The sequence below is a fragment of the Garra rufa genome, chromosome 8 (genome assembly GCF_049309525.1).
Source record: "Garra rufa chromosome 8, GarRuf1.0, whole genome shotgun sequence".
NCBI classification, from domain to species: domain Eukaryota; kingdom Metazoa; phylum Chordata; class Actinopteri; order Cypriniformes; family Cyprinidae; genus Garra; species Garra rufa.
The window spans coordinates 1,729,940-1,854,240 of NC_133368.1; the positions used below are offsets into that span (position 1 = coordinate 1,729,940).

The window sequence follows — 124,301 nt, forward strand, 5'->3', positions numbered from 1 at the left end:
CTGAAGACGCATCATAGCGCTGAATACACACAGTTTAGTCAAGCTAAACAAGCAAATCAGCAGCCAACATTGACACAGGCTTTACAGAAGCGCGAGAAGATGTCAGGAGATAATCCACGGGCACTAAAAATAACAGAGGGAATTGCATACTTTATTGCACTTGATGACCAGCCATTGTCGGCTGTTGAAAATATAGGATTTCGACATCTTCTTGGCATACTGGAGCCGCGATACGAAATTCCGAGTCGCCATCACATTACAACCGCTATGCTACCGAAAGTGTTTCATGACGTGAAAAACCAAGTCAGTGGACTGTTGCGTGACGTTTCGGCCGTCAGTTTTACAACAGATATTTGGTCAAGCAGCTTCTGCCCAATGTCTCTGCTCAGTTTAACTGTACAGTGGATTGATGACAACTTTTCTCTTCACCATGCCACCTTGCAAGCAAAGCCGTTTCGGGGTTCGCACACCAGCAAAGCCATAGCAGACGCGTTTGATGGGATGCTTCAGACCTGGTGCATTCCGAAAACCTCTGTCCACGTCGTGCTACGAGACAATGCTAGAAATATGATTAAGGGCATGAATGATGCTGGACTCCCCAGCTTACCTTGTGCCGCTCACACTCTCCAGCTGGTGGTCCACGAAGGACTTTTGTCTCAGAGAAGTGTTGCTGATGCATTGGCTATTGGACGCAAAATCGTTGGCCATTTCAAACATTCTCCTCTAGCCTACTCCTGCCTCGAAGACATTCAGTTAGAGATCGGTCAGCCTGCAAAACGTCTACAGCAGGACGTACAGACCCGCTGGAACAGTACATTTTACATGATCCAGTCTCTGATTGAGCAGAAACGGGCTCTAGAAGTTTTTGTGTCCGAACATGAACTTCCTGATAATCTTACGGCTCACCAGTGGGCACTGCTGGAGAAGGTTGTAACTGTTCTGGGTCCGTTTGAGGAGTTAACACGAAAAGTTAGCTCTTCTGAAGCTATGGCAGCAGATGTGATTCCTGCTGTCACTGTACTGCAGCGATTTCTGTCTAGAGAGACCGACGATGACCATGGCATCAAAACTATGAAAGGGACTTTAGCTGCAGCTGTCAGGAGGCGATTTTCTGATGTGGAAGAACAACCCCTCTACAGCATCGCTACTCTACTCGACCCCAGGTAGGTGTGTGTGCGTCTGTGTGTGTGTGTGTGTGTGTGTGTGTGTGTGTGTGTGTGTGTGTGTGTGTGTGTGTGTGTGTCTGTCTGTGTGCGTGTTTGTATCGTGTGTGTGTGTGTGTGTGTGTGTGTGTGTGTGTGTGTGTGTGTGTCTGTCTGTCTGTGTGCGTGTGTGTGTGTGTTTGTATCTGTGTGTGTGTGTGTGTGTGTGTGTGTGTGTGTGTGTGTGTGTGTGTGTGTGTGTGTGTGTGTGTGTGTGTCTGTCTGTGTGTGTCTGTCTGTGTGTCTGTCTGTGTGTGTGTGTGTGTGTGTGTATATCTGTGTCTGTGTGCGTGTGTGTGTTTATGTGCGTGTATGTGTGCTAGATAGTGAGTTCAAAGTTGCCTATGTATTGCTGAAAAGTACATTTTAGTATTTAATTTTCATTTAATAAATTATTTGATTAGGCTATGTTATTTTAATAAATATGTATTGTCAGATGCCTAATTTTCTCCCTCTGTTATAGGTATAAAAATCTTTTTTTCTCTAACACCAACACTGCTGCAAATGCCAAGGAGATGCTGCGTGAGCTGTTGAGGTCGTCTGGAGAAGAGGAGAATCATGACCTGCACGAACCTCCTGCCAGAAAACCACGCAGGGACCAGGCAAGCAGCAACCTGGACAGTATATTTGATGAAATAGCAGATGAGCAAGCACCAGTCTCTCTAAACAGAGCTCAAGTAGGTTCTACTGCACAATTAGAGACATACCTAGGGGAGACCACAATTTCTCGAGAAGACAAACCACTACAATACTGGGCAGTTAACAAAGTGCGGTTCCCTACTCTGGCCAAAATGGCATCCAGATACCTCTCAGCACCATGCAGTAGTGTTGACAGTGAAAGGCTGTTCAGCTCAGTGTCACATATTGTGAATGAAGACAGAAACAGAATCACAGCTGATCATGCAGAGATGATTTTGTTCATCAAAAAGAACCTGCCTCTCATTCTCCCAAAAAGTACCTAAGCTAGTTCAGATCACATTGCTTACTGAAATGTTTGTTTAATTGAAACAAGGGTACTGTCACTGTGCCACATAGTTTAATTGTTGTTTCATTTAAATATGCAGTAGTTTAATTGAGACTTGCAATAGTTACATTGATGTTTTGTTTAATTGAAATATGTAAATGTTTAATTGAGACTACACAACAGTTACATTGAAATTTAGTTAAATTGAAAGCTGGAGACGCTGTCAAATATTTCATTGATATATTGTTGAGTTGACAGTTTTGACTGTACAATATGTTTTATTTATATTTTGTCAGTTGTGAAGACAGTGCCAGCATTGAGGCTTTTTGTTTACACAGAAATATATATAATTTATTTTTGATTTGAAATTGCCTACATTTATTTTTTTAATCATTATTTATTTTAGACTTGTTAAAAAAAATAAAAACAGTCTTCTTACCTGTGTTCTAAAATAATCTTCTGTCTTCTTTTCTGGGAGCCTGTAGTTACTTTTGCGGTAGAAATATCGGTATCGGTACTCGGTATCGGCAAGTACTGTTGGAAGTTGCCGGTATTGTAAAAATACCTACTTCCCCCCAGTCCGTTTATCCGCCCTTTAAGTAAAACAGTTCGAGTCCGTGTTAAAGTTTAAAGCCAATTTAATAGTAAAGTCAAAGAGTGCTGAGCTCAGGATTCCAGAACAGCCAATATCAAATCTGACATTCTGGGCAGTCCAGGAATGTCTCACAAAACTAAAATATGCATTTATATTCTTGATTCTGCAGGCCTCTCCTGATATCGTTCAACCATTCTCCTCCAATCAGGGCCTGTTATCGCCAACCGTTCCTGCACAGAAAAGAAAAACAGCCCCATCCCATTCTTCTTCTTAGAGTGACCAAAAGTCTAGTCTAAAGTGACCTTCAAATTGCTACTACTTTTGCAGGGCTTCTTTTCTCCTACGTGCCTGTAAACAAAGGTTTTTTTAGAAATGACATAAATGTAGAGAGTTCGCAACTACACACACACATTTTACTAAACAGATTCTGTTACATAGTGTACACTTTGTCTTTTTCATTAAGCACAGAACATTCTGTCTTCTCATAAGCACAGAACAACCAAAACACAAAATTAAAAGTATAAAAGAAAAAGTGTAAGCATTTAGAAAAAGTATTTTCTACAGTACACAAATTCAAATACTCGTACTCGTATCGGTTTGGAAAAAAATGGTATCGGGCCATCCCTTCTAACCAGCATTTTTTTTTTTCAGCAGGGAACCTAGACATTACATGAGTGACCTAAGATGTTTTTTTTAGGTCACTGAAATGACTGGATCCTTCTTATTATGAGTGTACACTGTTTTACAAATATTTGTAAAAAGCACTAGTTTTATTATTAGTATAATATGTACTATTCTCTAAAAATCAGTTTTACTGTATAAAGGGAATAAAGGTTAATTTTATGTCCATTGCAGTCTTTTATAGTCAAATCGGTGTTGACATGTTGCTAAATGGAAAATCTTTTCATGTGGTCTATTTTTCCTCCATTTGTATAAAGATCATTAGGACATTAGGTCAAATGAGTCTAGACTTATTGTAAATTTTAAAAATTTAAAACTACTGCTACATTTTTGTAAGCTGCAAGTTTTTCTGTGAATCATTATGATTGAGGTGCATGTTTCATCTTGAGTTTTAGTTTTAGACAAACTTTTTAGTTTGTCTTTTAGTTTTAGAAACTAAATGTTTATGAGAATGAAGCTACAAAACTAACTGAATATGTGACGATTTGAAGAACAAAAGCGTCATTATGAGAAACTCCACAACATCATCCATGATAAAAGAGGTCAAAGGTCACATCAAAGCTCACAGATTTTATAATAAATAAATTTTCTTAAATAAGTGTTAGTCTGCACATGAGAAAATCATGAATGAGAAATATAGGGTACTATAAAATCAGACTGAGTCATGTCTATTAGAAATGAGATAAATAAACTCTTGGAGTTAAAGCAGTAAATATCTCAGAATGCTTAATTTTATGTCTGAGGTTTAATTGAAATGCATGTAGTAAGTGTGTAGTTTGCATATATCAGAAGTCACAGAGGGGGTCATGACCAGCGCAGACAGCGAGCGCAGTAGCAGTAGCGTCCTGACCCTCAGCAAAGAGCTCTGGGAAGCGAAAGAGTTGTTCGTCTGCAGAGTAACACACGATGGAGCTCCTCAAGAGTTCCCCTTCACCAAGAGTCACTGTTAGTCGCTCGGAGCGCTGAAGATGAGCCGTATCTGAGTGTCCTGTGTCAGGCAGGATTCACATGAGTCTAGTGCTGCAGCTGTAGTCATTTACAACTCAATACTGAAAGACAGCTCTAGTGTCAAAGCACTGGCTGATCTTTCAATCTGCTGTTTTTGCTGCAACTTTCAATAAAGCTTCTTAACAAACTCCATTTGTGCATTCAACTAACAGATGAAGATGCATGTAGTGTTTGTTCAGGTGTTTCCAGAAGCTTGATCAGTAGCAGTAAATCGAGTCAAATAAAGCTCTTGGGGTTTGAACACGGTCTCTGGAGACAGAGCTGCTCTATTCTGAGAAGATCTGAATCACTCCACCCTGACAATGTAAATGGGATTTTCAGAAACAGATTCACTTCTGCTGTAATAAAGCAGCACACAAACTACTCAGTACATGTTTAGGATACGCAGGGTTAAAACAACCCAATTTTTGTTATTTTGGTAACCCAACTCTGGGACAAATATGGACAAACCCATCGCAAATAGTGCAGATTCTCATGCCGGTGTGTCGCTGAAATCTAAGCCGGCGATTGGCTGCTGTTCCCTGGGGAAACTGCAAACTTCAGACCGCTGCCTCGCCTTTCACTCGTACCTAAAAGGCACCGTGACTTCATAACCTGTCAATAAAAAACAGTACAGAGTTTTGAAAAACATATTTTAACATCCGAATTAATTAGAAACAGTATTATAGTGAATAAAATCAGTTTAAGTTATGCAAGGCAAGGTGTTTACATAATGTGAAATGACCGTTGCTGTCGCATTTAGCTGACTGACATCTTGTCTGTGTGTTGCGTTGCGTAAAATAAAATCATTTACAGCACAATAAAAGACTTTATAGATTGAATAAAATGTATAAAAACACTCATTTCACTGAAGAAGTCCACTAAATCAGTGGCACTGAGGACTAGCTCTCTTCCTGAGGAGAAAAGCCAGCGCTCCGAACGTTAAAGTGCCCGTGCTGGGTTATTTGTCAGAGGGAGTTGGAGGGGTGTATAGTTTCAGTGGTCAGTGAGATTGACCCAGCCACTAACCCAACCCACAAAAAACTACCCAACACTGGAAAAATAACCCAACGTAATGACCCAACAGGCATAACCCAGCATTTTTTAGAGTGTATGATGAAATTGAGTGAGTGTCATAAAAATGATAAACACGCTTGTAATTAACCATTCTGACAGTAACTGTGTAAGAATGTAAATCTTTCTGTGGGTCTGAATGCAGAATGGAGTTCCAGTATGATGGGGTTTAATGTAATACACTAAAAGTTTAGGAGTTTCTCCAGGTTTCGGTAGGTACCAGGATAAACAATTCTTACACCAACCGTCTGAAGGGTCTCCAATGGCGCTGCTGGTTTTACAGGTCAGAGTTACTGTTTGTCCGATCTGAACAGGTTTCTCTGTTGGAGTCTGAATTACAGTCACCTGTCCTGTAGAATCTAAAAAAGAACACAAAACTGAAAAACTTTTAAAATTATATATATATTTTTTTATTTCATGAGCTAATTGATAATTAATTGTTAATTAATTCAAAAGTCTCACCTTGAAAATACACCCCTAAGATCAAAATCAAGATGATAAATGCCATTTTAGTAGTTGTTTGTTATGATAAACAGTGTCAGTCATGAAGTGTTAAACTCACAGCACTATAAACACTCTCAGAGCACTGGAGCATGTGCTGACAATGCAAACAAGTGGACAGGATTTACAATATTAAATCTGCCTTCCAAACCTTGGTGCGAACCAAACAAACAGACAGCGATAAACCTCTTTTCAGGACATGATGTGATCTTAAAAAGGACAAAATGCTTAAGCATACCTGGTTCTTGTCATCAAAGGGATGAACTTATGTTTCCCAGTACAGTTGAGTACAGGCACCAGAACCAGTTTCTCCTTGCAGCAGATCTGTGTGTGCAACAGTGTTTTGACTCCTTTACCTGTTTTGTAAGCGCTTCATGAGTTATAAGCTCCTGAAATACCATCATTTAGCCCAGCAAACAGCATTGTGTTTGCAGCATTTAGTAAGTTTGCAAAATATATATGACCCTGGACCTCAAAGCTAGTCTTTAGGGTACATTCTGTAGGATCTCGGTCGAACAAGGCACCAAACAAAAGTGGCCACATTCCAAAGAAACAAAAGGACCCTCTCTCCAGCCATAAAATCTATCCGTGACCATCACATGACGATCACCAGACGCCAGCTAGTCTACTAGTCTCCCTAGTTTTGACCCGGCCTGCCGGTTAACATTAATCCACGTCAGAAGTACAGGAAGACGGTAATTCACAGGACACTAAAACAGTGATAACACGACCAAGGAGCACAAACCGCTCTTTGTCTGGGAGTACCCAAAAAACAGATGTCCAGTTTTCTCCTGACATAAATTTCAATCATATAAACAGAAAATGCAGATTTACACGAGCCTGTAGGTCACAGGATCTGTCCAGCGTGACTCTCGTGACCTTTTTGGACATCTCGCCGCCCTCCTCTGACATTCCTACATGCACCCCGTCTCTCAATTGAAGAGCACACTGCAGAGACAATCTTTAAGAAACAATCAGCAAATTCGTATTGCTATTAGAAGCAACAGTATCATGTTTTCATGTTTTCTTTTATATGCGTGATGTGTTTTATGTGATCACTGGAAGTTTGATCTATGCATTATATGCCTTTAGGAAAGGAAGTTGTCAAATGTATTAGCATGCAAGCAATATACCACTGTTTGATAGGGAATGAATTATCTTGACGATTGCAGTTTGTCTGAATGAACGAGAAAATGATATTGTGTATACTTTATGCATTGCATTAGTTTATTGAAGTTAATAACAAAAATAGCAGAGAAATCCATATCCTAATAAGTCACGTACCAGAAGGAATTACAGGACGGAAAGGGGGTGGCGTGACCCACCCCTTTAGCAATGCCATTGGATCCCAGCATCGTGGGACGTGCCCTAGCGGCCCGTTTAAAACTTCATGTTCCTAACAGAACTCAGAAAACTCAGAGCTCTCAGCTCTCGCCTCACGCCTTTCGCCTCTTGTGGTTTGAGTGCTTTTCCATCTGCGCTCGACCACTCGACCAAGCACGCGACTGTGCCATCAAAACTCTACAGAACTGAAGCTTCGTGACTGCTGAACTTTCCCATGTCTCGCAAAGCCGACTCAAAAGAACTTCCAGCGCATCAACCTGCGCAACCCGGCAACCGAAGCTCCTCCCGGCAAACAGCCCACTCCTCACGAATGTGTTTCCCAGAGGACGTCATCAAGAAGCAACCTATCAGCGAAGCCGGGGTTCCCTTCTGCTAAAGACAAGCCCGTGGAACTCTGCTTGAACCGAACGCAAGTAACAAGATCTCTCTTTACTTAGCTGAAACTGGTGCAAAATATTCCTTAAGTAGTTAAAAGCTAAGTCTCTGCTTTTGTGATTTTCTAAGGTTGCGATCTAAGAACTAGTAGTAAGAAATACTAGAACTCTGGGATGCTATTCAAAACTCTGTAACTTTTACTCCCTGAATTGTGCGTGTGAATGTGTGTGTGTGTTTGTGTTTTAGTAGATTAGTTTTGTGTTTTAGTGTAGTTCAATAAATAATTGTTTCATTAAAAGAAGTGTCTTGACTTTATGTTCACAAAAGTTCTATCTGTGTTTAGATCAAGCTACCTCAGCCTTAAAATTTCCTAACGTAATATTTTGGTTTATTTGTGATCTTGGCCAGGAGCATAATATAAACCTTTTTGAGTTGATACAGTATACTGAATTGACTACTTCGCCGGACGAATGGTCAAGAAGTGTAATCTATTAATTCTGAATCAATTTAATCAAGTTCCGAATCTTTCGACTCGATTCATTATTTGAATCATTATAAATTTGAGCTAATTAATATTACAATTCTTTCCAAATTAAGTTACTAGCAATGCATATTACTAATAAAAAATTAAGTTTTGATATATTTACAGTAGGCAATTCACAAAACAAAGGTCATGGACCATGATCTTTACTTCTGCGGCGGGTCCAAAAATTGTTTCGAAATGTTGATACTTCATTTACATGACCTTCCTCATATAGTATCAGCCCAAATATGGTCTCATTTGAAAGCTTAGAGTCTCCTCTTTACGATGAATACCATAACTTTTAGTTTTATGATACATAAAGTAGTAAAATTATGCTTAGAATTTATGATGTTCCATACACAAATTTCCGCCTAACGATTGTAAAGAATTATTACAAGAATGTGTTTTTCTTATATTTTTCACAAAACAGACAAGTCATATATCACAAGAAAGCTCTCATTCTCAAGAATCTGAATATAAATCATTTTATTGTGTGACAAACACAGATCAAATAATCTTCAATTGAATCGCGATGTCACAATATACTTGAAGAGTATGATAACATATTCTATTACATTCCTCCACATACTACTGCTTCAGTTAGCCGCAAACGGCCACAAACTCCATTTTATCTTTTAGATTAGGATCTCTTCTTTCAAACAAGACCATTTTAACGGTTCTCCGTGCTTTTATTGCTGAGAAATCCATTGTTTTGCCAGATGCGCTCGTACAGTTCACTTGAAGGAGTGAATGAAAACGAGTGAGTGAATTCGGACACTAAGTGCTCCGGAAGGACTGCCGCTTTTGCATAGTATTGCTTACTGTTTAACAATCATTTAAACAGACAGTTCGAGTAGTAAGATTAAAGGATTTATCTTGAACTATGTCAAGGAGTTTACGTATAAACCCTGGTTAAACAATTTAATAATCAATTTCCAACGAATTTGTACCTGTGTTGTACGCTGTATTACGCAGTGGACGAGCGCATTGTAAAACGAACGGATGGATGATTCAGCTGCGGGCGCCATCGTCTGTCGAGACGCGGGAATTCAGTCGGCGCGCGACTCTCACAGTGCATTATGGGTTATCTCTAGCTGTTGAGCGTACATCGGTTGTACACTCGTTTTTGCGGTGCATTGTGGGATTGAATGAGTGCACTCGGGAACGTCCACTATGGTTTCGAACACCACTTAAAATGGCTGTCCCCTCAAATAGTGCCCTATTTGCGTCTGTGCCCTATTTGAGGGTATAGGGGGCGATTTCGGATACAGCCCGGGTCACAAAAGATGCTTCGACGGTGCAGGGGGTTGTGGGATATGTAGTTTTTGGATTCTTAAACTGTAGATATGTGTCTCAGAGGAATATAGCGGTCGCCATTATCCAAAACAGACGCTAAATGAATAAATAACGGGCCGTTTCCATGGAGAGCAGAGGATACGCGGCTCATAAGCGCGTCTATAAGTATTACAGTTCTTCTATTCAGGTTTGTTTTATTCTTATAATTACTTTGAAACGTAAAGGACACCAAAACAATCTGCTAAGCTATGTATTGAGTGTATATTGAATATTGACAGTAAAGTACAGTAGGTGTTTCAGTAAATACAAAGGCAAACATAAAAATGAAACATAATTCAGTCAATAATCATGAAAAGTGCTATGGTACATAGTAAAATAGTATTCTAAGGGGTACTGTGCTTTATAAAACCTGTTTTTGCAAAGAAACAGAAGGACACTTTTAGGGGGAAAAAAGGGGGGGGAAGGGGGAAAAGGGGCAATGTGACTCCCTTCGGTTATAATTCAATAACTTTCAATTAGAAACTGTTATATGAAAAAATCTTTTTTTCTGGTATATCCTGAGACCTAGTGGAATCAAACAAAACAATTTGCAAAGAACTGAGACACCTAAATCCTGAGTAACAGACTTTCAAAAAAAAAAACTTTTGAAAAAAAAAATCAAAAAGCGCCTATGTTTTTTTAGTTTTTATTGTAATATTTGAAACCTATATAATGTTATTTATAAAGAATTACACTGATATTATGTAGTTTAAATGGTTTTCTATACAATGAAACCATTTTTTTTTTATTTCCTCCATTGTATGTGTATAGGGGAACCATTTGAATTTAGGTAGGCCAAATGCAGGCGGAAATCCCCCAAATAGCTGCAGAGCTTAAGGGGTTAATATTCTAATGATTTTTAGCATAAAAGAAAAATCTCTCATTTTGACCCATACAATGTATTTTTGGCTATTGCTACAAATATACCCGTGCTACTTACGACTTTTTGTGGTTCAGGGTCACATTTGTTGTCTAAGTTGTATCCTAATGCCTTTTGTTTTGTAACTTTAGGTTCAGTGTTCTGTGAAACAGTAGCCTATAGTTCAAAGTTTTAATGTCACTATTGATGAGGATTGTATGATCTTTGAATAATATTGGTCTTTAAATGCAAGATATTTAAAGTGTACTTGCAAAAGTTCGTCTTAATCTCAATCAAATATACTTCACTATAACTTTAGTTGGACTAAAGACACAAACTCTGCTGAATTGGAACAACTAATTTTGTACATAATGCACTTTAATTGTGCAGAAGTAAAGTATAACAGTTTAGTATACTAAAAGTACAGTTGAAATTCAATTAGGGTAAATTCATTATAATATCCCTAAATACATGTATTTCAAATACATTTATTTTTCACTAGGGACATTTTCAACATGAAAATCTAGTAACTGATATGTTGTTATATCACATTTTCCTACATCATAAAAATAAATTCTGAAACGTTTGATGTAGTGTGTGACTGTGTTGTTTGTGATCCTCCCATCAGCAGCTGCAGTATCTCTCAGCTGTATGAGTGCAGTCACTGTGACTCTGACTGATGGAGGTTTTTGTACGACTCTTTATCACTGTGTGAACACATATTGACTGTTTGGATAGTGTAAACTCTGACAGTAATAATCTCCTGCATCTTCAGTCTGGACTCCACTGATGGTCAGAGTGAAATCACTACCAGATCCACTGCCACTGAATTTAGATTGAGTTCCTGACTGGAGGCTGCTTATGTGATAAATGAGGAGTTTAGGAGTTTCTCCAGGTTTCTGCTGATACCAGGCTAAGTAGCTGCCGTATATTCCTACATCTATATGACACTCTATTGTAGCTGTTTGACCCTGTTGGACAGTTTTAACTTCAGGCTGAGTCAAAATGATGCCTCTGGATTCTGAATAAAATAAAATAAAAACAATTAGTGTTTAAAACTACATCATATACTTTTACAAGAACACCAACATCAGAGTCAAACTGTTTGTATCTTACCTTGAACAAAAGCTGCAATGGTCCAGATGAGGAAAATGATGATGTTGTTCATTGTAGTTGTTTTGTCTTGTGTGATGATGAAGATTGTGTTGTGTTCTGCTGTCAGTCATGAAGTGTTAAACTCACAGCACTATAAACACTCTCAGAGCACTGGAGCATGTGCTGACAATGCAAACAAGTGGGCAGGATTTACAACAGCATAGCCTGCTAACAAACCCCGGCCATAAGCTTTCTATAATTGACAACATTTACTCACAACTTTCACCTAAATATTAAAATCACAAATAAAAAACAAACAAACCAAACAAAATCATGGCTGAGCAGACGAGGAGGGTTGTAATTCAAATGTACAATACTGTTTATGCTTTGCCATTGTGATGTCGCCATCTGTCCTGTGGGTGGCACTGTTGGGATGTTTTAAGTAATCGAAGGGGGGTGAAGGAGAACAGTTTGAGTAAAGGAAGAGTTCGGAAGTTACATTGTGTCTTGCGTGTGTTTTACTAATTTCTACGACATAACATATTGGCGACGAGGATGCCGTGGAATTTAAGTCAAGCTACACCGTTTCTACAAAATGTGGGAGAGCCGCCGATGCCATTCAAGGCATGGATTCGTGTTTTTGACAACTATGTTTTGGCCATGGACGAGGAGCTCTCGGATGCCCGAAAACGCGCTCTGTTAATCCATTGCCTGGGGACAGAAGGCCAGAGACTATTTTACACGCTTACTGTTGCAGATGATAAATACGACACGGCATTACAAGCTATCCGCACATTTTTCGAGCCGAAAGTGAATGTGGTAGCCGAGCGGTACAGATTTCGCCAGCGAGGACAACGTCATGGTGAAACTACGGATCAATATGTTGCGACGCTTAAGGAGTTAGCGGCTACATGTGAATTCGGGTCCATGGAGGAAGAAATGATCCGGGATCAACTTGTTGAAAAAACGAATTCAACCCGTATACGGGAAGGTTTACTATTAGAAGTGGATCTTACTTTAAAAAAGGCTGTCACCATCGCCGGTCAAATAGAAACGGCAGTGGCCGAGGCAAAAGTGATGAGCAAACAAGCAGACGGCACAGTACAAGTTATTCAGCAATCACGATATCAGCACAGCAAACTCAGTCGCGACACAGGGAAGAATGCGCAGACTTTACGAGGAGCAGCAGTGCCGCCGCGCACACCCCCGTCCCAAGGGAAAATATGCTACAGGTGTGGTTCAAAACAGCATACTGCTAACTTCCAAAAATGCCCTGCTAAAGAAGCTATCTGCAATGCATGTAAGAAGAGAGGGCATTTCGCTAAAGTGTGCCGGGGACACAGACATGTAAGTGAGATTTCAATCCCTGATGTGACTGTGCTTACTGTAGAAAGCCCTCCTCGTGACACGAGCAAGATAATGTGTATTGTTCAAATCAGCGCCTGTGGAACCACACAGAATGTAAATTTAATGCTGGATACGGGCTCAGCGGTATCAATTCTTCCAATGTCATTGTGCACTCAGTATTTTCCTACTACTACTATGGAAGCAAAGCTGAATTTAGTAAGTTATGGTGGACATAGCATTCCAGTGATGGGTTGCTTGGAAGCTGAGGTCATGTATGATGATCGGCGTGCTACAGCAGAACTGTTCGTTGTAAACACTGGCACTGCGGTGTTAGGTCGAGATTTGTTTGCAGCCTTAGAACTGCAGCTGTTAGATGGCCGTATTGTTACATCGCCATGCTGCCCAATAAATTCAGCTGACACTACTATGAAACCTGAGAAACTGGGTTGTGCACAAGGATTCACACACCTAGTCAAGGTCCGTGCTGATGTGAAACCAGTACAGCAAAAATTGCGCCGGCTACCATTTGCAATCCGCGAGGCTGTTTCACAGGAATTGAAGCAGCTCATTCAGCAGGATGTGATTGAACCCATTGAATCGTCGGAATGGGTCTCGCCAATCGTGGTAACAAAAAAAAAAAAAAAGGGAAAATACGACTTTGTGTGGACTTGCGAGAACCAAATAGAGCCATAGTGGTGGACAGTTTTCCACTTCCTCACATGGAGGAAATGTTTGTGGAACTGAGGGGATCAACTGTCTTTTCAACCTTGGATCTGCAGAGTGCCTATTACGAAGTCCTACTCCATGAGGACAGCCGTAGCCTCACTTCATTCATTACTCACGACGGCTTATTTCGCTACAAGAGAGTACCGTATGGTCTGGCTTCCGGGCCGAGCTGTTTTCAAAGACTGATGTCGACTGTACTAAAGGGACTTGCAGGTGTTCAGTGCTATTTGGACGACATTATTGTGTCAGGTAAGACACCTGAGGAACATGACAGGAACTTGGACGCAACACTTCGGCGTCTGGAAGCAACTGGACTTAAGTTGAACTTGGACAAATGCCACATCAGACAGACAGAGCTTTCATTCTTAGGACACACTATATCAGCTAAGGGACTCCAGCCAGATGTATCTCATGTCCAAGCAGTTTCGCATGCACCACCACCAAAGGATATCACTAGCTTGCGTTCTTTCCTTGGGCTCACAGTGTGGTATTCAAAGTTTATACCTGATTATTCTGTGGTGGTTGAGCCTCTCAGAGAGCTGTGTTGAGGATCAGCTTCATTCACCTGGACACCTGAGGCGCAGATAAGTTTTGAGCGGGTGAAAGATCTCATAATTAATAGCCCTGCACTGGCACTCTTTGACCCTGAGCTACACACTATCGTCACAACGGATGCTTCTAATCATGGCCTGGGTGCTGTTCTAACCCAAATGCACACGGATGGGTCTGAAAACACTGTTGCTTTTGCGTCACATACATTGACACAAGCAGAATTCAAGTATTCCACAAAAGAGAAGGAAGCATTAGGATGTGTGTGGGCAACGGAAAAATGGAGAACTTACCTGTGGGGGCGACGTTTTACATTGCGCACAGACCACAGCCCCCTTACAACACTGCTCACCTCAAAGGGACATGGTCGGGCAGGACTTCGGATTGCTCGGTGGTCAGCTAGATTGATGATGTTTGACTATGACATCCAGTACAAACCGGGACGTGAGAATGTTGCAGCTGATTGCTTGTCTCGCTTACCATTACAGAACAGTGATCCTGTTCTAGAGGATGATGTGGAGGTGGTGGCACTTACTTCAACCCTTACGGCCATATCAGCTGATGAATTCAGAGCGGCTGGTGCTGCCTGTCCAATATATCGTGAATTACGTGATCTACTGATGACCAAATGGCCGAAATCTCCTAAAGACCTAGGCCCTGAACTTTTGTCATATTACAGAATCCAACATGAACTTTCTCTCCAAGATAAGTGTGTAGTAAGAGGCACACACAGACTTGTAATACCAGAGACCTTGTGTGTGCAGCTCATTGCCTTGGCTCACGATACTCACCAAGGCATAGTTCGGACCAAGCAAAGACTCAGAGAACTGTACTGGTGGCCAAGTATGGATGCCCAAGTTGAGACAGCCATCAAATCGTGCATTACATGTCAATCTCATGACAAAACAGCAGTTGTCCGCACACCGCCACTTCAGCCTGTACCCCTTCCCAATGGTGCATGGGAGAAACTGGCTATCGACATTGTAGGGCCTTTTGATACGGCTCCAGCAGACTGTCGTTTTGCTGTGACTTTGGTGGACTACTTTAGTAAGTGGCCAGAGATCGCTTTCATGCCTCAGGTAACTTCTTTAGCGGTCATTCAGTTTCTGTCGACAGTTTTCAGCCGAGAAGGTGACCCACAAGAACTTATCTCGGACCACGGCTCTCAATTCATGTCACGTGAGTTTGAGATGTTTCTGCGAAACCGAGGCATTGTGCATCGAACCTCTTCTGTGTACTATCCTCGTGCTAATGGAGAGGTTAACGTACTCTGAAGCACACCTTACTTACACCTTGCTTCCCTGGAGGGCAAGGGATGGAAGGAATTCACAAGGGAATTCTTACAAGTCTACCGCTCTACACCTCATTCGACTACTCAACGTGCACCTGCTGAACTGCTACATGCAAGACAGATGCGTACTAAACTTCACATCTCAGGATTGCAAATACCGCAACATCTTTATCCAACAAAAATGCAAAACATTGTGGATCGAGTGAAACATGTGCAGCAAAGATCCAAAACATACACTGATTGCAAACGTGGAGCAAAGGACGTGTCATTCCAACAAGGATCTTTTGTCCGAGTGAAGCGGCCAGGTATTCTTCCTAAGTTGAAATCTGCATTTTCCAAACCATTGAAAGTTCTGTGAAAAATTGGGCCTTACACTTACAGACTGTCTGATGGACGTACTTGGAATGCTTCACATCTCACGCCTGTCTTTTCTGGACAGGAGGAGAGTGGGATACAGGAGATGGCTAACTTTGATTATGACTGTACGATGCAACCCGTGTCAGTGGCTCAGCCTGAAAGACAGGTTAGGGTGAGACGAGCACCAGTGTGGACTCGGGACTATGTTATGAGCTAACATTGTTCATTGTTTTTCATGTAAATTGTATATTACGTGGAAAGGTGATGTTTTATCAGGCATATAGAGTAAAGTGATGTTCTATAGGAAATGTTATGCATTTGTTGAATCATACGAGATGTTAAAAGTCATGTTTGACATGTTGGTACTATTCAGTTGAAACATTGGTACTATTATGCAATGTGTTGTATAATTGTTAAAAGAGAGCGAGATGTGGTGTCGCCATCTGTCCTGTGGGTGGCACTGTTGGGATGTTTTAAGTAATCGAAGGGGGGTGAAGGAGAACAGTTTGAGTAAAGGAAGAGTTCGGAAGTTACATTGTGTCTTGCGTGGGTTTTACTAATTTCTACGACATAACAGCCATACAGATCACATGACTCTCAGGGTGTGTTCACACTTGGCAGTTCACACCTGAAAAATAAGACTCATTACCCCTAATCTGAACTAATCTGAGACCAGCTAGCAAACAGCCACGGGGTAATGAGTCTTATTTTTCAGGTTCAAATTAGACTATGTTTTCTAACCAACTAGTTATGACCAGTCTATGGATGTTTACAGCCCTGTATGTTGTTTATTTTGCTTAAAAACAGGGACTTAATCTGCTATAATGTTGCATTTTCTCCTTGGTCCAGTTTGCTTTCACAAGGCAAAGTATACCAAACATTGTTTAAGCAAGTCACATGTAAATCTGTCCTCTTATTGGTCAGTTTTTTTTTTTTTTTTTTTTTGTCAAAATGGATTGACATATTCGTTCTATGAGCAGATCTGTAGCTGTTGTGACACTCGCAAACCTTTATACAAATGTAGTCATCATTCCCACTTTAGCTGATAAATGACATACAATTATTTAAAATATAACATATGTATGGTCTAAATGTTTAACCATCTAGCTTTGACAGTAAAACCTTACAACCTAAATGTGTTATGCATTCAGACAAGGTTTGCAAAAATTTGCAATAGATTTCACCATATATTTATATTGTGTTATTTACGTTTGTGCTGATCCAAGTTTTATTTTTCTGTTCTTTCTTTCTTTTAATTGGCTAAGAAATCAAATACACCGCGGCACAATAACCAGCTTTCAACTTATCTTGCTCTCTGTCAGTGTTAAACTAAATGTGGTCAATGTTTGACATTTAGATTCTAATTTAGATTCCCCAATTTTAAACATTTCTATAATTTCAGCAGTTTTAAGATTATGCTTCACTGTATCTATGTATATGTATTGCACTAAATCATAAGCTATTTGCTAAATGCTCATGCCTGCTGGGGTTCAGAAAAGCATTCATTCACATGATAGTGATGCCCCCTTCTGTGTGTAAAGGGAATAAACCACTTAACATTGTTCTACAAATACTTTATGAATTTACACCTTTGTTAAATTCAGACTAAATGTATTGTTGCTGTTTTGTTGTTGTTGTTGTTTTATTTAATTGGGGGTTTATTTTTGTGAAATACTATGAATGTATCCATTTATTTTTGTTAATTTCTGTCAGAGAAAGACACATGTAGACTATGCCCAAATTACTTTCAATAAACTTAAAAAAACAACAACTGTGGGAAGTCCAGGGGGTTCTCTTTAACTGAGTTTCATCATCTGACATCTAATAATCACATTTTCTTCCTGTGCATAAAAATCAGATCAGTTTACTGTATAACTGATTAATATTTAGAGAAACTATGTAAAAAAAAAAAATAAAAAAAAAATGGGTGAAATTTTATCAAAATTCTGTTAACAAATAATAAATAAAATAATATTGTGTCTTTATATTTTCATTCATTGTCAAGTCAGGGCTCAAGCTCATTTTTATAATCAAATGTCATTCAGTGAACCATGAAAACACCTGCAGATGAAGGAAATTATAAAACCTTTGTCAAGTCAAATTATGAACCTCAAACATTTAAACATATTCCTTATAATTACTACTTAATGAAACTAATTAAAAAGTAAACTTTTTTTCTTTTTTTTCTGGTTCTTTTGTGTGTTTGCAGTTTTGCTGTAACAAAGTTCCTGTGATGATGCTGAACATCTGCTGATGCAGCTGCTCAATTCTGAGAGGAACAGAATCACTCAAATATGAGTTTCATTATTTGACACTTTATTCTCTGAAATGAGTCAGATGAGTTGGGCTAATGGAGAGAATGGTGGATTTTCTTTACATCTTGCTTCTGTATAATTCATATTAAAAGTAGTGTTCATAAGTGCATAAACTTTATAGCTGAGATTGGAATGCACCTTTAGTTTAGGTTTAAAATTTGACAAGGCAGGTTATTAGAGCACAGAAAAAAAAGAACAGTTACGTTTTTATTTAGCAGCACAAAAATGTTTTAACATATTCAAACACCACAAACAGGTCATTTATAAAACAATTAAAAAGCATGGGGAATAAAAGAAAGTTCATGTCTTTTTGTTTTGTTCTTACAACATGTTCCCTACTTCAACAAAGTTAATAAGTAGATGCTGGAGCTATGGAGTGCAAAGACCACATCTACTGTAAAATTTCACTTAACCTTCTTAAGTTAAGTTTTGATTATCTGAAATAAACCAACAGCCGGACACTGCAAGGTCAGGATTATGGAATAATCAGTGGTAACACTTTGAAAGCTATACTTTTTTTCTCAATTTCTTTTCTTTTTTTTAATAGGAAAAAGGCTGAAAAGCAACACCCTGGTGAGTCAATGCTACGGTAAGAACTTTTAATGAACATACATGCAATTGAGATTATAAATCTGTGAAGTGATATTTAACCCTAGAGTTAATACATCACATCATGCAATTTGTGTAAACGGTAATAATTATATTGACAATAAATATCCAGTAAGTAGCAGTAATAAGGTTAAGCCCATATTTGCAGTATAGTCATTTATTAGCTTTATTTCTCAACCAGTTTGTACTAAAAGATGGAGGAAGTTCAGTTTCAGCACAACATTAGGCATATTTCATGCTTGCCACTTTTATATCGCCAACTGCCTTTTTATGTGCCTCAAAATACTCACACTTAATGTTAAAATAATTTATATATTGTTAAGGAACGTTTGATGAAACAAGGATGTGGCAATAACTACTTCACTGCTTTTTTGTTGACCTATGGACTCCTGGTGTCACAATCAGGTGGGTTGAGGAGTGTAGATGGAGCAGGAGAACCGGAGTAAATGAAAAATAATGAAGTTTATTAAATAAAACACTGAATATGATACAAACAAACAAAAACCAGGAGCATAAACCGAGGACATGTTACATCATCGACGGACAGCAGGAAGTGATTAGACACAGACTTAAATACACTACAAACAAGGCGTGGTTACAAACGAGGGGGAAATACAAATATGGGCATGACTAAACCAAAAGAACATGAACCAAAAGGGGGAGACAAGGACTAAACCATATGAACTAGAAACAGAAGGGGAAAAACACTGGGAAAACATAACAGAACAGGACAAAACACTGACACCTGGAAGGGGTGAGGCCATATACAGTTAAATGCTAGGCTGGTTCTGGTCAACCCAATCAATGCTGCACAATTGGAAAATATTTCAAGATGAAAAAAAAAGTGGAAAAGTAGTTGGAACAAAAAAAAAAGTTCTTTCTTCATATGCACCTATAAAGTGTAAAGGCATGTGGACTGGTGTGATATGCTCTGATTTTCTGGTTCTAGTCAGAATCCTGGCAGCAGTGTTCTGTATGAGATAAAAGTGTATAAAGTGTTAATAAGTTTGAAATCCATTCAGCCGTTCTCCCCTGCTATATTTGTCTCATAGGATTCAATGATCTATGCTAAGTGATATCGCCGAACAGGAGAACGACTTTTGTAAACACTTTACAAGGCATAAATAGTCCTCACTTTAGATGAGCTCACAAAAACCGTTAACTGACAGCTAGTAAATGTTTTATAACTGCCTGAATTAATTATGAGTTACAGTAGGAATATGTGTTATTAAAGCATTTATTAACACACTGACTAACTGTTGCTATACGTCTGAATAATAAGATGTATAAATGTGCATTCAAATAGTTTATTAATCATTTACTAACACTTTCTAAATGATCTCCTGAACCATTTACAACTACTAACTAACCGGTTTGTATATAATGTAATGCATAATTTAGAAATGATTAACTGGTCCTTAATAAAGTATGAAAATACAATTATTAAGCGTATTATACAGATGCTTATTACACGGCTCTTTGGAATGCTTGATTCTGATTGGTCAGTTGAGACATTTGCAGGTTCGTTCTTTTCAAATAATCACTGCTCCAAAGTAATAACGCATAGCCGGTACTACTTCTATGTTTAAAATCCCTCCGTGCCAACAAAGATTACCGTTTGGCGCCATCTTGTGACAAACACTGGACAACCACAATTAACAATGGAAAATTTCTACATTAATCTATTTAAATTGTCTTACTAACGTAGGCCTACATAGTTTGAATGTTAGTCACGTGGTACTATATCGTTTCGCGGAAGGATAAAAATGTTAATTTAAAACAAATATTCCAATAAAAGGTTTCAAATTCATATTCATGTCCAATTTTTTTTCCTTATGTGGCAAGTAGCCGTGTAATAAGCGGGATAATGTACAGGCAGCCGGTAGTTATCGCAGAAATAAGCCCCTTCAGTGTGATACAAGTCACACTGTTGGGGCTTATTTCTGCGATAACTACCGGCTGCCTGTACATTATCCCTTACTTATAAAACAAGAATAAAGCATTGTTACCTTCTTCAAAGGTAACATACGGCACAGTTCCACAATAAGTCTCGATATTTAGGGCGGCTCTACCTATGTGCAACGTGCAGTTCTGTCTTTAACCACGTAGTTTAACTGGCCGGGGAGCTGACTTGCCCCTCCCTGTAGACAATCACGGAGACTTCTTTCTTTTTGGTCCATCTCTCCGGCCGATACTACGAACCATTCCACTTCCTCTAACTCGTCACTCACACGGCGCCATTCCCCATTCACCTTAATTAGGCTGCGTCCATCTTTCATCCACACTGAACACCTTTCCTTGTCCAATCCGTTCTCCACCTCTGCACACCCAACCCCGCCCCCAAATTTCCAGAGCCAATGAATTGTTCAATCCTATTCCCCTTTTTCCCCATCTTCTAATTCTTATAAAATAAGTCATGCCACGAAACAAACACTTCCTGCCCATCCATGCAGCCTAGCATGGAAAAGAGCAGGGAAATAACAGAACCAACATTACTGATTAATGTAACAAATATCATTAATGTTTTAAGTGATTATTTTATATAACAAAATTCAGTGGGCTGACTGAACAAGAAATATCCAGGCCAAGTCCTTACTAGACAAGAGGAGGAGCTGGGGATGGAGGTGGGTGATTAGCTATTGAGCAAAGCGATAGCTGCTGAATAATGATTAAAAAGACCTATAAAGGGAATTATGATTGGCGTCGTATTCCTATAGGTAGACGTGCATCAGCTGATGCAAGCTTGACTAATGTGACCTGCCAGAACTAACGCTGCGCTCCATTTCTTGCCTATAAAAGGAAGATTTGATATTGGTCTATAGTTGCTCAATATGGGCATCAAGATTATGCCTTTTCAGAAGGGGGTTAACAATTGCAGTTTTCAGGGAGTTTGAAAAAGTCCCAGAAAGAAGTACGCTGTCCACCACTTCTAAGAGATCTACTACTAAACAGTTAAGCACTTTTTTGAAAAAAGACGTGGGAAATGTGTCAAGATAAGAAGTGTGCCATACTATGTTTTCCAAAATTTTGGAAAAATTACAATTATTTAATTGTTTAATTTTAAATTATATGAAATTGCTTCAAAAACAGACATAGTAACATATTTAAAAAAAAATGGATAATTTGTTGTTAGTCTGTCAATGGTAGAAAAAAAGAGTGTGAGTGTTGTTTAAGTTACTGTTTATAACAGAGCATTACTTTTTCATTTCACATCTAAACAAAAGTATTCAAGTAAGAAAACAAATAATCAAATATAAAGATCATATAAAACATAAAAATAGTGTTCATTACAAATAAATTGATTATTAACCTACTTAAATATTGTAACTCTGTGTATACTGTATGTGTATGTATAAGGATTGCAATAAAGGTAAAGCACCTTTATTTTGCCAGCATGGGTCACATCTGCTTTAATCACGGTCAGGAGGACCTAATATCAATCACAGATCCCCCCAACAAAAAGAAAACAACAGCTTAGAACGTTTATGTTCCCTAAAACATACTTAACCTTTGTGCGATCTTCGGTCACTCCTAACTGGAGAATTTTACTTTTATATATATATTTTTTTTAAACCACAGCTTGATCAGAATGATATGAAATTTTGTGACTTTTATGTCACTTGGAATGTGTACGCAGAAAAAGAAATTGAGGACATGATTCGAAAAGGCTGAGTGGGCGTAAAAAAAATAGTAACACTCTTGGTCTTTGGTGAGAAATGACCAACCATAGGAAATGAATGTGAAAAAGACAAAAACACATAAATTTAAAAGAATATTTGTGTGCACCATCGACAAATCGGCTCGTTTCTCACAATTTGCATTCACAGAGACACACGCCTTTGTGTCATATTGTCCGAAAAAATGTGATCCTCATGAGCACCGTGCACAAAACAGCAACAATCAGCGAACGAGAAGACAGGAAGCCTAACATGATCCTTGATTACAACACCAAAAGTGGAGTGGACACTCTTGACAAGATATTCTTCTTATTATTCTTCTTCATTATTGATACGTTTATTGAAGTAAATTGAACTGTCACTGCATGACAGCAGATGTACTGAATTTGTGTGTGTGTGTGTGTGTGTGTGTGTGTGTGTGTGTGTGTGTAATATTCTAGATTGTTGCAACATATACGTGTGGGAGGAGGACAACTCGTTGGCTGATGTATCTGCCTATAATGCGTTCGTGCTGTGGAGGGAAATTAATCCCACATGGAAACAGGGGTGCTACTTCAAGAGGAGAATTTTTCTGGAGGAACTAGGGAGAGCACTAGTGTCCCCCTTTATAAAATCCAGACAGGGCATTCCACGCACACCTGCCTCTCTGCGTTTTATGAGAAAACTGCAGGAAACAGATGATGGAGAAGCTGATCCCTCCATGACTGACCCCTCCACTGCCAGTCTCTCCGGAGCTGTTCCATCCATGGCTGGCCCCTCCACTGCCGGTCCTTCCGGAACTGTTCCATCCATGGCTGGCCCATCCAGAGCTGGCCCCTCCACTGCCAGTCCCTCCAGAGCTGTTCCATCCACGGTTGGCCCATCCAGAGCTGGCCCCTCCACTGCCAGTCCCTCCAGAGCTTTCCATCCACGGCTGGGCCATCCAGAGCTGGCCCCTCCACTGCCAGTCCCTCCAGAGCTGTTCCATCCACGGTTGGCCCATCCAGAGCTGGCCCCTCCACTGCCAGTCCCTCCAGAGCTTTCCATCCACGGCTGGGCCATCCAGAGCTGGCCCCTCCACTGCCAGTCCCTCCAGAGCTTTCCATCCACGGCTGGCCCATCCAGAGCTGGCCCCTCCACTGCCAGTCCCTCCAGGCTGGGCCATCCAGAGCTGGGCCCTCCACTGCCAGTCCCTCCAGAGCTTTCCATCCACGGCTGGGCCATCCAGAGCTGGCCCCTCCACTGCCAGTCCCTCCAGAGCTTTCCATCCACGGCTGGCCCATCCAGAGCTGGCCCCTCCACTGCCAGTCCCTCCAGGCTGGGCCATCCAGAGCTGGGCCCTCCACTGCCGGTCCCTCCGGAGCTGTTCCATCCATGGCTGGCCCCTCCACTGCCAGTCCCTCCGGAGCTGTTCCATCCATGGCTGGCCCCTCCACTGCCGGTCCCTCCGGAGCTGTTCTATCCATGGCTGGCCCCTCCACTGCTGGTCCCTCCGGAGCTGATCCCTCCATGACTGACCCCTCCACTGCCAGTCTCTCCGGAGCTGTTCCATCCATGGCTGGCCCCTCCACTGCCGGTCCCTCCGGAGCTGTTCCATCCACGGCTGGGCCATCCAGAGCTGGCCGTTCCCTCCGGAGCTGTTCCATCCACGGCTGGCCCATCCAGAGCTGGCCCCTCCACTGCCAGTCCCTCCGGAGTGGTTCCATCCATGGCTGGCCCCTCCATTGCCGGTCCCTCCGGAGCTGTTCCATCCATGGCTGGCCCATCCAGAGCTGGCCCCTCCACTGCCAGTCCCTCCAGAGCTTTCAATCCACGGCTGGGCCATCCAGAGCTGGCCCCTCCACTGCTGGTCCCTCCGGAGCTGATCCCTCCATGACTGATCCCTCCACTGCCAGTCTTTCCGGAGCTGTTCCATCCATGGCTGGCCCCTCCACTGCCGGTCCCTCCGGAGCTGTTCCATCCATGGCTGGCCCATCCAGAGCTGGCCCCTCCACTGCCAGTCCCTCCAGAGCTTTCCATCCACGGCTGGGCCATCCAGAGCTGGCCGTTCCCTCCGGAGCTGTTCCATCCACGGCTGGCCCATCCAGAGCTGGCCCCTCCACTGCCAGTCCCTCCAGAGCTTTCAATCCACGGCTGGGCCATCCAGAGCTGGCTCCTCCACTGTCGGTCCCTCCGGAGCTGTTCCATCCATGGCTGGCCAATCCAGAGCTAGCCCCTCCACTGCCGATCCCTCCGGAGCCATAAGAAAAAGATGCCCAAGATGCTTTCCACGGGATGTTAAAACCACATTCTTTTGCAAGAAATGCAAAAATCCAGTTGTGCAAGAGACATTATGTGAATTAGAATAGTATTTATAACTCTTATTTTATTTTATTATTTCTCTTTCTTTATTAATTTAATGTTTGATCATTATTGTATGTTTCCTGTTATGTTAGCATGTTGTTCATTATTGTGGTTTCTTTTTTATAACTGTTCACTGACATTTTACAAAAATAGACATGTTCACTGACAAATGTTTACACAAACCATTATGTCAGAATGAATAGCATTTTTTATTAAATTCTAAATAAAAAAAATGGGTAACAAATCGCTTCCTTGGGTTCTATTTATAACATTCTGTTTAGGATTGACTATAATCATAATGCAAAAACTAACATTTGAAATCATTATTTCTACGAAGAAAATATCTAAAACTTCACAAAAAGAATATTTGAGAATGTCTTAATATATATTCAAGTCCTATACTCTGTGACCAAACACCAAATCTTTAGGGCTGAAACCCACACTCTCCTGAACAACTTTGCGCGCTGCTAACATTAACCATCGGAGTCCCTCTTCCCAATCCTTATTTAGTTTATTGCAGTATGCTCTCAACAACTGCTTTAACGTTGAATGAAAATTTTCGAGAGATCCTTAGCTCTCCGGAAATCCTCTACTTTTATGATGTTTCACACGTAGTTCTTGTAATACCTGAGCAAACTTGTGGGATGTGCAATTAGTTCCTCTGTCAGTTTGGATAATCTTTGGAATAAAAAACACTGAAATGAATCGAGACAGAGCCCTTGCACAACTGCCATAGTGGTTATTTTTCGTAAGGGATAAGCAGCGGGATAGCGAGTTGTCGACACATAACTGTTAAAATGTGAGTAGAACCGGCTTTGGACAGACTTAGCAGGCCCACACAATCAAGAGTTAAATATTTAAAAGGATTGCTCACAACAGGGATGGGGTACAATGGCACGGGGCTAGTACCTCATTAGGTTTGCCTACTATTTGGCATGTGTGGCATGTCTTAGGGGTTAAGAAAACCTACAACAGCGTAATGCGCCACTTTTTCTGGCCTCGACTGAAAAGAGATGTGGCAAGTTTTATTAAGTGTCCAGCTACACTCTTTTATGAAATAACCAGAAGCCACACTTTCAATGTCATCACTGGATTGAACAGCCGAAAATAAAGTTGTTAACTCAGCATCTTTTCCCTGGGCCACAATTAGCTCATCACGAAAGATCAACAAAGAAAGTAAAGACATATTGGCTAACAGGTCAAAGGAAAATTCTCCTTTATTCTGGGTCGTTTTTTTTACGTCATTCATTGCTCGCCACACACGATTTTAAATAATTTCCCAAAATCAAATATACGCCTTCCACGGGTAACAAAGGTCATAGCGCAATCTCAGCTTCTCCATTTACCAGTTCAGAGTCCAAGTGAATTCTGTGTAAAGGAGCAGAGAATATTTCTAACCCAATTCTTTGGATCAGATTGATATTCCTTGTACTAGATTCAGAAGAGAAATTAAATTTTGAGTCCAAAAGAAATGATTTTGAAGACCCTGTGTCACGCAAGATCTTGACAGATACTTTTACAGGAAACAAATCCTTTTGTAATAAAAGGACCATAATCTGTCTGATTGCCCAAGTGCTCATCTGCGTTTTGATTTCCGTCAGGTATTTCCTACAAGAATAAACTGACGCAAGTCCAACCGCTTTGGTAGTGGACTTAAACTTTCAACACTGGATATTCTTTTTTCCAGTGGCCCTTTTCCAGGCAGTACCTACAAGAGGAATGTGGATCGATTTTCCTAGGCCTATACACAACATTTGACATCACTTGGTCTAGATTTTCATAATTGCACTCTTTTTGATACCCACTGGAATTTTTATGAATCAACACTAATTTACTGAACTTGTAGTCAAACCCCCAAAATGTTACAACCACCTGACACTGGGTGAAATAACATTACAACAAAGGGAAGGCCACACACAAACTAAATTCAAAAAATAAACATTTAATCAAGAATAAATCAAATTAATACAAGAATTTAGTATAAGTAGAAAAAAGAAAATAACTAAAGGAAACAATCCAGGACTGGAGAGGGAAGATGAATGGCACCAAAGTCCAGAACCACTTCTGCTGTCTGAATCTCCATCTTTTAAGCCCAAACCACAATCATACGTAACACTCCACACCTGTACCTGACTCTCGCTCTGGAAAAGACAGAACCATGGAACACCACCCCCTAATGGACAAATTCAAAAAAGACTCTCCATCCATAACAATATACATATATTGACATTCAGTAATGTCATCTTCCAGCTAAGTTCCGTTTAAATAGTATACGATACTGCTGGAAAATAAGTGTCCCCAACTAAGCAAGCCAGTGGCAACAGTGGCAAGGAACCAAAACTCCATCTGTGACAGAAATGGAGAAAACAACCTTGGGAGAACCCATGCTCAGACGGGGGGCCAGTTCTCCTTTGGTCAGATAAAACCAGCAGTCTGTTCCATGTTGCAGCAAGTCAGAGTGCAGAGGACTCATCAGGTGCCAGAGTTTAGGCGCTAAAGAAGAAAATTATCTGCCGTCCACAGTTGATTTTGATATTCTAGGTATTATCAAATTGCCAGAGATTTGAGAATGCAGCGGATGTGAGGGACTATAGAACCCTGAACAGAAACAGGATTTTTTTAGTCACATGGTCTCACATGTATCTAAATGTAAAAATACAATACATGTAAAACATTTTTTTTTCTGAGGAGCAACGTGCTTCCAGTTAAAATTGATATTATGTTATTTTACATGCAAGTATAGCCAAAATCACAGCACAGCTATTGTCTTTATCTTATGTGTATTTGATTTCATCAGACGACGGCTCGATTATCAGGATTTGTGTGCAGATTGATTATTTTCTTTGTTCTTTTTTTTCTGTGTATAATTGACATGAACAGGTTCTTTGACACCTTTATTAAATATGTTACATGGGTTATTTTGAGAGGTTAATTGTTTTTGTGGTGTTCAGAGAAAGCACCTCTGCAGCGCGTTCTTAAAATAAGAGAAAGATGTCATTTCTGCTTGCTACAATAAATTGCATTCTATGTATTTTTCGAATTTTCTGTCCTAGCGCGACATCTGACGGGTTTTTCTAGATCACATTACATAGGTATATGCGAGTATGTATAGGTGTGTCTGCACACAGTATGTTAATATGTATGTGTGTATGTTGTTGTAGGTGTATATGCATGGATTGAGTTTATATGTATAAGTGAGTGTCTATTAGGGATGTAACGGTATCAAAACTTCACGGTACGGTAATACCTCGGTATGAATGTCACGGTACGGTATTTATTGAATCATTTACAGGAAAAACAAAACTAATGAAGAGACTCGAAAAAAGTGCCAGAAGTGTTTATTAAACAGTTTACATGAACACTGAACATATCAATGGCATACAAATTAGCCATCTATCTGTAAACTTTGAAACAGAAACTTAAATATTTCAATTTTAGTAACAAAAAAATATTAAAGCATGTAAAAAACAGTCAAATCAGTTTAGCTGAATGAGTTGTCTGCTTGAAATAAGACTTTTTTTCTTACCCCATTGGCAGATTATTTAGCTTGTTTTAAACAAAAACTCACTTAATTTTGACTTGTTTTTACTAAAAACAAGAAAATAATTTTTACTTGTCTAGAAAATCCTTCTTGATTTAAGAATTTTTAGATATTTTGGCTGGAAACAAGACAAAATTCTAAGTAAGAAAAGCATTTTTTTTTTTTTTTTGCAGTGCAGTAGGCTCTCATGCCTTTCTTTCGCATTAAATCTTTATTAAAAACAATCCTTTAAAGAACTTTTCTACAGTGCATCTATTATGTTGCCTAGTTTAGCCTCTTTAAAACGGCACCTTTCCTTATTTTAAACCTAGCCAAAAAGCCACGTGTTGACTGTGAAATTTATATGCATTTATGGTACATTCCGTGTCAATCCATGTTAATTTTTACAGTGAACAACGTACTGTAACATTAATTCAGCGCAGCAAAAAATAGACTCGGTGGCGAAACGATCGCTGCACTGCTGCAAAGGCACCGCTTCTAGGACGTACTGCCGGACAGCAACCGCGTGCAGTGTGAACGCTCTAATCCGTTAACATGGGTGCGGAAAAGAATACGTGACGCATACGCACTTCAGACGGAGCAGGTTCGACCATTTCTATCTCTTTTCCTTGCTGCTACAGTCTGTAGCGACAACAGACCGCAAAGGATGATGGCCACGCCTGGGCTGATGGGAAATGTAGTTCCCGCGACCTCCCGTTCGCTCCATTCGCCTGAGCAAACTTTTCTCAGAAGACCTAACGTTTTATCGAGTCATGCGACCACGGTAGTATCGAAAAAATTTGGTATTGCGGTATGACGGTATTTACAATACCGTTACATCCCTAGTGTCTATAGGTGTATGCATGCATCAAGAAAAACAACCACATGTAAACAGTATCTGTACATTTCTGCATTTATCTTTCCCTCAATCCTGACTAGTCTCCCAGTTTCTGCCGCTAAAAACATCCCCACAGCATGATGCTGCCATGTTTCACTGTAGGGATGGTATTGGCCAGGTGATGAGTGGTACCTGGTTTCCTCCAGACATAACACTTGGCATTTAAGACAAAGAGTTCAATCTTTGTTTCTCATGGTCTGAAAGTCCTTCAGGCGCCTTTATGCAAACTCCAGATGGGCTGTCATGTGCCTTTTCCTGAGTAGCTTCCGTCTGGCCACTCATATGGCCATACAGGCCAGATAAGTGGAGTGCTGCAGAGATGGTTGTTCTTCTGGAAGATTCTCCTCTCTCCACAGAGACACGCTGGAGCTCTTTCAGAGTGACCAATGAGCTCTTGGTCCACCTCCCTCCCTTTTGTTTTTGTAACAACACAATCTAAAAAGATGTGAATAATTATTGAGAATGTTTTACCTAGATCTGTCATGAAAAAGTGGAACACATGGTTGCCACTGAGCAACTTTCTGACAGGTTAAGTGATAGGAGGGAGACCATGGAAGCTGTCAAACAGAACATCTCAAAGAGTCAGGACAAAGTGCAGAAGACGAAAATGGAAAGTGGGCAGGAGGACAACTTTGTGGTTGGAGACAAGGTATTGGTGAGGAATGTGTGACAGAAAAACAGAAAGGGTGGAAAAATAGACCCAGGCATGCTTGGTCCATTTACTGTTGTAAAAACTGAAGAAAAAAATTGCTGATGTAGTTTCAAAAAAAGGAAAAAAAAAAAGAAATTAAATACAGATCACTTGATAAAGTATGTTGAGCCAGAGCTCCACATTCTAAAAAAAAAAAGGATTCCATCAAACTCTCCCAGCCATCTCATAACCATATACTCCAGTTATAGGTGATCAAATGCAAATTATCTTTTGCCTAAAATGCTATAAACTGCAGCTATGCTAACCCTTCTTCGCTGCTTTTCTGTTTCCACCTTGGAAGGGGAATTCTGAGGTAAAGGCAAATAGAGAAGGTCTAAGAACTAAATTGCACTCGTTCCAGTTTTAATCCAGCTGAAGATTTCAGATGACCCCAGCACCTGTGAAGAGATGACAACCCCTGGACTTTAAATGACACCAACTTTGAATCAACATACAAAACTGCAAAAGTATCCTATTTATTGTAGTAATTATGATCACAGTAAATTATTGCCTTATGCTCGTTGTTTCTGCTTAATTGAATACACCATGCTGCAGACTTTCATTATATTAGTGTTCATTTGTCATAGACATTACATTTCAGATTTCTCTTAATGGTAACATACACAAATGCATATAATTTAATGCTGCTTTGAATCTATATATATTGTGAAAAGTGTTTTTTTTTTCAACACTAGTTAAAATGTATGTTTGTTGAACATGTCATTCAATAAATATTATTCACTGTATTCTACCTCAAACATTCTGAAATTACACGGATATGCTAATTTATAACTCTTGACCACTCTTGTAGGAGCATTGTTTTCCTAAATTCCTTTAACTACAGCAGAATTGATGCTCAAATAAAGCATTATTTTAAAAACAACTGCATATACACACACCTTACAAAGAAATAAAATCAACTAATTGTAGCAAAAATAAATGTAGCAAAATAATCTGGACATGGTCTATGTAAAGAGACATGAAAATTCCTTTTAACTTTCCTTAAATGGCGATCTGATACATTTGGAGCGGCGACAGAGGAAACAACGGAGTCCAATAACGAGACAAACATTTACAAATGTGTTAAACACATTGTGTTAATATTATTGGGTCTTTCTTCTTTACATTAAGCCAGCATTTTAAAATGTCACAAAACTGTTTATAAGCTCCCAGGGATTTGATTTGATGTCATTTGTTGAAATAAATATAAAACATGCAGTGTGCTCATGTCTGAGTGACAGAGAGAATGCTAAATTAAATGTAAACACAGGTTTTGAGTCTTAATCAGCTTTTCTGCATACACATACTAGCCCTGATAATCATAACTTCTACTTACCGTTTGCTCCATTTCTGCAAATCAGTTTTTGTGAATGAACGACTTGCTCTACCTGTTGCTTTGGTCTTCATTGAGACCCGCTTGCACCACCTGCTGGTGAGCGACTAACAGCAGATGGGAATTATGCATCCCCAGGCAAAAAAAAAGGGCACTTCATAATGTACTTCAAGTGCTCTATTTTCACACAGTCATTTTGCACTTAATATACTAAAATTATTCTTTAGTACTTCCTCAGACCATCTTAAGAACATCTAAGTGTAATCATCTGTGCTATTTTGGGGAAACCATGTATTTAGTGGGTTAAAGTGTACTACAAGTGGTAACTAGAGTATGAAAGATTGTGCATGGTTTTTCCTGGCTCAAAATAAGACAGAGGTGGTACCATCCTGATCACATGCACACATTCCCACCCTTTAACTGACGGAAAAGAACACCATTTACATGCTTTTACATGCATATTTTAGGTGTTCTATTAATTATATGATTGAAAAGGAAATGATAATTATTATTACAAAAAAAACCTGTTGACCATTAAATTACATAGAATTTATGCAATACAATTCACATTATTGGTTTCACAATACAATTTTAACAAAAAAAGAGAGATTCAAGACCAACTATAAATGAAAATGTGTCCTTTTATTATTGCTTGGACAATATGCTTCACATTTCTTTGAGAAACTGAAATATGTTAAATAGCAAAACTAAATTTTAATTTTATAACATAAAAAAAGATTTATATAAACAAACCAAGGCTTTGACTGTGCTCTTTCCATTTAAAATTTGAGGCAACCACTGCATTTTAATTATGATACAAGCATGTAGCATGAGCAGTTTTTAATCTAAATTGCATTGTTTAATTTCGAAATTTGAAGCAAAAACAGAATGGTCTGACTTTAGTTTTGTGAAACTATACTACATAAAAGAGGGACTGAATGAGACACAAATTCACTCTCTGACAGCGGGTGGCGCTTATGGATCAAAATCCTTTTCTTATAAATTAAAGGTTTTTCAAAGACAAATTAGATGACAAGACATTTGTTTTCTTTACTTGCAACATAAACTAATGACAGAAATCCTGTCTGGTACCCCAGAAAGAAAAACTAAAACTAAACCTTAACAAAGAGTGTACGAAACGTTACATGGCACCCCAGATGGAACCAAAAAATTATTCTAACTTATGAATATGAAATCACACTCAAATAAACCTCACTTCATTATTTAAAATCACTGGAACACAGCCAAAAATCCTTCAGGTAAAATGCTCTGCTCCTCCTGTAACATTCAATGAAGAACCAGACCCCTTGCATGTGGCATGCCAAAACACCTGGCTTGATGAATTAGGAAAAAGAAGGGTTTTTTTAGACAACTTCAGCAGAATTCAGATGTCTGCACAGACATCCTTGGAAAAACAAGTGTTTTGACCCACCAAATTTGTGTTACTCAAGACGTACCCATAAAACAAAAGCCATACCATGTCTGTCCCACCAAACAGAAGGTTATCAAGCACCTCATTGATGAGATGATAGATGCTGATGTAATTGAGTCTTCCTCTTTGGCATGGGCCTCTCCTGTGGTCCAGATTCCAAAGAAAACTGGTGTTTATCATTTCTGTGTGGATTACCGAAAGCTAAATTCAGTATCTCAATCAGATGCTTATCCACTACCTACTATCCAATTAATTCTAGAATCTTTAAGTGGTGATGTTGTGTTTTTCACCCTGGACCTTAACAGTGGATACTGGTAGGTTCAGATGGAGAAGGACAGTCATAATAAAGCTGCCTTCATTTGCAGTCAGGGGCCATTTCATTTTCATTTGGCCTTAAAAATGCACCAGCAACCTTTCAGGGGTTGATGGAGAGAGTCCTGGGAGAGTTGCAAAGAAAAAAACTGCCTTTGTTTACCTGGACGCTATAATAATTTATTCTCCATTTCTAGAACAGCTCTACACTTGTACATCCAGGCTGTTTTGGATTGAAAGAGGACCATCTGAGTATGAACACGAAGAAAGCACCCTTCTCAGACATCTCTGAAGTTCCTTGGCCACATTGTGTCTGCTGAAGGGATCCAGGCAGATCCTGAGAAAACTAGAGCTGTACAAGAATTACCCGTGCTTAAGAACATCAAAGAAAACCAGCGATTTTTAGGCATGGCCAGATGTCATCACCATTTTGTACCTTGTTTTTCTCAAGTGGCTGAACCTCTAAATGTCTTAAAAAGGAAAGGTGTAAAATTCTTATGGACTGCACAGTGTCAAGCTGCTTTTAACACTCAAACAGCTCCTGGTGTCTCCACCTGTGCTTGGAAACCCTAATCTGAATTTGCCTTTTGTGGTCTAGACCGACGCAAGCGAGATCAGCTTGGGAGCAGTCCTAGTGTAGCAAACTGGACTGGGCACAGAGGAAGTACTTGCATATGCCAGTCGAACCTTTAATCAGGCAGAAAGAAATTATACCACCACTGAGCAGGAGTGTTTGGCCCTTGTATGGGCTCTTGAAAGTTGGAGGTATTACTTGGAAGGAAAGTTCTTCACTTTCGTTACTGACCATTCTTCCTTGATGTGGATCTTCAAAACTCAAAAGCCTAACACTCGGCTAATTCGGTGGGCACTTCGCCTCCAGGAATTAAATTTCACAGTGGAGTACCGGAAGGGGAAGTACAATACAGTCCCTGATGCTTTGTCTAGAGCTCCTTTGGACATCCAGGAATTAGGCATTCTGACTTTATCTTTGATGTCCAAATCTGAGAAAACCGAACCCCTGCCAATCACAGATTATGACATCTGGAAAGCACAACACACCGTCTCAATGTTCAAAATCTGTATGAACAAATAGTGGAGTCAGGAAAAATCACTGTTAATGGCACTGCAAAATTTACTATACTAGAAGACAAAGTATATAGAGTTGTCCAGTTTCTACAGAGAATAGTATACCAAGTTTACATGCCAAAAGCTCTCCGATCTCGATTACTTAAGACTCTTCACAAAGATCCTCTTGCTGGTCATCTCGGCCAGTTTAAAACCTGCAAGAGACTACAAGCGTTGGTGTACAGGCCAAACCTGAATCAAACTGTTAAAGAGTTTGTGCAAAATTGTCATAGTTGCCAGCTCTACAAGCCAGAATGCCATAAACTGGCTGGTTCCTTGCAACAAACCATTGTACGATGACCATGGAAGATGCTTGGAATGGACTTAATTGGTCAGTTTCCTAGAAGCTTGTCAGGGAATGTTTTTATGGTAGTTTTTGTGGACTATTATTCTAATTGGGTGGAACTTTTCAGCTTATGTAAAGCCACAGCTAAGACTGTCTCGCAGATTCTTGGAACATCGGACACAAAATGACAACGTCATAACATCCCCAGACAAATCTCACTGAGAGAATGATTCGCACACTTAACACTATGGTGGCCTTGTATGTCAATGATAATCACAAACATTGGGACAAGCTCCTAACAGAGTTTAGGTTTGCTCTTAATTCTGCTGTCCATGAATCCACATGAATAACTCCAGCTGAGTTAAATCTCAATCGATTTCTCAGAGTGCCTATTGATGTACTGCTGCAACCACAAGATGTTTGTCCTGATGATTCCTTTTATGACATTATGACATATGATAGAATTGCATCAAATGAAGGAGTATGTTGAGAAGAGATTACATACAGCTCGTCAATGTCAAAAACGGAATTATGACAAGAATCGGAGGGAAGTCGAATTTAAGGAAAAAGAGGTGGATGCGTGCTCACCCTTATTCAAGGGAAGAGAAGTTATTTTCTGCGAAACTTGCTCCGAAATGGCAGGGACCTTATAGGATAGTCTGGAAGTTGGGACCTCTGAACTATGAAATTTTTCCTGGAGGACACCGTAGAAGAATTAAAAGTTGTCCATGTTTCCATGTCAAAATAATACTAAAGTTATCATTCATTATCATTCAAACGCAAACTAATGACAGAAATCCTGTCTGGCACCCCAGAAAGAAAAAATATAACTAAACCTAAACAAAGAGTGTTGGAAATGTTACAACATGACATTCTTCTAAATTATGTGTTTCTATGGCAACACTATCAACACCCTCACATGCTTTTGACCTGGTAATTACAACTTGTAAACTCAGAATGTTCTGAGAGTTACAACTTCGACCACTGAGAGCAGTGGCAATACTTAGGTACGACCTCGGAGTATGACAACATGAAAAGCTATGAGTAAAATGTCACATGTTGTCTTCGTAATTATGACATGACGTGAAGGCAGCATCAGATGAAAAGAAAATACCATCTAAACTTTTCTAAAGACAGTCAGTTTCTAAACTCCCACCAGCAACTGCATCACAATTCATTTAACATCTCAACTGATTTAAATAGTCACATATTTGTTCGGTTATGGCAAGTTAATATGAACTCGCAACATGAGTGACAGATAAGCAGCGAATGAGCTTCCTCTGTGTCAGAACAGCGATCATGGAAGATAAAACATACTGGGACAGCGCTAGAAGCTACTTAATGCTCATTCGATGGCCTACTTCAGTGGAAATCAATGGACAAAAATGATGAAATCACAATTTTGTCTAAAGCAGGGGTTGTAGAGGTGTCCTGTGTCCTCAAGTGTCCTGCAGAGTTTAGCTCCAACTTGTCTACAGGGATGTTTCTAATATGCCTAAGAGCTTGATAAGCTGGTTCAGGTGTGTCTAATTGGGGTTGAAGCTAAATTCTGCAGGACACTGGCCCTCCAGGACCAAGTTTGGGCACCCCTGGTCTGAAGAAATATAAAGTGAATATGTGTGAAGATACCAATATTTCTCCAAATATGCACACTTTTGTGTTGACCTTCCTAGATTTTACTTAGGGAATTCGAGCATTAAGCTCTTCATATCTTTTAAAAAGTATTGTATCCTAATTAAGAGTTCTGATCCTGTTTAGTTCACATTTCTCATGTGTCTCTGAAAATTTGGTGGCTGTATTCTTGTGCTGTAAATCTAAAAGAAGGGACATTTATTTTTGCAGGGAACACACTCTTGCTTAAATTATGAAAAAAATCTGCCATTAGCAGTGGGGGAGCTCTACTTCTTTCTGTCATAACTCCAGCTCATCAGGTGGGGTCGCCGTTTTACTTAAAATCAGATTTCAATGAAGCACCAGATTTTGTTGCCAATAGATTTCCACCTAGAAACATATCTAATAGCGTTAACCCCCTTATAAGATACCTCTATACAATCTGAACCTGATTGACATAGATATTTAAACAGGCATTTTTTTATTTAAAAAAAAAAAAAAAAAATCACATATAGACCTGTGGTTGTTATCAGAGTTTTTCCATTTCATTCTTGGTATCAGCTGAAATTTCACACTTACCTCTAACAGATTATGCAGTAATTGAGATAACTTTGTCTGATTCCAAGTCCAAGTGGAGAAGAAAAGTAAACCCTGGTTATTGGAAGTTAAATTCTTCTTATCTATTATCAAAATCATATTGTCAAATGTGCAGCAGTGGCCCATCAACTGTCTTTAATGTATTTTAGGGTAATAAATAAAATAAAATAAAATAATAAAATAAAATAAAACAAAAACACACACCAAAAGTCAAGCAACACAATGCATCTGTTATTTGCTGTTGAAGATTGTAGGCTAAGGTGAGCTGGAAACGAAACAGGACAGAGATATGTTGGTAGAGCTGAGTAAGTAGTTTGTTGATCGGGTGTGGCAGACAGAATGCAGGTGGAGTGAACTCTAAAGCACAGGAGAAACAGAACTAGAACTCCAACAAAACACATGAAACATAAACCAAAATCTAAATATACTGGAATCCCTTAGCACATTACCACACAGGCAGACTAAATGATCTGGCAAAGAACAACTAAAGACCAAGGGTTTAAATATTGAAGGCAGATGAGTTGACTGGCAGCAGGTGATCCACATTCAGCAATCAGTCACAGGAAGGAGTGCATTCCCTGCTGAAAAACAGCATATGCTGGTTAGGTATGTTTTGGTGCTGGGATACTGGTTTTAGCTGGTTTATGCTGGTCCTTTGCTGGTTTATGCCAGCCCTTTGCTGGTTTATGCTGGTCCTTTGCTGGTTTATGCTGGTCCTTTGCTGGTTTTAGCTGTTTTATGCTGACCCTTTGCTGGTTAATGCTGGTCCTTTGCTGGTTTATGCTGGTCCTTTGGTGGTTTATGTTGGCCCTTTGCTGGTTTATGCTGGCCCTTTGCTGGTTTATGCTGGTCCTTTGCTGGTTTAATCTGGTTTATGCTGGTCCTTTGCTGGTTTATGTTGGCCCTTTGCTGGTTTATGCTGGTCCTTTGCTGGTTTATGCTGGTCCTTTGCTGGTTTATGCTGGTCCTTTGCTGGTTTACGCTGGTCTTTTGCTGGTTGATGCTGGCCCTTTGCAGGTTTATGATTGTCCTTTGCTGGTTTATGCTGGTCCTTTGCTGGTTTATGCTGTTCCTTTGCTGGTTTATGTTGGCCCTTTGCTGGTTTATGCTGGTCCTTTGCTGGTTTACGCTGGTCTTTTGCTGGTTGATGCTGGCCCTTTGCTGGTTTATGATGGTCCTTTGCTGGTTTATGTTGGTCATTTGCTGGTTTATGCTGGTCCTTTGCTGGTTTATGTTGGCACTTTGCTGGTTTATGCTGGTCATTTGCTGGTTTATGCTGGTCCTTTGCTGGTTTATGCTGGTCCTTTGCTGGTTTATGCTGGTCCTTTGCTGGTTTATGCTGATCCTTTGCTGGTTCATTCTGGTCCTTGGCTGGTTTATGTTGGGCCTTTGCTGGTTTATGCTGTTCCTTTGCTGGTTTATGTTGGCCCTTTGCTGGTTTATGCTGGTCCTTTGCTGGTTTATGTTGGCCCTTTGCTGGTTTATGCTGGTCCTTTGCTGGTTTATGCTGGTTCTTGACCAGCATAAACCAGCAAAGGACCAGCATAAACCAGCTCAGCAGGGTAACCATGCCCCGGGATACAGCAACTCACAAACACACACGCAGAAACACAAAAAATGAAAAACTGGCCAAAAATTCTAATCCCTGACACCATGTTTTCCTTTGTTGTAAATTTTTTTTACAACTTACAGAAACTATCTTCAATTTTTTTCACAATCTTTTTTGTGAAAGTTTCATTCTAAGGATGTTAATTTTGATTTGTACTGTATTAATATGCTTTCTCCTGGATAATTTCATCTTCACAAAGCTAGAGCCAGTGTAATCCCTGCTGAAAAAAACAGGTTAAAACCAGCCTAGACTGGTTGGCTGGTTTTACCTGGTCATAGCTGGTCAGCAGGCTGGTTTTAGAGGGGTTTTGGCCACTTACCCAGCCTGGCCAGGCATGGTTAGGCTGGTTTTAGCTGGTCAGGCTGGGAGACCAGCTTGAACCAGCTAAGACCAGCCAACCAGCCTAGGCTGGTATTAGCTTATATTGGTATATAATTATTAGTTTATTTTTCAACAGGGATCCCAATTTTAGAATGTTAAACTTTGATATAAAGTCCCCTTTTACTTTCCTTTAAGAACCTGTCAAAACCTTTGAATTCAAAGTCTTCGAGAACATATAACATTCTTGAATCAGTACACAGCAAAAAGTCCAGTGTTGAAATAACTGTAACAGAGTTGATTTCAACAGTTTTTCAGAGTTTATTTCCATCAACTTGTTTATTTTCAATTCTCCCTTGTGGTGATATTTCAAGTTGAATTAAAACATTACAAAAGAAGGTATTACATAGAAGCTTTCATCCGCAACACTGTATGAACTTTGAATATCAAATGGTTTATAAAATTGGATCCCTGACATTTTTATGATACACCTTTCCTCACTTCACAGTACTCTGAATGCATGAAGGTGCTCATCAAACTTCTCTGTAAATAGCTTGTTTGCCAACAGATAAATGTGATTGTCAACCAAAAGTACATCACTTATTTGACAAAAGACTGGCATGTCATTTTCCATTGCATTGCAAATAAGTCCACCTCTATATTCTGCACCATCAACTTTAACCCAACTGGTTGAGAAAACATCTTTTGACAACCTTATTTGAAGTATTTCATTGTTGACCACAGCTTCATCTGTAAGCGAAAATTATTTAAATGATTTCCCAGTGATATGCAATGGAAATCTGATGCCAAGGGGGTTGGCAGTTTCAAAGTCGTCATAGTATGTCTGTTTTTGCAATGTATACTTTTTTGTTGCAAACAAAGGGTGAGTTTTAAAATAAGCTCCATTGCTAAAATCTGTAAGATGAACTTTAATGTTTCTAAAATTGGCATGTATATAAATGTATCCTTCACTAGTACTTGGTCATAAGTACCAGACTGCTGATTTAGTCTGCTGCCATATCGAACACCAAGGGTTATCTCAACTGGCTCCACAACACCCCATTTTTCTTTAAAGTATTTATTTAGTTTACATTCAGTATTCAGATTTGTGAATGGATTTTCCAATTTTTCAAAAGACTCATTTATCACAGATTTGGTCACTTTTAGGTAAAGATGAAAGCACGTTATGCTTTGCTTGTGAGTGAAGCTCATCTGTTAGTTCCTCTAAATGATCTCCCACAATTGAGGTCACTATCCTGTTTGGAATCCCACTTGCTTGTAATTTGGCTACAATGTTTCCACACAATTCTTTAGTTGAATCTTTAGTAAGCTCTGAATCACTGTTCTGAGAGGAATCACTGGAACAAGTAGATTGGATTTGGTCATCCAAAGAATCTACTTGAGATGAACATGCCACTGGCTCACTTGGGGAACATGCAACAGTTGAAGTTTGAACAATTTGCTGAACATTGCTATGAACATTTATTAAGATGCTTACGAAAACCTGCATATGTTTGGAACTGATGCCTACAACCTTGTTGAGAACAAATCAGTTTAAACTTAGATCCTGGAAAGTAACTTGTTAATCTCTATGTGAAATCAGCTTTTGACTGCTTGAGTGCTGTTTTTCTGACAAATAAAACAGGTCAGCATTCTCTCATTATCCTAATACTCTGAAATTAAGATAAGGTTACTGTCTGGTTAAGTAATCTGGCTCTCAAGTCCCTGACTCTAGGTAACTCTTTCATTTTCCCAACATCAATGTTGTATAGGGTTGTCTGCAGGAATGTATAAAAGCTCACAAGTTCACTGTAATAAGACAAGTTAAACACAAAATGTGCCTTGAAAAGTTTGTCAAAAGCCCCAAGGGAGCGGTTTGTCTGGCATGGGATAAGATGCTTATCCAAGGTTATGTAGAAGGTGTCAATCATGCTTTTCTGACGACCAACAGCAAGGAGGTAGGGATGCTGACGCTGGTTGTTGTTGAGATGCTCCTACAAACTGCAGCATGACTTTGGTTGAGATGAACACTGAATATTAGACACTAACATAATGTGTAGTCACAGAAAACTACATCATAAAAGTGATTGCTCAAACATTGACTCATTGGTTAGTAAAATATGGGAATGCCTATGAAGAATTGATTAGAGCAACCCACAACACATTATTATAATGCCAGTACCTTATGAAAGACAAGGGAATGACTGTTCCTGATCGTTGAGACCTGGTCATAAAGACAAAGAATTACATGAATGCATTAACTGAAAAAACCTATTGTAATTAGCAACTAAATAAGTTTAAGGACTTGTGTTCATGTTTAGCCTAAAATTTGTTTTCCGGATTGAACAGATTAATCCAGGAAGCGGTGGGAAAAAAGATATTAAAACAAGTATTTTCACCAGCTAAAAATGATTTTAAGTCAGTTAATTCTATATTTCACTGTAGTGTGTCAGTAGGAAATATCAGTTTACATTTCCAAACATTCAATTTGCCATTATTGTAATAATTCAGTGAGATTTTTGTCTGACTACAGCCAATCCTTTAATGTTGTGTAGATGTCATTCTGTGTTCCTGCCTGTTCCAGTCTGATTCCTCTGAAGATTTATACTAAAGTAATTGTTTGTTGTGTATCTCGTTCCCTGTCTCGTTTGTCCAGCACCATACCGTAACAGTGGCAATGTCTCCAAGATGTTTCAAGAAACCTACCTGCAAAGCTACAGTGCTTGTAAAAGTTTTACACACTTGTGTAAAAATGCTGTAAAATTATGATAATGTCATAAATAGATTTTTTTTAATCAAATATCTTCTATTAACTGAATTATATCAACATTTGCTGTGTGCATCCGTTGCATTTAAAGCAGCTTTTAACCTCTGTGCACTTTTTTTCAGGTAGCTTTGCAGGTGGGTTTACTTGAATTAAATGTAACTGCAAATATAGCAAATGCTTGAAAAAACAAGTAAATCAAACACAACTTACGTCTCGTCAAGATCACTTCCTTGTGGTCTTTCTGCTGACAGCAACAACAGGCTCCACTCTGCTGTTGAAGTATGGCACTTGGCCTTTTTTATGACATTTGGCCTGAAGAATGTGTCCCACTTTTGAAGTAGCTGGAAAGATGTCTCTTTATCAAACAGGGGAGTAAAATCTTGCTCCAGCTTTAAGAAAGAAGATGTTAAACTCTAAACAACACTTACAATTTCTACGCCATTGAAAACATGTTACTCCAAACCCACCAGTCCTTTTGTATCCAGGAATCTCGGAAAGGTGGAGAGGATATGAACACTAGAGCCTGGATCTTTAACAAGCTTCTGTCGATGCTGAAAGGTCTCTCTCATCTTCTGGAAAATTACAGACTTGTCTGTGGTATCGTTGAGCAAAGACATGGCTTCTTTGCAAGCATCCCCATCAAGTTGCCCTTCAAAATTAGTAGGCCTTTGGCATTTTGGACCTCCTGGTAAACCATCAAGAGGGCTGTCTGATGGCACAGATTCTCGACAAATCTTCCTGTGGACTGTTTTCAAACGCCATGTAAAGTATCCAGTGTTGCTTGCAGCATGGTAGAAGTGCTCCTAAAACAGACTTTTTTTAGCCCTTGTCATGTTCAGGCCAAAGTACCAAAGAATCTAATTTCAATGTCATAGAAATTCCATGTGTCTTAGCATTGCAAGTATGATATTAACGTGTCATGCAAAAAATAACACAGACTATTACATAGCCTTTCTTGGAATATGGATCTCTGAGGGAAGGGAACAGCTTCATTATGCCAAAAGCATACTGTTCTCTGATTACTGTTGTAGGGAGTTGCCTAAGAAAAGATATCAAATTAGTAATCTTAATTTACACAATTAATTTTTTTATTACGAAAAAAAACAATTACCCACGTTTTTCAATCATATGAGCCACCAGTATGAATCATTTGTCGTCTTGTGGCATCGGTCAGGGTTTCTGTTGCTTGATACTCCTGTAGCACTGTTTCACCACCAGACTTGATCTTCAACCAACTAATAAAAAATAAACATGAAAATGGTGATTAACAAATTTCTAGAGACTTGGGGGCATAATTTGTCACAATGGTGGTGATCCAAACCTGATAGACTTTTGTTCTTATTCAGAACACAAATTAATAATGTAATGAAATCTGAGCTTTCTGAACCTCATCAATGATTAGGGGAAAGTTGCCAGTTGTGCCAGTTTTTACTCAAAGTGACTTTATAGTGAAGCCATGACAGTAATTACTCCAATTTAAGCATGTACATATATTTCAGGATGTGGTGCATCCCCGGGAACAATAACTTTGGATCTGAAATAAACTGATTCAGAATTATAGCTTTCAGAAAAAAGTGGTCTCATGGCACAACTTGCCCATGGTGTGGGGTAAGTTGTGCATTTGGGAAGAATACATTGGGTAAATTGTGCCAGTGATTATTTAAGTTAAAAAGAACATTTTAATGTCATGAACTGTAATGCTATATAAAATCAAGACAAATTCAATACAAAATTACTCATTTAAGGTTTATTTAGATATCGTTACCCTATTAAACTATTGGCATGTCATAATTTCTACTTTTTCGGAAAACACAAAATAACTCAATACGCAATATATGATATTTGTGAATAATTATAATGCTGTCTGTCAACAAAACGCTGTCTGTCAATTATGTAACATAATAGGAAAGAAGTTACTTTCTTATGAACATTTCTGAACATCCCATTGTGACTTAGGCCACTTAAAAAACTGACAAAGGGCAGGTAGATCAAACACTGATGAGGCACACTCATCTCCTCCCACAGATTATCCCCTGTGGGTATGTAGGTCTAGATCAGGGGTGCCCAACCCTGTTCCTGGAGATCTACCATCCTACAAAGTTCAGCTCCAACCCAAATCAAACACCCCTGAACCAGTTACTTAATCTCTTAGGTAACATGTGATAATTACAGACAGCTGTGTTGAAGCAGGACTGGAACTAAAGTCTGCAGGTACTGTAGGTAGATCTCCAGGAACAGGGTTGGTCAGCCCTGGTCTAGATGGTCTAGATCTGGACTATTACTTAACATCCCACTGGCACAACTTACCCCTGCCCCTTTGGCACAAATTACCCCAGACTGACAATTTTGAAAGACTAGCATGATCCCGCAGTTTAGAGCTAACATTATGCTAACTGTATAGACTCACTGTGTAGCCTACTAAAGCACTAAAACATGTGTGAAATATTTTCAAACGTGTCTATAATTGTTCAGACGCAATAATCAAAAAACCTTGATCATATAAATTTGACTTTGAAAGCCAAAAAACTTTTTAGCTAAAATGTGCTTAGCCCTCATGCCATGTGTCTCTCTTTTTTGGAGGATAGGTAAATTGGATGGCTATACTAAAGTATGTGGTCACATGACCAATTTCTTCAATGGTTTTCTAGAAACAAGGGGTGGAACTACTTCCCCCCTGGCACAAATCACCCCACTTTCCCAAGAGGACCTGGCTGCAGACATACGACGAGTGGAGCTCCACCAGAAACACGTCACCTCCACTAAAATGCAAATGGCGTCACGCACTTTATTTTATTTTTTATTGTAGGTTATTAATTTAGCATCGCTACAATAGCGAGTTACAACGAGGTTATCATATCATAACAAAACTACTTGTGAAATTTCAACGGATGGAAAACATTGTGGAAAACATTATTTTACTGTGATATGTACATGTTGTTATTTTGTTTAAAACACAAATTGTGATTAAGATGTTTAATAAAACCCTTCCCCTTCAATATGTGTAATATATTGTTGTTCTGTGAAGCTCTCATAACTGTATGTGATGCTGTCCTTTGTTTGTTACGCCACAATGGTTATAGACACTCCAAAATTTATTATTAATGATATAAATAAATATGTATAATTTTATTTGGAAAAATAAACATCACTATTTGAATAAAAAAAATACTTTGTAATCCACTTAATCAAGGTGGGCGAAATGTACTTGATTTTGAAATATCTAACACTATTTCTAAAATTAAATGGATACAAAATTATGTTCGTTCAAAAGATAAATTATGGTATTATATCCCTAATAATATGAATTTCTCCTTAATTGTGACTTTAATATTAGCAAGCTTCCCATAAAACCTTCCAGTTTTCACAGACAGGCATTGTTTTCATGGATGATGATATACGAACACAATTTTTCCCCTCACAAGTGCTTAATTTGGAAAAATAAATACATACCAAAATAAATCTTTTTTTTTTTTTAGTTAATTGGTTTAGAAAAAATGTTTGGTTGGTTTCACAACTGTTGAATTATAATGGTCACGTGCTTACCTATGCAGAGTTTCATATACCTGTAAAGGAGTATGTAATGGTAATTAATGCCATTCCCTTAGAACTTAATTATTATTATTATTATTATTATTATTATTATTATTACTTAAAAATTATTAGTAAATGATATAGATAAAAATCCAAATGTTTATATCTGTCTTAAATTGAAAGGTATAAATATAAAAGAAAAAAAATGTAATAATAATTATCTTAGAAAGATTTGCCAAATTTCTAGTGTTCCAACATTCCTTATAAAAGTAACAACTCGCAAACAGCACCAGAAAAAAAAAATATTTCCAGTTGCTGGAATTCGTTGGTTGAGATGACTGCAGAGATTCTACATGTGTGGGATGGACACACACTGTCCTTATATTCAGTTCATCAGAGAAAATGACAATAAGTCAGGTCAAGTGCGACACCGAACTTTCAATGTGGAGAAATAGGCCTGCGCCCCAATGTGCGCACTTTCCATCCTAAATTCTATGTGAAAGTAATAATTTTTAATACTATTTAGGACAGATGGGGTGGATAGTATGCACATTGGGACAGATGCCACTACCACTAACCGAGAGAGCTAAAGGTGGGAAGCAGGGACGTGCACAGACATTTTGAGGGGCAGGGGCTCAAGTGAAATAAAGGGCACTTCTCATAATTACGTTTTTTTTTTTTTTTTTTTTTACAAAAAAGTATATATGTGACCCTGGACCACAAAACCAGTCATAAGGTTAAATTTGACAAAACTGAGATGTATACATCATGTGAAAGCTCAATAAATAAGCTTTTTATTGATGTATGGTTTGTTAGGATAGGACAATATTTGGCCGAGATACATCTATTTGAAAATCTGGAATCTGAGGTTGCAAATAAATCAAAATACTGAGAAAATAACCTTTAAAGTTGTGCAAAATAAGTACTTAACAATGCATATTACTAATCAAAAATTACATTTTGATATGTTTACAGTAGGAATTTAAAAAAAAATCTTCATGGAACATGATCTTTACTTTATTTCCTAATGATTTTTGGCATAAAATAAAAATCAATCATTTTGACCCATACTATGTATTTTTGGCTATTGCTACAAATATACCCCAGCGACTTAAGACTGGTTTTGTGCTCCAGGGTCACATATATTAACGCAACACTGACATCCTTTAAAAAAATAATTAAAAAAGTTTATTTTATCTTCCTCAAACTCATGCGATGGTTTAATTTTCAAAAGATGTCTACAAAATAATCAGTTCACACAGAATCCATGGTCTCCATTCACTAGGTTCATAGAGCAGCAAAGGAAACCATTCCACAATGTGCATGTTTTGAAAACATTTTCTATGCTACTAGTTTAACTTTATTAACTTAATAAAATCTCTGAAAATCTTACTTGATTGTTTGAATTAAACTTACCAAAATTCAATAAAAGCCAATGTCATGCATGTATTTGTGGTTGTATGGAATACTATTTTATAAAGGTTTAGAGGAAATTTAAAAAAAAGTTAAATTACTCATAAATAAAAAGTTAATTTATAAATATTGTTATTTTTAACGTTTAATGTTAACTTATTTCTACTCAGTTTTATTGATTAATGTACCAGATGCAGTTACTCAGATTTACATTTTTAGAGTGTATCTATCCTCCATCTGTTTGCATCTGTAGATTTCTTCTAAATTCACCAATTTATGCTATGATGTATGCTTATTACTAACTTATTTTATTACATGATGGCTTGGTTGAATTCCAATGTAGAATGCGGTCTGTTATTTCTTGATAAAAGTCCGCTGTGCGGAGCAGTGGCTGTTCTAGGCGGGGGCCATTGCCCCTGCGTCAGCACACTTGGCCACTCCACTGGCCCCCCTAAATCTGGAATCGTTTCTGGAATTATTTTTACCACAACCGAGCATTGGGTGCAATACACAGTTTGTCCTTAATTATGCTTGTGTGCCAAAAGGAAAAGATTACGCAAAGATTACCACAACAATGTCGAGTCTGTGTGCCCTCAACGAGATTACGTCTAACCTTACATCATATAGGTAATGAAAATATTTTGTAAAATATAATGAAAATGCATATCATTACACATTATATTAAAATACTGATCTATATTTTCCGGTGCGTTGCGCATGTTAAATCTGCATATAAGTTAAAGCAGTCGTGACTCATGGGTATACAACGAATCAGCGGCTGCAAGAGAACATGTGACATGAATTTCTTAAATTAAAGACATTTATTTTGTTAATGAAATGAGATAAAATGTAATTTAAATTTAAAAAGAAATTTTTAAGGGGTGGGGGAATGGGCGCTTCAGAACTCCTGACCTGATGTTTAGATTTACTATTCTTCAATAAATATATTTGTTTGACAGGGAAGCTGTGCGTAAACAGGAATATATATTATCTTTCAAAAAAAAAAAAAACCGGAAAAAAGGGCACTTTCTCTCCAGGAATAAAAGGGCAGGTGCTCAAGCCCCCTTTGATGTCTATGTGTGCACGTGGACGAGAGCGGATTAAGTTTATCTAAAAAATATATTCAGTTTTTATTAAATCATAGTCTATATATAAAAGAAAGAATATGAGAAATATATTTGACTCAAATAATTAGCACATTAACTAAACGAAAGAAAGTTTGTTTAACTTTTGTTTAAACATAAATTACACGCACACATACACCAGTACAAACGCAGCCTGTTAGTTATCAGAATAAACCAAAACAAACCAAAGTCAACCAAACAAATAGTCCGTAGTAGCCTATATAAATCCGTGCCATTTAGCTCGGGCCAAGCACATGCTTATGTCAAGGGGAGGATTTTTAATGCGCATTAGGTACTAAACCTGGCTGGTTTACATAACGTATAGCTCAGCATGCAAATATGATTCGTCCCGAATGAGAGTGTTTTCACTTTCGCTTTGGATGAATCGAAACTTCCCCAACACTATAGTGCCAAAACACATTGATGTTTTCTTTCTTTGGTTTTCAGGTTATACCTGAAATTAGACTTGAATTGTAATAATATCATGCGACCTATATGCTTATATAGGCTAATGCATTTTAATGAATGAAGCACATTATTTATTTTAGTTCATGTGTTGTATTGTATGTTGTTTAATGAAAATGAAATGTGTTGTTTGGCTTCTGAGTTTCAATAAATAAAATAATAAATAAAAATAATAATGAAAAAAAAAAAAATGAAATGTTATGGCTTGTGACTGCGACTGATGATATAACGCTTTTTAATGAATAAAGGTAAAATATTTTAATGAATGAAAAAAGTATTCTTTCTATGGTTTCCAGATATTAAAAAATAAATAACATTTTAAGTGACTAATTTCAATGCTGAAGCACGCTGTTTTTTATATCCCTGCTGAAAAAAAAACAGCTAATACCAGCCTAGGCTGGTTGGCTGGTCTTAGTTGGTTTAAACTGGAAGTACTGTAGCTGGTTTAAGTTTCCCAGCCTGACCAGCTAAGACCAGCCTGACCAGCCTAGTCAGGCTGGAAAAGTGGCCAAAACCCCTCTAAAACCAGCCTGCCTTCCAGCTATGACTAGCTAAAACCAGCCAACCAGCCTAGGCTGGTTTTAGCTGTTTTTTTCACCAGGGATGAACAAAAATAAAACGTGTCGCTAGCATTTTATGATCGCTTTTTCCAATGGTAAGTACAGAACTATGCATCCTTCCAATCATTTTTTCAATTTAAAGTTTACTTTTGAAAATGCGCCTTTTCATTTATGCAAATTTATTTGAAAATATATATTTTACATGTATTTTTCTCATTCTTTGTGGAAAGCATTGCAGGACTGGTGGAGATAGGTGTGGTTGGTTTCACTCTCACCTCACAAGATGTACGGAATAACCACAGCTCTATACGATTTGATTAATATTATTTATTAGCGAAATACTTAAGTATTAAATTTATACGTAAATGTAGATTTTCAGTTTAATACATTTTCTAAAACTTCTCAGATGCCCTTAGTAAAATGAAAAATTAAAAGGCATTAAAATAAAAAGTAATTTGTATTATGTAACTTGTTGTAATTAGATTTTCTTTGTTATTTTTTATGTTTTATTACGTTTTTTGGAATTTTATAGGTTTTGTTTTAATAGGTTCTATTGTGTTAAACCCTCCATACCAAATATGCTCATTACTGCCATTTTCTTGTATTCAGGTTTTCTGCCTGTTTCGGAAAGGGCTCAGGTGAGATGGAGCAGTGCACCATTGAAAACACCCACAAAGTAAGAAACGCCCAGTTGTAGCCTACTCTGCAGAGAGATGTCACTTTCGATCGTGAGTTATTCCTTGTAAACAGAGAGTGACTGAAGGCGCTGAACCGCGTTTCAATGATAAACTTCTGAAACGACCGCGAAGACTTTGTCACAGGATCCATGAGGCGGACCAAGGCGGACGTGGAGCGTTATATATCTACTGTTCAAAGCGCCTCTCCCTCCCAGAAAGCGGTAAGTAAAGTAGCACAGGTGAATGTCTGGAAACCAGTCATGTCTTTCCGTCACTTCATTCAATTCAGTCATTCACAGCAGCGATCTTATACTGACGACACCGGCTTCAAACTCGCCGCAGTTAGTTTTATTGACACTCATCGTCAAAAATACTGAAATATTGCCGAGAGTTTTAGCTGAATTACTTTCTGAGAAAACATCAAACAAAGTCACACTGTCTGTCTGTAAGTTCAAGCTTGATACTAATGTACAGTCAGACGACCACAGGTCTGTGTGAGAATGATTATTGCACAGTAAATACAAGTAATATAATGATAATGATGAATATCAAATCCTCTCCCAGTGCTTTAGCTTGATGTTGTGCACCTTGAACTTAAATGAATGAGCATGTGGAGATCATCATTTGTGGAGCTCAGGTGCTGTTTTCTGTTCTACAGTAGATTACAAAACTTGAAATGTGAATGACTCATAAAGTTTGATTGCCCTGAGGATTGCTTTGTGGGTGAGGCTCAGTTTCCATCATGCACCACTGTATGAACAATATGACATTTGCATATATTGACAATGACAGTTTTTTGATTGTGTGTGTTTCTGTTAGTGTGTGTTGTAGATGTAAATGATGCACACAGTGACAGTAATGCAGTGGTTTGATGGGTCTCTCTGGCATGTTCTGACACACCTAAACCAGACGGACATCTGTAAATGATTGATTTACAGTTCATGTTATTATCATGCTCTTTATTGTTTGAGCCACAATGCATGATGGTAAATAATTCCCACTCCACAAGACTGTTAAACACAGTAGCTTTATCCAAAGACATCCAAAGGTGCAAAATTACCCAAACGAAAATCTGATATATGGCAATATAAATTTGGGCATATTATATTTGGGAAAATATTTGTTACATTTTAAAATAGACATTTTTGTAATATATGTTTTATTACAAAAATGTCCATTTTCAAATGTAAAAAATATTTTCCCAAATATAATATACACATGACACATATGCATATAGCTTACATGTTCATATTTGGGTAAAGGATTTTTTTTTTTTTTTTTGTATTTATAACAGATGTATGCACATATATTTAATTTTAAACATGAGTTTCAAATATTTAGGAAATAAAAGTCAAAATATAAATTTCAATTTAAATTGCAATATATATTTTTTTAATGAATTGTTCAGTATTACAAAACAGTATTAGTTCAATTCATACAGTGCAGTACAATACAGTTTGAGCAATATGTTAATATTATTAGACAACAATAGTAGCATATTTATTTTCAAGTTATTTCAATTGTATTAAAAGGTTCACCCAGAAATGAAAATTCTGTCATCATTTAGTCACCCTCAAGTTGTTCCAAACCTGTAATGGTTTGTAAATGTAGTTGTTTCACTAAACACAAAGGGCATTTTGAAAAATGTTTGTAATCAATCAGTTGAAGGCCACCACTGATTTCCACAGTATGACAGAAAAAACTATACAAGTAACTTTTACCACAGAACTGGTTACAAATGTGTTCAGCAGAACAATAACATTTTTACAGCTTGGGAACAATTTGAGGGTGAGTTTCATTTCTGGGTAAACTATTGCTTTAAGTTTCTATTTCCTAACAGTAACATAACAACATAAAAACGAATCATAGACATAAAAACACATTCAGAATGCTATTTCAATCGATTTTAAAAGCAACAGTTATGTTTTTGTAATGTACTTGGTATTAAAACACTAACATGAGGCATAGCAGAAATATGACATTATACATGTCCTAGCTCATGCATGATGATGTGCTCCTCCAGCATAACTGCAACATCAGTCTCTTTCACCAGTAAGTCTTGGTTGCAGCAATGAGAAGGCAAGCGTTAATTTCAGTAGCCTCTTCTTTCTAACTGGTAGTCTAAAAAACAACAACATAATGAAATATCTTAGTAATTACACAAGTACTGTTACTATACTACCAAAATAATTCACTACTCTGTGTTGGCAAATACACAACACAAGCAACATTGTAATGTTTACCTAAAATGAAGTAATATTGTTTTTATTGTTTGTTTGTCAGTAGGCTTTACTCCTGTTCCCAAACCAGACCAATGGAAATATGCAGGGAAACACATGCCTAGTTTGTCACATGGCTATAAAGTATAACAGATTAACTAAAAAGGCAAATATTTAACAACAAACAACTCGGATTCAAATGGAAAAGATACCTTTTATTTCGTGTCCTGGTGTCATGATCATGAATATTCTGATTCATCAGACTCCTCCTGAATGAATTAATGATACTAATCACAAACTGATCCATGTCTACAAATATCCAAAATGACCAGTTTTACATATCTGTTTGTTGCAAAAGTATATGAATCTCTTGGGTTAGCAGTTAATTTAAGGGTGAAATTCCATCCATCTGTGCAGATGTGTTTTCATTCAGTGTAATGACTATCACATGTCAGTACGTGACCCGTTTTATTCAAAGAACAGGGATCTATCAAAGTCTGATCATGGTTGTGGAAGTGAATCATGTCACGAACAAAAGAGATTACTGAGGATCTTGGAAAAAGATTTGATGTTGCTTATCAGGCTCGAAAAGGTTGCAAAACCATCTCTAAAGAGTTTGGACTCCACAAATCCACAGTCAGACAGATTGTGTTCAAATGGAGGAAATTCAAGACCACTGTTACCTTCCTAAGAAGTGGTCGACCAACAAAGATCACTCCAAAGCAGATTGTGTAATAGTCTGCGAGGTTGCAAAAGTTCCCAGGGTAACTTCCAAGTAACTTCTTAGCAACTAAAGGCCTTTCTCACATTGGCAGAACACTGAGCAGCCATGGTGTACATGACAAAGTTGCAAAAAGAAAGACACTTTTCTCCAAAAAGAAAATTGCTTGCTAAAGGTCATGTGGACAAGCCAGATGACTATTGGAGAAAGGTTTAATAGATGGATAAAACCAAAATAGAACTTATTGGTTTAAATGAGAAGCTACTATGTTCAGAGAAAAGAACACACTGCATTCCAGTCTAAGAGTCTTATCCCATATGTGAAACATGGTGGTGGTAGTATCATGGCTTGGGCCGTTTTGCCTCATCTTGGCCAGGACCGCATCATTTATTGAACAATGAATTCTGAATTATACCAGCAAATTCTAATGGAAAACATCAGGAAACCTGTTTAAGAACAGAGTCTCGAGAACGTGGGTCATGCTGCAAGACAGCAACCCCAAGCACAAGTCATTCTATCACAGAATGTTTAAAGAAAAACAAAGTTAATGTTTTGTAATGGCAAGAGTCTATGTTCAGACCGACAGGAGTAGTTCACTTTCAAAACAAAAATGTGCAGATAATGTACTCACTCCCTTGTCATCCAAAATGTCCATGTCTTATTTTCTTCAGTCGTAAAGATATGGTGTTTTTGGAGGAAAACATTTCAGGATTTCTCTCCATATAATGGACTACTATGGTCCCCCGAGTGTGAACTTCCAAAATGCATTTTAAATTCAGCTTCAAAGGGCTCTTGTAACAATCAATCCACTGAATTTGCGAGATGTAGTTGAACCCAAGTGCAGTTTATTTACAGTGAATCCATAATCCAAACAAAGACATAATCCGAAACAATGACGTGACTGGACTTGAAACAAACAGGCTTGACTTGACTTGACTTGACTTGATAAACACTCACCAAACAGCAGAATTACAACTTCAGTACACAACAGGAAACCAATGAAACATAAGGCCTATTTATATCAAACAATACAGATCACATGACACAAACCAACCAATGAAAAACAAGGAACAAGACAATAGCAACCAAGGACAACCAATGAATACATGACACATATAACTAAGGAACCAATGACATGAAAACAGTAGGGAAAGGGAAGCAAGACACAGCAGCATGAACCAAATACAAATTAAAAGACATGAAAACATGAACATGAAACAAAACCCAAAACACCCGTTACAGCTCTAAACAATCCCAGCCGAGGAAGAGGGGTCTTATCGAGTGAAATGATCGGTTATTTTCTAAAAACATTTACAATTTATATACTTTTAAATCTCAAACGCTCATCTTGCTGAGCTAGACTAGACACATTTGAGGTTAAAAAGTATATAAATTGTATTTTTTTTTTCTAGAAAATAGCCCATTGTTTTGCTAGGTTAGACCCTTTTTTCCTCGTCTGTGATCGTTTAGAGCCATTTGAAGCTGCATTTTGGAAGTTCAAACTCAGGGGCACCATAGAAGTCCACTATATGGAGAGAAATCCTGAAATGTTTTACTCAAAAAGCTAAATTTCCTTATGACTGAAGAAAGAAAGACATAACATCTTGAACAACAAGGGGGTGAGTACATTATCTGTAAATTTTTGTTCTGAAAGTGAACTACTCCTTTAATCTAATTGAAATGTTGTGGAAGGACCTATGCAAGCAGTTCATATGAGGAAACCCACCAATATCACAGAGTTGAAGTGGCTCTGCACTAAAGAATGAGCTAAAACTTCTGCATGTTATAGTGCAGGACTAATCAGGATTTACAAGAGACTTTACCTTCAGTTACTGCAGCAAAAGTGGGTCACACCAGATACTGAAAGCAAAGATTCATATACTTTTGCAATGCATACTGGATCATTTTTCTCAATAAATAGATGACAAAGAATTTTTTTTTTCTCTCACTTGTTCGATTTGGTTCTCTTTGTCTACTTTCAGGGCTTATTTGAAAATCTAATGATGTTTTGGGTCATATTTATGCAGAAATATAGAACATTTTAAAGGGTTCACAAACTTTTAAGCAGCACTGCATGTCCATATATCATATTTCGGTATGGGATAAATTAGAACATTGCATAAAACATTTGTGAATAAGCACTGTTTCCATCCAACGAGTTTCAGATGCTGTGCAACAAGATTGATCCGCTGGTTAGTCAGGTTATGTCATCTCATCTTGTAAAGTCACCTGGCAATTCCTGCTGAAAAAAACAATAGACAGCATCACATAATTTGTAATGGTTTTACTGATTATAATGGGAATTGTACTGGTTTTAATGGAAACTGCACTGGGCCCTGTGGGTTTCTAATGGTAATTGGTCATCTTCTATTGGTGGCTTGTTAAATCCATGTAATATGTCCCAAAACATACTACAGAAAACAATTTTAAAGGTTTTAATAGCTAAAAGTTGAAGATCTGTAATGATATTTGTAGTGGAAACTAGAATTTCTGTGATGGTTTCTTTTGTTCTTTTTTCAGCAGGGTTGCCATGAAAAAAGAAAGTTTTTACCAAAAATAAATCCCAATTTAAGTTGTGCATTTAGGTCTGTACTTTACTGCATTGATGTGCTTTAATAGAAATTTTAAGAAAATTACTATGTTTATCCACCACATATGAGGGGGCACCTATTGTAAAATTTCATTTTCATTCGATTATATTTTATGTTTTTAAATCAGTGATCAAATGCTGCCCTTTTTTTCACAATTTATGTCATCAGTAAGCATTTTGTAGAAAGATGGACACCTGTCTGAAAAATAAACTCACAGACTCACTTCCAAATGATATTTGGATTTCTAAGGGTTAGATTTATGACGTCAGGACACTTGAGTACTGTTTCATGTCCATAATATTTTAAAGGATAAGTTTATATCATATAGTAATTATTAACTTTTTGTACAAAGCCAACTGATGTCCATTCTAATAATTATGATCAACGACTCATCTTGATTCTTTGCTCTTATTAGTCATAATAATTATTGCTGCCAAAATTAGCACATTGATGCAGGTGATTCATCAAAAACTATTTCCTAGAGACATCAATAGTATCGGTGATACTTTCCTTAATAATAAAAAAAAGTAATATATATATACTCTTTATGTTGTTTCTACAATAATTTGCAGAGTGTAAAATTATTTCAATCTAAAAGTGTATTTAAAAATGTTAATGTTAATAATGATTAAAGGGATATTGCACTCAAAAATGAAAACAAAATATTGCCATTAATTACTCACCCTTATGTTGTTCTAAACCCGTAAGACCTTTGTTCGTCTTTGAAACAGTGAAAAATATTTTAGATTTTTTGAAGAGCTCTCTGACCCTAGCCTGCTTTACCTCGACGCATACACATGCTTTCTTCATATTCAGTGTTTGGAGTGTGGAATGCACTTACTTCAGGACAGGGATGCACCTACACGATCACTTTTTTTCTTGATGATAAACTAATTTAAAATCAGTTTGAAAGCAAATTTTTGTAAACTCATAACAACAAAACGTTGAGCTTTTGAAAAATAATGAAAACAAACTTTCTGCTGTCTTTTCCTATTAACTGGAGCATGTCACAAAAAATAATTAAGTCAGCGTACGGTTTCCTCACGGACATTAGAAATAAATCTAGCCTACACAAAGCTTAAAATGTCTACTTTTAAATGATCAAATTTAAAATGAAAATAAATAAACCATAACTATGTTATCTGTATAAAGGTAGGCATTGTGAATTCCGACAAGGACTTAGAAAACACTATTTTTTTAAATTTTAAATATCTCCTTTTTTTCAAACATAATCTTATTTTTTTTGTGGTTTGTGGCAAAATCCAGATTCAGATCCTCCTGTCAACCCTATTGGCTTAGGGTTTCTCAGGAACTGCACTCCAGTGGTTTGAGTCTTACCTCTCAGACAGTTACTTCAAGGTTTCTCGGAGAGGTGCGGTACCCAATTTGCAACATCTAAAGACTGGAGTACATCAGGGCTCAGTTATTGGACCACTTCTCTTCTATGTCTACATGGCATCACTAGGTTCTGTCACTCAGAAACATGGCTTTTTTATATCACTGCTATGCTGATGAAACTCAACCCCACCTCTCATTCCATCCTGATGATCCAACGATAGCTGCTTGGATGACAGCTTGTCTAACTGTCATTTCTTGCTGGATGAAGGACCATAATCTTCAACTGAACCTTGCCAAGACAGAACTGCTTGTGGTTCCATCAAACTCATCATTTTATCACAGTTTCACCATCCATTTAGGCACATCAACCATAACTCCTTCAAAAACAGCCAAAAACCTTAAAGTTGTAATTTTCTCAGACTACATTGCTAAAACTGCAGATTTGCTTTATTCAACATCAGGAAGATCAGGCCCTTTCATTCGGAATATGCTTCACAACTTTTAGCATAGCTTAGCATAGATTATTGAATCCTATTAGACCAATAGCATCACGTTCAAAAATGACCAACGAGTTTCCATATTTGTCCTGTTTAAAACTTGACTCTTCTGTAGTTATATCGTGTACTAAGACCGGTGGAAATGCAAAGCTGCGAGTTTCTAGGCTGATAAGATTAGGAACTACACTTCCATTCCGGCGTAATAGTCAAGGAAGTTTGCTGCCGTAATAAGGCCGAAGCAGGCGGAGTATTATCAGAAATGAGTTCCCAGCTAGTTTAGCATTTGCACATGTGCTGCGTGGAATTACTGCTCCTGCTTCGGCCTTATTACAGCAGCAAACTTCCTTGACTATTACGTCGGAATGGGAGTGTAGTTCCTAATCTTATCAGCCTAGAAACTCGCAGCTTTGCATTTCCACCGGACTTAGTACACGATATAACTACAGAAGAGTCAAGTTTTAAATACAACAAATATGGAAATTCGTTGGTCATTTTTGAACGCGATGCTATTGGTCTAATAGGATTCAATGATCTATGCTAAGCTATGCTAAAAGTGATATCACCAGATCAGGAGAACAGCTGAATGGATTTCAAAACGGTAAAACTCAACTTATTAATTCGGGGGGAGCTGGAGAATGAGCTTATTTCCAAAAAAAGTGGAGTGTTCCTTTAAAATTTAAGGAATTAATGTTTGCCTACCAAACCACCACTGGCTCTGCACAAAGATCTTCACTCCATCTTCAAGAATTGGCTAAAAACATATCTCTTCCACCTTTATAACAGTATCTTAAATGAAGGACTATTAGTTAACTAGAAAAATCTTTAGTGGGGGCAGCCCTATTAAATACCAACTAGATGCCTCTGTTAAAGTTTTTTTTTAATAGTATTTTATACACGTTTCCACAGTCGGATAAATTACACTTTCAGAACTGTCACGTCCGTTACGCTGATTTTACCTCTGAAACTCAAAAATAAAAACATAGGTTTCCCCTGGTCTGTGCGGTGTGTTACTGTGGTCATTAGGGTTGTCAGTGGTAATGTGTAATTCTGTGATCTGCTGTTTTTCTCCAGAGGCCAGAAAAAGGATTTCTGTTTGCTAAACTATACTATGAGGCTAAGGAGTATGAACTGGCTAAAAGGTAGGCTTGTTTCTGTGATCTTGCTGATTTGTCTGATGTCTGGTTCCTCTCGGATGAGCTGATGTGTTTCTCTCACACACTTCAATGGCAGACATGTTTCTGAGTATCTCACCATCCAGCCGAAGGATCCTAAAGCACACAAGTTCCTCGGGCAGCTGTTTGTGCTTGACAGGGAAACGGACAAAGCTGTGGGATGTTACAAGGTTTGGACTTTCCTCATTTACACTCAAATGTTTTCCTACTCACATGTTCTTGAGTTGAATGTAATCATGCTTAAATAATAGAGCTGTAAATAAATCTCCATATAATAGTGTTGTCAAATATGTGTTTTTGCAGTACATATAGTACATTGCATCCGGGAAGTATTCACAGCACTTCGCTTTTTCCACATTGTGTTATGTTACAGCCTTATTTCAAAATGGATTAAATTCATTATTTTTCTCAAAATTCTACGAACAATACCCCATAATTACAACGTGAAAGAAGTTTGTTTGAAATCTTTGCAAATTCATTACAAATAAAAAATAAAGAAAAAAACACATGTACATAAATATTCACAGCCTTTGCTCAATACTTTGTTGAAGCACCTCAAGTCTTTGAATATGAAGCTACAAGCTTGGCACACCTATTTTTGGGCAGATTCTCCCATTCTTCTTTGTAGCAACTCTCAAGCTCCATCAGGTTGGATGGGGAGCGTCGGTGCACAGCCATTTTCAGATCTCGCCAGAGATGTTCAGTTGGGTTCAAGTCTGGGCTCTGGCTGAGCCACCCAAGGACATTGAGCCACTCAAGGACACGCTCCTTTGTTATCTTGGCTGTGTGCTAAGCATTGTTGTCCTGTTGAAAGATGAACCGTCACCACAGTCTGAGATCCAGAGCTCTATGGAGCAGGTTTTCATCAAGAATGTCTCTGTACATTGCTGCATTCATCTTTTCCTCGATTCTGACTAATCTCCCAATACCTGCTGCTGAAAAACATCTTCACAGCATGAAGCTGCCACCCATGTGCTTCACTGTAGGGATGGTATTGGCCAGATGATGAGCTTCCTCCAGCCATGACTCTTGCCGTTCAGGCCAAAGACTTCAATCTTTGTTTCTTATGGTCTAAGAGACCTTCAGGTGCCTTTTGGTAAACTCCAGGCAGGCTGTCATGTGCCTTTTATTGAGGAGTGGCTTTTATCTGGCCACTGTACCATACAGGTCTGATTGATGGACTGCTGCAGATATGGTTGTACTCTCTCCACAGAGAAATGCTGGAGCTCTTTCAGAGTGACCATCGGGTTCTTGGTCACCTCTCTGACTAAGGCCCTTCTCCCCCAATCGCTCAGTTTGGCCGGGTGTCCCGCTTTGGCAAGAGTTCTCTGGTTCCAAACTTCTTCCATTTGTGAATGATGGAGGCCACTGTGCTCATTAGGACCTCCAGTGCTGCAGAAATTTTCTGTACCCTTCCCCAGATCTGTGCCTTGATACAATATTGTATCAGCGGTCTACAGACAATTCCTCAGACTTCATCACTTGTGTAACGCCAGGCCAGCAGATGGAGGCCTTACCCAGTACAGACTGTTACTGATCCAGCCAAGATGGCCGCCATTCCTGAGTCCCCGGCCAAGATGGTCAAGTCAAGTCAAGCAGCACTTCCTGAGTCAGGTCAAGACACAACTTCACTTCCTGAGTCAAGTCAAGATATCGTGTCACTTTCACATCACTTTTTAAAAAAAAATTTCTAATAGATTTGCAAAGATTTCAAACAAACTTTTTTCATGTTTTCATTATGGGGTATTGTTTATAGAGTTTTCAGGAAAATAATTAATTGAATCAATTTTGAAATAAGACTATAACATAAAATGTGGAAAAAGTGTGAATACATTCCAGTTGCATGCTATGTTAATACATAAAATCTTTGAAGTGGTTTGTGTGCTCATTTTGTGTGGTCTGGATACACTGCAAACAGGTTGTTTTCTCACTCTCTCGATCTGACACAATGTAGCCACAGTTTTTTAATGAAGCCTATAGTCCATTGTAACAAAATGTGTTCATTAACACATGAGCGGTTCATTATCTAATGCATTCAGCATCTCAGAGCAACTCGATTCGCAGTGAATCAGTCAAAGAGAACTGGCAATAAGGGCCTGTTATGTTATGTTATAAATGAAAGTTGGAAGACAGTCTGACTGAAGGCCTGCCGATGCTCTGTGTAGCACCTCTACATCAGACTGGAAGACGCTTCATCTGTCTGGATTTACCTGCATGTACTGCATTTACCTTTCTGGTTTCTATCACTTTCTCTGTTTGCAGCGTTATTGTAGCCTGTTGTCAAATGTGTCATTTACCTTTCAGTGCACTGTTGAAGTCTGAGTAAGACGTGTGCACTTATTGATGTAATGAAGATGTTTGTTTGACTCTTAGCGTTCACTGGATCTGAATCCGGCTCAGCATGATCTGGTCCTGAAGGTGGCTGAGCTGCTGTGCGGTAAACCTGATCATGACAGCCGAGCCGAGTTCTGGGTGGAGAAAGCGGCCAGGCTTCTGCCAGGAAATCCCACTGTCTTCAGTCTGAGGGTGAGTGAACGTGTCACATGAGCTAAGGTGTTGCAGACATCTGCTGTGCTGAGTCTCACGCATCCTCTCTGTCACAGGAAAAGCTTCTTAGCACTCAGAGCGGATCTAACCAGCTGTATGAGCTGCTGCAATCAGAGCTCAAGCTGCGGCCCACAGACACCCACATCAACTGCAAGCTGGTGCAGCGCTACAGAGCCGACAGCCAGCTTGAGGATGCCGTCAAACACTGCCTCGCCGTGGAGAAAGCTGGCATCCTGAGAGATTGTCTGGAGTGGTACGAGCTGTTGGTCAGCACCCTTCAGGTACATCATCACCCTTCCTTACACCAGCTTCCTTTACATCTGCCTTTCATGGGTTTTCATGTCTTTCAGTGTTTCTTACATTGGTTGTTTTTAGCTGATTTATCAGTAAAGGTGCAATAGGTGATTGCCTTCAGAAACATTTTTTGTTATGCTGGACTGGTTGAAAGTCTCTTCACATCCCGAATCCCGAGCAATTACTCCGTTTAGTGGTCTAAATTTATTTATATGTATTGTATTATTTATATATATTTATATTGTCTGTGGAAGACGTAGGACCATAAAATGTTCATCCAATCAAATAGGCAATAGGCTGTTTTTGCCTGTCTGCCAAATATGTATTTGCATACCTCTGCGCATCCTGTTGGCGCAGACATGATCATCAGTGCGTTATATTATGTGCTTTGTACTGTAATGTTTTCTCACCTGTGAATGAGATATGAGGTTGTATTCAATATTTCAGCATTGTGTCAAAGGTTAGTCTATCTGCCTGAGCGCATTAATGTGGTTTGAAGGAAGCATGGCTTTGCAAAGGGATTATGCAGGCAGGGTGGGGATCTTATTTTCAAAGCTAACTTGTTATCACTAGGCTTTCTGAAAATGCCTACCCTACCTTTAACCCTATAAAACTGATGGGAGCAGCCACACTCCTTGTTTGCGTGTCTCTGTTCAAGAGCCATTAGAAACTGAAACCAAATGAGTAGCACAATCTGACCCTTACAATGCTTATAGCCAGTGTGATTAACTCCAAAGTAGTGCTAAGTTATTTGTTGATAAATGAAACTATGTTCTATAATGTGTTAGAAACGTCATTCAGGTCAGATAGTGACACCAAAATATAGATGCAAATACAATATAAACACATATACAACATATAATTTTTATTCAAAGTACATATTAAGTTACTGATTTAAGAAGCACCCCCAGCGATTTGATTCTGGAGCCAGGCCTGCAGGGCAGTATGGGTGGAGTAGATCAGCCAGATATGGCAGTGCTAGACCATTTAGTGCCTATGATGTTAGAAGCAGTATCTTAAAGTGAATACATGATGCCATGGGTAACCAGTGAAGATCATGCAGTAAAGGACTAATGTGAACAGAATGTCTAGTGGAGGTGAGGACTCTTGCTGCTGAATTTTAAACATACTGTAATCTTGCAATACATTTTTGAGCAGACCTGCAATGAAGAATGGCAATAATCCAGATTTGATGTGATTAATGCATGAATTTAAATTTCATGCAATATTCCGAAGGTGGAAGAAGGAGTTTTTTTATCAACAGTGAAAATATCAGAGTCAAACGACTGAGTCAAGTTGAGTCAAATGATTACAAATCAATGTCAAAGGACAGGTCCATCATTTTTACTGAAGTAGCAGAGCCAATTATCAATATTTCAGATTTGCCATTATTTAAATTGAGTAAATTTAAAGGAACTGTATGTAAGAAATTTATTTCAGTTAATCATAAAATGGCCCTGACATGTCACTAGACATTTAGAAATCATGTTCATTTCAAATACTTATATCACTAACAACAGTGGTCCGGCCAGGATATAGTCATTTTAAAGTGAGAGTTGCAGCCCTCAACTGATGTTATTGTTGTCATTTTGTGTTTTGGTCTGAGGCTCCACCCTCCAGCTATCTACCAATCACGAAGTCAGTAGAGTTTCGTCATCCGGGTTGCCAGCTCTGTTACAGCTGCAGCTATACGAACGTGTCGGATAAAACATGTATAACGTTACTGCTCCTTGTAGCAGCCTACGTTCCTGCTGGATCCTGCAGCTTAGCTGTCAACCTCAAGTCAGGGGGGAGGGGAGTTATAAAACCACATTTTATAACTGAACTCAGACGCATACATTTTCAGGACTAACAACCGCATTCTCAGAAAACACGCTGTGTGAATGGAACAGGACTGGACAGCTTCTTGTCTGTCATGTCATACAGTGCGAGAGAGCCTTTCTGCTGAAGAAGCCATTAGGCACCTGCCAAGTTTCTGTAAAAGTAACATGTTTGCGATCAAGTTTGCATTGCAACAATTATTACATTTAACACATATGCTTTATCAGTTTACCACTGATGCCCGGGGACGCTTGCGTAACGTGCTAGAAATGGGGGAACCCGATTTCAGATAAATGAGTACATCCCAACCAAGTTAAAAAACACAGCTATCCTCAGATTTCTATGTGAGCAATAGTTACCTGAATACACAAGACCACTAAAGAGCTTAAACTCGAAAGCCTCTAGAGGAGCTCAAAGAGAAAGCTAACTTTTACATGGTTTTCACACATCTTTTTTCATAAAACATGCAAGAAAATATTCGGTAACACTTTCTATGAAGCCCGTATTTATAATACATTATAAGGGTATTCTTAAGGCATTATAATGAATGCATAATGCATTATAAAAAACCTTATAATATGTTATATCATCTCATGAGTATTCATAAGAACAGTTTTAATGTATTATAATTTGTACTTTTTTGTGGTTATAGCTTTTAAGAGAATGATTACCTCCTCATAGTTATAACATATTATAAGTCTCATATCTTGCCATGTTTCTCATGTCACTTTACTTAAAGCATACAAAGACCACTTATAAGTAATTATAATAATATTTCCGAAAGAACCCTAAGATCAGGTATCAGTTTAGATAAATGTGTAATATGAACAGTTTGATGATTTTGATGGTACCCTTCAGACAGCTTTTGATAAGTAACTCTGCAACTGCATGTCAGCTAGCAGTAATTGTTATTATGCTGAATATATGCTAACACTAAATTTCGATGTTTCCCCAAAAGACAAACTATTATGTTATATTATAAGTAACTTTGCAAGTACATGAACATTCTACCTAGCCCAACCATAACCTAAGCCTACTAATACTCTAAGGAGTGTTAGTTGGCATGTAGTTAGAAAGTTTAAGCTTATAGTCAATAGACTAAGGGGACCATCAAAATAAAACGTAATATAATGTAAAAAATAAATGTAATATGATATAGTCCATTATAAATTAAGAAGATTTAATATGCCGTTCATTGTGTGTTATAAACAATCATAATCTTAAAAGTTATAACTTCAAATACTCAAGTATTATAATGTATTATAATTGTTGTTATGATTATTCATGAGATGGTATGACATATTATAAGGTTTCTTATAATGCATTATGCATTTATTATAATGCCTTAGAAATACCGTTATAATGTGTTATAAATAGGGGCTTCATAGAAAGTGTTACCAAATATTCTTTATTTTCTAAACCTGAATGTACAACTGGAATATTCAAATAAGCCTGAAGGACCTGATCAGCTGGTTCAGGTTTGTTTAATTAGGGTTGAAGCTAGACACTTGCCTTGTCCAAATACCCACACTTGCTGTGTTTGCACTTGACCTACTTATATGACGTATTTCCTGTATTTGGCCTGTAAGTGTTTAAGGGAGGATGAAGACCACAAGTGTGGTTCAAACCTGTTCCTGAACATTTACCATTACCTGATGGGACACACTTATAGTGTGGAAAAAATCCAAGTGTTTTTTTTAGAGCTTTTTTTAATTTATTTTCAGTACTTTGCATTTTAAAATTAACTTCTAAGTGTATGTTCAGTAGTCCCTATTACAGATTACCCAATTTAAATTGTGGTGCTTTTAATTAAGTGATAAAAAGCAGTTGCAAATGTTGTACAATATAAATATCACCACTACTCATCTTTGCACCAATAAAACATGCAACACATTGTGTTTATACAAAATTAAATGTAATATCTAAGTATTATATTGATATTTAAATTACAGTGGAAAGGTTTCCGTTACTTCTCGCAAGATCTTGACACTCCTGTCGCGCGCATGCACGCTCTCTCAAGTGGGCACAATCGCAAGTGTGGGTTTTTGTACAAAGTATCAGTTTGATACCCCCTAGATGTAATTTGAAAGCTTATAATCTGAATTTTATTTTGATTAACTCCTAAGTAGTTCTACCTATGTTATTTGCTGAAAAATGTTTTCATAATTTATGAAATATGTTTTTTGTGCAAAACATAATATTTAACATTTAAAAAAACATAAAGCTCAGATAATCATGTGCCATATGTAATTTAAAAGAAATCACTGAGTAGAATAAAGCAAGCGTAATTGTTTGTGTCTTTGACTAAACTTGAGTGAGGCATTACATCTGTGTGTATGTCACTCAGAAAACACTAATTTAGGTCTATGAAGAAGGGTTACCTTGTTTCCAAATTCTGTAACTTTTGATTACTTCATGATCACTTCACCACATTTTTTTTTATCAAATACACCCTATATATGGGGGAATATCACGGAAAACAGAAGTTTTTGGGATATTAAATTTCAAATGAGAAAGAAATGAAAAATATCCCTTATGCACACAACTTTTTCTTACATTTTATCACCTCTTTCTCATTATGAGAATGCCCAAACACATAAAAAAACTCCCTTAAAATATAGAACAATATATTTATACTTATTTTATTTTGTGTATGTCACTCAGAAAAAAACTATATTTTCAGGGAGGCAAAAATGTCTTCAGGTGTTAAAGGGTTAAAGGGGTAGTTCACCCAAAACTGACAACCCATAAGACTTTTGTTTGTCTTCAAAACATATGATGGTATTCAAATGAAACCTAAAAGAGGTATCTATAACTCCATTCAAAATCCACTCAACTTTGATGCTTGACAAAGTTTGTAAAGACATTGTAACCTATATGAATGCAGGGGTTTAATCTGATCATGTGATATGATCAGCAGATTTAATTTACATCTAAACGTTGATCAACATGGACATGTAGAGATTTACGTTGACACACGAGAGCAAATAATATTATGACAGCATTGTTTTTCAGTACATGCTATTGTAGTGAGAAGGTCGTTTTGCATTTTCCATGCATGTTTTTCATGAAAGGTTTCCGAGGATCATGGGAAGTGATGTTCCTGATGATCTGACTCTCTTCTGATCTGTCTTCTTGTACTGCATGATCCATAGCTTCACTCTGCTGTATTTCAGGAGTATCTCTGCCAGCCGAGCGTGTCAAACCAACAGGCCTCACGCAAGTTTCACAAAGAGCTGCTGCTGGCACAGTGCAGCCATGTGAGACTGACACTGGCACTAAAAGGCTGTAAGGAGAGCACTGCTGCGCTCTTGAGGTACGTCACAAAACACACACACACATGACTGACCGTTATCACAGCACACCACATTTACAGTCACTCTATGTGGAAATGAATCACATGCTGAAATTTCAGCTACTGAATGTTTCAACCAAAGTAGTGTGGAAGGACTGAAGTCATTGACCAAAACACTGATATGAATATGAATATATTCATGAATGAACACTTTTATGATTGAATTTATTATTTTTTGAAACACCTGCACTGATTGGATGTCATGTTAATGTTGGCATCACTCACAGTCTTCCTTGTCTTTGTTGCGATGTAGTTTTGACAATGCGATGCAGGCTCTGAAGAACACGGCCACAAACACAGTGGATGAGCTGGCGGAGGTGTTCACTGAGATGAGGGCGCATCTGTACCTGTACGCCGGGACGCTGCTGCTGAAGAGGGCGCAGGACTGGGCGCAGCAGTGGAGGGCTGTGCTGGATCTGGCCACTCTGTGTTATCTTATATCCTATCAGGTACGCCGTTTCCTCTTCCTCACATACCCATGCCCCTGTGATCCTCCACATTACAGTCTCTCATCCACTTCCCCCTCAGGCTCCAAGACCCAAAGCCAAGAGCCATGAGCCTCTGGAGCTGCTGGCCTGTGATCGTCAGAGTCAGGCAGGTCACATGCTGCTGAATCTGAGCCAGGACGTGGAGCAGCTGCTGAAGGACGTGGTGGAGGCGTTTGGGAACAGGATCGGCCCTGGCCGCCTGTTTGACGAGCTCTTCGGCTCACAGACACAGGAGCAGCTTTCCTTCATCTGCAATGATGACATCCACATGCTCAGCGTACACCCGCCCAAACCCATGGATCTGGCCAAATGGGACAGCGGTGAGTGTCAGTCGGGAGCGTGAGGTTGTGTTGGGTCTGCTGTAGACGCTGATAGTGTGTGTGTGTGTGTGTGTGTGTGTGTGTGTGTGTGTGTGTGTGTGTGTGTGTGTGTTACAGGAGCAGTGCTGCTGCACACAGGTGATCTGCAGCAGTTGGCGTGGCTCGGTCTGCAGTGGGCGCTCATGGGTCAAAGCGCGAGTCTGCAGGACTGGCTCAAGCAGCTCTTCCCTCGCCTCACACTCGAGACCTCCAAACTGGACACCAACGCCCCTGAATCCATCTGCCTGCTGGACCTGGAGGTGTGTTCACTATCTCAGAAAATCTTATTAGGAAATAGGAACTGGGTCTGACACCAGTGTTTCGCTGACATAGGCTGTGCAGAGGTTCATTCATGCCTGATGATTTTGTCAGGCTGCTGCTGTAGGTGATGGAGCCTTTCTAAATACTTTCTTTTAATTAATACAGTAATTTAAAGGGCTAATTCAGCCAAAAATTAACATTTGCTGGTAATTTACTCATCCTCACGCTCATCCTCATTTATTTTTTGTCGTCTTTGCCTTTTATTGATAGAACAGTAGTGAGACAGGGAATGAAGTGGGGGGGGGGGGGGGGTCGGGAAAGGTCCGCAAGCCTGGACTTGAACACCAGACACCCGAAACGAAATGGTGCTGCATGTTGACGTATTGCCCACAAGGCTATCGGCACCAAAGAACAGAAGATTTTTAGCTAAAACCAGGCTTCTTAAAATATATGCAGCTGCCCATTTTTGAGAATAAAAAATCATATCAGATAACACAATATCTGTGGCTCCTGATGATATAATTAGGTCTTATGAAGTGAAACGATCGGTCTGTGCAAGAAACTGAACATTAAACTGAACATTATTACCTGTATCCAGAGCCTTTAGGCAGACGAGGAAATTATTATTTTCCACAAACTGGTTCTTTCTGACAGTTTGATTCAATGAACTGGTTCAAACAACCGTAGACACTCAGTGACTTCACATGTATGTTATTAAAGTGTTAAAAATACTTCTATAGCATAGCAAGTGAATAAACTAATCTTAATCAACTCACCTTTTTACATAAACCATTAGAAACTATAACATTAGTGTTTCATAGGATTTCAATATATCGTGAAGAGTCACAACAAGTATTAATTTTGTGTTGCCTGAAAATACGTGTTTTGACTCTCAACGTGCCAGTAGCCATTGACTTACATTTTATGAATCACCAAGGAGCATTTTTCCAGATGAAAATCTTCTTTACCGTTCTGCTGAAGTATAAATATTGGGGGGCAAATTATACAATACAGATTTTTTCAGAGCAGCATCACAGAGAACCAGGAAAATAATCAATGATGCAAGTGTAATCAAATAGGAAACATTTAAATTGTAGAAGACAATAGTGTCATTATTCAGCTAAATTTAGTTCATTTTCTTCCCCTATGAGAGTTTCAGTGCAGTTATATTGATAATATTACTGATATTAAGTGTCTTTTAAAGCCCAGCTGAGCAGGTCAAAGCACACTATAGCCTGTGTGTCCCATCTAACTGCATGAAGAGACAAACAGACACATTGGTTTCCTGTAAAGTTCTTTAAAGTCTAGGCTGTGATGTGCATCATTCTGTCATGAAGGGCTGTAGTGTAGATCTGTCAGCCTGATGAGCATCATTGCTGTTGTGTGTTGTTACAGGTGTTCGTGTGTGGCGTGGTGTTCTGCAGTCAGGCGCAGCTGGAGGAGAAGGCAAAGATGTCGTCCTGCTCTAAGCCACATGAGCCGCGCTGTCTGCCGCTGCACATCATGAAGCAACTGTTGTCTGACAGGCAGAGAGAGTGGTGGAATGCCGTCTACAGCCTGGTTCACAAGAGAGCACCGTGAGTGACTGCTTTCAAGCTGTGTGTGTGTGTGTGCGTGTGTGTGTGTGTGTGTGTGTGTGTGTGTGTGTGTGTGTGTGTGTGTGTGTGTGTGTGTGTGTATGTGTGAGACATCATGTGGTCTTGACTGCATTGTGTGTCTGACAGGCCAGAGGCGACCGCTAAACTGCGTCTGGTCATTCGGCTCGGTCTCAGCACGCTGCGCGCCGGAGAGGATCACGGCCTTCAGCCAGCGCTGCTCATACACTGGGCTAAACATCTCACTGACGCGGTACGACCTGATACACACCTGTCCTGATGAGCACCACCCTCATCACCTGGTGTCATACACTTCATTTCTTATATAATATGGATGTAAAAATCCATCGCAGGCAGCAGCTCATGCAGTCTGTTGAGCAAATGAGCTGGACAAATAAAAGTGTTTTCATTGTTTTTTTTCTCACAAAATGATTTATAGTTCTTGACTTCATTAGTTCTTAGAGTTATAGTAACAGTTTCTGCAACAGTTTCTCTTTCTTCAACCTCTTAACTGTCATCCCCATTTTTGAAAATTCATGAGAAAGTGCACTACCCAAACTTAAATTATTATAATTCATGAACACTTTTTGAACACAGACCTAAGGTTGGTCTCTTTTTAAAGAAGACAGTTAGCATATTTTTACAGAAGTAAAATCATTTAATAAAATGAAAGTATTAAAAAGTTATAGAAGTTTAAATTTACTGTAAAGAAAAAGTATTGTACTATTTTTCTTTTATTTTATATAAAATAAATAGTAAAAAAAAAAATAGTTAAAAGTACAAAATATTTTTTTGTCTTGCTTAAACATACTTTATTTAAACATACTTAAATCAAGATTTATTTAATGGAGATGTAAATAAAGTCTTTTGTGGGTGTTTATCAGGTTGAGCGGGTGAACTCCTACAATGAACAAAAGGATTATGCTGGCCGCAGTGTGCACTACTGGAAGGTTGTGCTCCCGCTGCTGGAGAAGGTCAGACACAAACATGGCATCCCTGAACCTGTTCAGCCCATGTTCATGCACTTTCGGAGCAAAGACATACAGGTATCTTGCATAGTTCAGTTCTCCCCTCGCTGTCTTTGGCTGATCCTGCTGCTGTCTTTGTTTCTGTTATCGTGTCATCACTAATGGTCTTTTGGATGTTAGCCTTCTCAGGTGCGAGTATATGAGGAAGATGCAGTCATAAGCTTCGCCATACTCCTTGACATCGAGGGCAACACAGAGGAGGCCATCGCAAAGCTGGAGAAGCTCAACAGCATCTCGTCTAACTGGCATCTGGCGAAGGTAACCGCGCAGTCACACTAACTCAGCTTCAGTTTAGCTGCAGCTCTGTCTGAAAGAGCTAGCACTGCATGCTGCATGTGTGACAGCGATGAATGCTGACTAGGTTTTGATGAGTCTCATTTGTTGATTTCCAGATCTATCAGAGGCTGTCAGAGGAGGAAGAAAACAGGCTTGAGGAAACTCAGGGCAGGTGCACCAACTACCTCCAGATGTTCAGGAAATACTTGACCACGATTTATCAGGCCAATGCAGAGGATATAGAGAAGGTATGTAAAACTCACCACTGACTTGCTCTTATGTCTGTGCTGCTCACTTTATTTACACGTGGCCATCGCAGGAAAGGGTGCATATTTTAGTGGTTTGTATTAAACCTTTCTGTGGGGTTTGAAAGATACTTTCAGAAGCACTGTATTCCTCCTGTTCACTCATTCAACAACTATGCAGCATGCAGCCCAGGAGTGCGTTTTCCAAAAGCATTGTTAGCTAACTATGGTTATTAGTTAAATATGGCTATTTCCTCTTCCCATTCCTTCTTGTCTTTTGTCACCTATCACCTTTGATTTTGTCTCTGGGATTCCTCTCTCGAGGGGAAGCACTGTGGTTCTCACAGTGGTTGATCACTTCTCCAAAGCGGTTAATTTCATTCCCTTGCCCAAATTGCCCTCAGCCCGTCAGAGTGCCCAGCTGATGGTGGATCAGTTTGCCTCCCGGTTTTGGAAAGAATTTTGTAGACAGATCGGGGCCTCTGCAAGTCTGTCTTCAGGTTTCCACCCTCAGATCAATGGGCAGTGTGAGCAGGCCAACCAGGATCTTGAAGGAATGCTCCGCTGTCTGATATCAGATAACCTGAATTCCTGGTGCCAACAGCTCTCTTAGATCGAGTACGCATATAACTCCCTCCCGGTGGCGGCTTCAGGTATGTCCCCTTTTGAATACTCTGTGGATTATAAACCGCCTCTGTTTCCATCACAGGAGCCCGATGCTGCGGTTTTGTCTGCCCTGGCTTGCAATCAGTGTTGCCTTCACACCTGGGAGAGTCAGGTTGGTTCTGGTCCGAACCTCATGGCGATCCAAAACAGCAGCCGATCGCCACCAGTCTCCTCCTCTGACCTATATGTGTGGTCAAAGGGCATGGCTAGAGGTCGACCGATGTATTGGTTTTGCCGATTAATCGGCACCGATATTTGTTTGGCGGAACTATCGGTTATCTGCAAAAATCTTTGGAGTTTTTCCGGGTTGAGTTCTTTGCTAAAGCGCTCACGCTCCGCTCCGCTGTCATAGAGTATGAGAGGTTAAGTCCGAAACCAATGTTTAATGTCAGGATTGTTACCATTTATTTGCATTGGTTTATATCAAGCTGGTCATATTCTTAACCAGCAAAGTTGCAGATTTAAAGACTTGATGTGAGAAAGCAAACCGTGTTCATTCAGCCTACAGAAATCCTGCTGCGCCACAGCGCGCCATTCATAGTTTTACATTACATCATATTTGTCCCAAATCTTTGTTAATGTTTATAAAGACTTGACCCTGGACTGGAAGATTGAGTATTGTGCATTTAAGCAAAACGTTTTTATTTCTGTAGCTCTAATAAAGTCTGTATGATTCATATAGAGCTATAATTTATGTTTTAGCCTTTTCTTCAGGCTGCGTAAGCATTGTGGTCATGCACTTTATTTCACAATGCCAGTTTTCCTTGTTCTTATTTGATTTTAATAACTTATCAACTAAAATATTAATTAAAAATTAAGATAAAAATGATACAAAACCAAATTCGTTTAAGAAGGGATTTTCCACAAATAAAAACGTACAAAGTGGTCAAAAGTTGTGTCTGACCTTCTCCAATTCTCCTGGCGTATTGCCGTCCAATTCATACCATGTCCTTTATTACATTAACAAATTACACAAACTTCTTTCGTAATAAACAGATTAAACTGAAACAAAACACGAACAAATAATATTTTAACAATGTAAAACAGATTTAAAAAAATCTTAAATGGCTACAACAATATAGATCGCACTTTCTCTTCCGTTTAATCTGTTCTTCAAAATAATATTTGCTGCTTTTTTGATCATTCTTGAAGTGAACATTTGCCCATTTGGTGATTAAAACTGTTTTAGATTTCCGTTTGAACTATACGAGATGCGTCCTGTGTGTGTGTTCGTAATACCTGCAAGTTTTCCGTGAAACGCAGCGCTGCACTTTTGGCCGCATTCATTAAGGGTGTGTAAAAAATGGATTCTCCTACGCATCGCAATCCTCTCTTCAATGAGCTTGTGTTTTTCCCCACTTATGGCACGTGTGCGCGCTAGAGACGCGGCGGGCTTCACCGCACAGAATTTGCACTGTGAGACAAGTGCGCATTGCTTGACAGTGTGTTTTTCCACCTGCAGCGTTTTACTTTAGATATGCCTTCATTTCCACCGTTTGTAATGCAGTACTATTAGATGCACTAAACTCGCGCACTGACAGACTTTCACTTGCTCTTTGTGTTTGTTTGTCCTAAAAAGCTTGATTGAGGAGTCAGTTATGTTTTCAGAGCAGGACAAAACATCTGATACATTGAAATAGATCTGTGCATTCATCGAAGCCTGTTAAAGCAGCCAGTGTCTATGATCTCATCAATAATAATCAAACAAAAAAGAAAAAAAACAATAACTATTGTCTGTAAACTTTCGAGAACTTAAATTTCAGATAATTATTTTTAATAAGTAATTGTTTTAAAAAAGTACCCTGCTTATATAATAAAAAAGTAAATTTTGCACAAAATAAATTTGATATAAAATGTTAATTGAATCTTAATTTTAAGATGGCAGTACTGACATACAGATATTCCAAATATAAACAAAAAGCATAGAAACTGCTATTTTACATATTGTTAAAATGTAAAGATTCCCACCCCTACTGTTAACACAAAATACCACTTTACAATGAGACCATTTGTAACATCAACTAAGATTGATGAAAGCTGTAGAATAGAAATGTTGTTCCTTGTTGGAGTGTGTTCATTTCAACATTTACTGAAGTTTATTTTGTTAACATTAATGAACTATGAAATAACTTTAATGATCAATATATAATTAATTTTAATATTTGTATTAATTTACAAAGTATAGTTTAGTACTTTTTTTAAATAGTAGAGCAATATTTTAGTTGCCATTCAGAATCCATTTTCAAAAACTATCGGTTAATTAATCAGTATCGGCCAGTGTGGTCCAACTTAGCTATCGGTAAAAACCAATATCGGTCAACCTCTAGGCATGGCTTTCTACCAAGGATCTGCCTCTCAAGAGTGCCTTTTCATAAACTAGCACCTGAATCACCAAGGTGGTTAATCCGGTGGCTGTCAGGCTCAAGCTCCCTCCCACTCTTGGCCCGCATTGTGAACGCATATCTATGGTCCAGCTTCCGCTGAGGCGGTGTGGCGGTTGCACATGTGGGGATTGCAAATAGATCTGGTAGAGGGAATGGAGACGGGCGAGTCCCTATCTTCTTCCTTATCTGCCAGATCTACCGTCCTCTCTCTGGGATCGGAAGCCCGCTCTGCTGTTTCTTCCCCCCGAGGAGAGGTGCTCTGCGCTCCGCTTATCTTCCTCCGAGAAGGTTGATGTGGAGGTCCCCCCAGTTTGAGAAGCTTGTGGGGGTGGTTTCTTGTGCCGTAGCCGCATTAAAGCTGAACTTTTCTCCTGGCGATCATGTCCCTCAAGAGAGTCGGGGACTTACAGGCCCTCTCAGTGACCCCTTCTTTTCTTGACTTTGCGTCTGGTATGGCCAAAGCCTTCTTATATCCCTGTGCGGGATACCTCCCTTAAGTTCTCAAGTCTTCAAGATATTTGTAACGCTGCAGGCTTGTCCACGCCCCTGACCTTTGCTAGGTTGTATGGCCTAGATCTTTGATCTAGCCCTTCATTTTTTTCACCCTGATTTCGGACAGGGATATCTTCAGAATGGCTGCATGGGCATTCTTGTTCCCCTAGCGTTTCGACGCAGCTCAAAGTTCCTGGAAGGGAACGTCTCAGGTTACAAATGTAACCCTTGTTCCCTGAAGAGAACGAGATGCTGCGTCTCAAAGACATACTTCCAGCATCCCTGCAGCGCTTGCCTCATTCCTAAGCTGATGCTGTTAGTTTTTCCCTGCACGTTTTTACTGCACTTGAACACATTTTGCACATTACACATTGACACCCAAGTTTTCATGTTAAGTATTCACAGTCATCTAAAAGAATCTGGTATGCCATGCTGGACTGTCTAAACATGAAACCACAAACCTTATAAGAAGGATTGAGAACCGGAGAAACTACTCATCAAGCTCAAATACAAAGAGTAATCCTTGCTGTGTGCATTGAGAAGTCCTTTAAAATGTATCTACTACTTAGGAAGTTTTTTTCTTGTGTTTGCAATCACATTTCCAAAATGTATATATGGTGAATTTAATTGTAATCAGCCACAATGTTTGCTTATGGTGCACCGCTGGCATGTCTGTATGTGTTTTTGTGAAGTTACCTGTATCTATGGAGGAGGTGATGGATTCTTTGAATGAGGTTAACCAGCAGCTTGAAGATACTGGTGAGGTAGATGAAGCTCAGGTGGACTATCCTCTGACATCCAGCCCCTGTCATCCCGCTGAAGGCCATGTTAAATTCTCTACTCCTTCCTTATCCAAGAGTGTCAGGTCACCATATAAAAGATCTGTGGTATGTCATGGTTCTGCTGTTTCTGCTCAAAAATGTGTACTGTTTACCATTGCTAATTTTCTCTGACTCCCTCCTGCAGTTCTCCCCCATAAAGCCTCCTCACTGGGTGACGGGCCAGAAGTCACTGCTGCAGATGTTATGCCAGCAGGTCAAGGCCTTGCAGGTCAGTCCAACATAAACAGCTTGCAGAAGAATAATTTCTGAGCATTGTTTTGATTTGTTTTATTCATTTTTTTTTTATTAAAGCCTATTTTGGATGTAAATGATGAATGTAAGTGACGAGCACAGAGAGATTGGTGAACAGTCTGGGAAAGTGGAGAGAATTAAGAGTCCACACTCCCAGCTCAGAGCCAGACTCAAGGATGTTTGCATGCAGCTGGAGATATTTGCCTCGTAATTTACATTTACAAGCTTCAGCTGAGAATGAATCAGCAGAGATATCAGTTTTACTGATCCATCAACACAAAGCTGCTTTCTAAGTCTGAGAGTTTGAAAGTTAGACTCTGTTACTGTTCATAGGACAGATTATACTAAAAACACTTTCTTCATAATCACTGAAGCCATCACTCAAAATGTAAAATTTTATGTTTATCTGCTTACCCCCAGGGCATCCAAGCTGTAGGTGACTTTGTTACAGTCTGTCATATAATGGCAATCAATGGGATCCACAGCTTTAATCATCTTTTTCAAAAGCACATACCCTGACAAAACCAAATTAAAACCAGGGGCCCGTGACGATACATTGAGGTGTTAAGACACAAAACGATCGGTCTGTGCAGGAAACTGAACAGTATTTAAATCATTTTTTATTTAATGCACCACAATGTTTAACTGTCCTGAATGTGTTCACAACAATCGGCACGTGACGCATCAACGTGATCTGGCATAGTAGTTAGTGAAAAGTCAACATTCCCGGATGAGTTTGCGCAAGCAAACGTGATCTTTTAGTTTTTAATCAGTTGCAAGAATCAGGATAAGCACAAGTAATTACCATTTTGAGTAGCCGCTATGCACTGTGTAAACGAGTGACATATACGCGCGACAGATCGTTCCACGCATGCATCAACTAAGCAAGAGCACGTTGATGTGTCACATGCTGGCTGTTGGAAAAGCGCTCCAGACAGTTGGACATAGCGGTGGATCAAATAAAAAAAATATATAAATTCTTTTTTATAGTACTGTTTATTGGTATACAGATCATCATTTTGTGTCTTTACACCCTAATGTATCGTCACAAGCCGCAGGGTTTAGTTTGGTCTGTGTATGGTTTTTTGACTCTCAAAGCTGTGGATCCTATTGGCTGCTATTATATGACTGACAGACTGCAACAGTTTGAGTTAAAAATCTTTGTGTTCTACTGAAGGAACAAAGTCACCTACATCTTGAATGCCCTGGGGGTAAGCAGATAAACATCAAATTTTCATGTTTTAGCCTCTTGTTCACCTCATGTCTTTGTTCAGAAGCACACTGAATGCTGCTTTTAATTGTTGATGAACTTAAATGCCTCTGACTGGCTATTGTGTTCTTGTGCTCAAGAGACATATCATTGGCTACAGTCCGCATTGCTGCAAAAACACATTGTAAATAGAAAACTTTGCACTTATAAATACACGCAGAAAGTGTTTGAAAGCAGCCAGCTGTCTCGGGAGCCAGACAGAGTCTGTATTGTCATTTTACTCTTCAAAATTGAGTCCAAACCCTGAAACCTGCATATTTCTAGTAGTAGTGTGTTGCAGTTCTTGACAAAGAGTGTTCACAACTTAATGTAGTGGGATTAACCAGCTATTTGTTGATATTGAGAATTGGACCTTAAAATAAGGTATGATCGTGAATGTTCATACAGTAAAGCTGTATTAACCCAGTACATTATTGAATATTGAGTTAAATGGTCTTGTCTGCAGTTCTTTGGTGTATATCACAGCTTCTACTCCCAGCTCAAGCTTCTCTATCTGTCCTGTTCCCTGCTCTTTCACTCTACTCTCCTAATAAGCTATAATAAAAGCCCCGTAGTACCCACTGAAAACAAGTGTTTTAGAAATAAATTTTTGCTGTGTATTTTTTTCAGTTGTTTTATGTAGGTATAGGTAAAATTTATTCAGCTCTTTGTGATACTGGATCAGACGAGATTCAAATTTTAGTGTTCATAATTTCCTGTTTTATTTTTCATCTCACACAGAATGAGGTTTATGACCTGCGCCATAATTCTTCAGATGCCACAACATCCTCATTTAGGATGTATCGAGACAACTATGCTGCAGAAGGACTTCAGGAAACATTTCCTGCAGCACAGAGATCCCATGGTTCTCCTTTCACTGGTCAGTTCTTCTTTTTAAGCAGTCTTTGTTTCAAGTTTTTAAGTGTAAGAGAGTTTTGTCAATCTATTTTGTCACAAAGCAACCAAACCATAGCAAACCAAGCAAACCATATTTCTGGGGCATCACCAAAAAACAGAGAACCACTTGTGTATGCAATAGTTGAGACATGCTTAAAACCATTCCTTTTATTTGTCTCTGTTGCTACTACAGGTCCCTCTGTGTACAACAACCAGTCTCCAGCAAATAATTCACAGAATTTCCTGCGCACCACTGCAGATGTCACACCAACAAAGGTACTAGGGGGATTTTCATGTAAAAGCAATATCTACCTTCCAGTAAAAGGGAAGAGAATCTATATCACAGTATTGTTTTTTTTTTTTACCTCTGCAGGGCCCAGTATATGGGATGAATCATTTTCCTCCACAGCAGCATATGTATGCCCACCAACAATCAACACACACCCCACCTCTCCAGTCAGCACCCACATACATACGTCCTCAAGAGCAGGTCTTTGGTCCTCCCATCCGCTTTGAGTCTCCAGCTACATCCTTTCTCTCCCCATACAGTGAGGAGTATTACGGTCACAATGTTCCTCAGCCTACGGTCAATCCAACATTGCCAGAGCCTGGATATTTCACTAAGCAGTGTGCTGTTACATCTACACAGCCACCTAGAAGAACTGTAAGCAAGGCTGTCGACCTCAAGATGAGTTTTGGGTCACAGTTTACAAGTGAACCTGCTAAGGTTCCCAACTCTGGAGAAGTAGCTGCTGCCCAAACAACATCAGCAACAACTGGGTTCAAGTTCAACTCGAAGTTCAAGTCCAATGATGGTGATTTCACTTTCTCCTCTGCTCAGGTAAACAATAGTGAATGCCTCTTGGAACTTCTGACGTCAGATATTCCTTCCAAAGTGAAGGAACCGAAACTCCAGACTCAAGACCAGCCACCTAGCCAGAGTGGATTCGTTATATTTGGGAGTGAAAAAGCCACAGGATTTTCAATCACTGATGGTGCTCAGAATAAAATTAATATTTTTGACAACACTGACCAAAGATTTAGCTTTTCAAGTCGAACCAAGCCAATATTAGGGAATTCAGAGGCTCGGGAAGAGAAGGAGGGGGAAAGTGACGATAGCACCCATGTGGAAGATGACGAGGATGGGCCTCATTTTGAACCCATTGTGCCTCTTCCTGATAAGGTTAAAGTGAAAACAGGTGAGGAGGAGGAAGAGGAGATGTTCTGCGAGAGAGCAAAACTCTTCCGATTTGACTCAGAGACTAAAGAATGGAAAGAGAGGGGCATTGGCAGCATCAAAATCCTGAAACACAAAACCTCCAGGAAAGTTCGTCTGTTGATGAGGAGGGAGCAGGTTCTGAAAATCTGTGCTAATCACTATATCACTGCCGACATGGCCCTCAAACCAAATGCTGGATCTGACAAATCCTGGGTGTGGTACGCTATGGACTATGCAGATGAAATGCCGAAGACTGAGCAGTTGGCCATTCGCTTTAAAACGGCAGGTGAGGCAGCACTGTTTAAAGTCAAATTTGAGGAGGCTCAAAAGTTCATCTCAGAATCTCCACAAGGCCAAAAGACTGAAAATAAATGCGAAACTCCACAGCCTCAGATTTCATCCAAAAAAGCAGATCTCAAAACCCTGTTTTCCAAGAAGGAGGGTGAATGGGACTGTGACGTGTGCTGTGTAAGAAACGTTTCCACGTCTGCGGTATGCGTGGCCTGCGGCGGTGCGGCTCCTTCTACAGCACAGGTGAAACCTTTAGAGGAACTCAAAGGCTCTGGCCCCGTGGCTCCTCCTGACAAATTGTTTTCTTTTGGACTTTCTGGAGATTCTGCTAAGAGCACAGCCAGCACTGATGTCAGCTCGAAGGGCTTCACATTTGGATCTCAAACACTTACTTTTAAGTTTGGATCAAACGATGCTGCGGAGATATCTGCTGGCTTTGGAGCTCAGGCTGAAAAGAAAACAATTCAAGCTAATGCACCACAACATGAGAAAATGTCAACAGCTCCAGCAATCCCATTTGGCACTGGATTTGGTGCTCAGTTTGCCAAGAAAGAGGGTCAATGGGACTGTGACACCTGCCTAGTGAGGAACGATGCCTCAGCAACTGAATGTGTTTCTTGCAAAACCCCCTGCAGCATTGAAAAAAGTAAAGCAAGTGGATTAGCTGCCATGTTTGCTAAAAAAGTTGGACAGTGGGATTGTGACACCTGCCTGGTAAGAAACGAAGGTTCATCTAGCCATTGTGTTTCATGTCAGACAGCAAACCCAAATATTAAAAACAAGGCCTCTGCTGCACCATCAAGTTCCTCTTTTCCCTCCAGTTTTGGTAGTTCTAGCAGCCAACCTGCTGCGACAGGATTTAAAGCCAATTTTAATCCAGGCTCTGCTCAGTTTGGTACAAGTAAGGAAAAAGTATCCCCTGAAGGCTTCAAGTTTGAGTCCTCCTCAGCTGAGGCTGAGAAGTCATCAAGCAGTTCATCAAGTTTTTCGCTTTCCATGCCTGTTGGTGGATTTAAGTTTGGCATTGCAGAATCTGAGGCAAAACCATCAGACAGAAAGTCACAAAGTGGATCTGCATCTGAACTCAAAAATATTGCTGAACATCACAAAGAGGAAGAAAAAGAGGCAGCCCCAAGTTCCTCCGATCAGTCTATAGATGCTGATAGTCACGACAATAACCCCCTCTTTACTGGTAAGCCTAACACCTTTAGTTTCGCTGACTTGGCACAGTCACAAGATTTTCAGTTTGGCCAGAAGGATCCTACTTTCAAAGGCTTTGCAGAGGCTGGCAAGCAGCGGTTCACAGGGCTTCATTCCAACCCCAAGGCCGACATCACTGTTGATCAAGATGACGAAATGTACAAAACCAAGGAGAATGACAATATTCAGTTTGAGCCTGTTGTGCCACTGCCTGATTCTGTTGAAGTCTCAACTGAGGCTGAAAAGTCATCAAGCAGTTCAATCTTTTCGCTTTCCATGCCTGTTGGTGGATTTAAGTTTGGCATTGCAGAATCTGAGGCAAAACCATCAGACAGAAAGTCACAAAGTGGTTCTGCATCTGACCTCCTCAAAAATATTGCTGAGCTTCACAAAGAGAAGGAAAAAGAGGCAGCCCCAAGTTCCTCGGATCAGTCTGTAGATCCTGATAGTCACGACAATAACCCCCTCTATACTGGTAAGCCTAACACCTTTAGTTTCGCTGACTTGGCACAGTCACAAGATTTTCAATTTGGCCAGAAGGATCCTACTTTCAAAGGCTTTGCAGAGGCTGGCAAGCAGCGGTTCACAGGGCTTCATTCCAACCCCAAGGCCGACATCACTGTTGATCAAGATGACGAAATGTACAAAACCAAGGAGAATGACAATATTCAGTTTGAGCCTGTTGTGCCACTGCCTGATTCTGTTGAAGTCTCAACTGAGGCTGAAAAGTCATCAAGCAGTTCAATCTTTTCGCTTTCCATGCCTGCTGAAGGATTTAAGTTTGGCATTGCAGAATTTGAGGCAAAACCATCAGACAGAAAGTCACAAAGTGGATCTGCATCTGAACTCAAAAATATTGCTGAACATCAGAAAGAGGAAGAAAAAGAGGCAGCCCCAAGTTCCTCCGATCAGTCTATAGATGCTGATAGTCACGACAATAACCCCCTCTTTACTGGTAAGCCTAACACCTTTAGTTTCGCTGACTTGGCACAGTCACAAGATTTTCAGTTTGGCCAGAAGGATCCTACTTTCAAAGGCTTTGCAGAGGCTGGCAAGCAGCGGTTCACAGGGCTTCATTCCAACCCCAAGGCCGACATCACTGTTGATCAAGATGACGAAATGTACAAAACCAAGGAGAATGACAATATTCAGTTTGAGCCTGTTGTGCCACTGCCTGATTCTGTTGAAGTCTCAACTGAGGCTGAAAAGTCATCAAGCAGTTCAATCTTTTCGCTTTCCATGCCTGTTGGTGGATTTAAGTTTGGCATTGCAGAATCTGAGGCAAAACCATCAGACAGAAAGTCACAAAGTGGTTCTGCATCTGACCTCCTCAAAAATATTGCTGAGCTTCACAAAGAGAAGGAAAAAGAGGCAGCCCCAAGTTCCTCGGATCAGTCTGTAGATCCTGATAGTCACGACAATAACCCCCTCTTTACTGGTAAGCCTAACACCTTTAGTTTCGCTGACTTGGCACAGTCACAAGATTTTCAGTTTGGCCAGAAGGATCCTACTTTCAAAGGCTTTGCAGAGGCTGGCAAGCAGCGGTTCACAGGGCTTCATTCCAACCCCAAGGCCGACATCACTGTTGATCAAGATGACGAAATGTACAAAACCAAGGAGAATGACAATATTCAGTTTGAGCCTGTTGTGCCACTGCCTGATTCTGTTGAAGTCTCAACTGAGGCTGAAAAGTCATCAAGCAGTTCAATCTTTTCGCTTTCCATGCCTGCTGAAGGATTTAAGTTTGGCATTGCAGAATCTGAGGCAAAATCATCAGACAGAAAGTCACAAAGTGGATCTGCATCTGAACTCAAAAATATTGCTGAACATCACAAAGAGGAAGAAAAAGAGGCAGCCCCAAGTTCCTCCGATCAGTCTATAGATGCTGATAGTCACTACAATAAACCCCTCTTTACTGGTAAGCCTAACACCTTTAGTTTCGCTGACTTGGCACAGTCACAAGATTTTCAGTTTGGCCAGAAGGATCCTACTTTCAAAGGCTTTGCAGAGGCTGGCAAGCAGCGGTTCACAGGGCTTCATTCCAACCCCAAGGCCGACATCACTGTTGATCAAGATGACGAAATGTACAAAACCAAGGAGAATGACAATATTCAGTTTGAGCCTGTTGTGCCACTGCCTGATTCTGTTGAAGTCTCAACTGAGGCTGAAAAGTCATCAAGCAGTTCAATCTTTTCGCTTTCCATGCCTGTTGGTGGATTTAAGTTTGGCATTGCAGAATCTGAGGCAAAACCATCAGACAGAAAGTCACAAAGTGGTTCTGCATCTGACCTCCTCAAAAATATTGCTGAGCTTCACAAAGAGAAGGAAAAAGAGGCAGCCCCAAGTTCCTCGGATCAGTCTGTAGATCCTGATAGTCACGACAATAACCCCCTCTATACTGGTAAGCCTAACACCTTTAGTTTCGCTGACTTGGCACAGTCACAAGATTTTCAGTTTGGCCAGAAGGATCCTACTTTCAAAGGCTTTGCAGAGGCTGGCAAGCAGCGGTTCACAGGGCTTCATTCCAACCCCAAGGCCGACATCACTGTTGATCAGGATGACGAAATGTACAAAACCAAGGAGAATGACAATATTCAGTTTGAGCCTGTTGTGCCACTGCCTGATTCTGTTGAAGTCTCAACTGAGGCTGAAAAGTCATCAAGCAGTTCAATCTTTTCGCTTTCCATGCCTGCTGAAGGATTTAAGTTTGGCATTGCAGAATTTGAGGCAAAACCATCAGACAGAAAGTCACAAAGTGGTTCTGCATCTGACCTCCTCAAAAATATTGCTGAGCTTCACAAAGAGAAGGAAAAAGAGGCAGCCCCAAGTTCCTCGGATCAGTCTGTAGATCCTGATAGTCACGACAATAACCCCCTCTTTACTGGTAAGCCTAACACCTTTAGTTTCGCTGACTTGGCACAGTCACAAGATTTTCAGTTTGGCCAGAAGGATCCTACTTTCAAAGGCTTTGCAGAGGCTGGCAAGCAGCGGTTCACAGGGCTTCATTCCAACCCCAAGGCCGACATCACTGTTGATCAAGATGACGAAATGTACAAAACCAAGGAGAATGACAATATTCAGTTTGAGCCTGTTGTGCCACTGCCTGATTCTGTTGAAGTCTCAACTGAGGCTGAAAAGTCATCAAGCAGTTCAATCTTTTCGCTTTCCATGCCTGCTGAAGGATTTAAGTTTGGCATTGCAGAATCTGAGGCAAAATCATCAGACAGAAAGTCACAAAGTGGATCTGCATCTGAACTCAAAAATATTGCTGAACATCACAAAGAGGAAGAAAAAGAGGCAGCCCCAAGTTCCTCCGATCAGTCTATAGATGCTGATAGTCACTACAATAAACCCCTCTTTACTGGTAAGCCTAACACCTTTAGTTTCGCTGACTTGGCACAGTCACAAGATTTTCAGTTTGGCCAGAAGGATCCTACTTTCAAAGGCTTTGCAGAGGCTGGCAAGCAGCGGTTCACAGGGCTTCATTCCAACCCCAAGGCCGACATCACTGTTGATCAAGATGACGAAATGTACAAAACCAAGGAGAATGACAATATTCAGTTTGAGCCTGTTGTGCCACTGCCTGATTCTGTTGAAGTCTCAACTGAGGCTGAAAAGTCATCAAGCAGTTCATTCTTTTCGCTTTCCATGCCTGTTGGTGGATTTAAGTTTGGCATTGCAGAATCTGAGGCAAAACCATCAGACAGAAAGTCACAAAGTGGTTCTGCATCTGACCTCCTCAAAAATATTGCTGAACATCACAAAGAGGAAGAAAAAGAGGCAGCCCCAAGTTCCTCGGATCAGTCTGTAGATCCTGATAGTCACTACAATAAACCCCTCTTTACTGGTAAGCCTAACACCTTTAGTTTCGCTGACTTGGCACAGTCACAAGATTTTCAGTTTGGCCAGAAGGATCCTACTTTCAAAGGCTTTGCAGAGGCTGGCAAGCAGCGGTTCACAGGGCTTCATTCCAACCCCAAGGCCGACATCACTGTTGATCAAGATGACGAAATGTACAAAACCAAGGAGAATGACAATATTCAGTTTGAGCCTGTTGTGCCACTGCCTGATTCTGTTGAAGTCTCAACTGAGGCTGAAAAGTCATCAAGCAGTTCAATCTTTTCGCTTTCCATGCCTGCTGAAGGATTTAAGTTTGGCATTGCAGAATCTGAGGCAAAATCATCAGACAGAAAGTCACAAAGTGGATCTGCATCTGAACTCAAAAATATTGCTGAACATCACAAAGAGGAAGAAAAAGAGGCAGCCCCAAATTCCTCCGATCAGTCTATAGATGCTGATAGTCACTACAATAAACCCCTCTTTACTGGTAAGCCTAACACCTTTAGTTTCGCTGACTTGGCACAGTCACAAGATTTTCAGTTTGGCCAGAAGGATCCTACTTTCAAAGGCTTTGCAGAGGCTGGCAAGCAGCGGTTCACAGGGCTTCATTCCAACCCCAAGGCCGACATCACTGTTGATCAAGATGACGAAATGTACAAAACCAAGGAGAATGACAATATTCAGTTTGAGCCTGTTGTGCCACTGCCTGATTCTGTTGAAGTCTCAACTGAGGCTGAAAAGTCATCAAGCAGTTCAATCTTTTCGCTTTCCATGCCTGTTGGTGGATTTAAGTTTGGCATTGCAGAATCTGAGGCAAAACCATCAGACAGAAAGTCACAAAGTGGTTCTGCATCTGACCTCCTCAAAAATATTGCTGAGCTTCACAAAGAGAAGGAAAAAGAGGCAGCCCCAAGTTCCTCCGATCAGTCTGTAGATGCTGATAGTCACGACAATAACCCTCTCTTTACTGGTAAGCCTAACACCTTTAGTTTCGCTGACTTGGCACAGTCACAAGATTTTCAGTTTGGCCAGAAGGATCCCAATTTCAAAGGCTTTGCAGAGGCTGGCAAGCAGCTGTTCACAGGGCTTCATTCCAACCCCAAGGCCGACCAATTTCAGACACCTGGGGCAAAGCTTGGCACTCAAAGCACCAAGACTGTGACCTCTCCTCCTAAGTTTGTCTTTGGGTCAGACTCTTTGCAGAAGATCTCTGGAAGCCTTTCACCATTAAAAGAAAAATCTCCTGTTACAATTTTTAGCTCAAAAGATGGGGTAACGGCTGTCTCAAGACTGAAAACCTCTGGACCAGCAGTGACCTGCCAGTCATCAGTTGTGACTCCTTTCAGCATATCAACAGAATGTAAGCTATGCTCTGTGACCCATAGTTGATGAACAAAAATGTACCTTCAAATCACCCTGCTTCAAACACACATGCCTGCTGTTTAAGTAGTCCTAAACTTTATAATTAGCTGCTTCCGATGTGTTTAACCAAGCTAAGCATATCTCCAGATTAGGTTGTAGATAGTTTATTTAACATTCTACACATTTTTATTGTGCAGGTTATTGGTGTATGTTTTTTCCAAAGATGTATTTCTATAATATATAGAATAATTTTCATTCACTCAATTTCTGATTCCTTTAACAAAATGGCAAAAGCTTTGACACACAACATTATTATTATTATTTTAGGTTTGGATTTTAGGCTTTTCGAAAGTAATTATATGGCCTTTTGCACATCAGCAACCCAGTTTGAAGTCAGACAAATTTCAGGTCACCATTTACTATGGCACATAGAGCTCTCATTGACTGTTATGTGTATGCCATGTTAAAGAGATGGCTGAGTTGTGGACTCGTGTCGCATGACTTGACTTGGACATTTATATGACATAATCAAAGAAGACTTATGACTCAACCCTGTGATTCGGCAAGTCTTTATTGCCTACCTTCCAAAAGTTCTGATCGAAATAGTCTCGTTATTGAAGCGTATGATTACACTAGTATGATTAGCACAGCTTTTGGCACTGAGCCAGAGATGTATTGTATTGTTTTTATTCACATAATGTTTAGAATATTTAATGTTTTAAACTTTTAAATTACACATAATCATCACATGTTTAAAACACAATATACATTTACTTGCATGCCGTGGCCTAATGGTTAAAGAGTCAGACTTGTAACCCAAAGGTTGCAGGTTCGAGTCTCAGGTCCGGCAGGGATTGTAGGTGGGGGGAGTAAATGTACAGTACTCTCCACCCTCAATACCATGACTGTTATGAAGCAGATGGGACAACAAGGTAAGTATAATACAAGTGATGTTTATTTTGTAAAGAGCAGCAGTGCCGGAGGTGAATGGAGTTCTCGTGATGGTGAGTATGACTTGTACTGAAGAATTCGGAGCCGGGTGAAGACGTGGAGTGAATAACAGGTCCTTTCTTTTGCAGGTGGCGAGACTGGAGGATTCCAAGAACGATAGCCGGAGGGATACTGAGAGTTCGTGAATCCGCCACCCTCCGCTGACGCGGAAGTCAGCTTACGGCCACACACCACTGACGACTGGAGACTGAGAAGACACAGAAGACTGGAACTGGGAGGACTGGAACGAGACAGAGATCAGGTAAGTACAATAAGGCAAGTATTTCAGATAGTGAGACTCGTAGAGAGACACTAGCAGTCCGCTTTCGCTAGAACGAGCCCGGACCATGAGTGGTGTGTAGAGTGAGTTCTTATAGTGAGGAGGATGATTGAGGACAGGTGCGGGTGATAGGATCCAGGTGACGGTGATCTGTGATGATGATGATTGAGTGAGGACTGACTGATGTGTGACATATGGCCCCCCTCCCGGAACGGCGCGTCCTCGCGCCGAAACGGATACACCAGTGGAGGGAGGGTGGGGGTTCAGGTGGCGGGTGTGGAGCAGGTGACGAACTGAAGATGGACATATGCTCTAGAACGTGAGGCCAGGGTGGAGTGGAAGGAGGAAGGAGCCAGAATGCAGTCAGGAGTAGGAGGAGCCGGATGGTGGTCCAGAGCCCAGCCAGGATGACGCCCCAGGGCGGAGTCGAGGGAAGGAGGAGCCATGGTGGAGAACTGGCCCACGACACCCTGGGGACGAGCGACAGAGACGAAGCCTCTGGAGAAGGTGAGCCAGGAGCAGCCGAGCAGACGGAGAGCCAGGGTGACACCGCAGGTCTGGAGGGCCAAGGTGACGCAGAAGGCTCAGGGGACCGAGGCAGAGCTGGGGCTCCGGAAGACCACTGTGACACCGGAGCGACAGAGGACATAGGCGGAGCTGGAGGGAAGGAGGAGCCTGACGGAGCCGGAGGGACAGAATGACGAGGTGAAGCCGGAGGAGTGGAGTCCTGAGGCGACGGATGGTCAACGACTGACCAAGGCGGAGCCGGAGAGACGAGGGAGCCCGGTGGAGCTGGTGGGATGACGGGCCACGGTGGAGATGAGGGAGCCAGGAGCCAAGGCGGAGCCGAAGGGTCGGAGGACCGAGGTGGAGTCCAGGACTCGGAGGATGTAGGCAGGGACTGGGGAACGACCCGCCTTGGCGCAGCTGGAGCCTGGATGTCCCACGATGGAACCACACTCCTAGGTGGCGCTGCCTGAGGGTGAGCTGTGGGACAGACGGGCGGCAGCGGAGACAGGGCTGGAGGACTGGCTGGCTTGCGTGGAGGCGGGAGAGGGAGGCTGGGTGGGAACTTCGGAGACCTTGGAGCATTTGACGGAACCAGCGGAGATTCTGGAGAACTGGACGAGACCGGAGAAGACTCTGGATGACTGGGCGGAACCATCGGAGACTCTGGAAGACTGGATGAGACTGGCGGAGATTCTGGACGGCTGGGCGGAACCAGCGGGGACTCAGGACGGCTGGGCGGAACCAGCGGGGACTCAGGACGACTGGGCGGAACCAGCTGGGACTCAGGACGGCTGGGCGGAACCAGCGGGGACTCAGGACGGCTGGGTGGAACCAGCGGGGACTCAGGAGGGTAGGAAATTATTTCTCCAAACCAGTCTATTAAATCTGCTTCAAATATCTCCAGTAATTCCTCATAATATCCTCCACAGCGCAGTTTCAGCTCACCCTCAGGGTTAGGAGTGTGGGCAGGGCTTCCCTCTAAGCCCTCGTTCTCCCCGAGTACTCCCACGGTGACGCTAGCCGGCTCACACACCTGGTCAGTCGCGACGTCCTCTGTCGCTTTAAATGCGGCAGATTTTGGCGTTGCGGCTGCGGCGGGCTCTGGCTGGTGCTCCGTGCTGTAGGGTGATGGCTGCTGGCTGGGCTCTGGATCGGGGTTGCACATGCTGCTTACTGTTATCGGTCCGGGCTTCCTGTTATGAAGCAGACGGGACAACAAGGTAAGTATAATACAAGTGATGTTTATTTTGTAAAGAGCAGCAGTGCCGGAGGTGAATGGAGTTCTCGTGATGGTGAGTATGACTTGTACTGAAGAATTCGGAGCCGGGTGAAGACGTGGAGTGAATAACAGGTCCTTTATTTTGCAGGTGGCGAGACTGGAGGATTCCAAGAACGATAGCCGGAGGGATACTGAGAGTTCGTGAATCCGCCACCCTCCGCTGACGCGGAAGTCAGCTTACGGCCACACACCACTGACGACTGGAGACTGAGAAGACACAGAAGACTGGAACTGGGAGGACTGGAACGAGACAGAGATCAGGTAAGTACAATAAGGTAAGTATTTCAGATAGTGAGACTCGTAGAGAGACACTAGCAGTCCGCTTTCGCTAGAACGAGCCCGGACCATGAGTTCTTATAGTGAGGAGGATGATTGAGGACAGGTGCGGGTGATAGGATCCAGGTGACGGTGATCTGTGATGATGATGATTGAGTGAGGACTGACTGATGTGTGACAATGACTGAGGTGAGACCCTTGAGCAAGGCACCGAACCCCCAACTGCTCCCCAGTCGCTGCAGCAATAGCAATGTGGCTGCCAACTGCTCTGTGTGTTCACGGTGTGTGTATGCACTTGGATGGGTTAAATGCAGAGCACATATTCTGAGTATGGGCCACCATATTTGGCCTCACGTCACCTCCTTTATTTATTCTTTATTTTTATTTTATGCCTCATTTCTTAAACCAGCTGAACGGTGTCGTGCCAGACATGGCTTGTGCCAAACTCGTAAACTCGACAAATTACCTCAACCTTTAGAATTATTAAAATATTAACTTGATAAATTTTTTTTATTTTGAATGTAGAACAAAAGACATAACTATCATTGCGCTCATCTCCATGACAGCATGAAATTTGAACAATTTGTAATCAACAGGATTTGTTGAAGGTAGTAGCCTATATAAGAACTTAAAATAATATAGAGCTGTAAGAAAACTCATTATTCAGTCCGTCTTTTAAACCCATTGAGTGATAGTTTCTTATTTTTATTTAACATTTGTATACATTATAGCTATTGTTATACATTCACTTTTCTGCTTAGTTGTATGTGTCTCTTTGCCCAGTATTTAACGTTCTGTATCAAGTACCTTAAATGTTTTGTAAATACTGTAAATAATGCCCAACAGTCATGTCAGTAAAGCTATGTCTATTTCAGTAGGTGGTGATAAATGAACGTCTGTATTATGTATTAGCAGGTAATTAAATATTTGACTCAACTGAATCATTAACGTCACTGAATCCTTAACAAATGAAACAGTGGACTTAAAATGAATTATTTATTCAATTACGTCTATATTTGTTCACAAACAATGATTTATTCCTGAATGTAAAACCATTAATTATTATATCTTTTATAATTAAATCTACCTATTATTGACTTTAAATGTACTGTAGTAATTAATACAGGGACACTAATTTGGGTAAATAGCACTAATGACTTGTTTAGGACTTGAAGCTTAAAGTTGAGGACTTGCAACTCGACTTGGACTTGCCTGTCTTGACTTGGGACTTGACTTGGAACTTGTCTGTCTTGACTCGGGACTTGACTCAAGACTTGAATGCAAAGACTTGAGACTTACTTGTGACTTGCAAAACAATGACTTGGTCCAACATCTGACAGATGGGAATTAAACTGACAGAGAGTGTTTGCCTCCTGAACAATGCTTGGCAGATTGTTCCAGAGTTTGGGCACTAACTATGAAAAGGATCTTCCACTTTCAGTTGATTTTGATATTCTAGGTATTATCAAGTGGCCAGAATTTTGAGATTCCAGTTGATTTTGATATTCTAGGTATTATCAAGTGGCCAGAATTTTGAGATTCCAGCAGAAGTGAAAGGACTACAATGTGTAAGAGCTTGCTCAAGTATTAAGGAGCTAAACCATTCAGAGCTTTATAAGTAATTAGCAAGATTTTAAAATGTATATAATAGTTAATAGGGAGCCAGGGCAGAGTTGATGGGTTAATATGGTCATACTTCCTGGTTCTAGTAAGAACTCTAGCTGCTGCATATTGGACCAGCTGGAGGCAGAGCATCCACCCAATAAAGCGTTACAATAATCTAACCTTCAGGTCACGAATGGACAAATTAACGTTTCTGTATTTGACATTGAGAGCATAGGCCATCTTATATACAATATATACATCTTAATATATATTTTAAGATGGAAAAATGCGGTTTTAAAATTGCTAAAAACATGGTTTTCAAAGGAAAGATTGCTATTAAATAGCACACCTAGAAATGATGGTTCTACTGTACTTGTAACAATGATTTGAATTTCCAGCCTTGACACTTGTTGTCTAACTCCAATAGAGTTGAGGCTGTCTGTAAATGCTGATCCTAATGCATCTTTTTCATTATCAACATAGGTATCAAATTCACCAACAATTGGGACTTTGTCTACAGTCAGCACTAACTCACTAACTTGGATTCATTACAGTTCATCACTGAGAATGTTTGATGGCATGTTTTGTAGCAGTAAACAGCAGAGGCTGCCTCACAAATGGAAACAGACTAGTTGTATGATAGGGGTGTGAATTTGCACTGGATTTACAATTTGATTATGATTGTCATGTCAACGTTTTGATTTGATTCAATTCGATTCGATATCACGGTTCATCACGATTCTATCAAATTTATTTTGAGCACTTTTATTAAACTATATAAGCAGGCTGCTTTTAAAATAGCTTCAAAACCTACAAACAAATATAATGTAATAAAGGGAGAAAAAGAAGTATCTGAGAGTGCTTTAAGTATCTGGAAGTTTACAGACAATCAGAATTATGTGTTTTTCTTATTTCCTCAGCATTATTGCTGTTTGATTATTACTGATGAGAGTATAGACAGTTGCAGATTTAACAGGCTGCATTTACACTAAAGAGAGCTATTTTGACATATCAGATGTTTTGTCCTTTTCTGACTTTGTTTACATAAATTTTGTATCATAAAAGTATTTGGAGATGCAAGTACATTTAACCACAGCTGCAAACATTAGGACAAACAAAGTACACGTGAAAGTCTGTCAGTATGTGAGGTTTTTGCATCGAATACGTATTGCATGCCAAATGGCATGAATGAAAACATATCTAAAGTAAAATACAGAAACACTGTCAAGCAATGTGCCCGTGTCTCACAGCGCATATTCTGAGCAATGAAGCCGGCTGTGAAAAAGTCATTACAATTGATTATTATGAGCGTGTTTTTTTCCGCGCTAAGTTTGGTTTTTCCAAAATGTGCCCAGATCTCAGATTTAAAAATAGAGGGTGCATTTTTAATACTTGTGTGACAAGCACATATGTGAATTATGTCAGTAACTTTAGGCTATAATAGATTGGTCTATTACTGCATCGATGTAGAATCGCCCATGTCCAAATCGCGATGCATCGATTTAACAATTAATTTCAACACCCCTACTTGTATGGCCTGTATTTGAGCAGAAATTTTCAAAAGAGATGGTTAAAGTCCAACTTGCATATTTGTTGTGTTTTCAGTACCTTTTGTTGTGATGTAGAGAGAGAGCACATGCAAATGGTTGCCAGGTTGGGAAGATTAAGTAAACCACTGTAAAGAAAATGTATTGATTTAAGAGAAAAACTCTGATTTAAACTCTTTAACCAGAGGGCAAATGTTGTGACTATATTTTTTAATTAATTAAGAAAAGCAGTAATTAATTATGCGGCCCTATATTTTCATCATGAGCAGATGATTTTCATGCTGTTAAGAGGAGAAATGTGAAGATGACAGTTTAGTCACTATTAATTACAGACTCATAAACGCCAATAACGCTTTGCAACAAAGCTCACCTGACAATATGTATCCAGTTCAGCTCTCTTCTGTCTGTGCAATCAGTCAAGGGTTCCCAACTAAGCAAGCCAAAGGCGACAGTGGCAAGGAACCAAAACTCCATCTGTGACAGAAATGGGGAGAGAAAAAAAAATGTTGTGAGAAACCAGGCTCAGTTGGGGGACCAGTTCTCCTCTGGCCAGATGAAACCAGCATGGCAAATTTAATTGTCCGGACAAAGTCTTGTCCCCTGGTCTTGTCCCAATGGCCATCTACGTGATGCATTGTTTTGAAATTAGAATGAAACAGACTAATATTAGTGTGGATGGCATTCTTCTTTTGATGTAGCAAGTGCATTAGGTGTTTTGGGAATGTGTTCTCGGTTCTGGTTCAAGTTCTAGCGTGTGGGACTACTAATAAAGCCTGGTCACAAGATCTTATGCTTCTAGATGGAGAGTATAGATAAAGAAGTTCAGAAAGGTAGACAGGAGCTCGGTTATGTAGGGATTTATAAACAAAGAGGAGAATTTTAAAGTCTATTCTCTGAGAGACCGGCAGCCAGTGAAGAGCTTTAAGAATCGGAGTGATGTTTTCATGTTTACGGCAATAATGAAGAACTCTCACCGCCGCATTTTGGACAAGCTGAAGACGTGCAATTTGAGGCTTAGATATACCGCAATATAAAGAATTGCAGATATCTAGACAGTAATTGCAGTAATCTAGACAAATGCATGTACAGCCATTTCTAAAGTTTTGGGAGTGAGAATGTGTTTTATTTTAGACAGTGTTCCGGTTGACCTAATTAATGCAGCCTAACAATCCTTTAATGGATTTGAATTATAGAAATGCAATGTTTTGTTATGTGCATGTCAGGTTAAAGAGAGTGACAGAGTGTGTCTGCCTCCCAAACAGTGTTAGGTAGATTGCTCCAGAGTTTTGATGCTAAATATAAAAGGGATCTGCCACCCGCAGTTGATTTTGATATTCTAGGTATTATCAAATGGCTTTTTGAGGCATATTTAAGATCACAGCAGACGTGATGGTCTACAATGAGATAAGAGCTTGCTAAAGTATTAAGTAGCTAAACCACTGAGTAACTAAACCATTTAGGGCTTTATAAGTAATTAGCAAAGTTGTAAAATTTATACAATGTTTAATAGGGAGCCAGCACAGAGTTGACAGAGCTGGCTAATATGGTCATACTTCCTGGTTCTAGCAGGAACTCTAGCTGCTGCATTTTGGACTAAATGGAGTTCGTTTATTAAGTGGGCAGAGCATTCACCCAATAAAGCATTAAAATAATCTAATTTTAAGGTCATGAACGCCTGAATTAACGTTTCTGCATTTTACATTGAGAGCATAGGTCGTAATTTAGTTCTATTTTTAAGATAGAAAAATTCAAGAAACATGATATTGAATAATACCATGTATTAAATAAATGCCAGGGGTTGTTTTTTTTTCTAAAAGAGATGAAAAGTAAGCAGATGTAGCAGTTTTTAGAGCTTTTTTGTAAGTTGAAGTACTTTCCCTCCATGCAATATGAAATACCTCTAGTTTTGTTTTCTTTCATCTGCACTTCGAGCTGCTCCCTTTAGGTACAAGTTTGCTCATTATACCACGGTGTTGGACTGTTTTCTTAATCTTATCATATCTAAAGTGCTAGTTCATAGTTTCTGTTACAGCATCAAGCTTTTCTGGGCTATTGGATTTGCTAAGGAAATGAGACAAGTCAGCAAGATTGTTTACAAAGCACTTTTTTGTGGTAGAAGTGATGGTTTACCATATTTTTAACAAGGAGTTGAATTTCAAACTCTGACACGTGTTGTCCAACCCCAGAGTTGAGAATGTCTATAAATGCTGATCCCAATGCATCTTTTTCATTATTAACATAGATATTACAATCACCAACAATTGACCATATGCATGGAGCGTTCTTTAAGACTTCCGCATTATGAAAAGCCATCTTGTAAACTATTGGTGAAGCTCATTTTATATGTGCTATATATAGGTAGAGACTCTTGAGACTCTCACAGAAACCTCTCCTGCCTCATTCTTATCAGAAACTCAGAAAAAAAAAAAATTATTACAACACTGTAAATAATGATAGAAGAGAGCTCACGATCAGATTAGAGTCAGTAATGGAGGAATACAGTATATCACATTTTAACATCAGATTATTCTGTCATGCAGCATTAATGAGCTCTGTGTCTGTTGGTCAGAGATGTCCAGTTTGATCTCATCACTGCACACATGCTCTTCTGTCATGCTAGGTGTTTAATCAGAGCTGTGTGTTGTGATGAGCAGCATGTATAGATGGAAATGTTTGTGTATGCAGACTCAGAGGTCACTCTGGAGAGGGAGGAGCAGTCGACTGCAAACGAGGAGCAGAGAGCCAGCAGCGACTCAGAAGCAGAGGCAGAGAAACCAGACAACTTCAACTCTGAGAAACTGCAGGAGGCACAGGTGACCTGTTTTTTGATCTTCACAATGCTGTGAGTCCAGTCTGTAGCACTGCACCAGTTCTTCATGTCTTGCTCTTTATACACAGGTGAAGCCCAAGCCTTCCCATGATGCAGCAGCTGTTGACACGAATGACGGCGGAGCAGAAGAGTGTCAGACAGTTATGCCGGTGGCTGATGGCAGCCGTCCCATTGACCACTCCATTGAGAGAAGCACTGAGAGCAACTCCAGCACAGCCACGGGTGAGCGTGAGTTAAACCTTAAGAAGCTTCTCTCAAAGCAGTCTGATTCCTCATGTTAACTCCAGTAATTACAAATATTGAAATATTTACTTTGTGCACTTACACATTCTCTGTGCTGCAAGATCCATATTTGGATTCATTACAGAACATCACTGAGAAAGTTTAATGGCAGGTAGCAGTAAACAGCAAAAGCAGCTTCATAAAAGAAAACAGACTGGCTGTATGACATGTATTTGAGCAGAAAATCTGAAAAGAGATTGCTAAAGTCTAACTTGCATGTTTGTTGTGTTTTCAGCACATTTTTTTGTGGTGTAGAGAAAGCATGTGCAAATCGTTGCCAGATTGGGAAGATTAAATAAACCACTGTACAGAATATGTATGGTTTTTAGAGAAAAGCTCTGATTTGAACTGTTGAGATCTGGCACCTGCAACCATGAAAGCTTGTGGCGGCTTTTTACCAAAGCATGATAATGGCAGTGTCAAATAAAAAAAAACACTCATTTTAGTTAATCGAGAGAAGCAGAAATCGATAACGATTAAGGTACGATGAGTGAGGGTGACTGTGTAGTTACAGATTTTAATTAAACTCATAAACAGCAATAAATGGTTTTGCAACAAAGATTGTCCGACTGTATATAGTAAAACGACAATAACTGTTTCTACCCTCAACGCAGAAAGTACAGAATGACACTGAAACGTCTAAACATGAGACGTTTCACCAGGTAATGATCTATAAGCCCCATTTGAACAGGCAAAAGGTAAAAGCACATGAGCTGTGAGTTAGTGAGCAAAAATCAGAGACTGAATTACAGCACATTCATTCAAACAAGCTGTAGATCTTCTTTCACCTGCTGAATGCCGTGTAGTGTTTAACATGTGTTTGCTTTTCTCCAGCAGGTCTGTCTTCTGGATTTGCTTCTGCTGGTGTGTTTTCATTTGCAGAACTGGCAAAGGGTTCAGGTGAAATTACGTTTTGCAAAAAAGGTTAGTCTGTGTTTACCATTTTTTTGATTTCTCATATTGAATAGTCCAATTCACAGGTCTTTCTACTGGGCTGAAGTTTGAGGTTTTCCGATGTCTTGTTAACACTGAGCCTTTTTGTTTAAAAGCTTGTGAGAGCATTAATATGAATAAGTATTATGAGAGTGGTGGTGCAGGCATACAATTGCTGTCAGCATTGATATTGGCAGTGTGGTGTTTTCATCATGTGTTTATTTCTGCAGATGATAATTTCGCCTGGTCAGGTGCAGGAGCCACAGTCTTTGGAAGCACAGCAACACAAAACGAAGGAGAGAAAACACGCAATGAAGAAGAGGAGGGCAGTGATGATAAGACTGACGAGATCCACCTTGAGCCAATCGTCTCTCTGCCTGAGGTGAGCGTTTGCTGTGATGCTCTTAGCTGTGCTCTTCATGTCTCTGGAGGTGTGACGTGTGTTGATGTGGCTCCTGCAGGTAGAGGTAAAGTTTGGTGAGGAGGATGAGGAGAGACGCGAGCAGGTGCTGGAAGTCTGCGCCAACCGCACCATCAGCCAGAACAACGGGTAAATCTTTACTCGCCATTGTACATTGTGTAATTCATTAAGAAAAAAATGATGAGTCAATGGAAACCAAAATCATCAAAATCACACCAACAATCAAAGTAAAAAAACTGAAATTACAAGCTGATTGATTGTGCATGAATTTCATCACAGCAGCTCATAATGTAAGTCAGTAGTGGGTAGGGCTCGATGTGCCTGTGTGCACTCATGACAATGTCTGGACTTAATCCTAATAAGATGATGGATGAAGTTCTGAATGATCTTCTGCCAGACCTGGATCAGGACATTAGCGAGCTCCTGGACAGTCTGTGGTGCTTCGAATGTTCTGATACATAACATCCCAGAGGTTCTCCATTGGATTCAGGAAAATGAGGGCCGGTCAGTGGCATCAATGCTGTAGTGATGGGTAGTCACCTCACTGAAAATGCAAGTAATTAAGTTGTGTGTTGTGTACTCTGGAAATGTAATTAACTATGTAATTACAATGGAAATGCTATTAGGGCCCGAGCCCAGAATGGGCGAAGGCCCTATTGTTCTTCTAAGGATTATTCTTTTTTATTATTATTATTATTTCATCAATGTTTTTGGTGATTTTGGGGCCCTTAACATACACGAAAACTCTTGAAACTTAGCACACACATTGGAACCTGCGGCCATCAGAGCCGGACAGACTTTGACATGGGGGGGTCACCTGGGGGGGGCGTGGCACAGCGTAAAAAATTGCGACTTTTGAAGGGCTCTGGAGCGCACACCGGTTGACCTACTGTCACCAAAATTCATACACATATAGACCTCATCGGGCCGAACAACTTTCACGCTCACAGTCCGTGAGGAAGTCAGCTATTGAGGGATGTCTAAAAAGCGCATGCAATGGAATTTGAAATACTCCTACTAGGCCTTTCCACCGATGGCCACCAAACTCGGTCAGCATGATCTCAAGACATTGGGGACGCAAAATTGCCAGGGGATTTTTGATATCTTGAACGGTTTGGCCGTGGCGGGGCCACAAATTATGGTGAGAAATGAGAAACAGGAAGTGTCTAATAACTTTGACACACTTTGTCTGATTTTGACCAAACTTCAGCAGTTTGTTCGTTGTATGATACCGATCACAGAGATGTGACTATTATGAGTCAAAGTTATAGCGCCACAAACTGGCAGCAGGAAGTGTGTTGCTTGCAAAACACATTTAAACAACCTCTTAATTGTACTCAATTTGCTTCAAACTTCATCAGAATAATATCAAAACACGGACGATGAAAATCTGTGAAGTGGTCTTTGATACATCAAGCGCTGTTGCCGTGGCAACGTGTCAAACTTTAACATTTGTTTCCTGTGTTTTTGAGGCAGATAACATGCTTAGAATTTCATGAAACTCAACACACACATCAGTATTAATGACAGTTAAACACTGATAAAAGCTCATAAATGGGCGTGGAGGAGGCACTCTATAGCGCAACCTTTTGACAAAAGTTGGGGGGTTAGTTGTAGCTACAGACACCAAGCTCGGTACGTACATTGTTCTCATCAAGCCGGACAACTTTCTAAATTACACTTATTAGCTACGATCAACAGGAAGTCAGCTATTTTGATTTGAATGTGGATTTTTGGAAAAATATAGCTGTGAATAAATTCATATCACTCACAGCAGAATCAGACAGTTCACACCAAACTTTGTCAACATGATGCCAAGATACTGAAGATGCTGAATTGTGAACGGCTTTGGGATATCTTGAACGGTGATGATGAGGTGATTTATGAAAGTAACAGTAAAAAAGATTAAGAGTAATTTTCATATATCTTTAAATTGCATTATTCTAACTCATCAAAACTTTTTACATATAAAGAACAAGACATTCTTAGGAAATCTGAGTAGTTTCAAAATGTTATCATGCTCAGAGGCCCCAAAAACATTATAAAAGTATCATATATGTTTGTCATATTAAGGCTGTATTACCAGGGATGAACACTAGAGGTCCTCATAAGATAAGGAATCGTTTGACCTCTAATGCTATTTAGCTCATTCTCAGTGTATAAAAATGACAATAATGCATAGAATCAGTTGATATGTACTGTACTGTCAGTGTACTTTTACATAATTATTTTATATAAATGCTTAAAGAGCATTAAAATCTTTTATTAATATTTAAAGGAAAAATTATATACATATTCATTTTCCATTTTCAATAATTTTATATCTTTAAAGTGCAGCAAGTCTTTGAAACTTTTTTTTATACAGAGAACTAGTCATTCTGATCAAACACAGTTCATTTCATAATTATACAAAAGTCTATGAATTAAAGAAAATTAAAAAAACAAATCTGATCTCACTCTGCTCTGTACTCTATGTGTGTGTGTGTGTGTGTGTGTGTGTGTGTGTGTGTGTGTGTGTGTGTGGTAAGTGGCTGGGTGTGTGTGGGGAGGGGGGATGGGTGGTAAGAGAGATAGAGTCAGAGAGGAGGAGAGAAGGTTAGGCTTAGGCCAGAGGGTTACTGTGAATGCATGTGCCCACTGGGCACCGTTTTCCTGATGCTGCTGGGATGGCGATTGCATAGAGGGCGAGGGCCCGCCATCGCTGCTTGCAGCTATATTTACTGATTACTCCTTAAAAGTAATCAAGTTAGTGTTCTGATTACTTTATTTCATTAGTAATCAATTAGTTACATTACTAGTTACGTTACTTTTTTCCTGTACATCCATTAAATTAACATCAAATAGTTTTGTGTGTTGCCTAGTGTAACGGAGCTGATGAGATGGGAAGCGGGCGGATCCATGTGCAAGCTTTTATTAACAGTGAATTCAGACATAGTCATAACAGACAGGAGGTTGACATCAGCAGACAGGTATATTAGGGCAAGACATAAGAGTAATCCTTAAAACTGGCGAGGGTAGGTCGGTGGCGTACGTAATCCTGGGGGCTAGGCAAACAGGTAATCCAAACAAACAGTCCAAAGGTCGATCGAGGGGCAAACAGAGTACGAAAGGGCAATCCAAAGAATAATCCACAACAGGCTAGAAAACTAAGAAACCAAAAGCAGTGGCATACAAACAAGACAAGGGAAAACTAGGCAAGGAAACTAGGGACAGGAAATAACAGAACAGAACTAGAAACTATGGAAAGGCTCCATAAACGTGCTAGCACTAGAGAGAGCTAAACGCACTTCAATACAAAGCAACCAGAAGGAGGAAGTACAGGGTTTAAATAGTCTCTCTGATTGGATGCACCTGGATGACTGTGATAACTGCAAAGGGTGCTGGGAAATGTAGTTTGGGAGTAATACAGTAGTCTGTGTAGTGTGAATGTGAAGTGTGGTGAGCGGATGCCCTCTGGTGGCGAGTGGAGCAAAGAGCACAGACCAGATTTGTGACAGAGCCACCTCCCCCCCCCCCCAAAGAGCGGCTTCCAGAAGCTCCAAACACTGTATAATACCGAAGGGCGGTGGAGTGGAGGCAGAGCAGGGGGAGGGATGGAGGGCCAGGTCCATGTGAAGGTGGAGGACCTAGGGACTGAAGCAGGACCGGTAGATCAGGGGGCCAGGACGGAGCCAGCAGGACAGGGAGAATTGAGGACCACCACAGCAGGGCAGACGGGAGCGACGATCCCCATGGCTGAGCAGAAGACCACCAGAACCAGACAGAAGCCCTCCACGACGGAACAGGAACCCACCAGGGCGGAGTAGTCGGAGCAGGAGCCCACCAGGGCGGGGCAGACGGAGCAGGAGCCCACTAGGGCGGAGCAGGAGCCCACCAGGGCGGCACAGACGGAGCAGGAGCCCACCAGGGCGGTGCACACGGAGCAGGAGACCTCCACAGCGGAGCAGAAGACCACCAGGCCTGGACAGACAGACCTGAAACACAGAAACAAAGAAAAGGTCATGGAGTTCACTGACGGCCTTCATAGCCGTGACAGGACGGACAGAGAGTTCATAGATGGCCTCCTTGGCTGGGACAGGACAGGCAAAGAGTTCATTGACGGACTTCATAGCCGTGACAGGACGGGCAGAGAGTTCATAGATGGCCTCCTTGGCTGGGACAGGACAGGCAAAGAGTTCATTGACGGCCTTCATAGCCGGGACAGGAAGGGCAAAGAGTTCATTGACGGCCTTCATAGCCGTGACAGGACTGGCAAAGAGTTCATAGATGGCCTCCTTGGCCGGCACAGGACAGGCAAAGAGTTCACTGGCTGGGAGTGAATTGAAGGGCGCTACCACCGTGCAGGGAGCAGATGCAGCTGTCTGACTTGGCACAGGAAGGGCAGCTCTGACTTGACTGGACCCTGGAGGGACAGCTGTTACTTGACTTGACTTTGAAGGGACAGCTGCAACTGAACTTGACCATGAAAGAACACCTGTGACTTGACTTGGCACAGGAGCTACAGCTGCGACGTGACTTGACTTTGCGGAAACAGCAGCTGTGACATGACTTGACTTCGCAGGAGCAGCAGCTGTGACGTGACTTGACTTTGCAGGAACTACAGCTGTCACGTGAATTGACTTTGCGGAAACAGCAGCTGAGACGTGACTTGACTTCGCAGGAGTAGCAGCTGTGACGTGACTTGACTTTGTGGAAACAGCAGCTGGTGCAGACTCAGAGAAGCAGACATGACGTGAGCAGGCTGTGGCTTGGCTGACGTGGCGTGAGCAGGCTGTGGCTTGGCTGAAGTGGCGTGAGCAGGCTGTGGCTTGGCTGACGTGACGCTAGCTGGCGCTGGGTTGGCAGGCGTGACGCTAGCGGGCGCTGACTTGGCAGACATGACGCTAGCGGGCACTGACTTGGCAGACGTGATGTTAGCGGGCGTTGGCTTGGCAGACGTGGCGTAACTTGGCTCTAGACGAACAGATGTAGCTTGACTTGACACAGGAACAGCTGCTGTAACTTGACATGACACCGAATTGGCAGCAGTGACAGGACGGAGCATTGTCGTAACCGCCATATTGTGGATGCGTTCCGCTGTCACCGCCATCTTGTGAACACGTTCCGTTGCAGCCGTCATTTTGTGAATGCGCTCCGATGCGGCCGCCATTACACAAGCGGCTTTACACACCGGAGTAGTAATCAATTCATTAGAATGTCCCGCGGCTGCCATTGCCGCGATGTCGCGTTCCTCCTCCGCGACACCCACAGTAAATGGTGAGCCCACACACAGCAGAGCAAAGTTCAAAAAACAAATAAATGATGAACGCGGACCCTCGCGTATAAGTTTGTTCTTTAATCTATTCCACTGAGACCAAATACATTAACATTGTCATGTACATTACCATGCCAATCCTCTGAGAGTTCTCCTGACAGAACTGCCACGTGTCTAATCGAGTCATTGTTGCATCATCACAAAAATGTATAATTTGCACTTCTTTTATAAGTATTTTAAACCATTCGATAATCGCACACTCTCAGCCGTGTCCAAAGCCTTCGCGTAAAGCTGCCTGGCGAGTATCATTATTGTTCGTAGTTTGTTGAGTTTAAGCCGTTGAAATGGCTTTCCTTGCAAGTATCCTCGAAAGCACAGTTGGTTTAGTCTTAAGTAAATATAAACAGTTGAGAAAGAAAACATCTGTGCATTGGGTGAGAGCAGTCTGAGAGGCATGTTGCATCTTTTGCACACTCAAGTTTCAAATGTAGATATGTAGCAAGTAACGAACATCTTTCATTGTCGCGTTAGGAGGGGGATCAGCCAAAATGAGGTGCCGAATTAGATTTTGGAGGTTCCGGATCCAGCTTGTTCTAGCACACTCTGTTGCGTCAGGTCCCACAGGAGTGCAGATCTCTGTGTAATCGCACTAGGCGTTCTGAACCGTGCCAGAGCATGTTTGACCCCCAAAGCCCGGTTCGTTTGACTAGTGCAAACACTCTGTTCGTTTAGCCATCCATAGCTTGGTTGATACATACTTTTCTCTCTCCATGCTGAGCTTGTTTTCGTTGGCAGTATGCGCCTGCAGGTGCTTACCAGTCAAAGTAGGTCTCAGGTAGAGGACGTTGCATGTGTTACACCCTTTTTACAATCACTGCATTATGTCGGCAGTGATGTAACAGCGGTAGCGTGTAGAGACCTCGGCTTATAACTATACTCTAATTACTATTTTGGAAATTATTACAAAATTATTACTAAGTAATGCATTAATTCCTTACACTGATTGCCAAGGTTATGTTATCTTATGGAAAGATACAGGGCCCTATTTTAATGATTTAAGCACATTGTCTGAAGCACATGGTGCAGGTGCACTTAGGGCATGTCTGAATCCACTGTTGCTAGTTTAGTCACAGATGGATGTAAGTGCATCTGCTATTTAAACAGTGTGGTGCTGAAACTAGCAAAAAAACATGTGTTACGCCTGGCATCGCATTGCACCAGGTGTATGATAGGGCCCAAACTGTTGCTCAAATAAGTTAAAGATTGTTTTTAACTGACATCTAATGTAAATCAGAAAATCATTTACTGATAATATGCAATAATGCCAAGGCCTCTAGAAGAGTTTTTTTATAAGTGATGTTTACGTTCTCTGGGGTTGAGTGAGCAGTCCGGAGGTGCCGAATTCTTCCTCTGGTTGTGCTGGTAACAATGCAGTGGGGAAAGGAGCAGGAATCTATTCCAACAGGCTTGAACATGAAGCGCTGTAGGATGCTGGACTCCTGGAGCACCAAAGGGTTCTAAGATCTGTAATGCAGACATGGCCCTGGACTAGGTGCAGAACATCCTTAGCCTGGAACATGCAAACAAAAGTACCTTGAAGTAAAGGTTTGCTCACCAGAGATTCACCTTGTTGGAAATGTCTTTATGTCTTCTGCCCCACTGGGCTAAAGACACAGAACTTGGTCAATCCACTTTGTCTCTCTCGGATGGAGACTCAGGACATGCTGCATCTTGTGCATTGTCTGCATTGTTGTCTTGCTGGATGAAGACTCTGAACGTAGAATATCTCTTTCCTCACAGTCTGGAGGCTCAGAACATGGTTGTATCTGTTGCTGCCTTAAAAGCTGGAGACTTAAATCAACAGGTCTTGACTCTCCTAGACTCTCTCCTTGACTCTCCTTTTTTCATCATGGTGTTTCTCCTGTGAAAATTACTTGCATAGTCCAAACACATTTAGAAAAGTATCACAAAATTTTACCAATGCATTTCTCACTTTAAACAGGGGCTCTAAAGATAATCTCAGTACCTAGCAAGGGTATAGTGCCTAATAAGGGTAGTGTTAGCTAGCACATGGAGGTCCCTCCATGGATATTCCTCACCAGGCCACCACAGACCCACTGCCAACAGTCATGCTGGATGATGTTGCGTAACGTTCCCCATGGCATCTCCAGACACTTTAACAGACCTGGAGTTCTCTGGCAAACGCCAGTTGAACTGCACAGTGCTGGGCTGTGAGCACAGGTCCCACTACAGGACGTCAGGCCCTCATGAGGTCAGTTTGGTCAGACACATGCACACCAGTAGCCTGCTGGGAGACGCTCCAAAGCTTTTTGCGACAACACATATGGATTGGGCTGCAGGTACTGCCTCATGATGCAAGTAGTGAGAAAGACTTTAACAAAACACAAATCTAGAGACAAATCAGTCACCACTTGCAAAATCATTCCCTTTTTGTGTTTTGTCCTGCTGTTTTCTCTCCAGTGCATCTCCTTGAATTTTAATAGACATGGTGAGGATTAAATGTTTTCTTTAGTTTTTTTAATACTCTGCTCATAAAAATGTAATTGTATCTATACCTAGAAGTGTTTCTGCTTCTAGCTTTGGTGTCTGATGGGTTTTTAAATAAGTGTGTGTATGTGTGTTTTGTCGTGCTGTCTCTCAGGGTGGCAATATAGTGGGAGGAAAATCCAACTACGGAGCACAGTTTGAGGACGAGAGTGTTGAGGTGAGGCACACAGGGCCGGGGCTGCTGTCTATGGCTAACCGCGGCAGAGACACCAACAACTCACAGTTCTTCATCACCCTCAAGAAAGCAGAGGACTTGGACTTCAAGCATGTGGAATCGGAGAATCGGAGAGCTGGGCACTAAAGACGGGGAGCCTACGAAAATCATAACCATCTCAGACTGTGGACAGATTGTGTGAGCTTTCCTATGCAAAGTACTGTTTATCCTGTTTGAGATTGTGTTCCTTGAACTTTTGTGCAAATCAGAACTTATATATGCAATGTTTTTTCTTTTTTTTGGCCTATTTATGTGTGGACAGCACTCGTTGACAATAACATTCATGCTTTGCAAAAAAAAAGCATGAAAAAAGAAAATAAAAAGAAGAAAAATCTTTATTTTATTAAAGAACTTGTTTAACACAGAGTTTCCAAATTTTCTGAACATAAAATAAACATCTGGCAACTTGAGTTTCACTATTTATTCAAAGTGCCATTATTGATGAGAAACTTGAGTTACCTCTGAGTAATCAGCAGTGAGATCAGGAGTTATTCATTTGTGGAGAAAATGCACTGTTCAGGGCTAGTTTTCTCTTTACTGTTCAGGTCTGACCTACAAGAAATTAATCTTGTTTTGATCAATAGAAATCAAAATCACATTAGGGGGGTAAACTGGGATTTAAAGCAGTACCTAATTTAATACAGATTCTGTAAATTCTGTGTATTTTTAGTGATGTGATTTTACATGTTTTCCAACCAGGGAAATTTGACTCTTTGAACTGAAGGTAACCGGTGCAGGTTCGTTTCATGTGACAAGCAGCATGTTTGAGCTTCAGTTTAGTTTCATTTTTAATAAAACTTTCATGAGCTCTATGAATGTGTGTTGATCGATGTTTATATAATTATATTTATAAAAGGCTAAATTAAAATTGTTGATCATATAAATTGATCATGTGAAGCCTAAAGGGATAGTTAAAAATTAAAATTACCCTATTATTTACTTACCCTTAAGCCTTCCTAGGTGTATATGACTTTCTTCTTTCAGACGAATACAATCTGAAATATAGTCAAAAATGTCCTGGCTTTATAATGGCAGTGAATAGTGTTGAGCACATTAAAACACATCCATCATCATCATAAAAAAGTACCTTTGTTTACTTCATTTTACCGCAGATGTCTGTTAAAGATCGCTTGATCTGGAAAGCATCTGCTGTGTACAAACATCTGGCAGACGTCTGTAAGATGTCAGTTTTACACACATTCTAATTCATAAACATCTTAAAGACATCTAATAGACTTCTATTTGACATCTGATAGGAGAGCAACCACTCTAAAAAATACGTCTTGCAGATGCGAATGCAGCATCAAATGCAGACGTCTCTGAGATGTATATGTGCTATCAGGGTGACCTCACTGCCGTGCTTGCTTTTTCCAATTATAAGTGCAGGCCTGTATATCCTTTCAATAAATTTCTACTTTAAATTTTTTATTTTGAATATGTTCCTTGTCATTTATGCAAACATTTATTTAAAGATATATATTTGCATGTAGTCTCATTGTTTTTGGAAAGCATTGCAGGATTGGCTGCTAGAGAAAGGTGTGGCTTCTGATGGTTTCACTTTCACCTTACAAGATGTAGTCTAATGTACGGAATAACCAAAGTGCTTTGTTTTGTACGATTTGATTAATATTATTATATACTTTATACATAAATGTAAACGTTTTTGTTAAATGTTTTTTTCTCCTCCTTTGTTTATTGTATTTAGAAATGATCTTGGTAAAATGAAAATTCAAAAGCCATTAGCCCTGTATAATTTGTTTGTATTAGCCCACATGACTTGCTGTAATTGCTTTATATTATTTTTTTCATTTTCATGTTAAGTTTCCTAAAATGTGGAATATGGTTCAGTTGTGTTGAGCATTCCATACCAGATTCTTTTTTGTGTTGTTGATTATTGTCATCATTTTTGGTTATTCATATTTTGTACTTAATAAATAAAAGAAAAGAAAAAGGACAATCTCTGTGAAAGTGGCCAAACAGGTGCGTTTTCGACTGTTACCTGGCTGACGTCATAGTGACGGTGGGGTCAGGTAAGGAGATCGTTTTCATTGCATAATGTAGAAAATCAGTTTGAAAACACCCACAAAGTCAGAAACGCCCACTTCTGCTCTGCAGAGACCTCATTCTCGCTCGATCGTGAACAGAGTGCTCGGAGGCGCTGATTCGCTTTGAATGATCAAATTTTAAAACAAATAAAGACTTAGTCACAGCAGCCATGAGGGGAACTAAAGCGGACGTGGAGCGCTATATTGCTACATTTCAAGGCGCCTCTCCTTCACAGAAAGCGGTAAGAAGAGCATGACTGTACAAACTTACACTGTCTGTCTGGAACTTCAGTTCTCTCTGCAATCGAGCTTGAGACTGATAGCAGTTATTATTGAACGTTACTCCACACTACATGTGTCAGTAATATGAGGAAGAGTCCACTGCTCAAGACTCGCTTTCAGAGAGTTTAGCCTGATCTCGTGCACTGTGAACATTAATGAATGAGCGCATCTCAGCATTTGAGGCCATCAGTTATGAAGCTGATGAAGTCTAAAGTTATGCAGCCAGATTGTCAGGTGCTATTTTTGTTCTGCACAAGTATGTTAATTGCACAACTTGAAATGTTAATGACTCACACAGTCACCCTGAACATTGTTTTGTGGGTGAGGATCAGTTCCCATCATGCACCGCTGTCTAGATAAATGGAAAATGACAGTTTGGATTGACAGCTTTATTTTGTGTGTGTTGTGTGTAGAGTCAAAGAGTGTTTCTGTTAGTGTGTGTTGTAGATGTGAATGTTGCAGTAACGCAGTGGTTTGGTGATTCTCTCCGGCATGTTCTGACACACCTAAACCAGACAGACCTCTGAATATGAATGATTAACCGGTCATGTGTCCTTCTCACCTGTTTCAGCTGCCGTGTATGATTAGAAATAAGCCCCACTCCTAAAGAACATGTCAAACTGTAGCTGGGTTTACATAAAACATTTGAGAATAGCCTAAGCCATTTTCATTTTAAATGCATTTCCATCTCCCATTATTCGCATTAATCCTTTTTCACAAGTGTTGTGAACTTTTTCTTCGAGACCAGGAGACGTTTCGGATATCTTGAAGCAGAAGTTTCTCTTTATTGAGATCCTAGCTGTGCCTCGCTGCAGTCATCATAAAAAGTCGTCTGACTAAGGCAGATACATTATATACATTTCCAAGGGGGGGGGGGGGATTCCAGTACAGGAATCAGGCCGAGTCTCAGCCCTGATCTCATTATCATAACAGTGTCATTCAAAGGCATAGGTGCTAATTCAGTCAGTCTGACAGTATTGCCCATACCTTCACATTATCATAGAGACAAAGGAATAGCTGTACTTTGAGCTTAGAATTCACACTTAACTTGGGAAACCTGTTCAGGAACTGCAAGTGTCACGAATGAGAAGGAGGAGATCTGGGTCCAGGTGCAGGGAAAGGATATTTATTAATTAAACAAATAAACAAACAAAGCAAAAGGCCAACACGGCACAAAACTAAACATAAACTGAAACACAAAATGAACAAAGCATGAAACAAGATCAAAAGGCCAGGGATCCAGAGACACAGATACAAACCAGACAAAAGACAATGCAGACCTGAATCCAGAGTGAGCAGTAAGAGTTCTTATAGTCCAAATGATAATTGTGAACAGATGTGAGTGTAATCAGTGCAAATGACAAAACAGGAGTGAATAATAGGGAAGTGTAGTGCAGGGAAGGGAAAACAGCGACCTCAGGTGGCTGAGGGAAGCCCCACAGCCCAGATCATGACAGTACCCCCTCTCAAGGGAACGGCTTCCAGACGTTCCCAAAACAAAAAAAAATCTGGAGGGAGGAGGAACGGTGGAAGGTGCATCAGGGGGAGGGATGGCGGGCCAGGCCCGTGCAGCGGAGGAACGTGAGTAGACACTGCCGCCAGAGGAACGTGAGCTGACCTCGCCGCCAGTGGAACGTCCGCGGGCCCCGCAGCCAGAGGAATGCGAGTTGGCCCTGCAGCCAGGGGAACAGGAACAGAGAGCACGGTCACCGGCGCGTCCGGAACAGAGAGCGCGGTCACCGGCGCGTCAGGAACAGAGAGCGCGGTCACCGGCGCGTCAGGAACAGAGAGCGCGGTCACCGGCGCGTCAGGAACAGAGAGCGCGGTCACCGGCGCGTCAGGTACAGAGAGAACGGTCACCGCCACGTCAGGAACAGAGAGAGCGGTCACCGCCGCGTCCGGAACAGAGAGAGCAGTCACCGCCGCGTCCGGAACAGAGAGAGCGGTCACCGCCGCGTCAGGAACAGAGAGAGCGGTCACCGCCGCGTCCGGAACAGAGAGAGCGGTCACCACCGCATCAGGAACAGAGAGAGCGGTCACCGCCGCGTCCGGAACAGCGAGAGCGGTCACCACCGCATCAGGAACAGAGAGAGCGGTCACCGCCGCGTCCGGAACAGCGAGAGCGGTCACCGCCGCCTCGGGAACAGATAGAGCGGTCACCACCGCATCAGGAACAGAGAGAGCGGTCACCGCCGCGTCCGGAACAGAGAGAGCGGTCACCGCCGCGTCCGGAACAGAGAGAGCGGTCACCGCCGCGTCCGGAACAGCGAGAGCGGTCACCGGCGCACCAGGAACAGCGAGAGCGGTCACCGCCGCACCAGGAACAGAGAGAGCGGTCACCGCCGCACCAGGAACAGCGAGAGCGGTCACCGCCGCGTCCGGAACAGCGAGAGCGGTCACCGGCGCACCAGGAACAGCGAGAGCGGTCACCGCCGCACCAGGAACAGAGAGAGCGGTCACCGCCGCACCAGGAACAGAGAGAGCGGTCACCGCCGCACCAGGAACAGCGAGAGCGGTCACCGCCTCGTCCGGAACAGCGAGAGCGGTCACCGCCGCACCAGGAACAGAGAGAGCGGTCACCGCCGCACCAGGAACAGCGAGAGCGGTCACCGCCTCGTCCGGAACAGCGAGAGCGGTCACCGCCGCGTCCGGAACAGAGAGAGCGGTCACCGCCGCGTCAGGAACAGAGAGAGCGGTCACCGCCGCGTCCGGAACAGAGAGAGCGGTCACCACCGCATCAGGAACAGAGAGAGCGGTCACCGCCGCGTCCGGAACAGCGAGAGCGGTCACCACCGCATCAGGAACAGAGAGAGCGGTCACCGCCGCGTCCGGAACAGCGAGAGCGGTCACCGCCGCCTCGGGAACAGATAGAGCGGTCACCACCGCATCAGGAACAGAGAGAGCGGTCACCGCCGCGTCCGGAACAGAGAGAGCGGTCACCGCCGCGTCCGGAACAGAGAGAGCGGTCACCGCCGCGTCCGGAACAGCGAGAGCGGTCACCGGCGCACCAGGAACAGCGAGAGCGGTCACCGCCGCACCAGGAACAGAGAGAGCGGTCACCGCCGCACCAGGAACAGCGAGAGCGGTCACCGCCGCGTCCGGAACAGCGAGAGCGGTCACCGGCGCACCAGGAACAGCGAGAGCGGTCACCGCCGCACCAGGAACAGAGAGAGCGGTCACCGCCGCACCAGGAACAGAGAGAGCGGTCACCGCCGCACCAGGAACAGCGAGAGCGGTCACCGCCTCGTCCGGAACAGCGAGAGCGGTCACCGCCGCACCAGGAACAGCGAGAGCGGTCACCGCCGCACCAGGAACAGCGAGAGCGGTCACCGCCGCACCAGGAACAGCAAGGGCGGTCACCGCCGCATCACGAACAGCAAGAGCGGTCACCGCCGCATCACGAACAGCAAGAGTGGTCACGGCCGCGTCAGGAACAGAGAGAACGGTCACCTCCACGTCCGCCTCTGCGTCAGGAACCGCCTCCGCACGAAACTCCGTCTCCACCCCCACCGCAAAGAAGGGGCGCCTTCGCATAGTCTCAGCGACACGGGCATCCATCGCCAGGCAGGCGTAGATATACTCAAAGCGCGCTGCCGACGCCGCCTCAAAGGACATCCCCTCCGTCTTGGGAGCAGAGGGAATGGTCGCCGCCCCGACCGCCGCCTCAAAAAAAAAATTCTTCCCCGCTGGACCCATTTGAGAGGTCTGCATTCTGTCACGAATGAGAAGGAGGAGATCTGGGTCCAGGTGCAGGGAAAGGATATTTATTAATTAAACAAATAAACAAACAAAGCAAAAGGCCAACACGGCACAAAACTAAACATAAACTGAAACACAAAATGAACAAAGCATGAAACAAGATCAAAAGGCCAGGGATCCAGAGACACAGATACAAACCAGACAAAAGACAATGCAGACCTGAATCCAGAGTGAGCAGTAAGAGTTCTTATAGTCCAAATGATAATTGTGAACAGATGTGAGTGTAATCAGTGCAAATGACAAAACAGGAGTGAATAATAGGGAAGTGTAGTGCAGGGAAGGGAAAACAGCGACCTCAGGTGGCTGAGGGAAGCCCCACAGCCCAGATCATGACAGCAAGAGAACAGGAGCTGGCAGGAACCTCTGGCTACGAACTTTGCTTGAGAGAGTAATTTGTCTGATATCCTCTTATTTACCATAAATGCTAAATACAATGTAGGATCAACAAATCTTTAACAGATTCTTAAATTTGTAATCCTTCACAAGTGACCACCAGCATCAACATCACAGAAAAACACACATCAGTATGGACAGCAGTACATCACACCAAACCAAACAGATGTGTCTGCTTGATGAACTAGAGCAGGGGTCACCACACTCTGTTCTGGAGGGCCGGTGTCCTGTGGAGTTTAGCTCCAACTTGCCTCAACACACCTGCCTGGAAGTTTTAAGTATACATATTAAGACCTTGATTAGCTGGTTCAGGTGTGTTTGATTAGGGTTGAAGCTAAACTCTGTAGGACACCAGCCCTCCAGGACCAAGTGTGGTGACCCCTGAACTAGAATGTTCATTTGTTTCAGCTAATTAGCAGGATGTAGTTACTGTGGTCTTTAGGGTTGTCAGTGGTATTGTGTAATTCTGTGATCTGCTGTGTTTTTCCAGAGGCCAGACAAAGGATTTCTGTTCGCTAAACTCTACTATGAGGCTGAGGAGTATGAACTGGCTAAAAGGTAGGTGCTCTTGCTGATTCGTCTGATGTCTGGCTCCTCTCGGATGAGCTAATGTGTTTCTCTCACACACACTTCAATGGCAGACATGTTTCTGAGTATCTCACCATCCAGCCGAAGGATCCTGATGCGCACAAGTTCCTCGGGCAGCTGTTTGAACATGACGGCGAAACGGACAAAGCTGTGGGATGTTACAAGGTTTGGACTCTCCTCATTTGCTCTGGCATGTTCTCATATAGCATGGTTGTAAATACACAATACATATTGCAATATTGCAAAAAATGTTTGTTTGACTCTTAGCGTTCACTGGATCTAAATCCGGCTCAGCCCAATCTGGTCCTGAAAGTGGCTGAGCTGCTGTGTGGCAAACCTGATCATGACAGTCGAGCTGAGTTCTGGATAGATAAAGCGGCCAGGCTTTTGCCGGGAAATCCTGCCGTCTTCAATCTGAGGGTGAGTGAACATGTCACATGAGCTAAGGTGTAGCAGACGTCCGTGTCTGTGTCCGAGTCTCATGCATCCTTTCTGTCACAGGAGAAGCTTCAGAGCGGCACTAACCAGCTGTATAAGCGGCTACACTCAGAGCTCAAGCTGCGGCCTGCAGACACCCACATCTACCACAAGCTGGTGCAGCTCTACAGAGCCGACGGCCAGCTCGAGGATGCCGTCAAACACTGCCTCGCCGTGGAGAAATCTGGCATCCTGAGAGACTCTTTGGAGTGGTACGAGCTGTTGGTCAGCACCCTTCAGGTACATCTTACACCAGCTATTGTTACATCTGCCTTTCGTGTTTTTTTATTTTTATTGTTTTGCGTGTGTCTTACATTGGTTGTTTTTATTCATCTTTGACCCTATAAAACTGTACATTTCACCTGGTGATTTCATTTGTAACAAAAGCATTGTTTTTTGATGCACCTGTTTGAGATTTTGGGCTTTTTGGTGTTTCAGAAGGTGTTTTTCAGACTTTATGTAAAAAATGAGAAGAAAACACCCAAAAGACACTGTTAGGCCGTGTTCACACTTGGCGTCTTTTTTTTAACTGCCAGCGTCTGTTTTACATTATAATCCTATGGAGTAAACCGTCTTTTCAAAAAAGCCCTGAGCGTTTTTTTTTAAACGCCACCACCGGCGTCTTTTTCTGCAGCTCAGAGCGTCTTTTTAAGTTGAAAAAAGTTGAACTTTTCTGAAGAAAACGCCTTACGTCAAGCGCTTTTTTGACAGCTGACCAATGACAAGCGATTAGCTGACCGTTCGTTTCCATAACAACAAGAAAAAATGGGAAAGGTGCCGTTATATAGACTTTCATTGTTGTGAACCGGATTTGCCTCCCCGTTAACTTCAAAAACTGGCATGCAGCACCGATAGCTTCTTAATCCGCATATAGACATGTACAGTAGCGCCATTGCGCTTCTGGCGTCCCTTTTTCGAGTCCTGGCTCGCAGACCTTTCCCGATCCCGTCCCTCGCTCTCTCTCTCTCCCACTTCGCTTCCTGTCTAAATACTGTCGTATCAAATAAAAGGCAAAAATGTCAAAAAAAAAAAAAGAGCCAGCTTCCTTTTTTATCGACATTTCTGCACCACACATAGGCTACTGTTGCAGCTGTTGTTATAGCAACAAAAAGACGCCCTCTGCTGCAACGCTTCCAGATTTTTTTGTAACAAAAAACGCCCCTATCAACTTTTTCTTGTCAAAAAAGACGCTAAGTGCGAACACGGCCTTAAGTGTTTCTTTTATAGCACTTTATCTATTTGTGTCAATAGATTTCAATCACAATACATATTTTTAAAGACTGTATTCTCAAAATGAGCTTTTTCTCCTACACTGAGCCATAAATCTCCACTTCAGTAGCTCTTACACACACCAGACAAGTCTGTTTTCTGAAGGTTTTTACACAGGGATTTGCTCATATATAATTTTCTTGATTTTATGCAACATTTTATTCCCCCCAAAATGGTAAAACAAAAATACATTATTTTCTGAATTACGGAGTGACAAAATGAGATCCCAAAATCCCCTCTGTAAAAACATTTGACTCTAATATGTTGAAAAATTAAACAAGAATTTTGAAACTGACTTCATCCAGTGACTGCTGCTTTTGATATTGCGTCTAACATTACAGATGATGGCTTTCCTGAAGACAAAAGTAGAAAAACAATTATTTCATTTAATGCACAGTATATAATAACAATACTATTATTGTTTAATACATCAGTATTTGTTGGAATTAACATTAGCCAATCTTATGTGATAAAAAAAAGTTATCTGTTATCTTTTGTAAATTACTGCAGTTAACTGTTACACCATGCAGAGTTCAAGTTTACTGTGTACATTTCTAGAATGTGTTAACGTTACTCACTGCATTTGTCAGCTGACAGGATGACTGTCAATTTTTTTATATTATAGCCCACATAAGACTTAAAACGGAAATACAAACTTAACTTTTTTTATGACAACACACGAATCAAAACACTACGTTAGGTACATATGTAAACAATGATGAAACTATAATGCGATCTCAAATTATTCTGCACAATAATTGAAGAGTTAGTGTACAGAAATACAAATAAATGACTTTCCATACCTGCATCAAAATGTGTGCTGTATATCCTAGAGTTGCTATTTGCTATCCATCTTTCTCGCTTCATCGCTACAATCCAGGCGCGCTTCACGGAAATCTACATTAACGTTACACACTTTGATTTCCAAATGTTAGTTCTGGGCCAGAGGGAGCACCCAACAACAAGGATCTAATTTTACTTTTGACATTTTTATACAGCGGGATTAAATCAATTATCGCCATCCCACTAAATGGAAACATCCAAGGACCAAAAACGGCACTTTCTTAAATCACAGAATAGCCATTGAAATGGTCTATAGAAAAGCTTGTATGTGTTTGCTTGACATGTGAGAGTAAACCTCATTGAGAGTTCCTCACTGTTAATGAATAGACTGAATCTCTTTCCTTGACATGTGTAAAGTAAATTTGAGCATTGTGTTTTGGGTTTCTGACGTTAGGACTTGTTTTTCAGTGAATGATCATGGAGTGAGAAGTTTGATTTGTGTTCTGTATGTTTTCCTGTATGTTTCTCATTAAATGTATCAGAGGATCTTAGGAAGTGATGTTCCTGATGATCTGACTCTATTCTTTATTCTTGTACTGCGTAATCTGTAGCGCTTCACTCTGCTGTATTTCAGGAGTACGTCTGCCAGCTAAGCGTGTTGTCAAACAAACTGGTGTTACGCAAGTTTCACAAAGAGCTGCTGCTGGCGAAGTGCAGCTGCGTGAGACTGACACTGGCCCTGAAGGGCTGTGAAGAAAGCACCGCTGCGCTCTGGAGGTACATCACATAACACACACATACACACATCACTGACCGTTATCACAGCACACCACATTTACAGTCAGTCTACATGGAAATTATTATGTGATGAAGCTTCAGCTGCTGAATGTCTTTCAGTTTGTACAAGATGCTCAAAAAGTGCTTGAAGTAGTTGAATTTGACATTTTAAATCCTGGAAACCCTTGAAAATAGTCATATTTATGGCAGTATATATGAATATATGTGACATAATTTTTGTTTTTGATTAAAAACAATGTTCACGCAAAATGAACAATGCAGCGCATCGAATTTAAATACAGAGCCATTTCATCTGGTTTTTAGGAGCCCACGAGATCTTGTGATATTAAACATGACCATGATACTTCTTGAGGTGAAAAGCAGTCTCACGATAGGATAAAGTTGGGTTTGTTGTAAAACCATTGATTAGTGCTTGCATTATATTGTTCTGTCTTTTATTGCATGTTTTATTGCATTTGTTTGGGTTCCAGTCATGTGCATTTGGGAATGCATTTAAACTCTGAAATGCTTTTGTGTTGCACTGTTATCGGCTTGGCCAAACCATGACCCTCTAGCTATTAGTGAGAGATGGAGATGAGGAGCACTAAAATAAAACCCTGCCCTCTATTTAATATCCTGTTTCAGTTGGAAATATGTCAGTACACTGAAATACAGGCGGTAACAACTTCCGGTTCATTCAGATTTTAAGTAACAGTTTTATGTTAGCACAGCACGCAGAGTAATTTCCTGAGGTTTTACAAGAACATATTGTGGAGACGAACAGATGTAAAGTCAGTTCAATGAAAAAATGTGAAATTTTGGTCATGTAAAGAAATTGAAGAACATTTTGGAAAAATACTGTTCGAAATCTCCATCCAATCTAAAGAACTGAATGATACCCCAAGTCCCGTTTCTGTAGTGGTTTGAAAAAAATCCTTTTAAAAGATTTAAATGAAATAAAAAAAAATGCCCAGTTCTGATAATTTAAAATTTGTTCTGCCTTTATAGAGACTCTATGAAATGTTGGATTTAAAGGTGTTTGAAGAGATCCTCTGAGAAAATGTTAAACTCTGCTCTGATTTGTTCAAAGATTTAGAAATATCCTGGCATGAAAAGTCAGACAAACCCTTAAAACTCCAACAAAACAATACTCCTAATCTGAATTGGGAAAATAAGACAGGGGAGATTAAACAGAAATGATCTTAGGAATGTTCAAATGTTTGTTTTTTCAGATCATCAATAATGTATTATGAACAATTACATTATCAGTGAGAGAGTTCATATTATTAGTAAACCAAAAGGATTCTAATGTTCTAGGACAGGGCTGCCCAACCCTGTTCCTGGAGATCTACCTTCCTGCAGAGTTCAGCTCCAACCCTGAGCAAACACAACTGGACCAACTAATTAGGATCTGAAGGAGCACTTGATAATTACAAACAGGTGTGTTTGATCAGGGTTGGAACTGAACTTTGCAGTTCAGTTCCCAATTTTTTCCTAACCTAATTTTTTCCAAAATTGAAAACAAAAAGGACCATTCCACGCGGTTAAAAGTCTTTTCGGCTTCAACATGTATAATGTTAAGAGCATGGTGTACATTACCTGAACTGCACCTGGATTTCATGAAGCCAGACTGATCAGAATTAATAACTTTGGGAAGAATCACTTCCAACTATTGGGGAGACTGATGGGCCTATAAGATGAACAGTTCAGGGGGTTTTATCTTTTTTTTTTTTTAAAGAGCAAACTAATTGAAACTATCTCCAGAAGGGGGAATTTCGCTTGTTCAAATGTTGTTAAAAGCAGGTATAATAATTGGGTGAATTTCAGTCAGAATTTTTTTTAAATTGCAATGGAAAACCCTCTGGGCTGTGACATTTGACATTCAGCAATTGCCCCCCAAACCTCCTCCACTAGAAATGGGGCATGTAAACTAGAACAATCTAATTCTGCACACAATGCTAGTAAGATATTATTTAGGTTGGCGGCAATGTCAGAGTCTGCCGCTTTTGTTTCTGAGCTATAGAGAGAGATTAATAAAAATCATTGAAAGTTCTATTCATAGTGAAAGGATAAACACATCCATTAACACATTACTTTTAACACATAATTTTCACACTTAAATTAATGGGACAAAGCTGAAATGGGAGAATGTCCATGTGCTATCAGGATTAAGTGTGCACCTGCGCCTCTGATTGTGGTAATGACAGGGAGGAACGATACAGGTAAGTAAGGTACTTAAGGTAAGTACAGGTAAGGTAAGAATGAGGTAAGTAGTGGGTGTGTATGCATATGTGTGTGTGTCAGTGCTGCTTCCCCAGCAGTGGCAGTTAATGTGACTTTATCACATTACCTTCCCCCTCTCCAAGGATCATACTGGCCAGAAAGCTGGACAGGTAGTCAGCTACCACATTGAGTCTGCCAGGTCGATGCTGTATCTTGAAGTGGTACGGATGCAGGGCAAGGTACCATCTTGTGACTCTGGCATTGTGGTCCTTCATGGACTGGATCCAGGTTATGGCCTGGTGGTCTGTTTCTAGGTCGAACTCTCCACCAAGGAGGTAAAAACGCAAACTGTCCAGGGACCTATTGATGGCAAGACCTTCCTTCTCGACTGCTGAATATCTTCAGCAAAAAAAAAGAATATCTTATCTCCCTGGGCAGTAGTTTGCATCTGAGGTAAACAACTGGCTTCTTTTTCCTGCACTTCCCTGTTAAAGGACTGCCCCAATCCCTGCTGCAGATGCATCTACTTGCACCAGGAACATTTGTGAGAAGTCTGGACTCTGTAGGACTGTCTCGCAGTCATCAGTCCAGGTTTTGTCACCGTCTTGGACTGTTAGTTGGTTAGAGGAGCCGCGATGGAGGCGAAGTTTGGCACGAATCTCCTGTACCAGCCCACCAATCCTAGAAATGACCTCACCTCTTTCTTGGTCTTTGGTTGTGGGCTTCTTCGAATTGCCTACCCCTTGTCCATTTGTGGTCTCAGCTGTCTATTGCCCAGGTAATAGTTTGCCTCTTGCCTTTCCCACTCATATTTTGACACATTTAAAATCAGTCCTGCTTATTTTATCCTCTGTAGGGTTTGTTGGAGATGTTTAAAGGAGAACTCCGGTGTGATATTGACCTAAAGTGTATTGAATCATGATACCGAGTGTGAACGTACCTTGCATATTTCATCTCGGTTTGTGTCCAGCTGTCCGAAATCTGGGGTCAGTTAGCCGATGCTCACAACAGCTTGTCAATGAAAGTCAATCGGGCATCGAAGGAGCCATGTAAATAAATCACTGTTTTACGCCATTTACGAGGCACAAAGTAGCTCCACACTTCATCAGTAGACTTCCTATGGCCCTGACATTTAAAACGAGACATTGAGAACTCAGAAAAAGCACCGGTAGTTTATTTACAAGAAGATTTATACTGACATCTTCCACCAGGAACAGAGCACTCGCCGCCATCTTAAATGTAGTCACGATAAGTCGAGTGTCGAGCACGAAGGAAACTACAACCTGATACGTTGATAACCTGATAAATTCATTGGTGCTCCACACTCGATTTATCGTGACTACATTTAAGATGGCGGCGACTGCTCTGTTCCTGGTGGAAGATGTCTGTATAAATCTTCTTGTAAATAAACTACCGGTGCTTTTTCTGAGTTCTCAATGTCTCGTTTTAAATGTCAGGGCCCTAGGAAGTCTACCGATGAAGTGTGGAGCTACTTTGTGCCTCGTAAATGGTGTAAAACAGTGATTTATTTACATGGCTCCTTCGATGCCCGATTGACTTTCATTGACAAGCTGTTGTGAGCATCGGCTAACTGACCCCAGATTTCGGACAGCTGGACACAAACCGAGATGAAATATGCAAGGTACGTTCACACTCGGTATCATGATTCAATACACTTTAGGTCAATATCACACCAGAGATCTCCTTTAAGGTGCTCTGCCCAAGAGTTGCTGTGGATTACCACATCATCTAGGTACGCCGCAGATCATCAGGCTCTGAAATGTGGCTGGTGCCCCATGGAGGCCAAAAGGAAGGACCATGAACTGGAATAGTGCTAGAGGTGTTCGGAATGTGGTGTATGTTCTGGATTCTGGGTTGAGGGATATTTGCCAGTACCCCTTACACAGGTCTAACGTGTTGATGTACTGGGCTCTTCCAATCTTCTTCAGCAGATCGTCCACTCTTGGCATGGGGTATGCATCGAACTTAGATTAAGCATTAAGCTTGCAGAAGTTGATGCAGACATGTAGGGTCCGTCTTTCTTCATTACGATCACCATTGGGCTGCTCCACTCGCTCGTTGAGGGCTCTATCACTCCTAGCTCCTTCATCAACTTGATTTCCTCCTTCAACGGTTCCACTAGCCTCTCAGGCACCCGGTAGGTACGTTGACATGATGGTGATGGATTGGAAAGGTGGCTGATGTGTTGGGTCAGCTCAGTCTGCCCAGGCCTCTGACAGAACAAAGCAGGAAACTGGTTTAGGAGGTGCCTCCACCTTCCTGACCAGAAGTGATGTTTTCGGTCCGTTACCGGGTGGAACCTTCCACTCCTTTTACAGGTTCACATGGTAGGTCTGCCTGGTTTTGCCCTTGTCCGGATGATGCACTTCATATGTTATTGGCTCCATCTTGCAGACCACGATGTACTTGCCATTTAGCCAGTAGCTTGCTTGTTGATGTTGGCAACAGGAGTAGTACCTTCTGCCCAGGTTGAAACTGTTGTAGCCTGGCCTGCTGATCATACCATCTTTTCTGTGCTTGTTGTTTTTCTTGTAGGTTCTCTTTGGCTTGTTCTCTGTACTGCTCCAAACGATCTTGCATCTCTAGCACATACCGCACGATGCCTTTCTCCTCCATCTTGGATGCAGTTTCCTCCTCCTCCGTCTCTTCAGCAGGTCCAGAGGTCCTTGTACCTGCCATCCATAGGGGAGCTTGAATGGTGAGAATCCTGTTGAAGCTTGGGGTACCTCTCCGTAAACGAAGAAAACAAATGGTAGCCACTTGTCCCAGTCTCGTCCTGTGTCTGCATCAAACTTCTGCAGCATGTTCTTGAGAGTTTGATTAAATCTCTCCACCAGACCTGTGATGCTCAGCTGCCCCATTAGCTGTGACATGACGTTCGTTCCCTGGTCTGTGAATATCTCCTCAGGTATGCCAACTTTGGAGAGGAGTTGAACCAGGGCATGGGTGATCTTGGGTGTTGTGATAGAATAGAGTGGGAGAGCTTCAGGATATCTTGTGGCGTGGTCACTGCCTACCAGGATGTAGCGATGTCCAGCACTGCTCTTTTCCAATGGCCCCACAATGTCCATGCCGATCCGCCTAATAGGTGCAGAGATAACAAGGAGAGGATGCAGGGGTCCCTGCCCCGCTGGGACACAGCACTTGTCTTTTAGCAGATGGCACATGTGTTGCAATGTCATCTGTAGAGTGTGGGCCAGTAAAATCATGAGCTAATGCGTGCATGTTTTTTGTTGGCCCAGGTGGCCAGTCCATGGAACAGTGTGTGCAAGGTGCAGAACAAGAGGACAACAACAAGATGGAACAATTAAATGCATAACATCATTAGTTCCAATATAAAACACACCATTATTCACTACATGTTCTTCATTGCACAGATTTGATGTCTTTTCACACTCAGATTTGAAAAACAAGGTTTTTAAAGTTTCATCTTCCATTTAAAGCTGTGCTATGTTCCCTGGAACCTTCCAGCAATTAACTACCAGCCCCTCCACCGAGGCATCTGAAGCTGGGGTACCCAGGTACTTCTCAAGCCGCTGTTGGCGTCATAATTTTTTAGGGCCCTTAGTCCCGGCCTGCAACAGACTACTGTCAAAGTCTGGCAGAGGCTGCAGACCTACCCTGGCTTGAGCTCTAGTAAGAGCTGGACATGATACATTAACAGTGGCAGTGGCAACAGAATGTTCAGAGTCCTTGATAGTGGGTTGCAAGAGTTCATATAGCACTGGCAAGTCTCTTCCTAGAATCATGTCAGCTAGTAAATTGTCAACTACAGCAACAATAAGTAAGTACATTTGTTCCTGTACATCTTCCTGTACCACTGTTGAAGTGGCGAATCTGCCCATTATGAAAAAAGCGGAGCTGAGCTGGGTAAGCAAAGCCACAGCCATCAGTTTCCCCACAAAGCCAAACTCGCGACGTTTGCACAAAACCTTCCCTAGCCATTGTAGAGGATATTACACTTCTTTAAGGCTGCCATGATCTTTCTGGGAATATCGGATACACCACACTCAGGCACTTCTCGGTTCAGAAAATTAGACCGAAAATTACTCGCTACTCTTGACTGAATCACTTTTGTAACTATAATCTGTTTTTAATTTAGTTTATTCAGTGTTTGTATATTTTTTAACAAGTGACAGTATTCAGTGATCAGTGATTTCACATCTTATCGTATTTTATACATCGTATTTTAAAAACAAATAGAAAAAAATTGTACATTGGTAGTCGTTATTTTAGTTAACATATGCAGTTATAAATTTGGACGGATTATCATCCTTGTTGTAAAATAATGGAATATTAATTCATGAATATTGTTTCAGAAGTCATGAAAAAGTCATGGAAATGAAAATTAGCTAAAATGTGTACGAACCATGTTATTTTTATGAAATTGAGTTTTTTAATTTCCCGCGCTGATTGAATGAAATGTTAATGGTGGCGTCACTCATGGTTGTCGTCTTTACTGTGGTGCAGTTTTGACTGTGCGATGCAGGCTCTGAAAAACACGGCCACAAACATGGCAGACGAGCTGGCGGATGTGTTCACGGAGATGAGGGCGCACCTTTACCTGTATGCTGGGACGCTGCTGCTGAAGAGGGCTCAGCACAGGGGTCAGTGGAGGACCATAGTGGATTTGGCCACTCTCTGTTATCTCATATCCTATCAGGTATGCCATTTCCTCTTTCTCATGTGCTTGGGCTCATGTGATCCTCCACATTACAGTGTCTCATCTGTTTTCCCCTCAGGCTCCAAGACCCAGAGCCAAGAGCTTCAAAGGTGAGCAGGTGTCCCATGAGCCTCTGGAGCTGCTGGCCTGTGATCGTCAGAGTCAGGCAGGTCACATGCTGCTGAATCTGAGCCGGGACGTGGAGCAGCTGCTGAAGGACGTGGTGAAGGCGTTCGGCAACCAGAGCAGCCTAGGTCCTTTGTTTTATGAGCTCTTTGGTGTACAGACACAGAAGCAGCCCTCCTTCATCTGCAACGATGACATCCACATCCTCAGCGTACACCCACCCAAACCCATGGATCTGGCCAAGTGGGACAGCGGTGAGTGTCAGCCGGGAGTGTTTGGGTGTGTTGGGTCTGCTGTAGATGCTGATAGTGTGTGTGTGTGTGTGTGTGTGTGTGTGTGTGTGTGTGTGTGTGTGTGTGTGTGTGTGTGTGTGTGTTACAGGAGCAGTGCTGCTGCATGCAGGTGATCTGCAGCAGCTGGTGTGGCTCGGTCTGCAGTGGGCGGTCATGGGTCAAAGCGCAAGTCTGCAGGACTGGCTCAAGCTGCTCTTCCCTCTTCTCACGTTCGAGACCTCCAAACTAGACACCAACGCCCCTGAATCCATCTGCCTGCTGGACCTGGAGGTGCATTCACTATCTCAGGAAATCAGCTCTGCTTTAGTTTCTTACTGTGAATAACTGTTTCTATCACCCTGTTTGTCTTCACATTTTGAAGTATCGCATCAGAAACGAGTGATGGAAATGCCACTATAAATAAAAATCAATAAAAATAATAAAAATCAATAAAATTCAATAAAAATCCCTTAAAAATCCCCTCACTTGAAGTAAAATAGATTCCTTAGTATGCATCAAAAAATCTAATGACTTTGTGCTATGGGACAGCAAAACCTAACTGGCGGACTGATCTGGTTCCACAGCATATGAAATGTTGCTATGGTCATTCTGATATGTATAATTGCCACACTGAACTGTCTTACACAGCTGAGATCCCAAATAACAGACATCCACCTCTAAAAGCAGCGATCGCATTTACTGTTTCATCTGCTCACTTTGAGGTGCAAGTAATTTATTGTATATGAAAATTATTATATTCAGTGGCTTCTCCTGGGCCTGTATTCACAAAACATTTTATCTTATCACCAAGAGTTCTCCTAAATAGCAGTTTTTAGCTAAGAGTTTTCTCTTAAAACCTATTCACAAAGCTGCTGAGACAAACTTTAGCTTGTGCAAACTTAAATAAGCCCATATGACAACAGATGTAAAGGTACATAGCAAAACAGTGGAAAATATCTGTCTCACATGTGTCCTGCAGTGTCCAGCAAAATCACATTTATGTCCCACAACAGATCTATTGCCAGGTGGCCACTAATCAAGTTTGCTCCATTTGACTGAATCTGGGCAGGGAGTATATTCCTATACACTTTCAAATTTGTCGGGCTGCTTCTGTCTTCTGTCACATCATCACTAAACAATAGTAACCCAGAGCCACTGGAAGCATGCATGCTCATGCCATCACACTGCTTCACTATCTTTCACAGATGATGTTGTAGGCTGTGGATCTGTTCCAAGCCTTCCTTGTAGTTTTTTCTTCCCATTATTCTGGTACAGTAAAAATCTAATCTGGCCTTGTTTGCGCCTTGTGGTGAACCCTCTGTGTTTGCTTTGATGAAGTCTTCTCTTGATTGTAAACTTTGATAGTGACACGTCTACCTCCTGGAGAGTGTTCTTCACTTGGCTGGATGTTGTGAAATGGGTTTTTTTCACCATGGAGAGGATCATCCATTCATCCACTACTGTTGTCCTCAAGGCCTTTTTTGTTGCTCTTTGAATTCACTTCATTGGAATATCACTTCTGTGGACATTGTATATACTCCGGTGGACACTTTTTTTATTGGGACTTGCAGCACATAAAAAGGTTCCATACCATAAAACTGACATGTTCTACAGCATGGAACTGATGGACTTTGTACTTTTAACAGCCTAGGTTTTCTAGTTTTATTGTGTTGTAAATTCCATGTGGAATTTTAACAACCATTTTAACAATCATAACATCTACCAATAAGGCCGATCGCTACAAATTGTGCGTTGCCTGTAAATGTGTGTTTTGCCATGTAGACTCTCAACTCCTGCTATGGCCCATGTCCCATTTGACTGCATGATTTTAATTCTAGGCTGTGATTACACTGTCATAAAGGACTGAGGTGTAGATCTGCAATATCTGATGAGTATCATTGCTGTTGTTTGTTGTTGCAGGTGTTCGTGTGCGGCGTGGTGTTCTGCAGTCAGACACAGCTGCAGGAGAAGGCGAAGATGGCAGCCTGCTCTAAGACACACGAGCCGCGCTGTCTGCCAATTCACATCATGAAGCAACTGTTGTCTGAGAGGCAGAAAGAGTGGTGGGACGCCGTCTACAGCCTGATTCACAAGAGAGCACCGTGAGTGACTCCTCATGCCACTCAAGCTGTGTGTGTGATGTTATGTGGTCTTGACTGCAGTGTGTGTCTGACAGGCCCGAGATGACTGCTAAACTGCGTCTGGTCGTTCAGCTTGGTCTGAGCACGCTGCGTGCCCAAGAGGAACACGGCCTTCAGCCAGTGCTGCTCATACACTGGGCTAAACATCTCTCTGACACGGTACGTCCTGATACGCACCAGTTTATGGCAAATTTTCACATCTGTCCTGTTTAACTCCTGGAGGACGACCTCCTTAAATGCCCTCCCTGCTGAAAAAACCAGCAAATGTTGGTTTTTTCAGCAGGGCTGGTCTTTAATGGGGAGATTTGCTTAGCTTGTCTCTACAGAATCCCCCACAGCTGCTTAAGAGTGTTAATACTGAGTCAAAAACATGTCCACTTAAGGTTTTTCACCTTGGGAGAATAAATATCCTCATTGTCATGGTGAAAAAATGCCTAATAATGCAGGGAATGTGGGGAGGGTAGCATCTGCAGTTTCAGTTTTTTTTATTCCATCACACAGTAGTGTGTGAATTCATGACAGCACTGATAAAGCACATCTCCCTCACACCTTCAGCACTCATACATCCCTGTAGAAGAGCTTTACTACCACTGAACGTCACTGTAGGTACCAGGCACTTCTCGCTGTACTCCTCCTGTAGCAACACCAGAACATTTTGGATGCTTCTGGATCCGAAATGATTGACTTGGTCCCTTGACACCAGAGTATGGATTCCCAGAAGTCTATATTTTGTAAATATGGGCCTTGGAAGAGGTTAAATGAGTTTACTGTGCTTTGGTTACAGTAGGTAATTCTAGTGGTGACGATAACCATGCATGTCACTTCTGCAGGCTGCTTCGTACTCTGTGAGATAAAATGTCACTCTTTTCATAGCTTTTGCCAGCTCTGATACTCTTACATGGTATTTCTCCGCCTCATTTTGTAGCAAAAATTCACTCATCATTAAATGAGAACTTAAAGTGAAGACCTGGTTATTTCAGGAGCCTTGTCACAAGTCCATTGTTTTTGAATGTCAG

At 40.8% G+C, this 124,301-nt stretch overlaps 4 protein-coding genes across 4 annotated transcripts in view; all 4 read left to right on the top strand.

Moving 5' to 3' along the window:
- Nucleotides 1–2,164, top strand: part of LOC141340819 (zinc finger BED domain-containing protein 4-like) — a 2,299-nt gene extending 135 nt beyond the window's left edge. The window contains exons 1-2 of the mRNA XM_073845907.1: nucleotides 1–1,163; nucleotides 1,666–2,164. The exon at nucleotides 1–1,163 is cut by the window's left edge and continues 135 nt beyond it. Coding sequence (XP_073702008.1) covers nucleotides 1–1,163; nucleotides 1,666–2,164 — 1,662 coding nt within the window. The remainder of the gene's footprint in view (nucleotides 1,164–1,665) is intronic.
- A 46,915-nt stretch (nucleotides 2,165–49,079) lies between these two features.
- On the top strand, nucleotides 49,080–103,518 carry LOC141340820 (E3 SUMO-protein ligase RanBP2-like). The gene is made up of 25 exons (XM_073845908.1): nucleotides 49,080–49,218; nucleotides 57,435–57,502; nucleotides 57,594–57,705; nucleotides 59,909–60,061; nucleotides 60,139–60,363; nucleotides 65,374–65,513; nucleotides 65,806–66,001; nucleotides 66,081–66,360; nucleotides 66,478–66,659; nucleotides 68,056–68,237; nucleotides 68,385–68,508; nucleotides 69,140–69,301; nucleotides 69,404–69,541; nucleotides 69,676–69,807; nucleotides 74,039–74,233; nucleotides 74,313–74,396; nucleotides 76,410–76,548; nucleotides 76,759–76,841; nucleotides 76,939–84,475; nucleotides 93,650–93,777; nucleotides 93,863–94,022; nucleotides 94,914–95,000; nucleotides 95,240–95,391; nucleotides 95,471–95,559; nucleotides 103,347–103,518. The coding sequence occupies exons 1-25, from the start codon at nucleotides 49,147–49,149 to the stop codon at nucleotides 103,357–103,359; spliced, it is 10,833 nt and encodes a 3,610-aa protein (XP_073702009.1). The 5' UTR covers nucleotides 49,080–49,146; the 3' UTR covers nucleotides 103,360–103,518.
- A 2,096-nt stretch (nucleotides 103,519–105,614) lies between these two features.
- On the top strand, nucleotides 105,615–121,489 carry LOC141340821 (RANBP2-like and GRIP domain-containing protein 8). The gene is made up of 9 exons (XM_073845909.1): nucleotides 105,615–105,753; nucleotides 110,436–110,503; nucleotides 110,587–110,698; nucleotides 110,801–110,953; nucleotides 111,035–111,250; nucleotides 113,697–113,839; nucleotides 120,554–120,746; nucleotides 120,826–121,126; nucleotides 121,254–121,489. Exons 1-9 carry the CDS (start codon nucleotides 105,682–105,684, stop codon nucleotides 121,487–121,489), a joined length of 1,494 nt encoding a protein of 497 aa, XP_073702010.1. The 5' UTR covers nucleotides 105,615–105,681.
- A 1,583-nt stretch (nucleotides 121,490–123,072) lies between these two features.
- ranbp2 (RAN binding protein 2) overlaps nucleotides 123,073–124,301 on the top strand; it is a 111,279-nt gene continuing 110,050 nt past the window's right edge. The window contains exons 1-2 of the mRNA XM_073845205.1: nucleotides 123,073–123,246; nucleotides 123,321–123,444. Coding sequence (XP_073701306.1) covers nucleotides 123,122–123,246; nucleotides 123,321–123,444 — 249 coding nt within the window. The 5' untranslated portion in view covers nucleotides 123,073–123,121. The remainder of the gene's footprint in view (nucleotides 123,247–123,320; nucleotides 123,445–124,301) is intronic.

Excerpts from the sequence above, each read along its gene's own strand:
- LOC141340820 (XM_073845908.1), top strand. The coding sequence starts at position 49,147 with ATGAGGCGGACCAAGGCGGACGTGGAGCGTTATATATCTACTGTTCAA. Across the intron at positions 66,361-66,477 it reads TCTGGCCAAATGGGACAGCG|GAGCAGTGCTGCTGCACACA; the intron begins GTGAGTGTCAGT and ends TGTGTGTTACAG. Across the intron at positions 68,238-68,384 it reads CTGGTTCACAAGAGAGCACC|GCCAGAGGCGACCGCTAAAC; the intron begins GTGAGTGACTGC and ends TGTGTCTGACAG.
- LOC141340821 (XM_073845909.1), top strand. The coding sequence starts at position 105,682 with ATGAGGGGAACTAAAGCGGACGTGGAGCGCTATATTGCTACATTTCAA. Across the intron at positions 105,754-110,435 it reads CCTCTCCTTCACAGAAAGCG|AGGCCAGACAAAGGATTTCT; the intron begins GTAAGAAGAGCA and ends GTGTTTTTCCAG. Across the intron at positions 110,504-110,586 it reads GAGTATGAACTGGCTAAAAG|ACATGTTTCTGAGTATCTCA; the intron begins GTAGGTGCTCTT and ends CTTCAATGGCAG.